Here is a 144,179-nt window from a genome sequence, read left to right on the forward strand (position 1 = left end):
CATCCATCTCTGTAGGATATTCCATAATTCTGCGCAAGCGTCTCAGAAATTAGCTGTCAAAATGGAAGACAGCTAGCGGGGTGAGTCTGCGTGCAAATGAAATGATATTTTCATATTTTGTCAGTTAAAATTTGGAAGCTAAATGATTCAGAAGTTGTTCTGAGCGAGTCTGACTTCAGTAGATTGGTCACAAATCTTCTCAACTTGATATTCATTGGACACCACCTCTTTCAACTGACTGAGTCTGTGCCATGCAAAATTAGCTCCAGGGCATACTGAACACCGAATCGTTCACTCACATTGACTTCCCTGATAGCGTGTGGATGATTTTGGAATGTACCCACACTGATGCAGAAGTATTTATCAATTTTTCTCCTCCCCCACTTTGTACTGCTGTGAAGGGCACAGTGCAGGAAAATAGAACATTCACGGAAAATATTGTTTCTCACACTACGGACAGTAAAAAGGCTGAGAACCACACTCTGTGACACGCAATACTATTTTGGCCCCCTCCGATTATATGAGATGTGTACAACATGGGAAAATAAAATGTTTTGGGATGATATTGCGCAGTCTCTCACACTATAGAGGGTAAAGGATGGCAGGCATGAAAAAGAAAGAAAGGTCAGGCAGGTTCTCAGAGTCAATTGCTTTGTAAAGGAACAGTATTTGTGAGTGTGTATGTGTGTGGATGTGTGCATGCACGGGCCTTTGAGATGCTGAGTCCTGACTCCATTCAGAAAATCATTCTTGAAATGATCAACCTTGAGTAGTGCTGTGCTTTGTGGAAGCAGCAGAAAGAGACACACAAAACTCCTTCACGTGCTGCATGCTTCACATGATGGCAGGTGCGAGTGCACGGGTGTGAGTGCAAATAAGAGATGGAGGTAATGTGACAGGGAGTACGATGACATTTTATTTCATATTTACAAAGATCAGTCAGTTTCAATTGATATTTCTGAGTTCAGTTTATACATCAGTAGAGTGATTCAATTATGTGATGCATCAGCTTGTCAGCTGGTCCCAGGGTCCATGGCAGGTGCGCAGAAACAGCTTCTTCCTTCTAGTGGGGGTCGCGATGGGTTCCAGTCTAGATGACTTGGGATGTGCACAAATTTTCCACTTGGGTCCAGCCACAAGGGAGATACTGGAGGAAAAATCTGTAGATACTTGCTCCTCAAAACAGCTGTCGATGGGAAATAAACCAGCTTGGTTTATTTTTTGTGGATGGTGACAACCCAGCCCAGGCAGGTTTTGAGCTTGGTGCGGGTCGAGAAGCACAATGTCCTTGAGGAAATGCATCTGGTCAGTTAGACAGTGTCTGACCTCATCCCACGTGTGATCACTGTGACGTGATTGGCGTATTATTTTTGGGCACACAAACCTTTGATTGGCTTGTGGTATTGGAGCAGTCAATAAAACAAGGATGGATAAACCATTGATTACTGCTTTAATGCTTAAGCAAGCATGTTAAATCAGGCTCCCCATTTCCTCCAAAAAGGGGTGTTCCTGCCCCAAGCTGGTGTTTTAATTGATCGAGCAGTGAGTTTGTTGCAGGGTCACAAGAGGAATAAACCAAGGCATAATTAAGTGCTTTGGTTTGCCAGAAAAAGTTAATGGAGAATGTGACTCAGCAGAGGGTCAGTCCTGTGGTCAGGGAACCAGAGGCCCCAAATGATCCTGTGAATAGTTACATTGTTACAAGGGCATTCTGCCCTGGTTCTTGGCCAATTTTCTTTTGTATTTATATTTTAAAGCATCTTTGCTGGAATAGAAAAGCATTAAACAAATACAATTTTATTGAATATATGTGTATGTATTTTTGTGAGAAGCATTAGTATCATTTAAAAATATATAGATATATATATATATTTCCAGTGAATGACAGTGGTGATTAAGAGAAAGAACTGTAGCCTATGACCAACCAGTTTTTAAACCTCTGGGATGTAACCAGAATAGTGTTCAGTACTGACAAAATTAAACACCCTTGTAGACTGGACCTTGGTCAGGCTAATTTATGACTGAGCCCATGTGCGCTCACAAATCTGGGAGTCTCAAAATACACAAGGTCAACCTTAAATAATGGCTCATTTTTATTCCAGCCCTCGTAATTTAACTGCCTGTTGTCACTGAGAGGAACATCCTTCGTACTGTTACCTGCCAATCATCAATTTTGAGATTGCTAAGGTCATTTCAACTCTCTGCAGAGCTGGAATATCAGGAGGCATACATCATTGAGAGGCCAAGTCTCTGTTCACTGCAGTAAATTGGTGACTTCTAGTGTGTAAGACAAGGTTCTTCAACTGCCAGATATATTTATTTATTTTTTCATTTTTTTAATGGAGCACACTAACCAACATTTTCCACATGAATGTAAATATTTTTAAACAGCACTGTAGATGCCTTCTTAATGAAGGGGCGGAACAATTCCACTTAAGCTAAATCAATTCAAGAAATGAACTGTCAATCATCAATTCATGAATTGAAACATACCTATACCGTAGATTTAAAAAAATGAATTTATTGAATTTCATGTTCTTGAAATAACTCAGTTGAAACAGAATTGGCCCCATAGTTCATAGCTATTATTTATTATCCTTTCACTAGTGGTGCTGACTCTATGCAGAAGCAAATCTGGACATAATTCATAATTCTTTGATGTACATGAATAATAATTTTATCATTATTTATAATAATCTTTTTCTTCTCGATTATCAAAGGGCCAAGAGTATTCTGCATTGGAACCTGGGCTATCAGTTGAATAGAGCAAGTGGAAGGCATATTAAAATTAAATAAATAAATCTTGTTTGCAGTGGCTGATGGTGGGGGACCATCAATAGAAAGTGCAAAGTGCAGAGTACAGCATGAGAAAGGCTTGAACTGGAAAAGCATCAGATAGAGAAGCAGAAGTGGGAGGTAATAATAAGAACATTTGACAGGACAGGATTTCAAGTGGAATTCATTTTGTGACCAGAATTGGATGGACTGCTCAAATGCACCTGCGCATTCACAGCACAGAGCTGCTCTGTCTGAGTGCGGCAAAGCAATTAACCTTTTGATTGAACTGATTTGAATGGCATTTAGCAATTGGCAAAATGTTCTTTTTTGATTAAATGTTCTCTTCTGTGAACAGTACTCGCCACATTAAGGTTACAGGGTAATGTAAGGTTATGTGTGCATGTGCATGTGCCGCTTATGTGTGGTAAATACTGTGCTTTGAGATGAGGATTTATGATACAGAATTGGTTAGAAAGTAAATACATGACTCCATGACATCAGATAAACCAAATGACTTATCTCCAATATGGTCAACAATCAAAATCATGGTTTGTAAAACCCTGTTGCCTTTAATTAGATTTCCTGGCTGTAAATTTCATTCTGCCTTCATCCACCATTCCTAATTTCATTCAACAGGCTTATTTGCACAGCTTTGAAAGTACAGAATCAATATTCTAAGCTTTAAATTATTGTATAATTTCCCTGTTGAAATTAATTTTCAACAGGCTTTTACTGTGCAGCATGATAATGGTTTCATTCTGAACAAAAATAAATAAATAAATATATAAATAAATAAATAAATAAATAAAAATTAATCCTTTAAATTCCCCATGGGTCACCAGCAGTTAAAAATAGCAATCAGTGACTTTTATTGGTCACTGATTCAAGGTGCACTGCTGTAAAACCTACATCACTGTCAAGCTTAGACTCTTCAGACTTTAATACAAAAACACTCGGTCTCAATCAGTAAAATCACTAGAGATAACAAAATAAATAAAAAGACTGTCCCCTTCCCCAAAGGAGGGTTGAAACTGACACACCATGTTAATGATTATGGCATTTCATAATACAATAACAAGTTAATCAGATGCTAATACTACAGTGATGGTATTGATATCGCCATAATCCCCCTCTGAACCCTAAGCAAACAAGCTGCTCTTTGTACACGTTAGAAAACATATTTTTTCATTATGCATTATTTCCATTGAGCTGAAAGCATTTTTAGGAGAATTTGAAAATAAACATTTCTATGTGCGTAAATACAATTTAAAATTCTAAAAAGCAACTTCTTATTAATTTTCTGAATTAGACATTCCAGTGGCAAGTAAATAACCTAAAAGCTAGCTGCCATCTGAATAAGCTTTTGTCCCTGCTTGGAAACCCAGTATATGTTACAATAATTCTGCAGTACATTATTGTGTTCTTCAAGCTCATTCACATAACTATGTGAATGTAACTTATGGCTTCCTTCTAGCTGAAATTACAGTTTAGCAATTCTGCTTCGTACTGACTTACTTTCACTTTGCATTTATGAAGCTTAGTGCATGCTTTATAAATTGTTTATCGGAGCTTTGTTTGTTTATTGGCAATTGCTTGCATACTGCAGTAGTGATAAAGGGAACAATATTATTGCAAATCGTTTATGATTTGAATTCAAAATTTTGTCCTTGTGAGCTTTCCCTCAGTTGCGATCAGGAGGTTTACTGTGTAAAAGTCTGGTTCCATCCATTATTAGAAATGCATACAATCAAAAAAATACAAAACATTCTTTATATTGCTGTTTTTCAGATGAAATATGCCCTGCATGTTTAAAGAATGATACTCCCATAGGATAATTGTCATTTTGGTACAAGTTTGCTCTTTATTTCAAGCTTTGAACCACACCTGTACTGTATATACCTGGAGATAATGGGGTTTATTTAATGCATGGGGGAATCTTACAAAAAGCCTTGGGTTTTAAGTTTGGTTACTGGGTTTTTATATCACACAATTGAAGATTAATGTGGTATCACCTTTTTAAATCATTAAGCAAGGGGTGTTTAATTCTGTTAGCAGAACAACATTTTGTACTTATAGGTGGTAGTGAAAGGATACAGCCAGCTTGCCTGAGTCACTTAGAAACAATCAAGTTCACAGGAAATGGCTACATGTCAGTCACTCGCCCATTACCCCTTAGGGAGCGCATTCACATTATATTAAAATTATATGAAACAAGGCGAATATAACGCAATACATTATTTAAATTAGTTCAAATCAATTAAATTTATTGAAGGCAGGGCCCTTTTGCAAGCCAGTCAAAACAGGAAATGGCCTTCCCCAAACTGTTGCCACAGTTTGAAGCACACAATTCTCTAGAATATTACTGTATGCTGTAGCATTAAGATTTCCCTTCAGTGGACCTAAGGGGCCTGGCCCATTATTCCTCCTCCACCACATTTTACAGTTGGCACTATACATTCGGGCAGGTAGCATTCTCCTGGCATTTGTCAAACCCAGATGCGTCTGTCATACTGCCCGATAGTGAAGCGTGATTCATCACCCCAGAGAACGTGTTTCCAATGCTCCAGAGTCCAATGGTAGTGTGATTTACACCACTCCAGCCGACGCTTGGCATTGCACACGGTGATCTTAGGCTTGTGTATGGCTGCTTGGCCATGTAAACCCATTTCATGAAGCTCCTGACTAACAGTTCCTGTGGCTTCCAGAGGCAGGTTGGAACCTGGTAGTTAGTGTTACAACCAAGAACATACTATTTTTACGCGCTATGCGCTTCAGCATTCGCCGGTCCCCTTCTGTGAGCTTATATGGCCTCCCGCTTTGCAACTGAGCTGTTGTTGTTCCTAGACAATACCAGCACTTACAGTTGACTGGGGCAGCTCTAGCCAGGCGGACATTTGATGAACTGACTAGTTGGAAAGGTGGCATCCTATGACAGTGCCACGTTGAAAGTCACTGAGCTCTTCAGTACGACCCATTGTACTGCCAATGTTTGTCTGTAGAGATTGCATGGCTGAATGCTTGATTGTATGCACTTGTTAGCAATGGGTGTGGCTAAATCCCAAATCCTCTGGGAAACACCGGGTTTTGTCTTCACATTTCTTACATGGCTATGATACTGCAAGCCTAGGTCTAATCAATTTGTTGGAAAAAAACACAAAAACTCAAAACAGACCATGAACTGTTTAGGGAGACAGCAGCAGTTATATGTTTATTTTTATTAATTTCTATTGTTTCATTACTGAACATGTCTATTGTTATATCATTGTAATTCTTTTTCAAGAAAAAAAAAATATCATTCCAGGTTTATCTTTGTTAATTTACTGTGATTAGTGTAAAGGTATTTAATGGCTTACACATTTTAATTTAAGGCTGGCAAAATGCATCTATACTTTTTCATTTTCTACTCTTAAAAGTCATCAGAATGAACCATTTCAGTCATTTTTGAAAATGAAAAAAAGTGTTGATATCACATTCAAAGTGAACATGCAACATGTCGAAGTGAACATGAGAAGTATGATATATTGTATTATTATTATTATTATTATTATCATTATTATTATATAGTGTGTGTGTGTGTGTGTGTGTTTGTGCGCATGTTATATTGAAATTAATTCAATAAATGCACTGCTGTTATTTGTGAATTTAAATGACTTTCGTAATTCTTTAACCTCCAACTCCCCCCACCCCCTACCCCAAATGTCATAGATGCCTGCAGTATGAAACTGTCATAATCCAAAAAGAAAAAAATAAATCTATTATCTACTAGGGAGGGGACATTGGATAAGACATAGTGTGCATGTATCTTGCTATCTATTGTGTGAGTAGACTGATAATGATGCAATTCATGTGCAAAGATAGGACTAATAGCGCTTAATTGTCGGAGGCACGTTCCTCGTTGTAAACAAAGTGGCAGACCCCGGGAGTGCACAGAGAAGAACAGCCCCATAGGCTGCTGTCACAGTTGCTTAGTTTATCCCTAAGCAGGAGTCTGGTAGGGGACATCTGTAGGGTGAGGTGACAGATGTGCCTGCTTGCCTCTTCGAGACAGCGTTTGCCACAGCGGTGAATGCTTATTAATAAGAACTGACATTTGAAAAATATACAAGTCAATAAATGAAAAATCTGAAATCGGCTTTTAGGGATTGCTAATGACAGACAACTGCCTGCTGCTCACTACAAGTCACAGTTGCTGGGATACCACTTATTTACTTGGGTTTAGAACACCCAATTATGAATCAATAACTAGGAAGCCATTCAAATGTGCTCTGCACTACGTTTAGATCCCAATAATTGCAGAATACAAAATATTAGCTGGAGTTTATCAGAGGCTACTTACCATATAATCTCATTTAAACATCCCTAGGTCCACCTCAGAAGATTCAGTTATGGTTTAAATGGTTGAACTGAACTTGGTAATGAAATATTCATATAAAACGAATAATGCTGGGACATAATTTTGGAGTCAGGATATTGATTTTCATCCTATCAGTGCTACTCTGTGTGCAGAATGTCTCAATATAATTAATGTTTTTTGTTCCCCTTCAGAAACGATGGCCTCCAAATGTATTATTAACCTTGTAACCTTGATCTGAAGTAAAAAATATTGTTACCCAGAAAACAATGCATTTCATGTTTTTGCAAGAGTGAATAAACACGTGTGACATTTTAAAATGAACAAAACGTCACAGAGATCCAAAAAGGTTGGATCTTGACATATGTTCAGTTGACTTACCATCACCAAAACAAGCTGTGGACAAGGATATTTAAATAATAGTTTATTGCCGTCTGACTGTACACAATAGAGTACAAGATTGTATGAAAAGACATGCAGGACTTTGTTGTGTAAATGACTGGGTTTCTGGGTGTGAAGGACTAATTCAGGAATTTGGGATCATTAATGCTAAATATTGTGCATGGTAAATGAGTGGTGTGTTTAGTGATGAAGAGATCCAATGTGTTCACCCATGGAACATTATTCCACCAGTCAGATACTGAGGTATGTCAAATTAGTTTTTTAAAATTATTTCCATTTTAAGTGCCCAGCACGCTTAAGAATCAAGGGGATTTCAGAATCTAACATACCAACACAGTACATTTTTGTTGAAACTATAGTGCCTCCCTCAAAGGCCAGTAAAAGTGCAGAAAAGTTGACTGAATCAATACTCCGGATTGGCTGCTGTTATTGACAGACATTACATTGGTTTGAGTGTTTCAAATTCAAGAGACATTCACATGTAAAACGAAATGAATCTGAAGAAGGTGGAGAAATAAAAACACGATGGATGGTCTAAAGTCCCCCCTGTGAAGACCCTGAAGTGTATGAAAGGCTACAGGAAGTCCGGGGTCATCTCAATCCCAACTAAATCAATGGAATGGGATCCAGGGGGAAAAAAACAGATTGCAGTGGTGTGAATAAATTTGATTCTGGTGTCTCTTCCCAGTTGCAGTCTGTTGTTCTGCTCAGTTTATTGCTCCCACCTGTTTTAGATTTGACTGCTTGTTAGAGCAGTGGTTTATCACCTGTGTTTGTGTGACAATTATCTTTGATGTTTATCTTGGGCCTCCAGACTAAAAGATGGCAGTCTATTTACAGGATCCAAGGAGATACCAAGCTGACAGAGATTTTATTAGTGATTTCTCACCGCATTGATAGCAAATGCTAAAGTGACACACTATTAGGAATTATAAACATATTAAATGTTGTTTCCTTAACTAGCAATTCAATCATTGGTCTTGTTTGTTCGCTTTTCGCAACTAACCAACCCCAAAATGGGCTTTATACTGCTGATTCTTAGATTTTGTTTATCATCAGTTTGTGCAAACAGTCATGAATTTGTCATAATGCTTCATAGCAAAGACATACTTTGTCACCGTGGACTATGGAAGTAGAATTTTTGAGTATCTTTTTGGCTATTAATGCATGGCATAACTTACTAGGATTAACAGAAGCAGAAATCTTTTGAGGCCTTGTAGGTAAGGTTTAACAGTGCAAGATGTACTCAACAACAGGCAAAAAATCCAGCTTAGTTCAGTCAGGCAACTCACAATTTGAATTACAATTTTTACTGAAAATTAATAAGAATGCAACTTTGGCGTCAAGGCTCTGCCTGTTGATAACAGGGAGTGACCACTGCAAACCAGAGCACACATGTGGATGCTGGAGGAGTGAATGACAAAAAACAAATACGTATTTGACCCCGGTCTGTGGAAATGCAATGACTATATATGTGAATTTTATTTGTTATATCATGTTCTTGTATTATTTTTTCGTCGATATATTTTTATAGAGACAATTCACAACTTAGCCAAAAGCTAATTGTCATCTGTTGTCTCTGGGCCAGCAACAATAATTTAGAAGACAATATAATTTGTGCTGCATAATCTAAATGCAAACTGGAAAAGCCATAGGAGTTCAAGTTGCACTTCAGAATGATGCATGTACACATTTCACAGATTGTGAAATGGAGGGTTTAAATATTACTCACTAGACAGCTTCCAGACAGAGTTTGATCTTGTTGTTTAACCCCTGGGAAATGTGACAATGATGTACAATTGTTGTATGGCAGTTATCATCCCAGCTGGTCTACAAAGCCATTATTGCCTCATTGTATCAAAATAGAATATGTTATAAATGTAGAATTAAATATTTAAATATTCATGTTAAGAATAAGATAAAGCAATGCCACCAAACATATTAACCATAATTAGATATAAGAATGCTTACGAAGAACATTTAATGTAATTAACCTTATCTGACCATTAGAGGCATGGGTCTCTAAGCCCGTTCTTAATAGTGTCCAACTTTGCCAGACGGCCAAACTATCATGCAGTGAGGCCACTGTGACCTAGATTTCAATACCCTGAAGAATTTGCTTACTTGCTTTAGAGGAAATATAGGTAAAGATGTTACTAAAGCAGACAGCAAACCTCAACTATCGTGATATTCTTAGGGGCAGAAGTCCTCATGGGGTAATTCAACTGTCACAATAATTTAATCGAACAAGATACTATACACAATGACAGTCTTTTTAGAATTATGAAAAATGATTATAAGACTGCTTGTTCTTATTCTAAGCTGACATGGTACATATTGTTAATCATATTTGTTAACTTGCCTCACTTGCAGATATAAATGCTGTATACAGGCACAAGGCTAGCGACTGTTTATTGCTAAGTAGAAGACAGAATATATATGTACATTTATATATATATATATATACACACACACACACACACACACACACACACAGATGGGTGACAAACCAAAATAAAGTGTCTTAGTAAGGTGTTGGGCCACCACAAGCCGTCAGAACAGCTTCAATGTGCCTTCGCATAGATTATGCAATCTCTGGAACTCTACCGGAGGGATGGATCACTATTCTTTCAAATGATATTTCCTCCTTCGTTGTTTTAATGATGGTGGTGGAGAGTGTTGTCTAACATTCCAAAATCTCCCATAGGTCTTCAACTGGGTTGAGATTTGGGGACTGTGAAGGCCATAGCATATGATTCACATCATTTTCCTACTCATCAAACCATTCAGTGACACCTCATTCCCTGTGGATGGGGGCATTGTCATCTTGGAAGATACCACTCCCATCAGGATAGTAATATTTCATCATAGGACAAAGGTGATCACTCAAAATAACTTTGTCTTGATTTGCAGTGACCCTTCCCTCTAAGAGACTCCAGTGGACCCAAACCATGCCAGAAAAATACCCCCTACAGCATAACACAGCCACCATAGGGGTCAAGCATACAGGTCGGTACCTTCCTCTTGGTGTTCGCCACACATGCACTCGCCCACTTGATGAGAATATGGTGAAGGATGACTCATCTGTCCATATCACCTTTTTCCACATCTCTGTAGACCAGTGCCTATGGTTTTTGTACCACTGAACTTTCAAATCTGCATTTGTCTTGGTAATGAAGGGTTTATACACTGCAACCCAACTATAATATTCCTCCCTATGTAGTTGTTGACAGACTCTTCTTTCTGACACAGTCTGATCAGGTACTGCATTGACTTTCTCAGTCATCTGAGCAAGAGTTGCTCTTCAGTTACTCTCCTGTTTTTCCTTAAATATTTCACTAATCCACGAGCATCACAATCATCGAATGTGCACTTTCGAACACAATTTATGACCACATTTACTGATGTCTTTCCCATAGATCTAAATGCAGATGTCACTTTAGTCACATATACAAAAAAAAAAAAGAATCTTGGGAAGACACAGTGATAATTTCCTGGATTTTAAACATGTTCTGTAATTTTATTCCTACCTCTCACACGATGCGTGCTGGGATAGGCTCCAGCAGCACCCGCGACCCTGACCAGGAATAAGTGGGTACAGATGGATAGAGCTGCCCCGGTCAACTGTAAGCAATAACAGCTCAGGCATGAAGTGGTAGGCTACACAAGCTCACAGAAAGGGACTGACCTCCTCAAGCACGTAGTGCATAAAAATTGTCTCAAAAAACACTCACTACAGAGTTCCAGACTCATTGCCTCTGAGAGCAATGTCAGCAAAAAAACAGTTCATCAGGAGCTTCATGAAATGGGTCCCATAGCCAAGCAGCCACACACAAGCCTAAGATCACCATACACAATGCCAAGCATCAGCTACAATGGTTTATAGCACACTGCCATTGGACTCTGGAGCAGTGGATGTTCTCTGGTGTGATGAATTATGCTTTGCTATCTGGCAGTCTGATGGACAAATCTGGGTTTGGCGAATGCCAGGAAAACGCTACCTGCCTTTGGTGGAGAGGGAATAATCGCCTGGAGCTGTTCTTCATGGTTTGGGTTAAACCTCTTAGTTCCAGTGAAGGGAAATTGTAATGCTACTGTATACAATGACATTCCAACTTTGTGGTAACAATTTGGGGAAGCCCTTTGCTGTTTCAGCATGACAGTGGCCCTGTGTACAAAGCGAGGTCCATAAATAAATTGTTTGCCAATTTTGGTGTGTAGGAACTTGACTGGGCTGCACAGAGCCCTGACCTCAACCCCATTGAAGACCTTTGGGATGAATTGGAACGATAACTGTGAGTCAGGCCTTATCGCCCAACATCAGTGCTTAACCTCACTAATGCCCTTGTTGCTGAATGGAAGCAGAAGTCTAGTGGAAAGCCTTCCCAGAAGAATGGAGGCTCTTTTGGCAGCAAAGGGGGGCCACACTCCATATTAATGCCCATGGTTTTAGAATGAGATATTCAACAAGTTCATATGGGTGTGATGTTCAGGTGTCCACATACTTTTGGCTATACAGTGAACATGGAAATGAAGAAGAAAAATAAAAACATTATCCTTATTCAGAATACACATTTAGTTTTTCTTATACAGAGCCATAACACCTTGACTGGACTGGACAACACTGGATTAACATGATACATAACAAAATATTTTGCATGCCTCCCTCTGTGTATCTATTGTGCTATGGCAACTCAAGAGTTACTGAGGACATATGTATTTCTTGCTTCTCATTTTTGGTGAGAAATTTAACAGCTATATAACAGCAGGGTGCCAAATATGTTTTTCTGTCTTCCCCTTGTTTTCCAATGTCTGATATTTTGTGCATAAATTCCAGGTATTTGCAATTCAGATTGGATCTATCACAGTGCAACTTGAAAAAACAGTAACTGTATCAATTATAAACAAATAAAAAGTTTAGCAGCATTAAATGAAAATGTTTATTAACATGATCCACTTATTTGATATTTAGCATGATCAGTCAATTTGAATAGTTATCACTCATAATTTTCTATGATATGGACTCATATCAACACCCTACTGCTATTGACTCATTGCTTTGTCTTCTTTAAGGAAGCTGTATTTGTTTCAGATGTGTCCCCATGTATTTAGACGAAGTGGCTTGTCCATGCTGAGATAAAGTCTTGTTTTCAGCCATGCAGGTGAAATGCATTTAGATGGCAATGAAATTGAATATATATTTTATAAATATACCCTATATTCTTATACATTTTCATTCAAAAAATGAAATTGGTGTCTGCAAATCATACCTCAGTACCAAGTGCTCATTACAACATCAGAGTAAATATTACACTCAACCTTTCAAGGTGACATATTTTCATTATTATTTGCCTTCTCCATCTTTGTCTTAATATCATTTTTTTCCACATTAATAAAAAAATTAAGATAGTGGTGATTTGAGACCCTGCAAATGCAAGTTTGGATGATGAAATGAAATGTGAACTATGAAACAGAGAGCGCAAGAACAGAAACTGTAATCCACAAACACATTTCTTAGATTATTGCATTTTTGTGGTGGAATTTGAATCTAAGAAGCATTTTATACGTGACCCCTTAACAGTACCGCCCACAGAATTTGGAGCAGAATTTTAGAACTCTTCGCAAAACTTATGTTTCATACTTTCTACAGTCATCTTGTTTTGTATATCTTTGCATGAAAACATTGTATATACCCTTTCAACTTTCAGAACAGCACTTCAGATCATCAAATAAATTATTCCGAAAAAAAGTTTTAAATGTCGTTATGTAATGCACTTGCATTGCATTCACTTCCGATAAATCCAATACTTGCATCTTGGTTCTGTTGTCCGTATAAACGTGATTGGAATGTAAAATCCATTCACATTGAAACTGCCGCTGTTTTCTTCCTCTGACAGAAAACTACTCAATCCAATACTACATCTTCATGTGAACATGCTCAATACATTAAATGACCAATTTGAGGTTTTGGGAAACATTAAAATCATTCAATGGATTGACTTGAATTTTGCTATCTGAGAAGTTATTGTTTTCCTTACAAGTCAATCAAGTAGGATGATTTAGGACTGTAAGCTTTCAAACAAGCCATATTTGGTGTTCATATGTTCAGTGGCTTGGCTCCTATCGGCCTGCACAGTTGGGGGTAGCTGGCCAGCAACACAGGTCATTTAAATTGCTGTATTTAAAGCTCCAGCAAATATTTTGAAAACAGCTTAGTGTTGTCTTCTAGCATTTTTATGGCAGATACTAAAAGAAAAAAAGTTTTTTACTGTGGCCAAATAATTGAAGCGCTTGAAAAAAAAGTGCATATTCAAGTTGAAAAGTAGTCCTTCCTTGGAAACTCTTGTATAATTTTATTATTATTTTGTTTTCACGAGGTGCCAAACATGTTGGAGATTAAAAGGAGCAATAATTTTGCCACTAGCTGATACAGACTTTTTAAAGTAAGCTGTGGAACAAGTAGATTATAAGGTTCTTGCTCTACTGTTATAATGTTTTTTATTTTTTATTTTATTTTTTTACATTCTGATGTAACTTATGTGTGCACCCACTCTTAAAACCACTGATGCATTATTTCACAAAACTGAAACCGTTCTGAAAGACAATGGAGGAGGTGAACTATAACGGAGATGTGTTGACCTAATTGTGATACTGCATTCTGGCTGCAGTGTGAATGCATATTGTTGTTTCAAATGCTTCCTATCCAATTTTCAAATTATGTTAGTGAGCACATTGTGGGATTAATTGGAAAATGCATAAATAGCCATTATTTTCTTAAGTGAATCATTACCTGCAATGATAACTTATTATCTTTGAAAGCATTATTTGATGCAACAACACTGACTGTAGAGATAGGACTGTGCAGTGTGTAAACTTAATACTACCAATTATCATAAAATGAAATAGTTACATGTTTTATCCCCCATTGCATTCACACTGTCAGTTGTGTGGAGGATTCTTGATCATTCTCCTTATTGTGTTTGGGCTCACCTGGACATTAGGGAACCAAACACTCAATGCAGAAGCAATCTAGCCGTCTTGATCCAATTAAGAGATGACTGGGTCAGACCTGGTGGTGAAACCAGATTATCTCAGATAGCTGCCCCAGTCATCATGCCGATATTTGGATTGCTACTTCTCCTGAAAGCTCGAGCCAGATCTCTGATACCAAGGCAAGCTGGATTGCTTATACCTGCACAGCAAGCATTGGGGCAGCAAGTGTGGGGCTAATGTTAATTATGTTAGTTTGCAACCAGACTGGTGCAAGTATGACTCTGGGGGCTTCTATAAGCTCAGGAAGGCTGTGACCTTGAGAATGCTGCATAGACTGATAGCAGCTAAATCTATAAATGGATACTGAGTGAAAAAGGTAGGAATGAAAGCTAGCGTGGAGACAGACATTGGCTAAGAAAATCAGTAATGCAATTTCAATACAAGATATAAGAAAGAAAATGGTTATGATAATGCAAAAAAAAGTCATAATTGAAGGTTGCTGAGTGAAAATTGCAAAAATATCCATGTGACTTGAATGAAGCTGTGCTGGAAAATCTGGTCTTATTTGTACTACAGATAATATTAATTTAAGAGCCATTTGGGTCTTTTTCAATTACTACACCACAGCAACCTCCTGAATACCTTATCAGGCTGCTTTTTCTCATAGGTCTGAGTGATAGACTCAGCATTCTGGGAGGAAATGAAAATGAGCTAATAAATCAGTATTTTATTTAGTAACCACCAGGTCCCTGAAATAATTTTGCAAGGCCACCAGCAATGGGGCGACCAGGGTACATTTAATGCAGAGCCATTCCACTTTCAAATACTTACTTTCACTTATGTTGACACCATAAAAAGATGTCAGTTACATTCGCTAGCAAACACTTTTTGGTTGCGTGTTGAAGATTTTGCATGTTGAAGTTTTTGCGAGGTCAGGTTTTTGCAAGTTGAAATTATGGTCGCAAGTCAAATACAATACGTGTATCCAAACTGTTCAAAAGTCCAAAGTAGACTGGCCAATAGAGATGCATCACTTATGACTCCTAGATCCCACCCACGGGAGTGTATTTGACTTGCGACCACTCGAAAAAACTTGACCTTACAAAAAATGAGCAAAAACTTGAACTTTCCAAAGCTTCAACATGCAAAACTATAAAATAAGAACAAAACTAATACGCAAAAACTTTCAACATGCGAAAGATTTTACAAAAGATTTTTGATTGCATTATAAAGACACAGATGTAATTGCATAGGCATCTATCATACAAATACAATTTGTATGGATCACTGTCCTACCCACAAATTCATTTGTTGATGTGGACTGAACACACAAAATTGACCCAGTGCGTTTGTAGGGCCTTTGCCAACAAAATGAGACGAGGCAGGATATGTTGTTTAATGTGCATCAGGTCCAGAATGTTGAAGGAAGTGTCGCAGCAGCAGAATAACATACAATACATGGCATACAGTACTTTTTTAGCTAGATAAATCAGCTTTCGTTGTCATTGCTTTTATTGTCTAGCATTGGTTTTTAGACCTTGAACATCAGTCAGATAGAAGGTTATAATTGGTCACTTTAATATCAATGGATATTACTGCCCAAAGTTCAGGTTCTAACAGCTGATGTTAGCAAATGAAAACAATGATAATGACATTTATCTACATGAGAAACTGTGAAAACGAGACATACACACATTTCTGGTACACATATGATATCAGAAGCCCCTGCACTGAGCACTTGAAACACATTCAATACAATATATGATGCACACAGTGTATATGTGGTGACTTTGAAAAGGTATTGCTGGCACCAAATATAGTATTAGATCCTCATCTCACATAATGTGGGTTGTGTGGATTTATTGATCCTTGAATTTAATATAGCCATTCCAGCTGCATTTCAATGATCAATCTCTTCTATAGCCACATCAAAAAAGCCTTTGAGAGATGAAGCTTTTCAGAGACGGCCTCTGGATGAATCATACTTCAAGCAGTCTGTGTTTGCATATTGGTGAGGGCTGCGTAAGTATGGTAGTTTGTGCGCCTGTATGCTTTTATGTGTGCATGTGTGTGCTATTTTACTTGCATGTGCTCATGCTTGAATGTGTGTTTATGTGTATGGATGTGTACGTGTATGCCTGTGCATGTGTGCCGCAGGAAACGAGAGAGGGGGGGGGGGGGGGGGGGCACCCAGGGGCCTCTCAGCCTTGTCCATTTAAGTGCCTCCAGGTATGTTTTTATTGAAGAGAGCAAAGGAAGACTCTTAGAGACTTCTCAGGAGATTGCTACTTTCAACTCCCTTCTATACGGATCAGTACGGATTCAAGAAGATTTGTATGATGGAAAGGAATGGAAGAAGTCTACAAACTTATGGGAGATTTATTCTGAAGTTGAAGGGGTGACTTCCGAAAATGTTTCAAACTCGATAGACATGGCATGTGGTGAATCAAAGTATACATTCCTGACATTAAAGAGTACCACCTTGCTCCAATATTGATGGATGACCTTCAGGAAACATTCCACAGGATGAAGCTGCAGGTTTTTCCATATATATTTTCAGAAAAAAATATCCCATGTATATCAAAAGCAAAAGATGCTTGTTCGTGCTCCTTTAAACACTGTTTTAAAGACAATATGAAATAATCATGGTATTGTTCATGCATCTTATCTCAATCATATACTTACTGTACTCTGTACTATATGAGAGGAAATACCATTATTGGCATCAGAGGTAGTGAAACTATATTGAATGCTTGTTTTGTAATGGTCATGATTGTAAATCTGTAGCAACATTTCCATTTAAATGTTGATGTCTAGAGGCTGCTGAGTGGCTCACCATGTTATGGCACTGTTATATTCCATTGATGGGCTCCACGGTCTGGAATCAACTCCATGAGATGACACACAATTGGCTCTAGCATTGGCCAGGGATGGGAGGAGCTTAGTCGACTGGGATGACAGCGTCTCATCTCGAAGTGTCGTCCTCTGACTAACTCTGTGAGCCCAACTTGCAAACTGCATTACGAATTGGTGACTTCAGAGGAGACCACACGCTTCAAAGGAGAGAACATTCTTGTCGGTGGCCTGCCAAACAACAGAGGTTGCGATTTTTCCTCCAGATCAGCCGGAATTCTTAGTAGTATGGATTCAACAAGGTGCTGGAAACATTTGTTAGGGATTTGGTCCATGCTGACTCGAAAACATCATGCAGTTACTGTAGAATTTCTAGCCACACATTCCTTCTGCAAACCTCCCATTTCACCTCATGCCAAAGGTATTATTTGGTATTGAGAATGGGGCTTGTTCATGGAACCAGCTTGAGATGGATGGGCGTGCTTTGTAACATGGCACATCATCCCACTGGAAACATCCATTTGGAAAAGGGTAGACTGTGGCTAAAAATGGATGCACAACAATGCTTTGGTGTGTTGTGGCATTGAAATGATGCTCAATTGATATTACAGGGCCTAATATTTCCAAGAAAACATTTTCCCATGGTTACACCACCATCAGCAGCCTGCACCGTTGATACAAGACAGGATGGATCCATGTATTCATACTGTTTTGACCCTACCATCTGCATGCCTCAGCAGAAATCAAAATTCATCAGACCAGGCAATGTTTTTCCAAACTTTAATCATCCAGTGGCCTTCTGCTGCTGTAGCCCATCTGCTTCAAGGTTTGATGCGTTGTGCATTCAGAAATGCCCTTTTGTATAGCACAATGCTGTTATTTGAGCATTTGTGGCATTTCTATTTGATTGAATGAGACTGCCCATTCTCCTCTCCTCTTTTTCTGCCCACAGAACTACCACTGACTGGATGTTTTTGTTTATTGAACTATTCTCTCTCAACTCTAGAGACTATAATGCATGATCCCAGGAGGGCAGTTCTTTCTGAGATGCTGGAACCACCACATCTTGCACCAACAACCATACTACAGTCAAAGGCACTTTGATCACACATCTTGCCAATTCTTAATGGTTGGTCAAACAACAGCAAAACCTCTTTACCATGTTTTATATATTGAGTAGTAGCAACATGATTTGCTGTTTGGAGGAGCAGGCTATAGGATTAATGAGTAGGTAAAGTGGCCACTCCATCACACACCATTCACTCACACGTCCCTACACCACAGACAATGCAGACTCACTAATTAACCCTTTTCTCAACTCCTGAACTACCTGGATAAACCAGTTTCATGCACACTAAGTGCCCCCCAACGTGACCTTATTAGGTGGCACTATCAGGCTTTGGTACAGGCTCTCTCAGAATTGGGGGGATCTATTTGATGTTTCCTGATCAACAATTTCAAACATAGTGATGCTAAGATGCATTACAAATATACCATAATGCCTTGCTTCTCCCAGAGATTTGAGGCCTAGGGATAGGGAAACTGTTCTTGCTCTCTTTCTCCATGATCCCAAAGCTATGAAAGCTTAAACAGAGCTCATTAGAGCAGTGTTATATCATAAGTGTGATGCTACATATTTAAACTTTTGCCTGTGGGGCTTTTTTGTTTGTGCCACTGATGCTAACAAAGACTGAAATGTCTGTTGTGCACTGCCTGTACTACATGAATGTCGACACTTTCAATTAATGGCCATTTTATTCAACCAGTATTCTACAACAAAGCAGAAATTTAAAAGGTAATGTAGGTATTGACAGTGTTTTGACAATTGTCTGTTAATTGTCTCCCTTGAGTCTTCCATCTCTTCTGGGCTGCCAGTGCCATGCATCTAAGTTGAGCCCCTGCTCAGAGCTCATTGTAATTTTCTAAGTAACCCATGTCCAAAGCATCTCATCTTGGCTTGATCCTGTCTCAGAAATGTAAACGTTGATTACTACCACCAAATTTTCTTGCATTTAGAATTACATAAGCATGCTGTCCTTTCTGGCATAGCATTGTTGAATATTGGAGTCAGATAGAGTCGGGCAGTGATGGGTTGATCTTGAAAAAAAGAAATAAATTAATTGTGTTTTTTTTTCAGAAAACATTAGGTAGAGAGGAATTCAGTTAATACATAACAAATGAATAACAAACCAACGTATAAGTTTTTTTTTTTCACTTTCTCCCTCCAATAACAGAAAAGATAATTGTAGACAGGAATTTCCTCAAAATAGCCTCATTTGTCTTTAATTACAATAAAACAAATACAAACAGCAAAAGTTGGACCAACTATATATCAATGCCCATAATATTGGATGGAGATGTTCAATGTAGACAGCGTTCATTAAGCTTCCAAAGATGCCTCATGAAGCTTAAAGAACAAGGAAGAAATGTGGCTTCCCTTATAATACTTCACACTCACATGAGGTTTCTGTAATTATGGCCGAGGCTTAATCCAGCTCAGACTAGAATGACATGGTCTGTTTTCATGCCTTTGCCTACAATGACACGTAAACAACGACAAAGGCTACTGTGAGACCACAGTTGTCTGTGTCTGTAAGGAAGTGGCACAAATTAGTTTAGGCCTCCATCCATTCAGATTTTGTATCTGAAACACCTTTAAAGACACCCGGTCGTGCTATGCTGTATCTTTGCAATGTAGTGTATTGCGTTTTTAAAAATAAATACATGGTAAGGGTGTACCTCTTTTTATTGAAAATAGAAATGACAGAGTACATGTGCTGACAAGCACACATACACACACATACACACACAAATTGGAGGTTTATCCAAACGTGAATACCCTATTTCAACAAGCATAAATAATGTATTTAATACATATATTTCTTCTTCCCAAGATTTTCTGATGATATCTGGAATATATTTAATAATTTCATTAGTTCATAAATTGTGGAAAATGTATGCTACTAGAGAAAATATATTTTGATTTGCATAAAAAGTAAACATTAAATTGAAATGAGTCACACTTTCCAATTGTGAAAAAATAATAAAACATCTCACTCTAAAACTGGGGGTTTGGTATATCTAAAATAAAGTACTTACAAAAGACTGGCACAATGAAACCAAAACAATGGACTGCTGCTCATCTTTCAATGTCCCCTCACTGACGTCAAGAACATTCACAAACCAGAATGCCTCTTACAATTATATCAGTAAGCGTTATGTAACAATGTAACTATACTCAGGTAATTTGTGGGCTGTGGCTTCCTGACCATAGGACTGACCCTCTGCTGAGTCATGTCCATCATTAACTTTTCTGGCCAACCAAGGCATAATGACCTGTGTAGTTCCTCTTGTGACTACAAAAAACTCACTGCTCGATCAATTGGCCACTAGCTTGGGGCAAGGAACACCCCCTTTTAGGAAGAATTAGGAGCCAAATTTTACATGCTTAAATCTTAAAGTAGTAATCAATTTATCTATACGTGTTTCATTGACCTCTTCAATACCACAAGCCAATCAAGTGTTTGTGTGCCCAAAATAACATACCAATCAAATTACAATGATCACATGTGGGATTCCATCACGTCAGTGACTTTGTGAGCATAAAAACTCACCAAAAACAACTGGTGTGCTCTGGGGGGCTCTGAGGGATGCTGAGGGTAAAATTTTTCTCCTGAAGATTAAATAGTTGAGGTTGGTGAACATTTGACAGATCCTATCTTTTCCCATGGCACCTGTAGTGTCTGGTGTTGTTTGATCTATAGACCTTGTGCTGCTGAAACAAGGCATTAAAATGTAGTTGCATATAATTTTCTAATCATTTAGAAAATCTAGGATAGTGTTTGTAAAATGCATCTTAAAAAGAAATGATCTGTTATTGTACTTCAAAATTAATGATTTTGTTAAAGCTTGGGTTTTGAAATTGAAATGCCATTGCACATCAGGAAATGAAACTGCAATTTTCTCTAATTTACACCACTTGGTTTTATGAATACACATGCAAATAATTTTGTTTGTAGGACAGATAGAAACAGATAAGGTGTCTCTGCATATTGCTAGTTCACATAAATTTCATTTTCTTACCGGCTCACATTATTGATTGAAAAAAATGATTGGAAGTGACTGATTTTAACTGAGACTGACCTGATAAAAGTTCAGTATCACATACAGTACTTGTAAAAGGCAATACATCAGGGAAGAAAATTCATTTTAACAATCAATGTCACGGTGCACTGATGAATTATTCTGTTCATTTTGCTGATGACCTCAAATGATGATAGGACATGTATGGTCAATAGAATTTGAACATATGCTTTCATATATGTTTTCTGATGCAGTACTACTTCAAGACATCAAGAACAAAGCACACACACAAAAATATTTCACAAATAATTCAGTCAAACATACTACTGGTAAATGTCATTTTATCATAAAACAAACAATATAAAAATCGCACAGAATGGCCATTTGAACATTGCCTCAGAGAATTATCTATCCACTTGGTGGTGCTAATGAGTGTTTTTATTTTATTTTATTCTGTATAACTCATATCTTAAAGACTGATTGAATTTGGTTCTTCTTAAAAGATAGCACATATGTATTTATGCTTAACAGCTATACGTAGTATGCTCTTTAGTATGTGAAATTACATGAGAAATGAGACGCTTTTGGCACTGTGCTCTGTGTTTATTAATGAGTATTTTAATACATTTTTGTTTCACCATGTAGAAATAACAGCACTTTCTATACATGGCTCCCCAGGGGGCTTAAAGGGGTGCTATGTACCAGTATTTTTGTGATTACCACCACTTTTTTTATTTCTCAGTCTTATAATGGCTTCCCTGGCACAACTCTGGCACTTTTGCTGACAAATGCTAATAACAAACTCCAAAGACAATTAAAAGCCTAGAATCAAGACTAGATACAAAAAGCTGTCTTATATAAAATAAATAAAAAATTGAACACACCTGACTAATCATAAACACCTGTGAAGCCATTTATACCGAACACTATGGTACCCTAAAATAAAACTGCTGTTTTCTACATGGTGAAACCAAAATGTATTAAAATACACTTTAATACAAGCTGAGAATCTGCACTTTAACCACATATGAACTATTTCATTACAAATCTAAATTTATGGAGTATTGCACTATATTTATGATTTTTAACAATTTATCTCCCTAGCTGACTATTCATACTATTTAATACATTCTTTTTGTCAGGTTTATGTCATCTAGTGAAATACACAATCTTGTAAACTGAGAGGGTCAATGAGATGGCAAATGAGTTTGGTTACCAGAAAGGAAAGTTTCTCTGACCCTGGTCATTCAATCATGACGCAACCAACCATGTGATATTTTGATGGACAAATTGCAGACAGAGGGAGGTCTGCAAACTGCTTGTGAACAGTTTGCACTGCGAGCATGCTCACACCATGTTGTTCAACCTCAAAACAACACCTCTTTTTGTTTGTCTCTCTTGTTCAAAAAAGGACGTCTCGAACAAAAAGTTCAATTTCGTTTTTGAGCATACTGGCACCGTAAGTCACCACAGGCAAGCTAGGTCGGCAGCACCTAGCTGCAGTGTAGAACGACTTTGTGTGTTTAGATACCTCTATGGGCTTCGCTGATTGCAGCAATCTTAGGAATCCTGTGAGGTTCAGATTCAGGCAGGCTCCACATAGTGTAGGAGCTCCAGGGACAATGTCCGAGTGCCTGGGGTGAGAGGCACAAACAACAAGACAAAAGACACAAAAGGGGAAAACAAGTGATTGTTGTTGCTTGCTTTTATTCACCTGGTGGGGGGAAAGGAACCTCCACACCTGTGCTGTGTGATGAAGGTTAAGAACACAGTGCACACAGATGATGTCATCAGATGTGCGTCATGTACAGAGAATGTCACTGATGTACTGTAAGGACTGTCAGCTGGCTGTTTTGTCCCAACATACCCCTGCAACACTTTTGACAAAAAGCAATGCTGGTGTTGTGCCGTTTCTCGACTCCTTCATGTGAATGCGCATATGAAGCTACACGCTATGCTATGAACAATGCCCGCTTTTCTTTAGCTTAACTTCTCCAATTAAAATTGAAACGATAATACTGTGAATGGCGGTCGAAGGGTGTACCATGAATTGTAGATTGGTCTATTGATTGTGGTGGGTCATCATAATGGCAAAATGTCATGGTGCACTGATGAATTTGTCTTTAGTGCAGTGGGTAGCACAGCCATGGAAGGTATTCATTCACACAATGACACAATTTCTTAAAATATAAATCATTAAATGGTATTTCAAGACTGTCTCTTAATCTAATTGTTTGGGTCACAAACGTAATTTAATTTGCTATTTTTTTCAGTGTGAGCAAAATGTTAAGAATCAGTGACCGACAAGATATTTTCTATATCACAATTCTCATAATTACCGTAGGCTACTAACCAATAGGGTCTACTGCAGCACCCTAAGCACGTCTACTTACTGTGCCTGTACTCAAAGGTCCACTTCATCCTTCACTAAAGATCATGTTGATTTAGACAGATCCTTGAAGTTCAATCAGTTCAATATTAGCACTCATCTCTCACGTAATTACAGGTACTTGACTTTTTCGGGGCCATGGGTAGAATGTAACAAATCACTTGGTTTACTTATAGCCTATTTCATGTCCACTGCTGTCGCAATATTCTGAAGTTCATTTTCTTTCTCTTTATATAAAGAGTATACTATACTACGGTACCTGAGGATAAAAGGCATACTTGAAATGTCTGTCTTTGATTCTCAGGTAAAGTAGTATAGTATAATGGCTAATAAATGGATTCATAGGGTTATGTATAAAATGCTGGGGAGGCCAGGTTACTTGTAATTATAGCTAGCGCGGCTGCAAGAAGAGACCTTGGTAACTTCTGATGAGGGAGGGTTGGGAGCTTCAGTGACCAATATAGCTCACAATGCTGATGTTTCATGAGCAATGCTGTTTAATGTAGGATGTATTAAATTGGATGTTCTAAGACAGCATTTACTGCTTCCATGAGTCCACTTTTGGACTCAAATGAGTCCACTTTTGGACTCAAATGAGTCCAAAAGTGCTGTTGCCAAGGGTGGTAGAATGCTTGAGCCCAGTAGATCAGCAAATACAGGACAGAACAGGGCTGTGCTACCCTGACCCTGAACAGCCACGTGGTCTGCTATTTTTTGTTTTCCTCGTAAAATCAGGAACTTGAATAAAATTTGATCATGTTATTGACTGTTTTTATTGATCAAATGAGTGCTGTGAAACAACAAACGCCAGCTGACCCTGTGACTCTCCAGAATCAAGGGTTGTAGACCCTTCTAAAGAATAGTGAGACATCATTGAAGGAAACTGTGCCATCTAAGGCCATCTTTCTCTGGGTGGGCCTATGGGCAATAATTCATCAGCCCCATGGGACTTCTGGCAAAGCGAAGGGTCACATCGCTGTACTGCATACGAGCGCTTAAAAATGGATTTGAATGACTGATAGATTAAGATTAAGGTGCTAAAGTAACACAATGTTTTGATTTCTTAACAAGTGGCTTCAGAAAGGCCTATATTGATTTCTTGAAGTTAAATTATTAACACTACGGGTTATAAAAGGATATGGTTGTGTACATGATGTATGATGTCATGGATAATGCTGAGAACAGTATTCTTTTATTAATAGCATGTGGGTGTTGTTTTGCACACACTTGTATGAGTGTCTCAGCTGCATCCCATGGGTCATGAAGACTAATTGTAAGTGAATGCAAAAACAGCACAGACAGAAACTCTGTAACTACAGTGAAGTTCCACATCATCCAACCCATTACATTTTTTTTTCATGGTTTTTAAAAGATAATATTAGTCTTATTGTTTATTCATTGCAGTGTAGAATCACAGCATCATCAGTCCTCTTTCAGGGGGTGTACTCAAGCTCCAAGTTATTCCTGGTAAATGTCAGTGACGCATGTTTCAGGAAACAGAACCAAAATAATTATCTCCTTAACTGTCGGGTTGTCTTTTTGCTTCAACGAATCTGGACTTCTTTGCTAGATAGCTCCGCAGCCACACCCATCCCTTCCCACACAGAAAACAGAGCCACACCCGGGAGTGTCTGGAACACATTTTAGAATGACAAATACATATAAAGGTGCATGAATTTGGCAAAAGTGCATAAAGAGACAGAGTTCCAGTGCATCGCAGATATGCTTTAGCTTGATTACTATATAATATTTTCAAGATAAAAATCCTGCATAGCATGCCTTTAAGGTAAAATATCAGGTTCTAAGGCAGAACATTACACAATATATTTTGTGTGTCTTAAAAACTATAATACACACTAGACAGAATAGGAAAACAACATAAGATGACTAACAGAGACAACAAGTTTATATTTATGTTATATTTATTCCTTATTTATGGAAGATAGCGGCATGCTGTATGTGTTGTAATTGTGTTGCATTATCCATACACTAGGACATTGCTGATTTATTTGTCCTCAGTTAACTTGTATTTAATACATGCATATACTGCTCTGATAGTAATAGACATTTGATACAATCCACCCATCCATTATCTATACCCACTTTTCCTGCTCAGGGTCATGGGGGGTGCTGGAGCCTATCCCAGTGTGCATTGGGCGAGAGGCAGTAATACACCCTAGACAGGTTTCCAATCTATTGCAGGGCACACACACCATTCACTCACACACTCATACCTATGGTATTTCAATTAACCTAGCTGCATGTCTTTGGACAGTGGGAGAAAACCAGAGTACCCAGAGAAAAGCCAGACAGATATGCAAACTCAAACTCAAACATGCAAACTCCACCCTGGTCAGGATTTAAACCCAGGACCTTCTTGCTGTAAGATGACAGTGCTACCTACTGTACCACCATGCTGCCACCTTGCTGTAATTGCTTAAATGCAATTACTAAACAAAAACTGAAAAAAATACCTATTATTTTGAAAACATTTATCCTTGTACTAGATTTTTAGGGTACTGTATCAGAGGAAGAGGTAATGTTCCCTTTCAAAGATATTATGTGTCTTTTGTTCAGCATTTAAATATTTCATTCTTATTTTACATGAGTGATACAAATTTAGAAACCGTATTAGGTCAGCTATTTAAAATCACTTGTAATTTTTAACAGTCTGACTGGTCTTACACTGCCAGGAATAATGTGGTGACCCAACTGTGATAGAATCTCTTCAGAAAGAAATCACTTTGACCCATTTTACAGGAAAAATAATGCATGTTCCTTTTCTATTTTTTCTTCAAAAATAAAAATAAAGTGATAATAGACAACTTTAACAGCCTTATCAGATATTATATCAATATACATCCTACATAATCATTGTAGGCCCAATCTATATAACAGTACAGGCACAATTGTCAAATGCTTGCGGCAACTCAAGGCACTGGTGAATTAAGGCATGTCCACCTCAGTTTCGGTAATTTTGTGACACCAGGCTTTAGCGCAACTACAGCACAGTTGAAAAAGAGGCTGGTTCATTAGGAATACATTGACTGTGTGTGTTATGGGGGTTTTGTTTCATTATTGCCAATCAGGTCACTCCATTTATTTCCCTTTAAAAACAGTGTGTTAGCACCACAGCCGAAGAGCAAGCGTGCCATGAACCTTCACTCATGATATCAAAACACGGGATTTTCTGATTTATTTCCCCCTCAAACTACACATTCTTTCCATTTATATGCCAGTGTTTGGTTCTTTGCTGTCAGTTTTTAGATGTGAAGCACCTCGTGGACCTGGCATGTAACTCATTCACTCTCTCACTCACACTGTAATATTTAGCAAGCTAAAGATTCTCCACAAGGGGAAGCTATTAGCACTCATGGTGGTTCGCATCAATGACACTGTGTGTCTTTGTTGTTTAATGCCACTATTTCATTTTTTTTTAAAATCACCACTAATTTTCATTCATTTCAGACATGCACTCGATAAGAAACAATTCTGCAGCCAATAGCCTCTTCTTGTGCATTATAAATTTATATGCAGCTTTTGCATTTTTTACTTCTGTTTGGATATATTCAATTCAGGTTAAATACCTTGCAGAAGGGTGCAACAGCATCATCCTAGTTGGGAACTGAACTTACAAGCTCAGTCCTTTAACCATCATATAACACTGCCGCCACTATGTTGTGTAGAATGCAGCTCGCCACAAAGTATACACTGACTTTTTGAGGGCTATATTGTACTGTATCACCCAATCTGAAAAGCCTTTTTAACATTACAAAGGTTTACTTAGTCAATGACCTACACTGCCAAATGCACAAGTAAAAGAAAGTTGTCAGTGTGTTCTGGGCTCAATATATGCTAGGATAGCATATACTGAGCAATAATAGCAATAATTTTAATGGAGAGCTACTGTCTCCTAAGAACAGCCATTATAAATCTGCTGCCTGTAAATACTCTGTAAATACCCTGTATTGTCACCCAAAGACTGTAGAAAGACATGGATACTGTGACGTCACCCATTGACCATCCATGGGCTTGGTAAAAAGCATTTTGAAGCCCGGTAATCGTTGTTTGTGAGCACCTGAAGCCTAGGAATCGTTGTTTGTGAGCACCGTTATGTTGTACAAATTGGAGGCAGAGACTGCACAGTAGGGACATGAAGTCTGTACAGTGACTCGGTAGTGATGCAAACTCTCCCTAATTCCTCCACAAAATATTACCGTCTTGTCCAAATAGCACAATAACTTAAATAAAATTGGCATATCGGGAGATATTACACAAAGAAAAAACACCTATTATGACTACTTTTTTTTTTTTTTTACCATATTATTACCATTGGCTTACATAAAAACAGGTCACTGAAACACCGGCACTGGCGCCAACTGCACTGGCACTAGTGAGCAACGTCTCCCAACAAAACAAGGAAGTTAGCTTCAAAAACGCAGCCCGGTGTTGGCTGCTTGGTGCCACATCATACTACTTCCCAATATGTACTCTAGTTTCCTGCAGTGACATTTAAGAAAATTAATGTAGCCTTCTTTTTACTTCAGTCCATGTTCCAAATTTGGAAGGGTTCCGGGTTTTACACAGCATTGTAATCCAGCTAGCTCAGTAGTCCTGCTTTGTGAAATGCCACCCTGCTCTGGGTTGGTTTAAAACGTGAAGAATTGACCACCAAACTTTCACAGCACTGAACATTTCTGTTGACATGTCCCCTACTGTGACACCCAACCCATGTTGACACAAACGGGTTTACTGCAGACCACAAAACTACCAACCTGGCACAGACAACAAAAAATCCATTGGTGGGAAACAAAACTAGCAATTCCACTTGCATCCAGGCACTTTTGTGCTTACATTGTCAAGAAAATAGGACCCTGTAATTCCAGCCTGTGCCTTTTCAAAATAAATTATACACTCTGGATCTTGGTGCAAAAATAGTGTATATAAGTTTAATACAGGCAATGGAAATCATTCTCAGTAAACATTATAGGGGTTGCTTATGTAAACTGTGGGTATTCTAAACCACTAGTTCTCAAAATCGTTCCTGGAGACACTGTATCCTGGTTTTTGTTGCAGACAATCTCTTGCTCAATTAAGGTTGTTCATATGCATTTAAGTTATTGAGTATTCGTTTCCTTAATCTTAACACAATGCAGGTTTTGATCCTTTTCATTTGATTTCTCATTGAATTCTTCATTATCTACTGTACCAAATGATTCGTTTTAGCAGTGAGTTGTCCACAATTGGTGTCACCAATAGTTTCAGCTCAATCTTTAATTTGATCATTTCAAATTTTGTAAACCTTTTTTAATGTTATCATTTGTAATATAGCACAATAAACATAATTTGAATATGAAATGTAATTATTTATGGCTTATGTATCACTATTTCGAACATAATGTGGCTTAGGGGGGAAAATAATCACTCATGAAAAGCTTCTAATTAAGAAAAATGAACAGCCTGTTAAAATACTGGGATTCCAATTGTGGTTGGAACGAAAGCCAGCATACACAGGGGTCCCCTGGACTGAGTCTGAGAACCGCTAAGCGAATGCGTATTGCATTCAACACACTTTCCACCTACTTGTATGAATAACTTTTGGCAGACTATACATCTAATTTACTGAATAGTTCATAGGGTTGTCAGACATTTGTAAAAATAAATAAATAAATAAATATATAAATAAATAAATAAATAAATAAACATTCAGTATTAAGGTACTTTTTCAATGTACAGTACCTAAAATGGCCTCACTATAGTACATTCTGTCTTGTTTCCCAGTAGTTTAATCTGTCAGCTTTCTTGCATTGTCTTGTTTTAGTGCATTTTTGAAACTTGAATGAGGCCATTAGTCAACAAGGCAAGTCTCTTACCTCCATTAGTATTATAATAAATGGCTTTTTTGTGATGTTTTGTTTTTGTTGCACATCATAGCTATCAACATAAAATAAACTGACAAAATTGTACTTTAATACAGTGATCCATGGCCAACTGCATTAAGATGTTTGTACATATCCAAAAGCGAAAGATAAGGTATAAATCCATCCATTCATTTATTCATTATCTTACCTGCTTATTTCAGGTCAGGATCACAGGGGGTGCTCGAGCCTATCCCAGCATGCATTGGGCGAAAGGCAGGAATACGCCCTAGACAGGTCACCAGTCCTTCACAAGGCACACACACCATTCACTCACACACATACCTAGGGGAAATTTAGACTCTCCTATTAACCGACCCTGCATGTCTTTGGACTGTGGGAGGAAAACAGAGTAGCTGGAATATCCACATGGCCATGAGAAGAACATGCAAACTCCGCACAGGTAGCATAAATATTGCAATGGAATAGATATGACTGACCAGAGACACATTTCTCTGTAAATAAAAGGCATTTTTTAGCAACACTGTCTAACAGTTAAAGTTATCAAGTAGTTATGAAATAATAAACATTGATTAAATAAACGTTTCAGGGCATTCACCTTGCATGGCATCACTGTAAGATTATTTAAAAAGCGTACCTCATAGGCACGAGACATCTTGTTTCTAAAGTAATCCTTCGGATTCATTAAAAGTTTAATGACAGTGTTGGAAAAGTTAAGCATCTGTGTAAATTCAAACTGCTGCCAGAGGCTGGTCGTCTGTTTTGCAGAGTTTTAATCAACACCAAAATAATTTAAATTCCTTGCTTTGTGTGCTTATTTTCTACTTGCACATACCTGATTTATGCGAGTTACATCCAAAGCATGTAGAAGCAACTTTCAACATACAGAGCCATGAAAAAGTATTTTCCCCCTCCCTGATTTCCTCTATTGTTGCATATTTGTCACACTGAATAGTTTTGGATCTGTAGTCAGAATGAAATATTAGACAAAGGGAACCTGAGTAAACACAAAACACTTTTTTTTAAATTAGAATTTCATTTATTTCATGAAAAACTTATTAAACACCCATATCTCCCATGGTGAAAAATGAATTGCCCTCTTAAACTTAATAACTGGTTGAACCACCTTTAGCAGAAATAACTGAAACCAAATGCCTCCTGTAATGTGATACATCATACACCACTGTGGAGGAATTTCAGCCCACTCTTCTTTGCAAAACTGCTTGAATTCAGACAAATTTGTATGTTTTTGGGAATTAACTTCTTGTTTCAGGTCCTACCACAGCATCTTTATGAGGTTCAAGCAATTTTGTTTCTTTTCAGCCATTCAGATGTGGATCCTTGCTTTTGTGTTTTAAATCATTGTCTTGCTGCATAACTCAATTACCCTTCACCTTCAGTTCATGGACAGATGACTGGACATTCTTCTTCAGAACTTTTTGGTACAGAGCAGAATTCATGGTTCCTTCAATAAGGGCAAGTCATCCAGGTCCCAAGGAAGCAAAGCATACCCACAACATCACACTACCACCACGTTTGATTTTGGTATTATGTTATTACTGTGAAATGCAGTATTTGCTTTTCGCTAGACATGATGGTACCCGTGTTATCCAAAAGTTCCCCTTTTCACTTTTCACCTTCTGTCCATAGAACAGTATCCACAAAGGGTTGGGGATCATCCAGTTGCTATTTCTGCAAATGACAAGCCTTGATCAAATGACAAGTCTTGTTCCTCTTAGTTTACACATGATTTTACACGGATGTGAAATCCTTTTGTAATTTTTAGAGGGAGCATGATGCATGTACACACACACACACACACACACACACGCACACACAAACACACACACACACACACACACACACACACACAAAGCAATTACCCTCTGTGTAGGTTGTCACAGGTGCCTGTCTAGAAGTATCACTTTAAATCCTAATGCTGTGGAAAATATAATTTTCCATATTAGGTGTCCAGTGAAAAGACAAATAAATGTAAATGTCTCAATTTGCATAACAGATCATTGTGTTTGCTTTCTATTGTTTGCAATGCAGCTGGTCCCATTTTGAGGTAGTTGCGATGACATGTCATTCACAGCCTCAACATATGATATTCTTTGGTCCTAAATAAATAAATAAATAAATAAATAAATAAATACTAGTTCCAAGGATTCAACCAAAAAATCTCTGTTTAAGTGATTTGAATAAACTTATTTCTTTCAGAAATAATCTAACTCAACAAAGCAAAGACAAAAAGCCCTGAACTCCCCCTGCAATGCAGGCCTCTCTATTTCATAGAGGCATCTCATGCAGCTGAAAGTTAAAATGAGCAAAAGAAAATGTTACTGGAAAGGGCACATAGATTGAAACCACATCCTTTGAGAATTTTCCCTTGCAGATAAAAAATGCACTTTGGGCTGCATAAAACCTTGCCTCCGTGGCAAGATAGGCTGTTTTAATGGGCTGCTTGAGCAACACATTTGCTCTCATTACCCGAAGAAAGACTGCTGTCATTAAATTTAAATCTAATTTCCTGATTGTGTTATAATGTAGCTATTTATGTCCATACTTCCAAATGTATTCCCAATGACAATGTTTCTTAAGGTAATTTCATTTGTTCTAATGTAGAAAACCATTCAAGGATAAGGTTATATTACATGATTTGTTTCTGCTTTATCTCTCACTCGCTGTATGTCCTAATACATGTGGAACTTCAGTTAGAATGTATGTTAATATTTCAAAAACAGGCAGATTAGGGAATGCAATAATGTTGTCACAGTTGTCATTAACATTATTACAGTCTGAAGTGTGAGGCATGTGTGGTCCATCTCCCTGAATGTGTCAAGAACAGGTGTAATCTTCTTTCCCTGTTTTCCTCACCGGAAGGACCGTTTGACTGTTGTAGCTCTGCTGGAAGCAATAATCAACAAACTACAGGATAACTAGTTAAATTCCTTCAGTATATACCAGTTTTTGTTGGACCATCCACTTGGGGGATGGGGGGTGGGGGTGGCTTAAGTTATTTGCTTTATTTATTGCACCAGTAACAAATAATCAATGATTTTCTCTAGTATAATCTTTCTCTTCAGCCAACCGATATCAATATTTTTTCTTCAGGGCCATATTTTAAGAACACAGCAACCCTCTCAGCTTCGTCGTTATATAACAATATAAGTTTAAGTAGTATGTGTATGCAATAAACAGCAAATGCACAATGCAATACATAGCAATTATTTATCATGCACATAATGAAAGGTCATCGTTACCTTTTTATCATGTATCGGGCCTAGAGTTAATCTCAAGCATGTGACTAACTGGTTTGTCAACCTGAATTTTAAAAATTATCCTCCAGGTGTCCTTGTAGACACTTTAAGTTCAGCAAATCTTTGGTAGTCAGCACAGACACATGACTAATTATATAATTAGGGACTCATTCTGAGGTGCTCAACAGTGCAAAACGACAATGACACTTAGTGGTAAGTGTGGAAGAAGTGAAACATTGAAGACAACATCAAGATGGATGAGTAAAACAGCATCTGACTGATACTGCATACAGATGGGATTAATTTATTTATCACAGATTGTGATTTATGTTTTGAACACACATCAAAGATTACAGTAAACTGGCACAAAAGGAATAGTTCACTTTCTGGAATTTGATATTATTTCAGTTATGGTATTAGAACAAACAGCTTTTATGTACAATGAGTGATATTTCAGACACAGAATCTTCTCGCAACTTTCTTAAAACTGGCTGGTGTAGGGACATTCCCAGGTTCATGGTCATATGCAACAGAATATATAAATACACTTTAAGTAATTCCAAAGCAGCTTGTACATACATGTTACGTCTTCAGAGTTTTTTTTTTCAAAGAAAAAAAGGTTTTGTAAATAAGTAAGTAAATAAATAAATAAATAAATCATGGATGATTTGAGCAGACAGACTGCATATACATACCCCAAAATGATCTGTTGTCTTGTACAGGTATAGTGCAATCTTCATGATCGGGGCTTCCATAAAAATAAAAAAAAATAAAAAATTGATCTCAAAGGCAGAAAGGCATAATTCAGGATATAATGAGCAGCTTGTTAATGCATACTGAACATTGGATAGGCAGTATAGGTAGAATACATCTGTGGCATGGTCTTTGTGTCAGAGGGTGAATGGGTAAGACACACAGAGGCTCACCACCACCTTTTATTTACTCACAGCGTTCACAAAACAAAACAAATCCACAAAATAACAATCATCTAATCAAAAAAAAAAAAAAAAAAAAAAGCCTGTTAGGATGCACAACAAAGAGCCCGGAGGCTGCCAATCCCACACATGCAATTATTGAGTTCCCACTGGGTCTCTCCCCTAGGCTTAAAAGCTAGGCCTTTATAGCCCAATAATTAGGCAATGGGTAGCAGCTGCCATGAGTAGCAATGACCCATAGCTGCTGCCCTACCTGTGAGTGGAGCCGGCACAGTCCCTGGTCCTGCAGCTTTCCCTGGTGGCCAAAACACCAGAATGGTACTGAATGGACAGCGTCTCAGAACACAGCAGCAGCCCCTCCTGCTCCCGCCCCTCCCTTTCTGAGGTAATATGAAAATATTAAACAAAATACCAGAAAGGCTCACAAGATTATGCATCCCAATCAATTGAAAAAAGAAAAAAAAAATCACAGTTCAGTCAACCAGCTCAGAAATGTCTGTAGGCTGTCAGGGTTTTTTGCAGCCTCAATGTAGTAAAATCTAATGCGAGCTTTGACAAGGGCTGTCACTCTGAACTTCTAAACTTAACAGTATTCTACGGAAAAATGTTTTTTGAATCTGGGGTACAGCTGAAAAAAAAAATTTTCTGTTTATTGAGGAATACCAAACAGTATGTCAGTTGTTACATATTCTGGAATTTGTGTGCATCTTCCTAGGTTTTCACACATAATTTCCTGAAAGAACAGCTAGTAAACAGAAAAAAAATGAAATATAAAATAAATAAATAAAATTAAAGCACTCCTTTATTTAAATGTGTGGCATTAATTTGCAGCGTACAGCATATTTTAGCACTCCAGAGCAGATTGCAGATAAAACTACATTTTCTACCTTCTCAATAAAAAAACTGTTTTATGTGTTCTTGGTTGACATTTTAATTTATTGCTGCCAATCTGTGATATGTCTGCATGGTGACTGAATTATTCTCTGAGATGATATCTGAAATTAAATGAATGACTGTTTGACACATGACTTGAAATAGAGACTCCATTGAATCTTTGATGGTCAAGGGCTGAAATACAAGCAAGATAACAACCCTGGGACATTTCTCTGGGCCCTAAGCATGTGTAGATGATTATCATTTTAGGACACTTAAGTCCGTATAGAACAAAACAAAAAAGAAATAAACAAATACAGAATATTAGAAAAATAAAATAAATAAGTAAATAAATAATGTGTGACAGGAATAATAGTCCATAAAGAGAAAATGGTCAATAACATTATTACATTTTTTTTTTTACATTTTTTTATTTGGCAGACGCTTTTATCCAAAGCGACGTACAAAAAGTGCATTTCATGGTCATAGACAACTACTAAACACAGGTTCAGTAAGATACAGTACTTATTTTGTACAGCTATTTCTAGCCAAGAACACAGTTTAGTTCACACAGTGAACACTATTCAGACCTAACCCTAACCCTAACCCTAACTAGGCAGAAGAATAAGCTACAGTATTAGGACAAATACAAATTACCAAAAAGTGCTGGGATGGGGCAACATGTAACAAGTGTCATGAAAAAGGGGGGGGGGGGGTTAGAGTGAAATATACAGTGTGGTGGTGGTTAGTCTAGGTATAGTCTGAAGATGAGTCTTCAGGCCACGGCGGAAGATGGGTAGTGAGGGGGAGGTTCGGAGAGGGACGGGGAGTTCGTTCCACCACTGGGGAGCTAGGGTGGAGAGGCTCTGTGATCCTTTTGGTCGGGTGGGAGGGGTTACAAGGCATCCTGCTGCCGCAGAGCGGAGTGGTCGAGCAGGGACATAGGATCGACATTATATATTTTAAATATATAATAATTAGATTTTTAAAAATATATATTTTTTTGATCAACTGAAATGTTTTGAATCTGTAATGACAAAGGCACAAAAATTAGGCTTTAGCAGTTCACATTTGGCCCCAAGGTTGCTCGTTGCATTCCATGACATGCAGACATACCTTTTTTATTAGTTTATATACTGTAAAATGGAGAAAATGGTCTGTTCTCTGTACGTTATAATATTGCCTTCCTGAAATTATGAATGACCATGATCAGGGCCAAATCTTAAATTGTGAAAAAAAAAAAAAAAACAGTAAAGCAGATTAAGAACACTCGCCAGGATGTAGTCATAGACACACCAAAAATTACCATAAAGACAAGACTACATCAGCTTAAACTCACCAAAAGATTCACCACAAGATGCAAACCACAGGTAATCCTCAAGAACAGAAAGGCCAGATTAAAATTAGCTAAAAAAGTACATTAAAACTGTAGAGTCCTGACACAATGTCTAATGGACAGATGAGATGAGCACCAAAGTGATGGGAAAAGGAAAGAGTGGTGAGAGAAAGGAACTGCTTATGATCCAAAGAAGGGCCCCCCCCCCCTACCCGAACCCCCCCCAACCCCCAACCCACCCCCACCCCCATCTGTGATTTGCGTAAGCAGCACAGCAGGGTGAATACTGAAGTGTACAAAAACATCTGCTCAGATCCAGCCAAATACCTCAAAACTCACTGAATGGCACTTCACCTTGCAGAAGGACAATGAGCCGAAACATACTGCTAAAGCAACCAAGTGGCTTTTCAGAGCCCAAAGGTGGAATGTTTTTTGTTGGCGAAATCAATCACCTGACCTAACTCCAACTGAACATGCGTTTCATGAGTTGAAAACAAGCCTGAAGGGAAAATGCGTAGATGCATTCTTAAATTAAATACATTATAAATATTATTTTATTATATATTACACATCACTTTTAGGAATCTAATTTAAGACTGTGGAGACAGTCCATTGATAAATCACTGTTAATTGGCTTTATTGACTCCACTGAGTGAAGGTTTTCTATTGTTTTGATTTTGCTGATGGTCTTGCTCTTAATTATGGTGGCTAGTGGTACAATTGTAATTGTTATTGAATCTGGAAATACACGTTCTCACTGATCATTTTTCTACTCTGGTTTTGCTTCTCAGTGTTAATTTTAATCACAGCACAAATTGATACATTGAAGCATTATAATATACATGTGTTGTATGTTGCATTCTAAAATTATTTATTATTATTATTATTTATTATTTTAATTCTAGTCTTGCTGGAGCCTTTCTGGTAGGATGGAAGCTTAAAACAGTGCACTGCATCTGGTGGTAAGGAAGAAAGTAAGTAAAGTAAGTAAAGTCCATTGGTTATACAAACTGCTCCGAAGATGACAAGCCCTATCATTGCTGCTAAAAGTATTTGTCAGGAAAAGGGGGTCATCCATAGGGTCAAGGAGGTACCATGCTGCTTCCTGACTACAGAAAACCATTACAGGGCCATACTATCAAATGCAGCAATCTCCTGGAATAATCAAAGGCCATTGCATATTGAAGCACTTCAAAGCAGTGATATTAAAGGGACCAGCATGTAATGATATGACAATGGCTCTGCAGAGGCACAACAGCTGATGAATACCAAATCTGCAGAAAGGAATATAGGATGAGACAGTACGGGGCTCAATTCCCATGTTGCATCTTGAGGAGGCACTTTCAGAGAGAGTGTTCAGAACAGACCTACACAGATTAAATAAAGGGGGTGTCATCAGTAATCCACTCCTCAACTGACAGCGCATTCAAGTAGATTAGGACCAAATCTTCCCTATTGTTATTCTCATTGTGGGGAATACCATAATATCATGCAAATAATATTTTCATTGTCAGAGAAGGAGTATATCATTACCAGTGATGCCGTACCACCCTGTGATTTTTTGCTACCTGAAGGCTCGAACTAAACAAGGTTGGGGTTAGTTAGCACTATACACAAAGGCTGGAAATACTAGCTTTCTGCTGGATGTCAAGTTAGTAGACCAGTAGGAGGATTTTCTCAAGACCAGTTATGTGCAATGCCCCAGTAATTGGGATACTGTGCTGTAGGACATGCTGTCTCAGCTCCTGAACCATGGAAATTGCTGCTGTTAATGAGTTGTCAAAAAAGTAATTAAATATACATACACAAATTATATATATGGACAGATAAGAACAAGATTCACTTTTATCAGAGTGATGGCAAGACTAAGGTGTAGAGGCCAAAAGGAACTGCCCAAGATCCCAAGCACCCCCTAATTTGTGAAACATGGTGGTGGGGGATGTTATGGTTCGGGCATGTATGGCTGCCAGATGTACTGGCTCACTTGTCTTCAGTTATGTTGTAACTGCTGACAGCAGCAGCAGAATGAATTCTGAAGGGTGCAGATGTATCTTATCCATTCAAGCTCAAGCAAATGCCTATAAACTCATTGGCCTTCATTGTGCAGCACTGTACAGCAAGCCAATAATACTGCAAAAAAAAAAAAAAAAAGAAAAAGCCAAAAACCTGAAAGATACTTGACTGGTCAAGTCATTCACCCAGTCTGAAGATAAAAAATGTTTTTCGTCCCCAAAACAAGCAGGATCTGAAGATGGCTGCAGTACAGGCCTGCCCTGTCTATCGGTCACAGACTTGATGAAGTCATTGTATCCAAAGAATATGCAATAAAGTACATGTATAAAATGTAGCACAAAACAAAACAAAAAGTAATGTCTACATGCGCAATCAAGTGTATTAAAACACCCTTAAATAAAAGCTGAGAACGTTCACTTTAACCACGTGAATTACATTAGATTTGATTAAACATCTAACATTGTTGAGTACAGAGCCACATCATGTATTTGTCCCAAACATAATGAGACTCTGAGACTCACCGAATATATATATATATATATATATATATATATATATATATATATATAACATTCGTAAATTCCATTTCGAATACACATTGTACGATGTGTTGTACAGAAACCGTTCAATATATTAATCGAGCTTTGATTTATTGCATTTAATCTCAAACTAAACAAACTAGCTGTTTTTTTTTTTTTGCAAAATGTTTTATCAACTATACTCATATCCCCGATCTCATACTTCAAAGAACGCCACATAAACGCGGATGATTGACTTAAATCTCACCCGATAACCTTCGTTGTAACAACGAATGAAAACGTTACCCTGGCATTCTTCTCAGTCCACAACACCACTACTAACTGGTCAAATCACGTACTCTCTGGACTGATTCTGAAATCCCGCCCTCACCGCTAAAGCTGCAAAAACTATTGGACGATTACCCGAAGGCAAATCGTGTTCCTATTTCATTCATTGGTTGGCAGCAGATCAGTAACCATTTTAATGCACTATGATGCGCTACGAGTTAGTCACTGAGAAGTGTCGAGAGGGGTTTGTGTGCTCGAGGTGAGCGCAATTATATTCCTGCAGTTTTCAACAGTTGACGCGTCAAGGAGGGTACGCATGATACAGGAAAACATTTTCTTTTGGGATTAATGTCGGCAAGCGGAACTCTTGACTGTCTGTAATAGTCATATAGCCTACATTGCGCATATTATGATGAAATATGTGTTATCTCAAAGTTCGGCGTAACCTGCATAAATGCAGCAAACAAGAGGGCTGATAATAATTTTATCGGCTCTGGATCAATATTCCATATTAGGATCTTCTTATTTCTCGCAAGCATTCATCTGAAGAATTTGGTGGGTCTCATAACGTAAAGTGACACAAATCGTTGCGTTATAATCAGGGATATATTGTGTAAATCAAGCTTATTGGTATTACAGACATACTTTCTGGAACACTAAAACTACTTCAGAGCTGCAGTGCTGTTTTGTGGAGCTCATGGGTTTTCCGTGGCCAAGAAGATACAATTTGTACCAACGGAATTAAGATTTAATTTCGGACCAAGTGTGACGGGTGAGTTGTATTTTTGACGTATCATTTTAAACATTCTCGTTTTTACATGTGTAGCATACCTAGCTACAACATGTTATCATTATCCATCTGAGAGAGAATGTGGACTGAGTGCATGCAACAGTTATTACAATCCCCGAGGTGATATAGAAATAAGGCTAACAAATCAGTTTTTGTTATGAAGTTTATAAAGGCAATTGTGTAGGGTTGCTTTAATTGGAGAAACGTTCGTATGAGATGCATTATTAAAATATTTATTCATCACACGCATTTAGGTTTGTGGATAGTAGCCTATGAATGATTGAGTAGACTAGCCTACATTTGAAATTAAGTAAAATGCACGCGTGTCGACTTAATAAAAGCATAAACCAGCATCGCCTTCAGTGATGTTTCGCAACGTGATTTAGTAAGCAACCCACTACTTTTATCTGTTGAGAAGGGAAAGTCCTTCCGTTGAAGCATGTAATGTTACGCAACGGTACGGTCTAGTTGAGAAATATTATTGAAGGTAATGCTTAGCCTACGTGGCAGTGAAAAACCGACACATTGCAACTGTGATTTAATTGCATATTGTTTTATTGATGTGAGCATATCTGATCTCCCCTTTTTCCTCCAGATGAGCACGCTCCCGAGTCTCGTTTCGTGGAACTGGATCGCAAATATTGCACAAATTACATCGTTCAGATGAATAAGAATTAGGTGTATAGCTTTGGCATTTGCAAACAGAGGGGAGGCCAATAAGGAAGAAGGTAGCGAAAACACGAAAATGTGGCGAAATGATTCGATTCCGTTTCTCTTATGAAAATAACTGTCTGCGATGACAATTAAAAGGTGGAAATTGTCAGTTTGCTGAACAAATCAACAGGTAGGCAACTAAACGTATCGGAATTAAAAGTCCGCACACCACAAGGGGATGTATCTTTCTGTTTTCTTTTTCCTCCTGTTGTGGGCACAAGCCCTGACGTTGAAAAACTTGAATTACTCTGTTCCGGAGGAGCAGGGACCAGGGACTGTGATTGGGAACATTGCCAAAGATGCCAGACTTGGACCAGGAGAGCGTGGCAAGAAATCCAACTTCAGGGTGTTGGAAAATTCAGCCCCGCATCTCATCGATGTGGATCCCGAAAGCGGACTGCTCTATACTAAACAGCGGATTGACAGGGAAACACTGTGTCGGCGGAACCCCAAGTGCCAGCTCTCAATGGAAGTGTTCGCCAACGATAAAGAGATCTGCATGATTAAGTTGGAAATACAGGACATAAATGACAATTCGCCCACTTTTCCTTCTGATCAAATCGATATTGACATTTCTGAGAATGCAGCTCCTGGTACTCGCTTCCCTCTGGCTAGCGCACACGACCCAGATGCAGGAGGAAATGGCTTGAAAACATATCAGATCACGCGAGATGATTACAATATATTTTCTTTAGATGTAAAATCCAGAGGAGATGGGACGAAGTTTCCCGAGTTAGTTGTTGAGAGACCCTTAGATAGAGAAGACCGAAGCCGGCATACGCTAATATTAACAGCAACAGATGGAGGGGAATATCCACGATCTGGTACGATGCAAATCAATGTGCGGGTTACTGATTCTAATGACAACAGTCCACTGTTTGAACAGTCTTCATATGTTGTAGAGATTCCTGAAAATGCCCCTATAGGAAAAGTACTGATAGATTTAAATGCAACAGACTTAGATGAAGGAAACAATGGACAGGTTGTTTATTCTTTTGGTGGTTATGCTCCAGACAGGGTCCGAGAGTTATTCTCTATTGACCCCAGGACAGGTGTCATAAAGATTCAGGGAGAAATTGACTATGAGGAAAGCTCTGTTATAGAGATTGACATACAGGCAAAAGATATGGGTCCTAACCCTATCCCAGGCCATTGCAAAGTCACTGTTAAAGTGGTGGACAGAAATGATAACTGGCCATCTATAGGTTTTGTTTCTGTTCGACAGGGGGCCATTAGTGAAGCTGCTCCCCCAGGGACGGTCATAGCACTGGTCAGAGTCACTGATAAAGATTCAGGGAGAAATGGCCAACTCCAGTGCAGAGTACTCGGCAACGTGCCTTTTAAACTGGAGGAAAACTATGACAATTTTTACACAGTAGTAACTGACAGACCATTAGATAGGGAGATGCAGGATGAATACAATGTGACAATAGTGGCCAAGGACAATGGAATTCCTCCTTTAAATTCTTCAAAATCTTTTACAGTGAAAATTTTAGACGAAAATGACAATGCGCCCCGGTTTCCGAAAGCGGTTTACCTCCTGCAGGTCCCTGAGAATAACATCCCAGGTGAATATCTTGGCTCAGTCCAAGCTCATGATCCAGATCTGGGCCAAAACGGAACAGTGTCTTATTCCATTTTGCCGTCAGATGTTGATGACGTGTCTATTTACACCTACGTGTCTGTCAACCCCACAAATGGTGCCATATATGCCCTGAGATCATTTAACTATGAGCAGACTAAATACTTTGAGTTTAAGGTTCTGGCGAAGGATTCAGGATCGCCGCATCTGGACAGCAATGCCACTATCAGGGTCAGTGTGCTAGACGTCAATGACAACACGCCGGTCATCGTGTTGCCCCTTTTGCAAAACGACACAGCTGAAATCCACGTGCCGAGGAACGTGGGCGTGGGGCACATCGTCACCACGGTCAGAGCCGTGGACAATGACTATGGAGAGAGCGGCCGTCTCACCTACGAGATCTCGGACGGGAACGACGAGCACCTGTTCGAGATGGACTCGGTCACTGGGGAGATTAGGACTGCTCACCCCTCCTGGGAGGAGGTGGCCCCGGTCGTGGAGCTTATCATTAAGGTGACCGATCACGGGAAGCCCACGCTCTCAGCCGCGGCTAAGCTGATCGTCAAAGCTTACTCGGGACCCCTGCCGGAAGGGGAACCCAGAGTCACCGAGGAGCAGCGGCGCTGGGATGTGTCCCTTCCCCTGATTGTCACCCTCAGTGTTATCTCCATCATGCTCCTCGCCGCCATGGTTACCATCGCCGTCAAATGCAAGCGGGAGAACGAGATCCGGACTTACAACTGCCGGATCGCTGAGTACTCGCACCCGCAGATAGGAAAGGGCAAAAAGAAGAAGATCAACAAGAATGACATCATGCTGGTGCAGAGCGAGGTGGAGGAGAGGGACGCCATGAACGTCATGAACGTGGTGAGCAGCCCCTCGCTTGCCACCTCCCCCATGTATTTCCAGTACCAGACACGCCTGCCACTCAGCTCCCCCAGGTCAGAGGTCATGTACCTCAAACCCGCCTCCAACACCCTGACTGTTCCTCAAGGACATGTCGGCTGTCACACCAGCTTCACGGGCCCTGTGACTAATACCACCGAGACTCCGGTTAATAGGATGTCAATAATCCAGGTAGGAAATCCAATTTATGTCTACCTTGTGACCCCCATCTTTCAGCACCTGTCCATGGGGTAAGGGGAGGGGATTAAACGTGTTCAGGAAACACAGTCAGATCAATTTTGATTCTATGAACTGTATGATAAGTGTTTTTTCTTTTATTTTGTGAAGTTCCTGCATGGAATCCAAAACCATTTTCTCATCCAGAATTCCCCCACCCAGAATCATATTTTTCTCAGATGGTTTCACAATTTAATGTTGATATATGAAGATATTTTTGTTGATCTACAGGAATCTTTTTTATTTTGATGGGTATTGATATGTTGTTGCTGTAATAAATGCAGGTTGTTTTAGCTATGCTATTCGTTCAGTGTTCTCCACAGTGTTTGTGTTCATCAATTATCTTGTTAAACATTATTCACATCTGCTGGGGGATACAATGTTTAAAAAAAACATGGTCATGTTGGATGACCATTCATTGTCTTAATTTAAAATTTCCTTTTCACTTAGTCATTTAACAAAATGTATGTGGTTTTTTCAATGTGTTTCAGAATCATAAGCTAGTACATTGACAAATAGGAATCTGGGGATATGCAATTTCTTGCATCTTTATAGATATGAGCTTCTATTCAAAAGGCTAGACAGCTCATCCATGACAATTCTTGCCATTTTGGGGTATTTAAAGGATGCAAACTATTTAATTGACTTTTCGTATTAACTCAATTGTAATTATATACTGGATGCCCTAAAAAGCACAACAATCCATGGGTCACCAAATTCATCCCACATGAATAAGGAGGGAATTATCCAAACAAAATGGGTGCTCAGACTCTTCTCAGAAAACAAATAGGTTTGATCTTCACATTCCTGGTTAAGTCCTCTTTGTGGAGGCTTCTCTAAGCCTCTGACAACTACTGCATATCTTTTGTGCTAAGCCTCTTAAGTCATGTTAAATCTGTTCTGTCAGATATGTTAAAAAGCTGTTTTCTGCCTATACACCTACAACCCCTCTAGACTACTGTTTGCGAAAACAAACTTTTCTGTTTTAACTTGGTTATGCATGTATTATCTGTTCTGAAGCCTGGTGTGCTTTGATTGGCTGTATTTTATATTTGAAAACATGTCCAAAGGATTTGACTGAGGTATACATGGAAATGGATACAGTACATTTATCTCAAGGGATGGTATGGTGGTGCTGTGGGTAGTGGTAGGGCTGTTGCCTCACAGCCAGAAGGTTCTGGGTTTGAATCCCTTTCTGTGTGGAGTTTGCATGTTCTCCCTGTGTCCACGTGGGTTTCCTCCACGTACTCCAGTTCCCTCCCACTGTCCAAAGACATGCTGGTTGGCAAATTGGAGACTATAAATTGCCCATAGGTCTGAGTGTGTGAGTAAATGGTGTGTGTGTGTCCTGTGTAGATTTATAGATACAACCTGTCCAGGGTGTAGTGCAGCCTATCGCCCAGTGCATGCTGGGATTGGCTCCAGCACCCCCTGCGACCCTGACCAGGAATAAGTGGGTATAGATAATGGATGGATGGACATTTCTCTCAACACAGCTCATTCACAAGCCTTCTGATGCTTTGATGTGATTAATAAAATATACAATTAAAATAAAACACCTATGTCTATAACTACTAAAGAGTGTAACCAGATATGGCCAAACTGGATCTGGAAGCATGGCAGGACAAAGATTGTAAAGGAAACACAGTCTATTACAGAAAAGGCTTTATTGTTTCACCATGTGTATATGTTGTGCATCTATCATCATCTTCAGAAGTGAGACTTAAATTAATAGAATTAGCTTTATAGGGGCACATGAAAACTTTTTATAAGCTCAACACAGTACACAATATTACTTGGACAGTAATGTCATTTTATAGCAGGGCAGAAGCTTGTGTCTGCTTGTTCGGAATATGTTGTCGTGAGTGAAGTAATAGAGTGCATTTGCTCCAGCAGGCCTTTCAGAGTGTAGCAGGCAGCATGATTTGATTTGTAAAGAACTATTCAGTAAGAAACTGACAGGTAATGATGCTTAATTCAGCTTAAGGTGTTAAAGCATTATTACTTACAGTGAAATCGAAGTAAAATGGAATTATATGTTGTATTCCTCAAAGTAGTGTGACGTATTTATAAAAAGCGATGGAAAATACTGTCTGACAAGCTTTAGGCTTAATGGAAGTACTATGCCAGCATTGTAATAACGACTAGATTTGAAAATGAGATTTCTTTTGCATTCTAGGTGGACCATTTATCCAAAAAACATAAAATAAATAAAAAGGCATGTACATGACTTTGTTCACCACATAATAATTTTCCCTTTCCTGATTTGATATTTGCATCAAATCCTAGATGTAAAATACAAGTAATGAAGGTCACATCTCTGGAATAAACCTTCAATCACATCTTTCATCGTTAGAAAACAGCAAGGGTGTGTACTTGCTTTTGTGTTCATTGAGTTTAGTTTTAGTGAGTCCTTGGACTCCCAACAATGCTCCCACAGCTGCTCCTCCGTTCGTGTTCAATCAAATAGCCACTGTAAGGTCACTCAAAGAACAGAGAATATGGCACAAAAAATGCTGTACAATTGTCCTCTGAGGGCATATGTGCTCCTTATGGCTAGTATAATGTTTGCTTAACAGAAACCGTGCTGTTGAGTAGGTTTCTTGCAGCTGTCTATCTCACATGTTTTTACTCTGCACTCATGAATATAAGTGCTTACTGTATTTTAGGTCCACTTCATCACCTTATTGCAAATCAAATATGCACAAAACAGGTTTTCTTTGTTGGAACTGCTTGAATTGCTTGAAATGGGGGCTGCTGAAATGAAATTTGAAATGCAGTTGGGAAAGTCGCAAAACCAGACTGATCAAATGCAAATGCTGATTTGGCAAGAGAACATAATCAAGCACAGATTGCAGACAGTGGAAGCAACATGACTTTAAATGGGACTGTAAGATGAAGTTCTGCAGGCTACACAAGGGGGCAGTAGGGGACCATATGGCCAGTTTACAGAATTATACATGCAGTTTCAGGCCAACACGTTTCAATCTGGGGAAGTTCTGCAGATGTATGCAGCTGTTAGCCAGCGAGGTAGTGAGACTTGGCTATTTCACATTCTTGACCAACTCATAGGAACTATACTTTAGTTTTTATTTTTGGATAAGAGTTATACTATACTTAATATCAGACTGGGATGTTCTGATTTGGGCACCCTGACATCTGTCTAGCTAGCTAGCCAATTTGAGCTATAGCATGAGTGAATCAAAACTCATATTTTACAAAAAATTATCTTACAACTTGATAGTTACCTCATAAAGCATATTTCAGTGGAAAAATAAATCTTCCCATGGATTCACTGGCAAGGTGTATGTCACCATCTACAGCATGTGGGTGAATGAGCATGATTTTCCGCTTATGTTGTCATTCAATATCCATGTACATTGTGTTTCTGAGAGATTTGTCTGTGACATGAGGTACTTTCAGACACATAACAATAACAATTTATCCTTGGTAAATATTAATACCCCTTTCACATGAAAGGGTTAAAAATTACTGCGTTGACAAGCAGATACAAAACGTAGTGTTTGGTCTAAAGAGGACGTTTCATTAGTCATTGTAGATGCCCTTGCATATGTAGCCTCAGAACTGTCAATGGAAAAGGTGTTGGTCAAAATGATGCATTATCAAATTGTACAGACTCCAATTAATTTACAAGTGCAATCAAGTTGCACCCAGCTACCTAATTCTGTGTTGTATTCACCATTGGCAGTGTAAACATGAAAGCTGTTTTTGTATCACTTGATTGATAATTATAATTTTTCAGTAGATTCCTTTTAGAATAGCTGTAATGGTATGGTGTTTAGCACAACATGTCCACTGTGATTAACTGTTTAAATAATTATGCATATGTCAAGTATCACGTCAACATTTATTTAGAGATCAAACCTGTGATGCTTTTAATTTAATTCAAATTATTGTAAACCTTGAAAACCTTTTTTTTTCCGGAAGACAAGCCTTGCCTGCTTTACAGCAGCTGCAGACTTGCGTTAAATGAGTTGTGGTTTCCTGCTGAGCCTGTAATCTGGGGATTGTGTGGTTCAAACTGATCCCGACCCCAAATTCCCTGCAGTGCGAACGGTGTATTAATTAGCCTTAAAGGTCTGTGTGCACAAAGGGTGAGCAAGCTTCTCCTCTGAAAGCATTTTTGCATGCGTTTCTCAGATCTGTGGGGGTGCCTAATTTCCGTATAGTCATGAGTGGAACATGGACGAGAAGTGTGATGTAGTGGTTAAAAATCTGGACGTGTAATAACGAAGTTGCGGGTTCCAAACCATCGCTGCTTTGCTCTTGTGTAAAGATACTTGCTTTCAGCTGCGCCAGCTGCATAAATGAGTCAGAGGTATAAGATTGGGACACCTACTAAGGCGATAAATAAAATTAGTCATGCCAATTTGGAAGAATGTCAAGTGTTCGACACTGCTACTGCACTTTGCACAGTGAAAGAGCGCTCTGGAATTGTATTCACACCATCTCTGGCCCATTTCCAAGTGTTCTTCAGAGAAAATGAAGCAGTGCTTTTGATTTAGCTTGTTATTTAAAAGAGCAGTTTTTCTGTGTGTCTGTGGGGACTTAAAATATATTTTTTTTATTTCTAAATTAAATTAAACTAAAAAAGAAGGCTTGGTAAGACTTTTTTTTTAAACTCCCGTGACAATATTTGCAGTTGAGAGAATAATCGTGAGAGCAGTCGTGTATGTTAATCAAGATGACCTTGTGTTACCAATGGGGCAGAAGATGGATGGTTTGGGAGTATTTGCATTTTCTGCTTCTCGCGATCCAAGTAAACCACATATCCAGCTTCAGTGATGCTGAGGTGTGGACTCTGGGGTGGCCAGTCCATTGTTTTGAGAACACCAGCAGCCTGATCATTATCTTGCTGTAGAATTATAATCAAATGTTGCCCAGAGGGTATTGCCTGATATGTTAAGAGTTGTTTGTATTTTTCAGCATGAGGCCTTCAAAACCAAATCACCAACTCCAGATGTTGTTATACAGCCCCACACTTGCACTGATCCTCCACCATGCTTGACTGATAATCGCAGACACAGTTCTGAGACTTTTTCATTGCTTCGGCGGTATACGTACTGCCTTCTCTTAGTTCCGAAAATCTCAAATTTAGACTCATCGTTTCATATAACCTTACTCCACATCTCAGGCGTCCAGTTTTGGTGTACTACTGCCAATTTTCTTCTTTTTTGTTTATTTCCTGTTCTCATTATTGGATTTTTGACAGCTACACATCCTTCCAGACCCATAGCATTGAACTGTGTTCTCACAGTGGAAGGATTGACAGAAACACCTGTGGATTTCTTCAGAGCTAAAGCAAGAGTAAAGCTTGATTTTTTTTCCTCTCTTAAATGTAAAATCTACAGTAAATACTGTCTTTGGGATTGTAATTGTTTTGGTGGTCTCCCAGTACTTGCATGGTTGTTAGGTGTCCAATTTTCTCAGTATCTTGCAATAATCTTTATATCTCCAGCTAATCTCACCAGAAGTGTCATCCTCAGCCATTTTAGATGCACATGCAAAGAGAGTCACTTTTGAAGATAAAGGGTTCAAAAAAGAAAGGCATCATTGACACGTTTGGTTACAACTTTTTTTGGGAGGACATAGGGTGGTCTCCGTTTTTTGCACAGTACTGTATATATATATATATATATATATATATAGTTGTGTTTTAGAAGTTTATGGTGTTTAATGTGTTAATAATCATACATTTATTTATTTATTTACTTACATATATATTTTATATTTTTACCCCAGAAGGGACACAGTGTTTGAGAACTATCCTAAAAACGTGAGTTGTGACCGTTCATACTTAATTGCTCAGAAATCGTGGCCAAAAGAACAAAAAGTCCATTTATTCTCGCCATTCGGGAGGACTGTTTTACAATGCTGTGTCCTGTGTTTTGGTTCAGTCTTCCTTGAAGAAAGTGCATTATATAGCACAGAAACCGTTTGTGGGTCAGAAGGTTACAGAATGTGTAAAGTGTACCATTAAGCTCTGCATTTCCATATGCTCTTATATGACCGTTTACTTACTGTTATAAGAGGGGGGCAAAGCACTGAAAATAGTGGTAAATGAAACCAGACCTATTTAACCTTTTCATGCATGAATTATTACAAAACAGAGCAATTATTTTTTTCACATACATTTTTTTTTACTTCTAAGGACATGTGAAAGGATGAAGAAAAAATCTGGCTCTATGAAAACATAAGCCACACGTGCAGATTACAACTCTTAATTCATGATGTCTACTAGAGTGGACAGAATGTTTTTTCATACACAGTATAATAACTAGAGTAATTTTTTGTTTAAAACATAACTTGGTGCTCCTTGCATCTAAGGATATAACCTGCTCCGTTCTCTTGGAATAGAAGGTTTTCAGTTATACCCAAGGTACTTTGAACGTTTCCACCTCCACCCACCATTTTGACCTTCAATACATCAAAAGTAGAAAAGCCAATTGAGTATTACAATATGGAGCATATAAAAACTTAGGCAAAGGCTTAAGGAATCTGCCATCTAGCAGTTTGAAGATAAGAAATGTTTTTGCATGAAACACCATGCACGAAAGGGTTAAGGCCATTTTCACTAAATAAAATATTTGCACCTACTTTACTGAAAAAAGTAGCTGTAAAATTCAGATAGGAGATATTTTAAAATATATCAGTCAACATTTTTGCTTAATATTGACTTAAAACAACAGTACATGTTTTTTTCCCCGCTAAATTTGTCTTGAAGAGCAACATATTTTTAACTTGGTCAGAGGTTTTCATTTTGTTATAACTAGCTGGCATTGTGAACTGATTATGTAGTAGTGTGAGACTGTGAGGATACCATACTGTTACATATATAACTTGACCACATGTACTCATTTTATTCTAGCTAGCTGGAATCCTTGCAGATCATTCAGTATGGTGAGATATGTATACACTGACTATTAGTGACAAGAAGGCCAGTAGAGGAGCTATTCACTATTCTCTAAATTAGCGTTGTTGAGTTAAGCTGCTCTCTGACTTGCAGGTGCCAGTGATTCAGTACTTCAGCCAAATGTTTATAATCTGGGTGGTCAGACGCTGCTTTGAGGTCTCCGCTAGATCTCAAATAATTGAGTGAAAAAGGCCGTTGTGAAACCTGGCTACTGTAATTGTATTCCTCTTACTGCACAAGCAATACAAATATGACTCCATGAGGACTTATTCTACTGCTGTTATGAAATAAAATACCATTAAAACTATAAGTAAACACTATCTTTTCTGCTGAATTCTTTTGAAGAAGGGGCTGATAACTTGGGAATACTGTGGAGAGGTTTAGAAAATGGTGCCCTCCTTCAGTGGTTTATTGTGTCCCCCAGCGTAACTGTAGCGCACGGTGGATTTACAGCAGTGTTGTTCAGTCTTATACAAAAAGGACCGGTGTGGCTGCAGGTTTTTGTTTTAGTCCAGTATTAAGAGGCCCAATTGTACTTATTAAGGTCTTGATTGAAGACCATGATTAGTTAATTAGTTGAATCACAGTGCTGGGCTAAAACAGAAACCTGCACGCACACCGGTCCTTTACAGATAAGATTGCACACCCCTGCTTTACACTTTGTGCTTTGAAGATTGTGTGGCTTGGCAAAGGCAACCCAGTTATGTTTTGGCTCTGTTCTGGAAGCCCTCCTAGCCATTCACACAAGCATGCATGGATAAGGCAGGGAGGGCAGCAGCAGGGAGCTACACACAGAACAGATCCAGCAGCAGAAAGGCTCCAGTTGGATTCAAACCCAGGACCTTCCAGCCATGAGACAACTGTGCCATCCACTGCACCACTGTGCCACCCATAAAGGCTAGTCTGGTAAACACGTGGGAGGAGCTGGGGTGATGGCAGGTTTTAGACTAGCAGTCTGCAGCAGGCATGCATGCAAGAGGAAAAAAACACTTGCACAGGGGGGACGGGGCCTTTTAAATAGAGGGACTGTTATGTGAATGGACTGCGATAGGCAAACATCACTAATCAGCCGAGCCATCAGCTGATTCAGCTGAGCCGGGCTTGACTTCCGTGGCCTGCCTGAAGTAACGCGTTTCTCGATTTTCCCATTCACCGCTCCAGTGCCAAATACACTGTAATATTTTTCTTCCCCTTAGCTTGCCATTTAAAATGGAGTCCATTTAATGAGAACTCGAGGAAGATTTGTGAAAATATTTTAGTCTGCATGTGCCTTACGCTGATAAATCAGAGCCAAAATAAATTAATTTAATCAAATGAAGTCCTTGGGCAAAGAAAATGCTGAACAAATATTACGTTGAACATATGGTCCTTGAACCTTTTCATAACCCCATTCCTATTTTCTCTCCTAAGCAGTATTTTCATATAAATGGGCTGGCTCTCTATCATTAATGTCAGAGTGAAGCTGTGTGGTTTTTATGTGGCCTACTGAAGAAGTATGGGCTCTGTAGGATGAGTCAATCATTGTGCCACTGGAAAATTCACGCCAGAGTAAAATCTCATAGAATACTGTGAAATGCCATTTCAATTTAACAGTAGAGTTGAAGGCAAAGGCAATGTGGTTTATAGCAGTTGATTATGTGGAATTGTCTCTTTTGGGTTTTGGAGTTATGTGATTTATTCTAAACCCCAGCAGACTGTTTTTTTTGCACACTGGACATATGCAGAGGAATTGAGGGTGTTATGACCCTGAATTTGACAGCCAAGCTTTTTTTCTTGGCGGTCACTTCACTGATATAAGGCTAGCTGACCTAAGCAGGAATGGGGTTAGCCTTTATCACTGCCATTACTGCACTGTCTGTAACTGTGTTTTGAGCTGAAGCTTTTTGAATTAATGAGCATTCAAGTGGATGTGTTTAGTACAGCAGGGTCTTTTCAGTGTAAGAACATGGTGTGTTTCCTGTATGCAAATTTGTGTGGCAAGCTTTGTTTTCATTGTGTAAATCACAGTAATTGCTCTGTGCAGTCCCATGCTTGATTTGAGCTTCCTATGATCCATTTAAAATTTTGTATCAAACAAGTTACTGGCTAACAAAACCACATGCTTTAAGCAGGGTACTTGGGATATCCAATGTTTGTGTATTGCAAGTTGTGAAGTAGCAGATCTTAAATAAGCCAGTATTTCCACAGACAACTTGTGTTTGTTTACATGTTTGTATTTTCACCTTGTAATGCTTTATGTTCCCGTCTGTGCAAATTAAGCCTTCTGACTGCTTTAAACATTTTGGTCTTGAACTTTGAAAGGAGAGGGTTGGTAAATGTGGCTACTCTGTGAGGTTTTTTTTTTTTTTTTAACTTGTTTAAGTCCCTTAATCTGTTTTTACCTCCCTCAGGCAAAATAATCTTGGGAATCCACAGATATTCAGAGCACCAGTTCCTCAATGTTGGGGTACAAAGCTTGCTGAATTGGAACTAAATTGCCTTTATTGCCCTCTTTGTTGAAATCAAAGTCCCAGAAACCCCTTCATACAAAAGGAATTACCAGAGTTGATAATCTGTTCCCGCATTAAGATGCTTGCATTCATTTGTTCCCTAAACAAAGCAAAGGCACACACTTGTAATTCTGTCTCTGCTCAGCATGGATTGGATCTGTGCAGTTATTGAGGATGGAATTTTCTCGGGAGGCAGATTTGGCTGCAAGATCCAGAAATAGATTTATAGAACAGCCATGAGTAGGGAGCATCTTAAATTCAAACAGCCCAGACAATTGTTGTGGTGCCAGTCATAATAATTTGTCAAGTGTGCTGCCAAAGCAAAACTTTTCTCTTTTTGGCAGTGACCCATGGATACCCAAAGTTAACTTTCATGTCTGTATGTAGGACAACAACTAAAACAACAGCCATAATAACAATAATATGTTTAACCTGCATGACATTAAGTTAAAAGATAAAAACTTTTTAGGATGCACTTGATATAATACTACACTAATTACAAGGCGATTACAGTGTATGTACCAAATAATTACTAAGTAACTCTTAATAATTCCTGGTAATTATTTGTGATACTATGTAATACCAGTGGTTAAAGTCATAAGTAAAAACATGGGACATACAGGGTGACTATGGTGTACCTGCCGAATAATTATCAAATAACGCTTAATAATTTCTGATAATAATTTCTAATAATTTGTAATACAAATGGTTGAGGATAACCATGGTAAGTGTTAGTTCTCTGTATTCTTACTGACATTACTTAGTATTACTAGAACGAGTAATATCATTCCTGGAGACCTCATAATATGGTGGCTGTTCTAGAAATCCTGATTACACCTGGACTTAGCGAACATTTGACAAATAAACGTGAACTCAATAGTTAGCTAACTTATTTTCATGTCGTTTAAAGTACATACACACGGCAGTAGCTGTCATATCCTATTTATTTATATAGCGAGTTAGTTGGTTTAAATTGGTTAACTGGATACTTTAAAACATTTAATGAAGTAATTTCAGTAATGAATTGAGTGCTACAGACCCTGAAATCCACCATTGGTTATTCAACTGTCAGCTGCCATTCACTGCAGCAATCCGTGCAGCCCTCTCCAGTGCTCGGCTTTTTGGCTCGGCTTGTCATGGTGTTAGGTTTAACTGGTGGCATAACTTGCAGTGTACTAGCCTACACCAGTGTAGTTGTCTCCATGCTGTCAATTCCCACATTTTGCAATACTTACTCCGACGAGTAATACAAAGTAATTATACTGAGTGCTTATTCTTATGGTTTCATTTGATAAATTACCCATTGGTATTACAAATTATTACAAAAAAATGAACAGATTAGTTGTTGACAAATAATTAGGTGTTACTAGCAGTTCCTAGGTAATGTAATTACCCTGTAATTTGTGTACCTAAGTATAAAGTGCTACCGATAAATTAATGGCAAATTTTAAGTTGGTCCATTTTCCCATTAGCCAAGCCATGCAAAGTTGTGAAAAGTTAAAATGTATTTTTATGGATTTTTCATTGAAAGCAGGTGTAGTCTCACTGCAGGTTGTTTGCAAAGCATGTACTTTGAAGTTGATTTTTGAAACTTTGTACCTTTACTATGAAGTTAATAGGAGTGTAGGAGTTAATCTATATTATATGCTTCAGTGCAGTCAGACCTACATACCATTTCCAGGACTCCAGCAACAGTTTGTAAATTGGCACTGCAGTAGTCCTCAAGTAGCAGACTTTCACCAGCTCCTAACAACTGATCCTTATCTCGACTGCCTTGCTTCAACTGTCCACGCCAGTGGACCACTGTGGTGCCAATTTGCAAAATGCTGGTGTGCTGAGAGCTGTGCCAACAGCGGACTGTTAGTAGGCAGTTAGTGGGCAATCTATGTTTGCTGGCTGGGTTAGATCATTGCTGATTGTAATTGGCTGCATACAAGTAAGCTCCCCCCACATAATATTTACTGTGTTTCTAATACCTGATAATTCCTGATCCGCACTAATCTAGTTAAGCAGTTCGGAATCAGCAGGAATCAAGGGAGTTGAGCTGGGGGGGGCGGGCTGTGAGGATCAACCAAAATCTGTAACAGGTGGCATTGGAAGAGGTCTCCATGCTGGTCAGGATTCATGTTTTCAGGTTTATCTTCTGTTTACTGTCCTGAGTTCAGTTTAGTCTGGCTCTAATGTGGAATATCCGCACTTCTGAAGAAATCACATATTGATGTTTCTCAATTCCTTGTTGAGATATAGTTTTGCTGTTCTGAGTAAGTAGCATAGTCTGCATAGCTGAAGATTATATTTATCTGAACATCCATCACATTGGGATATCCACTGAAAATCCAACCGTACAGTATGGGGAGTACCAATAAAGCTGAAGAATTTATTATTATTTTTTTTTAATTAAGTAAGCAAAAACAAACAAAACAAAAGGGCAAAGGAGGTAACAAAGTCATACAATAAAATGACCTAATCAAACCAGAACAAAACAGTAGGGAGAGTGCATGAGGACAACACAATAAAAAAGCTGAAGAATTTGAACAGTGGGCAATCAACCACATTGTTGTAGTCAAGTGAGGCGCTCCGTTCATGTTCTTTTCCTTTTTTATCACATTATTTTGAAGGAAAAAAAACCAGATGCACTTTGGTGGTGACCTTTTGTCATGGTGCCTCACTTTCTCAACTGCCACTCCAGTCCCTGTAGACCCCTCATCTTCCTGCTGGTAAATGTTACGTGCAGGTCCATTTTGTGCTCCATGAGACATAATGAAAAGGTATAAAAGCTATGAGTCATGCTCTGTGCCATCAGCTCTTAAAGAAAAATCATTAGAGTGATGTCCATTGATTTAAAAAAATAAAGAAATATTTCGGGTATATCTCAGGTGTATTAGTGATGATGAAACCTGTGAAAATGGCATTATACTCCTCAGTTTCCCTGGAGGGTAAACTGCCTCGGGTGCATATAATTACTGGGCAATCGATCCTGCTTCAATTATTATTATTATTATTATTATTATTATTATTATTATTATTATTATTTGTTTGTTTTTTTATTGTTTGCTTTAAGGCAGCTTGTTTAAGTACAGCCCAGTTTTGTTATTTAAATTATGCTCTTTAGTCTTTAATGAATACAGAGATTTGAATATTGTCAATATTTTCATTGGTCAACCATCCCCCTTGGTTTTACTTTTCAATTTACGGAACTCAGTTACATGCATAATTCCAGTGTTACTGTCTCGGGACCCTGCCCTCCCATACCCATTTTTACCGCCTGCCACCCTCACCCAACCACAGGGCGCTGCAGATGCTTGTAGCAGATAACACATAAGGATGGCCATTAAAATAACCAACAGACAGTTAGCTAGACCGAAACACACAGTTGGAAAGGTGATCTGCCACTTAGTCGCACATTGGTACAAAGGCCTCGATATTCTGTTACGCCTGGATTTAGGACAACCCTATGGGCACTGATTGTGAAGAATTCATTGAAATGTGAATACAGTATATGGATATGTCAATGGCAAAGACTGGGTATCGCTGCAGCAGTTATGTATGCATGGATACACAGAAGCAATTTCAAATATATATATTACATATATATATATATATATATATATTATGTTGAGGAAATTGCAATACATTTGTTATAGTGTATGTTTAACATGTTTACTATTGGCTATACTGCACAATAATTGTTTATACACAGAAGGCTGTGGATGTTTGGAAGAGTTTAAAAATATGTATACCCTGCCTGCATTTCCCTAAGGGGGAGGTGGATCATCAGCTAAAAGAATGCTTGGGAAATATAGTGCATTTAGCATGATTTAAAAGTTAAGCCTATACCATTAACGGGCTGAAATCAGTTATATGCCTATTAAGGGGGAAAAAAAAACAGATGTGCATTATGCTCATACAAGCCAATAATTTGTCACCAGAATTGCTGTCTTATTTATGCAGAATTTGCATAATTGAGGAAACTGCAGTTTGTACCTTGTGCCTCAAAGGCATTTTAGAGAAGGCATAACCAATGCGGTTGTCTACTTATCTCAGCAAGTGTTGAGTCATATGAACTTATTCAAAAAGGGATATTCAGAATTATGCTAAAAAATGGCACTCAGGGATTTATGAAGGAAATATAGGTAAATGTTTCTACTGTCATTATTCATGAACAAAATGCATACTTTGGATACATGTTTCAAAAATGTACTTTTTCATCATTTCATCTCCTGTTATAGTACCGCTACAAAATCATCTTTTAATGTGACTGAGTAAATATTTCTGGAGACAAGACTGTTTGAATATTGTGTTCTAAGAAAACTGGCTTTAAAAATTTTGTTGGGAATGTTTCCCTTTCTCTTCATAAAATATACCTTCAAAAAATGAAATTCAGCATCAGAGTTACCAACTGTAAGATACCAGAACGTGTCACATCGAGGTCACCAGCGGTAAGAAACCCCTCTGACACACCGAAAAGTGGAAGCATATGAGTGGAATAGAATGGATTTAATGATGTCTTAATTATCTGACTCAAAAATGTGAAGAGTAAAGTGACAGCAAGCCAGAAATACAGAGGTCAAGCAAAAAAGTATGTTGGCTGGCGACTCAGTGGTTCTGTGTACAGTAATTCCAGATAATAGCGTGGCATTGACATCAAGAGAGGTAACCATAAAAGAAACGTTTTGCCCTTTTTCAAATTCTATTTTACATTTTTTACTCAGGAAAATTGTTTAAGTTTGCTGCTAAATTTGCCAACTTTAGTCATCAAACCATCTATGAATTTATTGAAAGAAATGGGGCACATCAGTCTTGATGAATTATTGATGTACAAAGACTGCGCACATTTAAGCAAGTAAGCTTTCAAGCGGTGTTTTGTCTACTTTCCATAATGTAGTGGGAGTTCCTCACTCCTCCCTCTATCCTTCTCAATGCTTGTGTCTTTTCTCCATCAACAATTAAGATAATTGCCTGTGCATCTGTAATCTGTATAAACACAGACCAGAATGTACTGGTGTTGGCCTTGTCATCAGAGTAATGTGCCTAGCTTTGATACCCTTCTTTAAGTCTTTTCTGCATTGCGATTGGTTCTGTACCAAATAAGTAATTCCTTAGATTTGAGAACATTTTTTGGAGGATTTCAGATGGTTTAGATGGAAAAAACACCATGTGGGTGCAAGTTGTGTTAGGCTGCCACAGTTTTATTTTCTTTGCTGCTATTTTAATTTTATTTCTTCTCTTGGGCTTTATAATTAGCATTTCTGCATATTTTGTTACAATGTGGAATCCTAGGGAATTCCAGCATAATCCCACCCACATATATTAAGTGTAGTAAGTGTTGTTGCATCTTTCAAGTATACTTTTTATAAATCCGTTCCGTTGTGTTCGATACAGTCTCCATTGCATTGCCCAGTATTATTGGAGTATTATTTTATGTTGGAACTAATTGAAATGATTAAACAGTTTTAAAGACATCATTACGTATGTACTGTTGTACAGTTTCTAACACATGCATATTATAACATCTGGGAGCCTTTGTTTTACTTATATAATCACAGAAATTAATCTTAAAACAAAGTGCAGCCTGCATCTGCCATACATACATGATGGTATTAATTAAGAAGGCTTGAATTAAACATGGGTCCTTACAGTATTTCTTTCAATTGGGGCATTATATAAGAAATGAGTGGCAGTGACTTTTACCTCGCTGACTTTTTCCCATTATAAGCCTTAATGTTATGGTTTCTTTCAGTCATAGATCATTAATTACATTGTTATGGTAATGACTCTGGTCAAGGTGAGTTGAAAAAAAATGTAGGATTAAGTACAGCAGGGAAATCTCTTTACTCCCACTACCATGATCACTTACGACCCTAATATTTGACAAGTACCAGCAGTGGTCATGTTGTAGCATACCTGCTGTGCAGATCCTGGAGACATTCTAAGATTATTGGATTTGTACTGTATCTGCACAGCTTGGCTTTCCAAAAGGTCACCAAGTATTGCAGTAACTTCAATGCAGAAGGCATTATAGTTAATGCTCAACAGTTGGAAACTACATCAGACAAAGAGTACACTGTACACAAAATGAATTAGGGGTCCAAGCAGCAAAGCTAATGGAACCCAAATGTTTTTGTTTGGGATTCTTTTTTTATTAGGGTAGGACAGTGTTGAGTTAATGCATATGTATTTTTGGGCTTTCTGGTGGTAGACTGCAAAAATATGGGTAAGGAGAATGGAAATTTATGCATATGACCTGCTACTGCTGATTCATCATGGGTGGTGGCCGCTGCTGCAAAGGTAACTGCGTCTGTTATTTAAGGTCTGGGGAAAGCAGGTGTTAACTTCTTGCCAGCATGAGATCAGTGGCCATTCTTAAGAGGAGACATCAGCAGTAGCCTATATATTGTCTATTATTGAGAAGTTGTATGTAGACTAATGCTGATTGTTTTCCTTTATGATGTAGGCTACATTAGTGTTTTGTTTTATATGTTTATAAACCTAGATAAATTGACTCCTGACTTGTCATGTCTTCAAGTTAAATGTTTTGGTGTGTTCAAGAACCAGTTTTCAGGGTGCATACATTTTGTTACAAATAATATGTTTTATGATTTCCCAGGATCAGTGTCATGTGGTATAGTTAATTTATAGTTAATATTATTAATTGTTAATACTGACACAGCATTTGTGTAGCCAAGAGAAAATTTCCCAAAACAACTGAAGCACTCAATAAAATAGTGCTCAGATTTAATACATTTTAACTGTAAAAATCATCACTAACTGGCTGCCTGTCCAGGGTGTATTCCTGCCTCTCGCCCAATGCATGCTGGGATAGGCTCCAGCACCCCCCGCAACCCTGACCAGGATAAGCGGGTATAGATAATGGATGGATGGATGGAAATCATCACTAAAATAGAAAATGGTAAGTCTTGCATTCCTGTCTATAAAAATAATCTATACCTACGGTGCTAGAGAATTGCAATCAATGAACTCAGCACAGTTTTTTTTCACAACTGCTGAGCCATTTCCTGAGCCAGGATAGTTAAAATTTTTGGATATGCTGCTGTCATTTTCTGTATAATAATATTAAGGAATGAGTAAGGCTGTTTTAAAGACTCAGTTGGCCTCTACAAATCTTTTGCATGTAAAGTTCTGTGGATCATTGCTAGTACAGCAGCCATCTGGTTTGTGATGGTTATCGCTTGAGTTGTTGTATGAGGGCACTGTACTCAGTTTTTGTAGGCTGAGATGAAAAAATTAATATCTTCTTTGATCTGTTGCATTCATTAACACATCTACTACCAGCAACTTTGTTAATGAGGCTACATCTACCAAACAAGCTTGCTAAATCTACATAAATATATCATGCACAATAATTAACCAAATGTTTGAACACAAAACAATTGATACGAGCATACGTCCACCATTTTGTATTAGTAAACTAGGTACTTCCGCAGAATAATTTATGTAGTCTTCCAGATTTACTCTGATCCAAAACTGGACCAAAGTTGACATTGCAGTTGAGTTTTTCACTCTCTAAAACTGAAAGCAATAAGCATGTCAATAAAGAACTTCACCAATGGTGAGTGTGCTGTGGCTAATCTCCTGGCTAGTTGCCAGACCACTATATCTACCTACATCAGTTAAGCTCTGAAATGCTAATAAACAGTACAATTAAGCCGCGTTTCCACCAAAATTACCCGGAACTTTCAGTCCCAGGAACTACTTTACCAGGAACTAAAAGGTTCCTGCAGCCAATGGTTGTCTGCGTTTCCACCGGGGTCTAAAGTACCGCGAAGATTAGGCAAATTAGCCCACTGACGTTGTCGTCGGTCCATCTGTCATATAACCGGGACAGCCCGGAGGGGTTTATTTCACTTATATACAACGGGTTACCAACAATGACTATATATGGTTACTTTTGTATTTATTGATTTTCATATATCCTCTCAAACACATTCATTATGTTTTTATGCGAACATTCGCTTTCATGTCTTGACATCCGAAGCGACAGAATGCATTCACATTTATATGTATAACCGGCAACAACAGCAGAAAACATGCACACGTTGTAAACAATTTGCTGTTTGATTACTTTCTCGTCGTCAATTCCATATAGGCTAATGGCAAAATGACAAGAATAGAACGAAAACTCGGACTTGCGTGAAAATGTAAATTAGTAGTGGTACAGCCACCGTTTGCTTTCCTTCGAAGTTACTGCTAGCCGAGCAGCGAAGTGTGCCCTCCAGATGCGAACTATGCACCATAAATTAGTCCATAGTCTTCCTGGTCTTTTCGTGGAATTGAAAAATGGCAGTAAAATTGAGTAAAATTACGGCAGTCTGAAAAAGCTAAAGGGAAGATTACTAGAATTAACCTGTTATTTTACCCGGACAAAAAGTGCGGAAGGCGATTTCCAGTTTGCTTGTACTGTATCACCAATGTTAATTACGCGGAACTACCGCATACCTCACATAACTGTATCAAACGTTTTGAGTCAATTACAACGGGCTAACAAAGAAAATCCGGAAGAAAATATTCAGCAACCGAATTAATCCGTTTGAATGTTTTGGTAGCCTACGTAATATGCTGTCCCAGCACGAATGCTTAGCATTTTATAAAACGAATACTAAAGCAAGAAAAGAACAGAAGAGCACACGTTATAATTCCAAGACGTTGACAGGCTATAACCAAAAGTAGGCTACTGCGCCGCATAACATACAAGTTTGATTTGAAGTTATTATGAAAATAAATTGGTTTGCCGCTGCATATTTTCAAACATGGCGGGTAATGGCGGAAAATAAATACAACACAAATGTTGCGAGTACTCGACCAATCAGAAATGTTCAGCGCTGCAAGCTCCACCCAAAAGGTTCCTGTACTTTCGGAAAGTACTACCCCTCGAGCAGGAACGTTTTGGGGGGTAAAACAAAGCCCCCAGAACTAAATTTAGACCCTAGTTCCTGCGGTGGAAACGCACTGAGTTCCTCAAAAGGTTCCTAGTTCCGGGGTATAGTTCCTGCGGTGGAAACGCGGCTTTACTTAGTGGATGGTGCCATAATGAGAAGAGACTCCAGGCAACAATGTCAGTTGATACTGTGCTACTCTGTTTTATCTCATGTTGCTGGTGTTTTACTGAGCCTTTAATGCATCTCAGCACCACTGAATAAAATAATCTCTGAAGATAAATGTGTTCTGTTCTCTTGTCAGTGTCCTCTTGCATGAATGGAAATGATCTCTTTCTGAAGTCCTCTCTTTGTCTCATTGTGTGGAGTGTACTGATTTTGCAGCTCGAATTGAGGCCACATACAGTATGTTGTCTGTATATTAGGTCAAATTCTGTTCTGTAACACTCATGATGAATCACGCTGAGATTAATTCTGCTGAGTAATTTGCTGTTATAATCTCCAAAAGGGAGGGACTTTAAATAAACCTCTCCAGGCTCAAGTGTTCGATTTATTTATTTATTTATTTATTCATTCAGTTTTTATGCAAATCTGGAGAAAGCTGGTTGAAAGAGGCAGCTGCAGGTAGCAAAAACCTGAACTTTAATGCAGTGGTTCTCAAACGGGGGCATGGATGTCCACAGGAGGCTGGGGTGTGTGACCTGAGGCATGTCTAAATTGATTAGTGTCAACCAAGCTTTGTAAACAAATTGCAACTGCTGAAATGTTCAAGAAAAACATTCAAACTTTGCCATTAAAATGGTGATGACAACCTTTTTTTTGGATCACTGCTGTTCATGCAGGAACATTTATCACATATCTCCCTGGATTTTATTCCTTATGAATTGTGACTCACTTCTCCCATGGACCATAGAAAAAAAATGACAACCTTTTGGGAGCAAACATTAGTGAGAAGGGATCCAGGAAACTTAGCTAGACCACAGCTAACAGGTGGGCAATTGGCTCACCTGCATATTTTACATTACATTACAGCCTTTTAGCAGATGCTCTTATCCAGAGCAACTTACACAACTTTTACATAGCATTTACATGGCATCCATGTATACAGCTGGATATACAGTATACTGAAGCAATGCAGGTTAAGTACCTTGCCCAAGGGTACAATGGCAATGTCCTCCCCAATAATCAAACCTGTGCCCAACAGAGTGCTTTATAACAGGGTTCCCAAATGTTGGTCTAAAACTTCCTTGAATGTGCATAGGGTTGAGATATTATTTTGTGATAAACATGAGAAATGTTGTACTCCTGGAATTATAAGTATGCCCTACTGACTATTATCTACTGATAACATGCACAAAATACTTTAGATTAGATTAGATTAGTTACTAGTTAATAGTTACTGCTGCCATATATTGAGTTATGCTGGCCTTAAATCTATAAACCTTAGTTTAAATTCAGAAATAATAAAACCGGCTGTAAACAGGAAACTTTTTGTATGTTGTCTTTGTGAAAGATAATCCACCTCCTTTTCAACATCCCACTATCTTTGATTTAATTTGCAAACTGTTTTGTTGTTATGTTTTTGTCAGAAAACAGTTCACATATGGCCTTTTGAGCACTTATTTCACTATTAACCCATTGAATAATTTTTATATAAAAAGACATGGTTTTGTGTCATTTTGAATGGATATATACTGTATATATCATATCACTTTAGGTTGTTAGTCATTAACTTGTATCTAAAGTGGCTTTACTGTATGTACAGTGCTTTCCAGAAGTATTCAGTCTCCTTAGTGAAGTTAGTGAAAGTTTATTATTTTTGAGCTCACCAGTGCTCTCTTTCTTCTTAATGATGTTCCAAACAATTGATTTTGGTTAGCCTAATGTTTGGCTGATGTCTCGGACTGTTTTTTTTCTTTTGTTTTTTTTTCTTATTTCTCTACCTCATAATGGCTTCCTTAACTTTCATTGGCACAATTCTGGTCCTCATATTGACAAACATCAATTACATACCCCAAGGGCAATCAAAAGTTTAAAATCATTAAACCATAAATCATAAATCATAAATCAAATTTTTCCTCTCTTATACCTGCATTAAGGGCACAGGTAATGACGCTTTGAAATGGGGGGACTATGTATAAAAAATGTCTGTAATTTCTACATGGTGATTCCAAAATGCATACAAAAAATACCCTATAATTAAAGCTGAGAATCTGCACTTTGACCATGTGAATTTTAAATTGTGGAGTACAGAGCCAGATCAATAAACAATATGTCTTTGTCTCAAACATCATGGTGCTGACTGCATTAACAGTTCTAAATCTTTTGGGGTAAGTATCTGCCAGCTTTGCACATTGTTTGGGATTTATTTTCTTTGCATTCCCCTCGGCAGATTTGCCACAGGTTGTTCTGGTTGGTTCGATCAGGATTGTGGACCAACATTTTCAAATGGTGCTACAGATTATCGATGGGATTGTGATCAGAACTTTGATTGGGCCGCTACAGAACCATCAACTTTGGTTCTTTAGCCACTCGACTGTTGCTTTGACTTTGTGCTAGGGATTATTGTCCTGCTGATAGGTGCACTTTCTTCCATACTTCAGTTTTTTAGCAGACTGAAGTATTTCTCTGTATTTTGCTCAATTTTAGTTTTAAGATGCACAGTTTGCGCTGATGAAACAGATCCTTACAGCATGTTGCTGCCACCAATATACTTCACTGCGGAGACTGTTTCTTAAGGCATGGGTAGTCTTAGGTTTGTGCCACCGAGAGTGCTTCAAATTATTGCCAAAAAACTATCTTGGACTCATGTGGCCACAAAACCTTTTCCCCACATCTTAGCTTGGTCGCTAAGGTTTTCTGGGAAACTTCAGATGTGCTTTGAGATGGTTCTTTTTGAGTAATGGCTTCTTTCTCACCACCTTCCCATACAACCAGATTTATGCAGAGCTCTTCAAATTCTTGACTAGGGCACCTTTTCTCCACTTTCAGCCACTGAACTAAGTGAATGTTGGCCTCTCTGTGGCCTCCGTCTCAAGTCTCCTTCTTGCGTGGTTTCTAAGAATTTTAAAGGACAGCCTCTTCTACACAGTGACTGGGTAGTTTGATGCAGTGCCCACTTCCTCACTATTGATCCAACAGTGCTCACTGGGACATTGAAACTATATTATTTCATTATTTTGTATTTTTGTACTCTTCCTAATGCATGGATTTGTAATACTTTATCTCTAACTTCCACAGAATGCTCTTTAGTATTCATTTCCACACCTTTCCTTTAGATTCACAGCCTGACCAATGATCCTTAAACAGAGTGGGATTTTTTTTTTCCAGAAAATCTGACAGTTACCTTAATGGTTCACAGGTAGGGTCTAGTGATGTGAACAATTTCAGTTGCGAGCACACATCAAATGTTAAATGAAATAACTGAAAATAGTTTTTATTTTTTTGTCAAACCATTCAAAAGGAAGGATCACCAAATGTTAGCTAGGTTGCTGCTCTAAAAGGGTAATAAGGAGGCGGGTGAGGCTTGTTGTCATTCACTTCACTGTCAGTTGAAAATATGGCTTGCTAAAGAGTTTCTTGTGGAATGATTTTGAAAAGCTCAATGAAAGCACTGTTCGATACAAAATATGTGTTGCCAAATTTGCATACTACTCGTCAACATCTATGATGTTAACCCACCTAAGAACCAAACATCTGAGCCAAGGGATTACAGCAAACAAGCATCCAACTTCGTATTGAGACCTCGGTGCACGGGCGTAAGTTTAGTTTGAATACTGGGGGATGAAATGCATAGACCCCGAGAACTGCAACCCTCCAGTGGCGTCTGGGGGCTGCCCTACTGAAATAAAAATAAATAAATAAATAAATAAATAAAAACAACATATGTTGCACATTGTGAGGTTTGAGTCTTTGATATGCACCTGCTGTCACTGATGTTACAATAAAGGGGGAAGGAACGCTGGGCATCAACAGTGTTGACAGGGGCCATCACACATCTAATTGCAACAACTGACAAGGACCAGAATATTGATCCCAGCACATTCCAGAATCTGTATACTTGTCACACGTTGTTTCTCCCAGTATTTGGCAATAGGCTATTGTTAAAATGCGTAGGCCTATACAAATAACACTGTGGGCTATGTTAAGGTCGACAGTCATCATCCAAACCTGCTGAAAAATCACGGAAAGCACTAAAAACAGATGAAATTGCCGAAATGGCAAAAACCGGGGAAAGTCACAGACTCAATGGCATCTGTGACTTCTGTGACAAACACCGAGCATTACTGATCAGTATATCCCAGTCATAATTTCCCCATCTTTATTATATGAAGTTATTTTTCTCATTGTCATGCTATGTCATCGGAGGGGTATTTGGCTTGGTTTGTAACTTCTGGGGGGGGGGGGGGGGTGTATCCCCCAACCTCCCGTAAATTATGCCTTTGCCTCAGTGTGTCAGCTGTCCAGCTGAAACCACAACAGACTTCATTGCTAAAATTGTAACGAAAGATATTTTTCCTGGAAGCACGGTAGAGTGCGAAGGGTTTCAGGACCTACTGGAATTTGAGATTGAATATACTCCTGTGTGATGTACTGCTGCGTGTAAAACCATCACAGCTCGACTTGAATGTAGTGAAACAGCTGCCTCTTTCCATACCATTATATCCACATGCCACAATGTTGTGATAACCATCTATGTGTGGACAGCACTAACTACTTAGTCTTACGTGACTATAAATAAATAAATAAAAATTTGGCAATGCCCCAATTATTTTCATCTGTGTAAGCATGGAGTTTTTTCCTCCATAAAAAAAGCATAAAACCTATTACACCTTTTAACAATTAATTTAGTTTCATGTTTTTGAAGGAATTAAGTTTAACATTTGTGGTATTGATTACAGTGGAATGGAGTAAATGTTGGATGCCATAATGCCATATCACGCAATTATATACCACCATGTACTGATAACAGAACTGCATGCACTGATTACAGAGGATAGAGAGGGACCCCCCCACTTCTGTCTTAAATATCAAACTCAAGCAATGTGCTCTCAGAACAAATTCATTCAATATACTGATGAATGTAACAGTACAATGTTTGTAACAGAGATAGCCCACTAAGAGTAATATCATTTAGTAGTACAGATTAGTTTAATTTGACAATTTTTTGTTTTTTATTTGTTTACTGTTATTGTTCATGCCAGATAAGCAAAGTATTAACAATGTCTCTAGTTGTCAATGCATTTCTGTTGTTGTGTTGCCTACTTTCATTAACAGGCATTTTGGCTGATATTACAATGCAATTTGTCCACGATGCAATCAATCATATGCATCAGGGGAAGTCCAATTGTCCCAGTCTGCACAAAGAGCAGAAGTATGGATGTGCCCTTAGTGTACTGCACTCATGTAATAGCTAGGGCTACATCATTATATATATATATATATATATATATATATATATATATATATATATATATATATATATGACTGTCATTAGTAGGTCTCTTAAACAATTATCAGCACTGTATTGCTTGGAAAATGCAATAGAGCAATATATTGTCTTATGACTAATAAATATGTTTCTGTTGCTAATTTAAATGCATCCGCAAAGCATAGTGTTACATCAGTTATTAGATTATTTGTTATTTATGGGGGGTATTAATGTGGTTGGGGGTCTGAGAAGATTGAGAACCACTTCTCTAAGCCATGTGAACTCATGTGAACTACCGTGCCATTCCTCCCTGGCTATGCATCTCCTTGTCTGAGACACCAAAAGATAGCTCTCTTCAGAGCCATGAAAGAGCAGATGTGCATTCCATTGAAGCAAGCCAATGATGGGAGAAGGCAGTTTGCAGAACAGTAAATGTGCTCACGTTTTGTGCCACATTCACAAAGCAAGCTTCCCCTTGGCATTTGTCTCAACTGAGGTGAGCATCTTCATAAGACTCCCATAAAAGTAAAGGCTAATCCTTTAAGGCCACAAAGGAAATATGGGACAAGCCCAAACTTCAAATACAAGGCCTTTGAACCATCCTCAAGGGCCACGTCCCTCTTCTAGATGTCATCGATCTTGCCTTGCCTCGTTTTCTCCAGACAATAAGTGCTGCACCTGTGGTTTACGTTGCACCATGGCAACTGTGCTACCTCCTTCCCTGTCTACATGTACAGCAAGCAAACGAGACACCCGGCACTTGCAGGTGCTCAAAGTAAACAGAAAATCTGTTTTGACAGACATTAATTTCTTGTGAGTCTTGGACCAATGTGCCAAGCCCCCATCCAGGTTGCCACAGCAGAACAAAACAACCCCCCCTTTTTCCCTGCACCAAAAAAAAAAAAGATTGGAGGGTACACAGGTGTTTCTTCCGCTTCTGTGATCAAATCACCAAGATATTTATATTCCACTCGGCTAGAGATACACAGAGTAACTCTGAAATTCCATTTCATGGCTCCCTTGAATACGGTGTAGCTGTATTAATATAAATCTGATTATGCTGGCTGAATAGCTCGGTCATTAGGCTCCAGCCGTCTTTCTTCAGCAAGACTGTTCTTTTAATATGACCCAGTGTATTAGACTACAGACTTTTCTTATCTTCAGTTTAATTGGCAGGGAAATCTGTGCAGCAAAGGTGTTTTTTAACGCTCTTTTCCTGCCAGTAGAGCTCATGCTTGCGTCTGTAGTGATACTGTGCCTCAGTATTTCTGCGATGTGACTCATTGGCTGTGTTTACATGTACACTAATATTCCAGTGTTAACCCAAATATTCCAATATCCCACATATATCCCTATTTGGATTTCCATCTTTTGAGTGACCAGAAAATGCATTTCTGTCTCTCAGCAATGAAAGAGATACTGTACGTATTGGTAATTAGGAATGTAACGATACATCGGTCCAGATTTATGTACCTGTTCAAAGGGCAGCAAACCAATCAAATCAATGCAACGTGGAAAAACCGATCCATATCATTACGGATTATAGCACAATACTCCTTTAAAAGTTAAATGTGACAAAGGTTTTGCACTCTCAACCATGTTTTGAATGTATGTGTACTTGTATGTTGCAACAGGATTGTGTTAGCTGGGTTATATATATATATATATATATATATATATATATGTATCTAACCTTTGCCTCCAGAATCAAATTGTCCTCCTATGATGGTGAAGCCTGAGGTTTATGCTTCTACTGGCAATACTGTGTGATATTTGGGTGCAGGAAAGCTCTGTGACAGTCTTTATAAAAGTATCTGAGAAAACCTGTAGATGTTGGATTATCATCAGATCGATTGTTCAGAGCAAGGTATTTTTCAGAATTGCAAAAAAAAATCACAAGGTCTTTCAAAATCCCATGACCTACATGGCTTATTTGTGATATTTTGATTAGCATGTATCGTGCTGCCAAAGTGATTCATGGGGCATTGATCATCTTATTCAGAATATGATAGCGACTAGGATGCATGCCATCATCCAGAATATATATATATATATATATATATATATATATATATATATTATTTCTTTTTGTTTTTTTGTTTTTTTTGTTTTTTTCAAATTTCAAATTTTCAAAATCATCACAGAGTTCTTCAAAGACCACATTGCAGAAGAGAAATGAGAAGCTAAGCCAAGACAAAGCATGAAATGAACAATGATGCCAGGCTGGTTCCCCTGACAATTAACTGACATTTATCAGTAACCAATTCTCTACAATATATGCCTGGATGGTTTTAAAGCCTATATTCCAGGGGTTTGGTCAGTGGATCATATGGCAATATTTTATTAATTATGTACCTGAACTGTCTCTAATGTACTGTTTCAGTAAGTCTTAATGTGGTATTGCAGTTCCATTAGACATGTAAATGTTTAATGGAAAAACCATGAAAGCAATAGTTTGTAGTTTGGAGGATGAGATTACACAGATGGAACTGTTCAATCCCATCCTCCAAACTGTTGTTTTCATATGTTTTAGAAGCAAAGGGATGGTTCTCCAGGTTTAATTATGAGTTGTTTTTATTCAGTCATCTTGGCATTGTTTCCTAAAAAAATAAAAAAAGATAGGGAAAATTATTTAAATGGTAATCTTTTTCAGCATTATGATTACTCTGCTTTGAATAAGTTTGGGGTAAGGTATGTTTCATGGAGAATGTTTTTTATTTAACTTTTTTTGCGCATTTGAGAAAATGTCAAATACTATATTGGATTACCATGCATAACAGTATATAATGCATCCTGTTAAAGGTTCATGTAATTCCATGAGATACATTTAAAAACAAGGATATTATTATTATATTATATTATTATATATTAACTGCTAATCTCTTGCTGTAATTATTTTTAATGTCAGAATAGTTTGTTGACCTAGTAAGTTCACCATACCATAATTAAAGATGCCAGAAGACGTGTTAATTGCCATTTATGCAATTGTTTTCTGTTTCTCTATGTATGTCAAGGCTGTCAAAACTGGGGCATGATTCTGCATCATGGATGAAACAGAGTAATTATGACAGGCAACAAATAATCTGTAGATTCTATGACAGATGTTTAATGACTCTACTTAGTTTTGATTATAAAATTTTCATTGGAAACTGAGTTTTACCACTCATATTTTTAAACATTTTTTATGGGACAGAGGGGTTTGCTTTTATAGTTTCTGAATATACCAAGCTGTGAGTTTGTATCCTTCAAAGAAATGCTATTTGTAAGGCCATTTGTAACTAAAATGAACATAATGGCACAAGAATTGCAGTTCCGATCACTATCATTAATGCACAAACCAAGCAAAGAGTATGCTTTTTCTTTGTATCCCTTGATATATACAGCAGCATGTGCCAATTATCTAGCAAGGCCTCGTATTTCCAGTAGCAGTTCATTTAGGTGAATAAATAACATTTATGTGCGGTCTCATAGAAAGGTTAATATGTCATTTTTCAACATCTCCGTGTTCATGTTCATTTGAAAAATTGGAAATCATGGAATTGTTTATGGTACGGGTTTTATGACCTCCAACCCCCCATGCAATTTTAAAATAATTAAAATGTACAATTCTGATGATTGAATGGAACCACTGTGTGTTATTAATCATGTTGATTTCACCAGGAAATCTTGTTGCACAGCAGGAGAAATCTCTGTGTAGCACAACATGTAAATTCTCTCTCCTTTCTCCTTCACAGACAGACAATTTCCCTGCAGAGTCCAATTACATGGGCAACAGGCAGCAGTTTGTTCAAAGGTAAGGGCGTTTAAATAAGTTGTCCGACAATTCATTTGCATTCCTCCTAGCGTCTTTCCGTCAGACCATATTACTCACTTTAGTCTGTTAAAGGAGCCATAGGTTCCTCATTAAAAAAAAAAAAAAAAAAAACATTTTTCCATCCTTTTAGCAACTCTACTTTCAAGGACCCTGAGCGAGCGAGTCTTAGAGACAGTGGCCACGGTGACAGCGACCAGGCCGACAGTGACCAGGACACTAATAAAGGTTCCTGTTGTGATATGTCAGCCAAGGAGGCCCTTAAGTTGAAAGCGACTTCAGCTAAACCGCAGCCTCTTGAACAAGGTGAGTTGTATTTCCAAAGACATTCTTTATCTTCTCTCTCTCTCTCTCTCTCTCCCTATCCCTCTCTCTCATCCTCCATCCCTCCTTCTCCAACTTTTTTCTAAATTATATTCCACTCCTCCACTTGCCTTTTTGCCAAATTCTTTTGGACAACCTTTCTTTGCTTGACTGATCTCCAGAGTCCTGTCTCTGTGTGGCCTCTCCTGACACTGCCCTCGCTGGTTAACTCTTTTCTGTAGTGCTAGCTTATGAAATCATTATAGCCTTGCCAGTTTTATCACTCTAGACAATCCATTATTATTTTATAAGCTAAACCACTTATGGTCTGCCATTTAGTCCAAGCCGGGGACCAGCACTGGGCATTATTCCTTGAAACTTTAATCCTCAAACATGAAAAATGACTTACAATACACTAGGAGACTTACGATGGAGATCTCAGGACTGATTAAATATGAATAATTATACTAACTGCTATCATTAGAGGAAACTACCTGCAACACGTGTAGAACAAAGACTTTCCTGGTTGCGTCCCTCCCAGAGCTCTGCTGTTGAATGGGGTACCATATATGTCAGACACTTCAGAATCAACAAACTGAACATTGGTACCTTAATTCTCAGAAACATGATTTGCAGAAATTTCCACTGGGAATATTAATATTCATTAAATATCCTCAAATAACACCTTTTTAACTAGCATACAATTTTTGAAGTTTTGGTAAACAGTAACTAGAATGTGTGCTGGCCACATGTATCATGATATGAAAGGTTTTTTTTTAATCGACAAAATGCTCCTATTTAATTCTACTGCTACAGAAAACAGCAGATTCTTACAAAAGCTACAGATGTCTATGACTGCCCATAATATCTGGATCGAAATGTAAAAAAAAGGCCGTGCAGCCAACGAGATATGTCAAATGTTTTTTTCCGGAGTGTCTATGCATGTGATACAGCTTTTGAAAATAAAAGCAAAGACCATGCTTGTTTATCCACCTTGAAGTCAAAATTCATGGAAGGTCGTAACTATTTCTTCTGCCCCCACTGAAATCAATACCCTTACAATGAGACAGTCAACAGGCTGCAGCTGCCTCTCTCCTCCCAATAAAATTCGGTTTCTGGGTCCCGTCTCTCTGGCACACTTCCAAGGACACTTTATTGAATCGAAAAGATAGAGGGAACTGAAGCCATATTTTAAAAGTGCAGACGTGCTTTTCATTGTTTGTTAATATATCCTGACATGGTAGGGCAGTGAAGGTATATTTTGGGTCTCTTTGATTTATTTTTTATTTCTTGCTTGGTTTTCACTACATGGTATTTTTTATTTTTATTATTATTTTACATATTTTTTATTTATTATTTATGAACCTTTTCGCAGCTGCTAACTACAGCTGACGGCATAGAAAAAGACTGCAATGTAACTCAGTGCAGTGTCTGTCTTGTAATTGGTTGACTTGTTATACTGGATTCATATATTATTTAGATTAAGCAGAAGATGAATGCTGTTCATTGTAGTGCAGCGACAAGATGAGGACAATATTTCAGCTCATCAACCTGTCAAATCTTTCCATTTCAATACATCTGCTGTCTTCACTCGTGTGGAATCATTGCCCTTTTTTCTTCCCTGGAAACAAGTCGCAGTAAAAACAAATAAAATCCTTGTTAATGTTGCTGTTCTGATTTGTGATGGTGCATTTGCATTGATTGCCTAATTTTCAAAAAGGTTATACAAATGAATTTGTGCTTAGGGTGCTGTGACACATACTTCTGCAAAAATAATGAAAACAGCAGGTGATACATACACAAATTAATTAAATGATTAGCAAAATGGCAGTCTTTGTTTTAAAGAACGTTTTTAACCAATTATTTCCTTTAGTGTTCCAGCGGGTTCCATAAAACATGTAGGCATAAATGCACAAAACTGTAAACCTTTTTTAAAAAAGAAAAATCAGGGAAATGCCCAGCAAAAAATTGTGAGCTCTGCTAAACTTTCTTAATAGCATCATTGACATTAGCTTGGTGTCAGAAAAGCAAAATATGTTTTCTCCATGATTCATACAGGTATGTTTTATTTCACTTTGAGAATTTGCACAGTATGATGATGGCACTAGAGCCATGCGTTTGCATGATGTTCAGCAGGGATCTGAACTTAACCTGGATAATTGGTAGTTTTTCATTTTGTTTTTATCCTTTTTGCATTCATTTTCTCCCTTTCTTTTGATACCAGTGCGAAAGGACGCATTGCTGACACTAAAAGCCATTGTTTTCCCTCTCTGCTCACCAGGAGTAAAACATACTATTGAAAATGGTTAAGTTAATTTCCAGAATTGACTGAATTGAAATGGAATGGACACCAAGGGCTCCATTTTCCAGCCAGCGCATGGTGTGCTGTGAGCCGGCGCACTGGCAAAATGGTATTTTTCGCCATATATTTTGACGAGCCCGAGTGATTTGGTAATTTTGTGACTCAGTTTGTCAAAGTGGGAGGGGAGCCGCTGCTCGGGGTGTGTCAGTCAATAACACATGGTGCAGTGCGATTTTGGCAGCTCATCAGAATATTCGGGACCTGATTTGGAACGAGGAGATAAATAATCAAAATAAGCGTATTTGAGACAAAACCACCACTCATCAAATCCCACTACACTCATTTAAGCCATGCCATTGTTGTGAATTAATGATGGACTTATGATATAATTATATGATATAATTATTCTTTCTTTCATTTGACTGAGCCATTTTCCTTTTCTGAAGGTCATCACTGGCATTGTATGATCTTCCCTGGTTTTATTTTGTTTAATAAACCTTCAAGATACTGTTGTCATTAATTTTCTTAGGTATAGCATAGAGCATTTAAGCTACAGGTTAAATGGGAAATTAAACAGACCTATAATATATGTTTAGGCAATTGTCTAATTCTTATGGAAGAAAATTTGAACAAATTCAAACAAATTTATCTTATTTATGAGATAAGTTTTTTGAAAGAATAATAACGTTTTTTAAAAAACGACAGCCCAACTCTGCACCTCCCACAAAAGAATGTCTAGTGAAAAACATCTGATTAGTAACTCACTATCCTCATCTTCCATTGCCATGGTAGACTACGAAAATTGGTAGCACGCCCTGGGCAACGCACATGGCTCTTCAAAGGGATTAAAAGAGGCCATTTGATTGGCAGCTGCACTACACCCACTGATAATACAGTATATTCAGTATAACCCTGCCCTGTTTCCTGGTGCGGCATATCTTGTGTAGTGTGCTCCTCACCTCTGCTCCCGAAAATACTAACAATCACAAGCCACGCCCAGTGCACCCACGCACCGAGTCGTTGACGGTGGCCATGCGCTGTGTGGCATTGATTCCGCAAAACAGAACCCTGAGCCTGCTTCTCACCCAGTCATCATTCATAATAAAAGGAAAGGTTAAAATAATGACTTAAGTACAAAAGCTCTCACTATATACCATGACCCACCATGTCATTGAGTAGTTCTTTGAAATGTCCTGAACTGTCCTTGAATTTCCCAGCTGCAGTTCAGCTTCCACACCGGCTTAAATAGTATGTGCTTGAGCAAATTGAGATTGTAATTTAGCCCTAGTATAGAGCCACGCTCAAGGCACCAAGAATATAAATATTGGAGTGTAGCAGAGGTGAAAACACCCCTGGGCCCAACTTCAGTAATTTCAGTTAAACTCAGAAACAAACTTATGTTGTCCACCCTCTATATTTGTTTTTCTTTGTTGTACTGGTTTGCTTGAACCTGACCTGCAACAGAACTGCAGCACTCCCTCATATAGTAACATATGAACAATTCTAAATGTGTAGATCACAACTAATTAAGATATGTGCTCCAGTTGACTATGTATGCTTTAAGAAAATGGCCAGTGTTGGTGCAGGTTTTTCTTTCTTTTATTATTATAATTTTTTTTTGGATAAGACTGGACACCCCTGCAGTAGGATCACGGTAGTTCAAAATGTTTATTTTTTAAGCTTTACACTGTATTTGAAACGGATGCCGTTCAGAATCTCTTTCATCTTGTTGTGTATTTAAAGTGTATTTATTTATTTATTTATTTGTTCATTGATTTAATTTTTGTTGCTTGATTTTCACTGCATTACGTGCCATTTTAAAGTTGATTAATTATGCTTTCCAAATTAGGAACAGTGCATTAATTAAGGGGAGATATATTAGAAGCTTTATATTAATTGGTGATTAATTGATGTACAGATTTGCCTGCAGCCTCGACTAATCCTGGAAGGCATTAATCAGCAGCTGCAAGCTGGAAGTGTGTTTATCTCGTTATATGATGCCTTTGAGAATGCAAGAAAAAAAGAGAGGAAGACCGTTGGAATGCTGTGAATGCTTCGGCTGACCCCATGCAATAGACCTACATTTGTGCGTTGTACACACTGCAGTCTGCAATTGGACAGTGACACAATTTTTGTTGTTCTGGCTCTGTACTCCAACACATGGAATTTGAAATGAAACAATGAATATGTTTAATGTGCATACTGTCAGCTTTAATTTGAGGGCACATGCATCCATACCGGGTGATCCGCTTAGGCATTACAGCCTTTTTATTCACACCCCCCCTCGATTTTACTGTAGTGTACTCTGGAGTCAAAACAGTAACAATGTCCTAATACTTACGGACTTGACTTTAGTTGTAAGCCTAAGCCAACATAGAGGTGTAGGATATTAACTAGTGAGAATGAATAATATGTATTATACATAAATATTATCATGCATTCTATCTAATGTGAGTTTGTGATCATCTTCCTCATTACAGGACAGTGTTGGATTAGTATTAGTTGATCTAACTCGCCAGTTTTAGATGTACTTTTCCACTTGGCTCATCAAACAAACATCATTTATCAGTCTGACTACACAATGAATGTCCTTTGAGTATAAGCAAAAATATTGAGTTTACATGACAACAAGTATGCATCAATAAAATACATTTTTTTGAAAGATGTTTTTTTTTTAGCAGTTAGTAACTTGGTAATATTTATTTTTTTCTAAATGTACATTGTTATGTGGTGTGATGTGACTACCTCAGGGGCAGGTCACAATGCTAACATAATGGCCAACAGCTTCGCTGACAAATGCACCCGCTGTACAGCAGAAAAACAAAATCAATATTCTAAGACTGTGCGAATCAATGAAATCCCTTCTTGTAGTCACCCTTATCTTAGTGTAACTTATTTGATAGTTTTTTGTGTGTGTGTGTGTGTGTGTGTGGGTGGGCCTTTTTTAGACATACTGTATGCGAACTAGGTGGTCCAGACCATAACCAACTGGGAGCAGCACCAAAGCAGGAGGGAGGAACATTTTTTTCGATTAATTTATCTGATGCCCCTATTCAAAGTGCTTCTGATGCTCCCATTTCATCTATAAACAAACTTATGCTCAAACTACACTACACACATCACAAAGTTTTGCTCATATTGAGTGCATCACGTCGTGTTCAATATACTGTACTTTATATGTTGAGTTAATTATTCATTTCAATATTTATTCATTTTCTACTTTTATTGATCCATTTGGCTGTCTTTTCTATTTTAATTGGACAGTTTATTTATTTTATTTTGATTGTTATTATTATTATTATTATCAATAATAATAATAATAATAATAATAATAATAGATTGTACTTTCAACTGAACCAACTGTATAGTCAACTGAGGCAGTATAGATAGCAGAAGAAACATGAGTTGATGTGCCCATATATGGATATTATATGGAGTTTTAAAATTCCACCCATACCCCTGAGATTCCAGTGGTTTGGTGGAAAAGACTAATCAAGCCATTAAAGGAATATTTCACTTTCTGGGTTTAAAACAAACACAAAAAAAAAAAAAAACTATTTCAGTTAGTGTAGTTTTTAGTTTAGTGTATTTTAGTGTAGGCCATTTACAAATACCTAGTGTGTGGCATATTTGGCAGCCAAAGCACAATGTTGAATTGACTTTCAAGGAACATTTTGATGTCCTTTTCATTTCCCAGAAAAGTACTAATTATCCATTCAGGCATGGCAAAGCAGTGCCCTTGAAATTAGTTTTGTTAAGAGAGTCACAAGAACAAATTTAAGTATTTTAAAAGGATGAACGCTCTGGATGGAATTCAAGTTTGGTGCCCTTTTTTTTTTTTACAAACATTGCCGTTTTGTCATTTTAAGATTTTTTAAATTCATCTGTTGGCTGTTGTGCCACCCTGCAATTGTAATGTGGCTGACATTATATGTACATTTATGTTAACTTTTGTGAAGTGTACTTACTGTAACTTAGAAAATATTTAGCATTGTTAGCATATTTTAAGTAATTATATGATACATTTATGATACATAATTCTATTTTAATTAATGATTTGACATGGAGTATTCTCTTACAGAACACAGACAGGCAGAATGATCTCACACAGTAAGACTTGCAGTAAATCAAAAAAACAACAGACTAATGTTAAGCTGTGCTTCAGTATATTTTTAATGATTTCAGTGGCTGTTACATTAATTTTGTGATGTACCTAAATGCTACGTAAAATAATGTTTCAAGTGATGGATAAAAAGAACTGAATAAGTTAAAAAAAATGGATAAGTAATTGAAACTGCGATGAAAAAGCCTTTTGAAGTTACTAAATGCACTGTCTGTAAGCACCCATTTTGAAATGGCCCTCAAAGACTGTGGTTGGACCTTGATGATCAACAAACCGTACTGCTCTTGGTCATCTTGCGTCAATGCAGATTTTGAGTGGGTACTATTTGCAACTTATAAATGCTGCCATTTCCTACTTTGACAGCAAGGTTGGGAAACAGGTGTGTAACTGATGGACTATCAGTGTCAACATTAGTAATGGCCCCATTCGAATGAAAACGATGCCAGGTAATTGTTGGAAAAATGCCAGAATTTACCATGAGGGTTGTTTGAATTTCAATGAGCATTTGTCACAGTTATATTTCTACATATTCACTTGCCATAAATGGCATTCATTACAGTCCATTAATGCATCTCCAGAAAATTACAGAATCGTGCGCTGCCATGATGGACAGTGGGGAACAATGCATTATGCTTGTAGTTCCTGCTATTTTGTTAGAGTTACATATTATTTGATGGATGGAGATGCACTAGTCACAAAAATATGTTAATGCCACCAAATATTTTTATGCTCTTAGAAATGGATATTTCAAAATGAAGCAAGATGATAATAAGAGAGTCATCAAACAAATATGTGATTTAGCTGACATACTGTGAGTGCTTTAATGGAATAATCAAGGCTCATCAGCCTGTTCGGTACAGGGTGCCATGATACGAGATACAAAGAGAAATTCAACCTACTTGCAAAAAACATCACAATGTACCATGTTGGAAAAGTCTTTCCTGAATTAAAAATATTGGCGTCATTCCTACATCTGAAACCAGATGCTTAAAATCGGCAAGGTCTTTGCCACAGATTGCCATCTGAAACAGGGTTGTTTGCCTTTCATGTTTTTGCTTCAAATGCCTGGTTTTCCCTCATTTTAGTGATAAAGTTTTATTGCTACAGCTTTTTTGTCATTCTGGAATCAACATTTCTATTTATTTTTAGGTGATAACATCTGTTGCAAGCCGTTTTTGTGACCATAGACCGAAACAGGTACCATATGTGCAGTTGACGCGATCATAGTACGACATCTGCCCATTCTCTTATAATATAATCCTATAAACTGAATCTGCTATTTATCCAACAGACCTCTTTATTGTGACAACTGCTTTTCTCAAGCAGTTTAACCTTGTGATAGTCGTATACACATATTTAAATATATGGGGGGAAAATAAGGTAGTTTTAACTTTGTACACTTGAATGCTAGTACAGCAGATTCCTTTCAGAAACAGTATTTCATAGTTATGTAATTTGTATTACAGAGGTAAACAAATATTAATAATTAAGATGTCTGGTAGTTGAAGTATATTTTCTGATGTAATAAAACTGATACAAAGGCAGCTGAATTGTTTCCTAACAAATAGAGACCTGAATAAAAATACTGGAATTCACATGCGTGCAGTGAGAACATGATGTACTCTGGATCTTCCTAATGTTACAAATTGATGCATGTCATGAATAAATCTGAGGGGGTCGTGGAGGGGGGTGCATTTCCATTCCTTAAGAGCTGGTGTACATATTTATTTTTGTTTTCACCGATTACCATAGCTCAATTAGGTAATTAGCTGTGCACACCAATGCCGGTTCACACAGTAGCTCACTGCAATATGCATATTGAATTTATGGACAGAACAACAACGCTCATATTGTATGTCCATTAATATACAGATGGGTGAGAAATTAAAGGAAAAACCTGAATAGATGAGTGGAGAAACATAACAAAATCAGACACCTCTATACAGGTGTACTGCATGATACAATTAAGCAATTGACATCCTATCGTGCTCTGTGGCATATATAAAAATGCTGAGCAAGTTGACCTTGATTTTGAATCAAGATGGCAAGAGGAAGATATCAAAGTGACTTTAAAAGAGAGTTCATTATTGGGGCAAGGATGGCAGGAGCTTCTGTCACAAAGACTGACCAACTGGCTAGTGTTTCAATAGGAATGGTGACTAAAATGACAACTGCATTTAGATCTACGGGAAAGACGATAGTAAATAGGGTCAGAAATTGTGGTTGTGCGATATGCAAGAATGTATATGTACACACATGCACTTACATGCACGCGCACACACACACAGACACAAACGTATATATGTAAATGTGTGTTCAAATGATTGAAAGAAAAAAATGTAAAAGCAACTAATGTTCAGCTTTACATCAGTGCAGCAGGAGGTTTCATGTAGACATGTATTCAATAGTATCCAAGTATATTTGGGTCTGGGTTTGGACTGGTCTCTACTATGTCTGTCACGTTATATTTGAACATCGAGTTTAATTTTGAACTTTCATACCAATACCGGTTTCAAAGATGAATAGGGAACTTTGATATTTAAAAAGGCGTGATTTGTGCATAAGCTAACGATTCCCACCTCCCCAAGCTGGCAAGAAAGTACCTCAGTGTTCCTGAAACATCAGCGCCGTCAGAACGCGTCTTCTCGATAGCCAGGAATATTGTCAACAGTAAGTGCTGAGCTCTTGACACTGTACATGTTGATTGGCTTAAATTCCTGGCAAACATTATAATCACAGCCTCTTCCACTCCCTGGAAAAAATTAAATTCTTGTGTTTGAGCAGGTTTTAATTTCAAAATCATACTTAAACAGGCTTCTCGGGTACGAGAGTAAACTCTCGTACTGTATGCTTCAGCAAAGCAGGTAGATCTAATTACAAGTGCAGTTGTGACTTCCATTAGACAGCTTTAAGCCCAACAGTATTTCCTGTCGGACTGTCTTAGAAATGCTTTGTGGCCCTGTTCGCAAATAGGATTTGTTGACTCAGTGGAAGGTTTCTTCAGTCCATCAGTAGAACACTCCAGTTCATTGGATGACAAAAGGAGTGAATTAATCAAGACACACCGGACAATTTGCACTTGTGTATGTGGCACTGTCTTGGAAATGAAACCAAGTGTGAGAGCAAATGAGCTTAACCACCATAGGCCCTTTGTAAATTGAACCTGTGACCATTGTAGCCAGAAAACACAATTAGCTCAAAGCGCACCCAAACCCATGCTTGCCGATGATTGTTTGTAATAGGAATGAGCAGCTGCATCTAATTGGAAGTAAATGGGCTCATGTTCACTGAAATCGTTTATTTTACGCAATTAAACTATAGCTGGTATCTATTGTGGACTAAAATAATGCATTGTTGACCATTTTGTTCTAGTTTGCTTAAATTTGCATATGTATTATAAGGAAAAATGCAATTGTGTTACCATCAGCAGAGGATGTTGTTTGTGAGTGCTTTGTGAATTTCATACAATGTTCTGGTTTAATTTGATCTGAATTTCACAGTGAACAGTTATGCACAACTGATGGATGCAAGGCAGTATCTTGGAGGTTTTGCATCCTGTGAAATAGGGAAAAAAGTGATCAGTTGGTATTGCATGAGAACATGAAAAATTTGAAATGGTTGGTGAATTTCTTTAATTCTGCCATTTGACTGTGCTTAATAGCTTAGTTTTAAGTGTGTTTCATTTGAAATCTTTTCAGTTGTGGGTTAGGATACTGAACACATATCTTTGGAAAGTCACAAACGGAATCTCAGAACCCAGTCATTTAAATTTGCAAAGTGTATGTCATCAAAAGATGCAGCCTCTTCTAGCATCAATTAGAGTGCGAGCAGGTGAATCTATAAACTGTAATTGGCTGTTTACTTAACATTCCTTGATCCTAAATCAATTGTTTGGACTAATTAAAGCAGTGAAAAAAAAAAAAAAAAAATGAGCAAGTTCAGTTGTATAATTCACAACTACACAAATGTTTTAGGAAACATGGTTTGCAGTGTAATTCCAAATACTGTTGCAGGCATAGCAGTTACTGTGAGTAACAATTCTATAAATATGTTTAATTCCATTATCATAGAATCAAAGGCGTGTGTGTGTTTGCCAGTACTTAAACTGATTAATGAACTTCTCGGCAGTTATAAGAATGTATGGCTGTGATTAATTAATATAGCATATAAATCCCTAAGGCAATAAATTAGACATTTTGGTTTAGCCTTTTATAGTTTATGATATTGCAGAGTGAATAACTATGCTGTGCTTCATTAGTAAGCTATTAAAAGTACTGATTAGATAATATATGCCATTTGCAAGTTTTTTTTAATAGATTGTGGAATATAAATCATATAGAGGAGCATATGTTGGATTGTAATGAGATGGAGGCCAAAACTTATTTTCAACTCAAATATTGTCCTCAAAATCAATGTTATAAAAATACTCATTTTTGATGTAGGAATTCCTCGGATTACCAGGATTTTTAGGATTGCTGAGCACACCAGGGCTCTCTTTCTTCTTAATGATGTTCCAAACAGTTGGTTTTGGTTTAGACTAAGGTTTGGCCTATGTCTCTGACTGTTGTTTTTTTTTTTTTCTTATTTTCTTTTTTTTTTTTTTCTTCACTGGCACAACTCATGGCCCTCATGATGACAAATGCCAATAGAAGACTCCAAAGGCAATCAAAAGGCTAGAATGGAAACTAGATACTGAAATGTTATTATGAAGGCTGGTGATCAGTCAGAAATTGTCACAGATATTTTCAAGTTCCTGCAGCAAATATTGTAGTTATTTGCTTCCCAAATGACGTATCCCAACAAATTAGGTATTAAAGATCTTATGCAGTTGGTCTAATTCTATTTCTTATCTACTAAACACTTTAATGTGTAAAATCTCAAATACGTGTTTTGAATACTTTTAGCTGAACATTCTAACGCTGATGTAGCAGTCATTACTGATAATTTGAAGTAGTGGAGTTGAAGAACACTGGCTTAGAATATTGAAAAAAAAAAAACATTCAAAAATCATACTGTTAAAAGAGATAAATGACAATTCACATGAACTGCTGTTGTATCCTTTGAGATCAGTGCCTGATCCAAAGATTTGAACCTGCAGCCCTCTGATATGGTAAATGGTAAATGGACTGCATTTATATAGCGCTTTTATCCAAAGCGCTTTACAATTGATGCCTCGCATTCACCAGAGCAATTAGGGGTTAGGTGTCTTGCTCAGGGACACTTTGACATGCCCAGGGCAGGGGATCGAACGAGCAACCCTCCGACTGCTAAACAACCGCTCTTACCTCCTATAGCTATGTCGCTATATCAAGCCCTGTAGCTTGCCTGCGCTGTTGCCTACAGTTCTTTAGGAAAGAGGTACCATTGATACTTTTCTGTCATAATGTTTGAATCACAGAACCATGAAAATGGCAGTTTGGTGTGGTTAGAAGATAGAGACAAGAAGACAGACAGATGGAAAATAACTGCATTATTATATTATATAGTAATATAAATCTGTAGCAATTTTGTGCCATGCTCCATTTTAATAATGAGGAAAGTCTCTCTTACGTTGCCTGCAAGAGAACCATATTATGTTATCCGCTGTGATGACATTTCTCAAAAGCAGACTAATGGCCTCAGAAGTCTGATGTAACACAGAGCAAAAACCTTTGCCCAAATATGGATTACAGGATCAAGAGAAAATTGCTCTATGGAGAAAATGAATGGAGTTTCACGTAACCATCCCTGTTACAGTCTGTGATTTAAGCTGGTGTTTAAAACTTGGAGGTTTTTTATCCACACACATCTCTCTTAAATTACACTGGATCCATAAGCCATCTATTTTTTATTTATTTATTTATTTTTGATCCAGAACTCTGGAAAATGCTAATGAGCCTGAAGGGAATGACAACTTCTGAGGTGATATTGTAACTTACTGAGTGTGTGCCATTCTTCCCTTCTGTCTTATAACAGGGAGATTCATGTGTTCATGTTCACAGGTGCACATTAATTTTATACACAACTAGCTCACCAGTGGCATTAACTATAGTTTTAAAAGTTCACTACAGTTAACCATTGAGCTGTGGCAGTTTCCACCCATCACTCGTAATGTTGAGGTTAATCTGTCGCCGGAAGGAAGTGTTCTGTCTGGATAAGCAGTGGGAGTAGGTTTTCTCTGTAGGAGGAAACCATAGGTAAAGTCCCAGGGTGATCCCTTGTGGGCTGGCTGTGATCCACCACCTAACTATTCAAATAACAATCAGAGAGAGAATGAGTTGGTGGGAAAGTATATATAGAGAAGTGTCTGTGTTGATCACATGCCTGAAATTTCAATTCAGTCATGGAGGTTTTTTGGTAACAAATAAACGTAGCACTGAGATCACATCGTGCATTTACAACTTCTGCTTAAACGTGCAGTATGTAAGTTTTCTGTACAACAACTTTTCATATTTGCTTAAATTTGCTCCACATGCCGACAGATATCAATAAATTAAAAGGTCTGAAAAAAAAAAACATTCTAGTCCTTCTGACTGCCCAGACTCTGAAGTCAGTCACTAAATTGTACTACACCTGAATCTCAACCAATCAGGAAAACTCTCTGCTATGCCTGCCTGTTAATCCTGTTGCGTGTTCACACTGAGAGCAGGCAGGGCAGGTGAGGCCACACAGATAAGAGCAGAGCAGAGGTAACGTTACAACAGAAATAGTGCTAAAGCTAGACCTCCAAACTATTCAAAACACAGGTACTGCATTGTCATCTTGCGTTTAAAACTATATTTTTACTCTGAATTTGAAATGAAGACAGAAATTATGAAAGCCAAGATATGGTTCTGCTACCGTGAAACATTTATGACATCAACATTTATGTATATGAAATTGGCCATACGGACTTCTAACTGATTATGATAGAACGGGTCACATGTCTTCTCCAGTACTCAGATGTCAGGCAGCATGTCAGGCAAATGTCAAGAGAGGCTTTGGAGGGAGAGCTGGGGGGAGGGGGTAGAACGTCTGTTTTCTAAATCTAGTTCTCTCTTGCTTGTTTCCCCAAACTTACAAACTGCACCTTTAACATCATAGAAATGATATAGCCTCTTGTAGAATATACTGCGTAGCAATGCATTATATTTTATCATACTGTTTATCTACATAATACACAGCCTTATTTTGTTTTATAAAATTAAATATTGAAGGTTTTCCCTTTTCTCCTCCATTTTGGGATGTGTCCATATTGAATTACCGGTTATGGCGTTCCTTAACATATTTCAGTGTTGAAAGTAGAATTGTATAGTGCTGAGCATTAAAATAATGAATAATATTGACTTAATTTGAATATGATTCATGTACACCTTGAGGAATTCAGTACTAATTACTCTACTGTACATTCTGTATCTGAAAATGAACCCACTCCTGCAAGTGTTTGAAATTGCCTGTTAGTCATACTTAAAAAATATCAATTTAACAATTTGAGTCTGGGAGCATTTTACAATGAAAGACCAATATACAACACGTTACTTAGACTAGGAAATTATATATATATATATATATATATATACACATATATATGTATATATATGCATATGCGTCTATATATATGTGTGTGTGTGTGTGTGTGTGTGTGGTGTGTGTGTGTTTTTAGAGGGCATTATTACATTGTTGTTTTTAAAAAAAAATGTATTATTGGGATTGTGCATTGTTTTCCAGAGTTTTATTGCTGTGAAAAAAAACAAGTATACAGTGCAGTGGATTTTGGAGTTTGTGCATGAATTAATTAGCATCTGCAAATATTGATGGGATCCTATCTTGGTTTAAACACTGGATTCTTCCATAAACTGCTCTCACTCCTCTGAGATGTTTACACTTCATTAAAAAAAAATGCTGAATCACTGCTGCCTTTGCCCAAAGGGTTTTATTGGCATTTACACCCTGGCAAACGTATCTGTTATGATGTTTTCCTTTCCTCCACAAACTCAGCTGCAGGCAACTGCTCTTTCTGATTTTGTAGCATTGGTGTACAGGATGGTAATAGCTGTTAACTGATGAATCATGTTATGTTTATATTTGATTTTTCACACAAGCCATTAAAATCTCTTGACTCGCCATATTCAATTTCAAACAGAGCTGCAGTTGCAGCTGTTTAGACTTAGTTACGGAATGAAAAACTGAAAAGTGCATTGGTAGAGGATATATTAAAAAAATAAACACAAACACACACACACACACACGCACACAACAGTGGCGGAAGCTAGTTATGACAGGCCTCTGTGCAAGATTTATTTTTTTATTTTTTTGTGATAGATACTGTTTTGGGTTATGAGTTATTGGGAAAGTTGATCAAGGTAGACATCAGAACCATGAACAGTGTACAGTCTGTACAGACAATGTAGTTAGCTAGGCCTGGAAGTACTCAGCTCATCCAGAGATATGCAGTAAAAAAAAAAAATGTAATTCCATGGTCAATCTTTTAAAAAACAAATTAAATAAATTATTTAAGTGGCCTTAAATCACTTCAGTCAGCATGGCACAACTTTAGCTAGTTTTTCGAGACTTATCTTGGCTACTTACAAACATAACTATCTAACTGGTAGGATATGTGTCTATTTTTTTAAGTCATGGTTACTTCACTCACCACATGCTCTTTTTCCTTTTTGCAATGTCTTTCGGCTGTGGCTATGTCAGTCAGTCAATCGTATTGCCAGGTTCTGCAATCTCACGTGCCATTTATCAACAGCAAATGCCACTGTTCCACATCTTTGATAACAATGTTGTGCCGTTTTAGCTAGTCTCCTCTTTCTTCTTTAAAAGCTTAGCTTAATAGTTAGGGAAACTGAATTCAAATTGTGGTTATATTCCCCAGAAGAGACAAAATCATCAGCAGTCTCAAATTAAGTTCCCGAGCTCTGGCGCTCATGACTGAACGGAGCCTCTAGCCAATCAATTCAGTCTGTCCTGCCTGGTGCTGCAGTTCAGGTAGTTCTTGAGGCATTTTTATTAAAAAAAAAGAAAAATGATTTCATTTAAACAGTGCAGTGAAGTGCAGTAGCCGATGCACCTAATTGAAGGTTATCGGATTGTGTCACGCAAAAAGCGTTTTCTCAAGTTAGCTCAACACACATCTCAGTCTCCTATCTCATTTTTAAAACATGAATGACAACAGTTGAGCACAAAAGGTTGTGGATATATCCCTACTGTTGTGGTCAGACAGATGTTTTGACACGGTTAAGTTGCAGGAGTGGTGATTGCTTTTTTAAAAAGCCATCCAACTTTGGCAACATGGCTACCATTCTCTCCTGGTTCATTTTCTCTTTTGTCTTCTGATATCCACCTTTTCTGTTTATAAGGCATTTTGATAAGCTTACTTGTAGCTGGGACTGCTCTCGTCTCAGCTAGCTAGCTTAAAATGTCACTGCCAAAACTAGCTGACAGTTAAGTCATTATGTATTATCATATGATGAAAAATAGCCACTTGACACTAGACACAGACATATTTCCCATCTTTGCATATCAAAAAATAACATAAGTAACAAAGAAATGGCCACAAATTATTCAACTCAATAGTTCAAACAATACATTTTTGTAGAGGTATAATGACCAAGTTTGACATTATCACAGGCTATTTTTGACTACAAAGAAAGCCTAATAACCATGAATGAAATGCATTTGCTTATTGAATGGTATATAAAACAGATGGCACTGCATAAATCAGCATATTTTGTTTACTTAGTGTCTCATACAAGAACCGCTATATATACACACAGTGAGCTACTCTATTGCAAGTTCATTTGGGGTGAATGCAGTAATATAGAAAATAATGAAGGGGGCCAATAATACTTTTTCCTCAGCACTATATGTATATATGTATATATATATATATATATACTTGTGTGTGTGCCTGTGTGTGCATGTGTGTGGTATGACATAGCTATTCTGGCAACTCTCAAATTGTGTGGATCAAACTGTATTCCATTCCTAACAATACCTTTGTAATCTTCATGAATGCAAAGCCTGTTGTCTTTCATTTTTGAAACTGCTTCTTTATCCTGGTAAATTAAGATAAGGAGTATGTTTAATTAAACTGTCATGTCAATACCTTGAGGTATTGCAGGTCTCCAGTAATGTGGGTTTAATTGGAAAACAATCACCCTGCAACTAGCTTGGTCTCCTCCATCTGTTATAATAGGGATCCTGGTGAGACCAAGATGTAATTGAACCTCAAAAGATAGACGAGGAGACATTAGACAAATTCAAAAGCATTTCTGATGGCTGGATCATCAGAAGGGCAGTCTATTCCACCCTTCATTGCATTAAAATATTGTTAATTTGTGCATTGGAATCACTTGGCTGTAAAGAAATAAAAGGAGATATGCTCTGAAGTATTTTCGGAATGTTTCTTTTATTCCGCAGCTCTGTTCTGTTCATCAGAGGTTAATTATTATGGAATCAGAGCAGGCAGTGAATATTTTGGAGTGTTCAGAGAGTACATCTGTAAATCACCGATAAGCAAGATAAGTCTTTTTTTTTTAAATTATTGTTCAATAATTGATTTTATTTTATGTTATGTTTTTACATTTACACAGCATCTGCACAATGGATCAGTCCGGCAAGCTTCTAGGTCACCTTTGATATTCCATACAGAACAAATGCACATTTACCCATCACTGTGTATCATATCAAATTAATATGAAGAGCTGCCAGAACGGCCTATAAAAGAGTCTGTGTTTATAAATGGATTAGTAGAGCATGTATTGCATTCTATAAGCAGGCCAGCACACATAATGTACATTTCCATGGAATCCTGAAGGCTGCCTGTCCATCTGTCTCAAACTTGTCTTTGAAATCCTTTTAGTTAGAAAAGTGCAAATCAACATCAGTATACCACTTACCTATCTAGATTTCAAAAGTGAGCATTTATACCGTGAGAGGAATCCAGAGAATAAAGTGGTGGAGACATAGTAATAATGCCTCTTCAGACCAGCGTGATGATGTTGTGAAGATTCAAGTCAGTATTTTGATGCAACAAGGACAGTATAATACAGTTACATATACATTTCTTAAATAGCCAGGCACCCATCTTTCTCATCTATATTACTTTCACAAGAGGTCATGTTTATGCAGATCAGAGGAGAGTCCAGAGGATGATTAATTATCAGTATTGTGACACCTCTTTAGAAAGTGGGGGACAGGGGATGACTAGCAATAATCCTTTACTGTTTCAAAAAATGAGAACCTATTGTTTTAATCATTCATTTGACATATTGCTTTTTCTTTCTTCTGTGGGATTTCAAGGTGGTTGTAAACCCTCACGCTGTGTATTCTTTCATTTCCTCCCACGTTAAAGAGCCGATTCAGTCTATGGCTGCAGTTGATGTGTATTGCTTGGACTGCTGAAGGCATTGTACAAAGGTAACACAGATCAATTAACGAATGGTGAACATCTTTAAGTAGCCAATATATCAGTTTGATCAGTGACTGTGGCATTCAATTTGATTTCGTTTGGGTAGATTTCAGGTGCTACATATGAGACAAACAGCAGCGTGGTAGAAGATAGTTATTATTTGTGTTTTAAATAAATCTAATTTTTGAAGATTGAGTACTTGTGTTTGTGTGGAGAATGGTGATGAGTTCACCTACATTATTTATTTCACTCATCATGTGAAACAGCAGGAATTAGTTACAGATAAAGCATTTTACATGGAATGTGCATGTAGAAAAACCCATCTGTTTGAACATTCATGCTGAATTTTTAATACCCCTGACTGAGTCATGTTGAAATGTGACAATGACCATAATGAAGAAATAATCAGGTATCAGCAATGACTTATTCTCCTGCTTATTATTTCTAAAGAAGAAAATCATTTTTATTTCCTTAAAAGAAGAGAAGAAAAAATAAAACCTGTTCTGCCAGGCATGCACTGCAGCCGTCTTCAGTTCCCGCTTGTCTCGAGGACCAGTTACCTTAAGTTTTCTCTTCAGCATTGAAATGCATGTTCTTGGGCCGTTCCTTTTGGCCTCCACACTTTGCTCTTGCCATCACTTGGATGCAAGTGAATTTTGTCTTATCTGTTCACAATACCTTTTTTCCAGAATTCTGCAGGGTCTTTTAGGTACTTCTTAGTAAATTGAAACCAGGCCATTCTGTTTTTGCAGCTATTGGTTTGAATCTTGCATTGTGGCCTCTGTGGTTCTGTTCATGAAGTCTTCTGCCTCCTGAAGAGTGTTTCTGATCTGTCTGAGGGGTGTTTGGGGGTTTTCCTGGGCCTTCCAGGCCCTTTGCGATTATTGAACTCACTAGTGCTCTCTTTCTTCTTAATGATGCTCCAAACAGTTGATTTTGGTAAGCCGAAGGCTGGGCCAATGTCTCTGTTTTTTTCTTATTTCTCAGTGTCAGCTTTCATGACATTGCTTGTGTGCAGTAGGTTGTTTTGCTCACAAATGTATAACAATGTTTTCTTTCTTTTTAAAGTTTTGCTCTGCTGGAAACCTCACAATGGTAGCTGTCAGAGAGCATTCAGACCTCCGGAGCTTGATTGTACAAGGTTCATATAATTACTCAATTCCTTTCCTTATTATACTGCGTGGCAAATTACAAGAGTGCATATCATAGTTCATTGACCAGTCAAGTCGAATTGTGTACAGTTTTGGTTTCATTCAAGCAAATATTACAGTGTGGCACCTGGGCCATTGCATGTGTGACCATGTGCATAAAAAAGTTAATTGCTTTATAAATGACATTAAAATTCAACATCGTATTGGGAACTGAGTAGCGTAAAATAACTTGTGTGTTTGCCAGATTAGTTCAATATGCGACAATGCAATGTCCGCCTCCATCATTTTGATTCTGTTATAACCCAGAATGTAAACCTTGGGCCGTTTACCGCATTTGTATTTAACAGTGCCTTAAGATTGCGCATAGAATGGCAAAAATGGGTTGTAATATTCTCCCAAGCCTCGGGAGCAGTATGTCATTAATCCAATGTAATAGATTTAGGGGAGGGCAGCCGGGGTTATTCCCCCGCTGCGTTGATGCCTCATCCTCCTCGTTTCCCGCCTTCTGTGGGCGGACAGGTTTTCCCCGCTGCGTGGTTCGGAAGGAGGTCACATGTAATCTGAGGTTGTTTACAGCACAGGTGTTCCGATGCTCTGCAGATCTGTAATTTACCATGATTGGGCTTACATCAGCCTATACTTAACCAACCCAAGTTTACTCACCTTCCACCCTATTTTCCAGCCAAAACATAGTTGTCATTAGAAATGTTTTTTTCTCAGTATATGAATATACATGCCCCTCCACTGTGTTTTAATCCATAAAGTGCTTTGGACCATGTTATTTTTGTTTTCTTTTTGATTACTGCTGCTTTAGGCATCTAAACCAAGGTCAGCAGAATCTTATTAAATCCAACAAACCCTGCTAGGAGAGAAAATGGCTAATTTAATAGGTTTGAAATGTGATATGTGGATTTGTAACAATTATCCCCCTGTAGAGTCTTAAGCTCATATTACTTTCCTGTCAAGAGCTTGTTTTAATTTGATCATATTTATGAGCAATACATAAACAGCCCTGGTCTGTACGCTAACCTGCAATATGCTTGGACAGAGATGAAATAGCAATATAATGAATTTGTGAAAAATGAGCCTGTGTTATGAAGTGGGCTGCATTAACAGGATTTGAAAGTGTTTTCTTCTCTTCATGATTATTCATTTTCAAACAAATGCATAGAACGGGTCCATTTACTGCAATGGTACACTTTAGTGAAATAAAACTATCATCGCTTTGGGGAATCTGACTCTGTGTTCCTCACATTTTGCCCAAAGTTATACCATTTATTTTTTTTATCATTCCTAATCATACATTAAATATTATAATTCTGCATTAACTTGTGAATTACATTTCATACATTGATGCATAGAGTCAATATTATTTGTAAAAAGAGTGATTCCCTCAATAAATATACTTTATAAAATGTTTTGTTTTTCTATCCTGGATGCTGATTGGCTGAGACAGTGTTCTACAGTGACTGTAAATCCAAAACAGCAATAGTTAATCAAACAGCCTGTTTGTAAACAGTATCCCTCTTCACACAAACTGTTACTTACAAATAATATTGCTGAGTAAATACAACAGTGTCTTCAGTTGATTGTTTCTATATGCTGTATCTGTTTTATAAAAGCAATATAGCACTCAAGGCCCTGGAGCCATGACTGCATCGTGAATGCAGTCATGGCTCCAGGGGTTTCTGGCACTCCACTTTGCGTCGTGCCTTACAACAGCCCTGTAGCTGTGACTGTATTCACGATACAGCATGGCCTCCTGTGTCATAGTGCTTAAGTAGAAGTAATATGATGCCTAAAGATAGAAAATGTGGATCACTGAATGAAAAGGGGAAACGTGCTGGTATGCTTACAAAGAGGAACATGAAAGGTAGATACCGTTTGTGTCACACCATACAGGAGTCTTGCGCATTGTGTTTCAGTGCCTCTCTTATTCTTGACATTTTGGTCATAACTGAATGTCTCTTTCTGGATCCAGGTTTCTGAGCCATCATCAGATGTGCTATTATGACATAACATAAGAAGCCTGGATGATTGAAGGGGCTCAGTTTGTATTTGTTGAAGTATGGTGATGCTGTTGCCGGGCAATGGTTTTAGCAGAATTACCTCCTGTGGCCATATTTAGAGTTATATCAGAAAGAAGCAAATAATTATGCCGCATGGGAAAGGCTCTACCTGTTGGCCCAGGAATGGTATCTTTCAGTTGTGTGTGTGTGAAAAGAGAAAATTAAAATTAAAATATCATTGTATTAACATGCAAAGCCAAATGATTATAGTGTTAAATAAACAGTGTGATCTCAAAATACTTGTTCATTTCTTATTTTCCCTTGTTAAGATAATGTACCATGAGCCACAAAGTGCCTTCTAGCTGTTGATACCTGTTGTTGGCCTGTATTAGATGGTGATATCAGTAGAACACTCTTCCTCTGCATCATGCTAATTGTTGCTCACTGTTCAGCAATATACATTTCAGCTTCATTGCCTTGTGCACACAAAATGCCCATAGAAATACTGAGAATGTACATGTTTAACTGAAGTTGGCCTGGATCTCATATCAGCTGCCCGATGTCTAGCAAAATATGGACACTGCCAAATGGCCCATCCTGTCAAAGCACTTTCTTTCAGGAGTAGATCCACTATGAAAAAAATACAGAGCGTAGCTCATGCTGCTTATTGTATAACAGCTGAAAACACTGACTGTATCGAATTAACAACTGATTCACAGTATTGATGTGAATCAGTTGATGCAAATCAAGGAGCCATGTACAGCCATGGCCAAATAGTGAGCATGGTTCACAAGTACGATAATACATCATGATTTTAGCTGTGAATCATGTTATAGCCAATCAGATAAGCCTGCATAAAGTATTTTTTATGTGAGGGTTGTTTACTAGGTTTCATCTTATCTGCTACTAATGCACCTTTGATGATGTTCCTCATCTCAGCTATCTGAGTGATTTTTCCCCGCTCATATACAGGTATTGGTGTCCAATTATCTCCAAATGTATGAAGGAAAAGGCTGCTTTTTATACACTGATTTTAAGTTGAGCATGTGCTGATTTAATATAATTAATTGCAAACTGCCTGGCATTTTACAAGGGATTCATTTTAATATGGCTCACACATATTGGTACACAAAATAGCAAAAAGACCTATTGACCTAAAGATGAATGATCAACAAATGGACCTTTTCAGTATTTCTTGGAAAAACCCAATTCATAGACTTGGTGAATTTCAAATTAAGGTTTTTTTATTAAATTAACATAGCTCTTGGAGTTGCATAAATATTTATTTCTGTACTATTAAATAGTTTTTCAGAGGGGTGGTTCAGTCTCATCTTAGTCATCAAGCATTACTAGTATTACATTAATAATTTCTCTTTGTTCCTCTTTCTTGCACACTTAACATGCTAGTGGTGTCTTCCACTTGCAACTATTGCAGCTGCCATGGTTACTGGCAACTTAACACATTGCATGGCTTTTAAATAGACTGTGCCAGTTGACTGCCAGGTTTCTGGTCATTTTAGAAACCCATGCTTATTGCAAATGATCATTTGTGATCATGGTCACATCCTATATTGCGCTTCATTTGCATAAGAATGAGTCATTCTGTCAGTGACATTTATGTACATTGCACAAGTTAAATATGTCTGACCCAGACAGCGCACAGTTGCCGTTTCCCTAACAGTGCAGGTGTGTGTGCTTTTCACCCATTGTATTATTTTGTGGTATCTGCGACTGTTTAACGAACACAGCAGCATTACGTTCATTTCTTGATTCCCCCCCCCCCTCCGTGCTGTAACATGGCCGGTGGTTCTGTATCAAATTCTGACCGTGCCATTCCAGATTGGCCTGCAGCTTTGTGTAGTGCAGCACTTCATTAGCAGCTAACCCCATCAAAGGAGTATGCAATCCCAGTTTGTTGGTTTGTACTTTTTTTCCGAATAGGACTTTATGTACAATACATACTCAGAGACACAACATGAACCATTTGGAAGGTAATTCAGCTTTCTGTTGAATACATCAAAAATATAAAATTTTCTAACTCTTCAATAGAGGTGCTATTTGTAAATTAAAATGGTTGAGTGTACCCAATCTTGAAATCCCCATTCTCGGGAAAAGAATATTGCTACCGTGTGAAAAGGCCAGTCGCACAAGATAGTACACCATTAACTACATGGAAATTAAGACTTTCAATTGATTTCAATTGAATGTCATATATTGTTCATTTTATTACAACCAAAAGGCATTCAAATTTTAAATCCAAAAGGTGACAATAACCCAGTGGTGTGGACCTATCACTCCAAATAGCCTTGTGCTGTGGTGTTTCTTCAGAGGTAATAAAACCTTCCAGGATATGAGACACCATAACACCCTAGATTTGTGTGCCTAGATAAGGGCTTCAGCCTGTATTTTAATTGCCTAATGAATTCCCTTGGATGTTTGTGGAGGGGGAGAGAGGGGAAAGAGGCATAAGTTGATGATTTTATCAAACACAGCCTTCCCAGTATAAGAGGAAATAAAGGCAGTCTACCTGCTGGCTAACACAATTCTGTGGCAGAATCACAGATCGCTACAGATACTTTTATTTGGTGCCAACATTAATGGCTGTGGCAACATATTTTAACTTTGGTCGCAGACGGTCAGTGTGAATTGCTGTCAACGCACCATCAATCACAAGGCTGACTTAAAGGAGCAATTTATCACCCTATAGCTAATTAAAAATATGGGAACATTAAATTTGTTTGCTAGCCAGTTAACATTAGTATCAGCCAACATGCCTAATGTTTGATGTCTTCTCATAGTGGATTAACCAGTAGCCAGCCAGTTAACTTGGCAACGAGGCTTGTCTCATGTAGCTAAAATTATTATAACCTAGGCTAATTAACATTAGGTGTTGAAGTTAGCTTGCTAAAGTTGAAGTGTTGTAGTTTTGTGTTGACTGAGATGGCTCTGGGAATTTTTTGAAGATGTCTATTTCTGTTGATCGAGGAGAGAGCCTTCCTGTCATAGTGATTTGAGGTATGTGGTGAAAATCACCATATAACTGTTCATTCATTCAGTTATTAGGGGTGAAAACAGCGAAGCTGCTGGAATCCTATTGCTTTTGTGTTGTTTTTTATTTTTTTTGTTTGTTTGTTTTTTTTATATCCAGATAATACATGTATATCTCCCAGACAGATTGGTGAAAACTCTTGAAACTTTGTGGGCATAATGGGGATATGAACTTCTTTGTAGGCATGTGAAATTGCAATCTATTAGAATACGGTAGCTATTGACCCAGTGGTGGTGCACGTTCAAATATTTCCAACTTTGAAAAGTCATAATTTTTGAACCATTTGACTTAGACTGTTATGAGTGTTATGATTCTCTCCCTCCCCTGCTGTCTTTTCCATTTATTTCTGTGTTGAAGGTGATTTGGGGGATGGTGGCTAGTGGAGAGGAATGTAATTACCCTAATTTGAGCACCTGGTGGCTCGGGTTTATAAGCCCTTCCCCTGTGTTCCTTTTTTCTTTATCATTTCCTTTCCCATCACCATAGCAGGACAAACATGTTTTTGGTATTCTGTTTCATTTGTTTGCACGTATACAATCTACAGAAGCACCTTACACACCTCGTTCCTACGCACCGTACACATAGCCCTCTAAACATGTGCCTTCTTTTACTGTCATTTTTTGTTTACCTGCTTATTTAATAAATACTAGCTTCTTTGCTACAACCTTGCATTTCCCATGTCTCCCTACTTATGTTGAGAATTGAACGAGCATTCTTAACATGAGGGAGTCTATACAATCTGGAGATAATAACATTCCTATGTATACAATGCCTTTAGCATGCATGTACTCTAACTGTGAAACAGACAACAGTGATAATTCCACTGGAGAACTGCTAATTGAACAATAGACATTATATCGTTTTCGATTTCATGTTTTTTGGACTGAAAATGACTGTGGAATTTGTTCGTTGGATCCTTGCCGTGGAAAAAAGATACCAGATTTACTGTGATTCATATCATCTGTGGATTTACAAAATGCATAGAAGGTGAGGACCCCCCAAGCTTGTTTTGCCACCCCTCATGTTACAACATAAGAAACCATTGTCAAGAAGATAAAACATTGGCCTCATAAAATAGTTTAGAGAGAGAACCTTGAGTTTCAACACTTTCAAATGGTATATCGTGTGACCAGATTTATAGAAGATTTCCCCGTTTAAAAAAAAAAAAAAACGGAATTAATGCAAATGAATCCACTCCGTGCAACTTAAGGGGTCAATGGTATGATCCAGTGGTGTAACCTTGTTTAGCTATCATTAACAACTTGTGTAGGCGCAGGCTTTGTTCCCCACCTCTCTTAAAGGGCTGATTCTGACACTATGGAGATGCCTTGTTTGAAGAACACCTTTTTAGCCATAATTAGTACGGTCATTAGTTTTCCAAAGTCGTTTTCTCACCTGCATTTCAGTCACCTATTAGCATGAGGTTAGTGGAGCCTTCTTGCCCATTCGACCATAATGCCATTACACCTCTCCGGTCATTGATGTTGAGAAGTCAAGTGGCACTTAACAGTGATCGACGGCAATGCTCTCATACTGTAAAATGTTGCATTACAAGTGGTTTTTAGAACCACAAACATGCAGTAGCACATTCGAGCAGAAAACATTGTCATTTTCACTGCACATCAGCTACATGGGTGTGGAGCCTTCTCATGGGGATAAGCCATTATCTGGTCATGAGTTGCAGGTTTAAGCTGCATTAAGTGTCGATGAGCAAGACCTCTACGTAAATGTTGCATAAGAGTGGAATTTGTAGAACCGGACAAAGCGATAGTATGCAAGTCCAGACATTTCTATACTTGCACAAAAAATTATGAATAAAAGTCTATTCATACTAATTAAATGGTTTGCAGTAGGGGTAATGTTAATAATGAAAATGTAATTTTTATACCTTGTGACTGAATTTAATGATCTTGTTTTAAAAAGTGTCCTCGGTCATTACTTGAAAATGCTTTAAAGTTGTAAAGTTGTCCGTACAAAGAGCCACATCTTTACGCATCAACAGAGTTGGTTGAAATGAATATATATAGCCAAATGCCATCCTTGGAGGATTTCCCCACAATTGAGAAATGCATGTTTAGAGAGAAATGCATATCATTTTGGGTTGTCTAGTTTTGCATTGGTCAAATCTTGGATGACATCTGTCCGCCACACAAAGGTTTCTTGCGCCCTTCTAACCAATGATTTCTCTTTGTCGTTGGTCGCCAATAGTATGATTAGTGCTAATTGTGTGAATGTTTGTAATGCACATGTAAATACTACCTGTGGGTCGTGTGACTTAGAAAAAAAAGTGACCCTCCACAGCTGCATGGCCATTCATTTGCAAACAGTGTTGAATATACTTTGGTGTCAGTTCTCCATTCATACACATGCAGAGCACATTCCTCTTTTTAATCTACCAGAAATGTGCTCTGCCACTTTGAGACATTTAAGTGAGTTTTCTTAAATTAATTCTAATGCAGGATTAAGTGCTTTTTAAATTAATTCTAATGCAGAATTCTCGTTTGCTCCACATTAATTTAGTAAGCGTAGTTTTGTTCAGCAGATGCGTTCCGTGGTGAAAGATTTTTCTCAGTATTACAGTATTATTGGTGAACTTGGTCAAATAGATATGCCTGGAGCCTAGAATAGCAACAGAAGACAATAGTCATGTCCGTATACCACAGCTTAATGGAAGCATATTTTGTTTCAGACGCATATCAACCTGTGAAATCTCTGTCATCTTTATGTCCTTGTGTAACATGATCTGCTGGAACTAGAGAGGGTCTATGGTGCAACCAGATCAAAGAGCAAATCTGATCTCCACTTGTTTATTGACCACTCGATACAGCAATCTAGAATTCCATTAAACGTTTCCCATGCAGTTTAGTGTGTGTGGTTATTTTTATCAAGGTGAAAGTGTACTTAAAAAAAAAAACAAATTTAAATTGTAAAGCCACAAAATATCACTGGCTCTCCTTTGTCAGTACAAGAAGAAAACACATTTGATTTAGTTGAAAGTTGTTTCAGCCCCTAGTCATGACTTGTATGAATCACCCATATTGTCCATCAGGTCTGGATAGGTTGAAATTTTCCTGAGAGCTAGGAAATGTTTTGGTTTGTTTTTTGAAGTTTTTGAATGCGTTGTGTGGAACATTGCAAGTTACAACATGTCTGATGTTGTGTGATTAAGAAGCATTGCGAATGACAATAAAACACAGCACACAAAAGTATGAAATCAGTAAAAGAAAATCTGAGATGTTACAGTTTGAATGTCTTGGAAAGATGTCTATAGAGACCAGTGAAATGGAAGAGGTGGAGGGAGGCTGACCGAGAGGTATTACAGCCAAAGCCTATTGAGTCAACCTTATATCTTTTGGTTTTTTTTTTCTTTTTCTTTTTTTGGAGTCAGAAGAGAAGGTCTAGCGGAGATACATACAAACAAGTAAATATTACTGCTAATAGTGCTCAGCATATTTGTACTGGGGGTAAACGGCTGTTAGTATAGGGGCATTATTTTCATACACTGGGCTCTGCTTTGTTAGAATTCATAATATTTACAATGAAATTGACTTTCTTTCAAGAGGTTTGCAGCACTCTCTAATGTGGGCATTTCACACACTGTAGTGTAAACCTTTGTTGGTGGTTCAGTCAGGTGTTATGTTTGTTGTTTGGTTTACCATAAAAACTATTAATTCAAATTAACTGTGTTGATATGTGCTAGATTAATGTAAAATTTCCCTTGGAATGATCAATGATAGTAACATTTGTTAATAGATTACATACTGTTCAGTTTTTTTTTATCTTAAACTGTCATAAGGGGCAAATGTATATGCTTTATAATGAACAAAAATAATTTAATTCATTTTTGGAGAGGTTTTGGGGCCCCTTACTCCCATTTGAAAATGATGCAAAAGTGAGTTTCATAAGTAAAAACTATTGATTTATAGTTAAATATATGATTGTCATGATTTACAACAATGCACAGTTGCCTCATAATGTTTTGATTCATATATATTTAGTAGTTCTGCAAATCAGCCTCAGATATTTTCACACTTGTGGTCACGTATAGTTTTTTTTTTTTTTTTTTTTTTGCATTTTCGACAAGATAACTGCACTTGTGTCTCTATGAATATAAAGTAATAGTATTGTAAACGATAGAAGTGTCTTGCTTCATATAAGGCATTTTCTAAGTCTCTGTGACGCTCGGAACTGGGGTTATAACACCCCCTAAATGAGAAAAGATTGGCCAGATTTGGCGTCTGCATGAAGGGGTTGATTAAGTAGGGATGGTTTTTGTGTAGAATTAACCAGAGTAGTTGGCACACTGTTGTGGACATGCCCAAAGATGAGCAAACATTCAGATTCTTTCAATTCCCCTGTAGGTAGTCTAAATGTAGCCCAAACATTTAGCATTTCCTTACATCGATATGTCTGCTGCGCTTCAGGGAGAGTTTATTTAGATTATGGTCCATGGCCCCCCACCCAGGTGAGCAGGTGCAGTGTCAGACTGTCACAGATGCTCGGGTCCCTATCCAGCTGCCACCGTATCGACAGAGAGGAGAAATCCCTGCACCCTCTGCTCCTCTCTACTTAGCCCAGCTGCAAGGACGCAGGTGCAAGCTGTTTGTGGACTGGGGCGCACAGCTCCTATTTTGACTTTGTGTTTTTTTTTTTTCCTTGTTGATGTTGATATTTCTTCTTCTGTTTAAGGTGTGGTGCAGGGTGAGTGGTCAGCAAACCAATATCGTGACTGCTTGGTGTAAAATGCACTACTTTCAGAGAAAAGTGTGGGTGTTGAGGCGGCAACCCTCCTGAGTTTGTGTTTTCCGTCGATCCGAGGACATCCATCTATCTGAGAACATTAATCATAGCGCCAAGCAGCAGAGTGAAACTCGACAGCAGCACAGGAAGGGAAATGGGCCCGGCTCCTGGGTGACATTTAGAGAAACTGGCCTGTCCGTCATCCTGCCTCCTATTTCTTGGAGAAAGGACGTACCAACGTTAGTGCACTGGCTCGTGGAATGGAATACCACAACAATGTTTGGGGTGGGGAGAAAGAATCTCTTTCAAAGTTACAGAAGTTCAAAATGCATACAGCTTTCCACCACTTGTACAGCATTTCCAAATAAAAACTTCTAGTGTTCATTTAAGAAATAGTGTGGTGAATCCTTTGGCTAGAAACCTACCAAACCAAAACGTGTAACCCATGAACCATTGTCCTATAGGATCAGACTCATCTCCAAACACACACACACACACATATATATATATATATATATATACGTGTGTGTGTGTCTGTGTAAAGCAAAACAAAAAAGGGGGAAACAGTTTTTTGCAGCAAACTGTTTTTGTTTTTTGGCAAGTACTTCATTTCAAATTACTGATGGTAACATGAACTCATTACCAATTGTGGTCAAGAAACTAACTGTTTGGGATACATTCTTACCTACAAAAATGGCTCTGAGAAACAGTAACAGAAGAAAGGGCACTGATAAAAGTTTTAAGAGTACTAAACTTCTTAAATCACAGTGTCTCCATAATTGGTGCCAGTACTGTAGCTAATTGATTACATGTAATATGCTTGTCTTCGACAACTGTTCATTTTGTCAAGTCATCAAACTAGCCAAAAATATTTCCCAGAGCATTGCATTATTGCAAAGCCCCTTGTGATTTTTTTTTTAAATGTACTGAATGCACACTAAAATTCAATTGGTTCCTCCAGTTTTTCCAAGTACTGATATTATTTTCGAATCATTGTGAGATGTCCTCATCCCTATTTTGCTGTACGCTAGGCTTAGGCAGATACGAGAGTGCAATCAAAATCAAAGCTGAAATGCTTGTTATGCTGTAAGGGTAGCGGATAATCAAAGCAACGGGAAAGCTAATGCTGCTCTTTTACAGTTTTTTTTTCTTCTCCTTTTCCACTGTGCACTGGCGATGTTTGTAATCTGGGCATCATAATTCCATTTCTCCTGACATTTCATAAATGGGCCTCTCGGAGAGAATTCGCTCTCTGTGTCCTCTTGACAGAGGAAGAGGGGGGGGTGAAGGGAATGATGCTGTGGACCAGACTACTCAGGAACCTGGGTATCGCCCGCAGCACGTATATTCCGCAGAGGAGTCGCGGAGTGAAAAATGAGATGCTAATAAAAGATCTGGCAGGAGCCCTTAATGCACCCGTCTGTGCATTAGGTGTACACAAGGGCTTTGGGTTCTCTGCATTATCTTCCGGATGGCAGCAAAGTATGAAGAATAACAAACCACAGGCAGCCCACGTGTCTCTCAGTTTCCCCTGAAAGCCTTGTTGCATACAGCCTGTTGGTGCTTGTTTACCTTCTAAAGCAATGAGTGTGAACTGTGTGTTTTCAGTGTATAAAGTGTCTTGAATTAGTGAGATAAAATCATTCTGCTTTTTCTCAAATGTTCACAAATTAAAGCAATTTAATAGGTCATAATTGGGGATGTTAAAAATGTGCAAAAGTATTCAACAGATTAACTTTATTTACAACTGTGCTATGTACAATTCAATATTAACTAGCAACACTTTTGAGATGTGTGCAATAAGAATTCTAGTACCTGAAGCTTTGTGGCACATTCGCACTGCAAGGAATGATGTTATAAGTAGTCAAATTCCCCCACAAACACCAAAACAACCAGACGGGGCAATGATAACATGGTGACATTCAGGCGCAGGTTTTAACCCTGGCCTGGATTCAGTGAACATTTGCCCTGGACTTGCTAACAATTAAAAGCAGGAATAATTATATATTTTTATTTATTGCCAAGTAAATCAACTTTCACTACACACTTGGTGACAGCCCTGTGACATTATGCGATTCTCTCCTGTGTCTTTTGTGTCATTCCTCATCTAGCCATGGTGAATGGGTTGGACTTGGGTGTTCGTCTTGAACTGCTATTAACTTATTAACTTAGAATAGTGCTTCTTGACTGATGTTATCTATAGGATTAGGAATATAATCAAAAGTGTTTAAAACTAATTCTGACCATGTTTGTTTCTTAAGTTAATAACAATGGACTTATCCGATAAGGAGTACCTTGACTTGACAAGGTTGAGAGTTATTTCGGGGAATGGAGGTTTGGATTAAGCAGTTAATGTTACCAACAACATGCACATATCCACACAAAAACAATCCAGAGAAACAAGCCCCTACTGTCCAAAACGGCTAATATACCAGGTTTGTTCACCTTGAGAATCTGCTGTTCTGATAATATATAAAAATTATCCCAGACAGAAGCTACAGCATGACCCTATGCATGCATGCTTGTATCTGATTTATCACAATCTAGACTGAACAGACCTTTTTTTCTAAAAAAGCATGCAGTTACATCTTATTTACAGTAAGTGTTTCAAATTTATTTAGTCGTTGATGTTGCTGAAAAAAAATATATCATGTGGAAGTAGGCCAATGTAAATCACTGCAATATAGACATGCAGCCTTTTACCATTAACCTCTCCACTTACCTCTACAAGATATGAAATATGATAAATATTCAATTTCATAGGGTCAAAAATATAAAGACAGGCTCCAGAGAGTTGATCATTTCTGTGTTGCATGTGTATGTCAGCAACAAGAATGACATAGCAAGCACCATTAAAGACAGGTGCTGAATTCCACAGCTACCAGTAAAGTTTCTGAATCATCTGAGCTGTAATCTGACCACAGTCAGTCAGGATCAATCAGGCTATATTCTGTGGCCACTAAAAAAAGTGGGCTTCCAAGCAGACCCATTTGTTGTAGCTGAGGGGTTACTTATTGTGTTTATGCTTCTTGTCCCTTGTCTCTTGCAAGAGTGAATGATGTGACAGCCCCCACTCAGGCACATACACAGCCACAAAGTACTTTCAAAGCACACATAATGTTTTGTTTGCCCCCGCCATCATTTATAAATACATCCATTGATAGTTCAGTTTGAGATATTAGAGTGATTTTCCATTTACTACCATCTGTGAGGCTTAAATAAAAGGACAGACAGCACACTGTTGCATGGAAGTGACAAACAGCTCAAGGTCGTGATTAGTACTGTCAACTCTGATATTCTTCTTATTCATAACCAGAATAAATAGTGTTCAGATTTTTTTTTCTTTTTTCCTTTTTTTCCCCTAATGATTTCTTTCACCTTCACAGTATAAATGATCTAATCAGCGCACTCATTCAGGAATTTACCCAGTGAGACTGGCTGTGGATATAGCATCTACCATTGTCCTTCTCTCCTTGCTTTGTGGCATAACTGGCTAAGTCAAAAGATTGCTGATATAGTTACTGAGGATTAAGGATGTTTTGTACCATAAGAACAAGTTCTATTGAGCTGAGACTCAGGGATTGATAGTCATTCAGTGAACATGTTCTTGTGTTGGCACATATACCTCTCGGGTCCTTCATAGCTCATTGTAATTGCGGATCGGAATTGAGAATTTATGATTTGGTGAAAAATTGCTTGAAAGCTCATACTCTGGTGTGAATTCAAATTGCAAGTATGTGCTTTTTGTATGTGAATGTCTTATTATGCAATAGACCGCCTTTTAACAGTTTTGTTTCTAATTTCCAGCTGAGCATGTTAATGGTTTACTGTTTATTTATTTATGTATTTATTCATTTACTTATGTATTAATACAGGGTCCCAATCTCTGAAACCCAGAAAGCTCAGAGTAACCATATTTGGCAGGTGGGCTGCTATGACCCCTCACTGCTCAGCGAAGATATCACACATGCATTGACCAAATGGTGACGGTGTAACAGATTTATTTACTGTACATTTTGGCCCATAACTTATAACTTATCATACCTAGTCCAGTTTGTGGCAAACGTCATCTGAGAAGTTCAGATCTACAGCTTTGCCATTGGGACTTCATTTTCCGCCATTTTATTTTATATGCAGAACCATTTTTTTCCTGAATGGCATTTATCGAACACACTTATCCAGAGTGACTTACATTATATATAGAATTTACACCCATTTGTACAGCTGGATGTGTACTGAAGAAATGCAGGTGAAGGACCTTGCTCAAGGGTACCACAGCAGTGTCCTACCTGGGAATCAAACTTGTGACATTCAGGTTACAAGACCAGTTCCTTACCCATTATCCTACACTGCCACCCAGTTATTGGTCCTGTTTGTGTCAAAGTTGTTGCACATGAATCATTAGAAAACTATTAGCAAATGAATTAAAAAAAAAAAAATTGTGGAAAACTACATAATTGGCCAGAATTCTATGGGAGTTAGTTCGGTCATCGTGATGCATGGTACATACACTACATTGCCTAATATTTGTGGACACCTGACATCCAAGATCTCATCCAAAATGTATGTGCATTAATATGGAGTTGGTCCACCCTTTGCTGCTGTAACAACCTCCACTCTTCCAAGATGGCTTTATACTAGATGTTGGAGCATTGCTGCAGGGATTTGCTTCCATTCAGCCAGAAGAACATTAGTGAAGCTGGGCACTGATTGGGCAATTGGCTTTCCAATTGATCCCAAAGGTGTTGGGTGGGGTTGAGGTCAGGGCTCTGTGCAGGCCAGCCAAGTTCTTCTACACCATTCTCGACAAAACTATTTCAGTATAGACCTTGCTGTGTGCCCAGATAACTTGTCGTGCTGAGAAAAGGGTCATCATCTAGATTTTTTTTTTTAATTCCCATTTGCTTGTTAAAGCTACAGTACTGAAATTCCCAACAGGCATGACTCAACACTGAATAATTTCATCATACCATGACAGGTCAGAAAGGGTAAAAAATGGGTATAAAATCTTAACACTTTTACCTAGAGAGCTGCAATTTCCAGGGAATGTCAGCTAAAATGACACTAGTATCTACCACGGATTCTGAAGTCGACCCACTCTGTTTATAGCAATATTTGACTGTGATCACACAGTGTTGTCTCAAAGATTTATGATGTTTGGACTCTCAAGATGATATCTTGAAAGCCATTTTTAAATTGACTGATGGAAGGCCCTAATAAAGATATAATATTTTTCTGAGGCTGTCGGTATACTGTAGCTTGGACTGTCGTGACACTCCACCCCATACGACCCCCTCCACCTTCCAACCCACTAAACTAGGTGGTGGCCTAGTCAGGATCAGGATCAGGTCTTCTAAACATTATTATTATTATTATTATTATTATTATTATTATTATCATCATCATTATTATTTTTATTATTATGTGTCTGTATGCAATTACAAGATGCAGTGGTGCAGTGGCATACTGTAACACAATATGGAAGCCTAGCTGTCTGATATACATACAATTTATTCTCTCTCTGTCTCTTTCTCTCTCAGAACAAGAAGAGTGTGTTAATTGCACAGATGAGTGTCGAGTGCTAGGGCACTCTGACAGGTGCTGGATGCCACAGTTTGCAGCGGGAAATCAGGCAGAAGGCACAGACTATCGCACCAACGTGTTTGTGCCGGCAGGAATGGAGGCGGTGATGGAGACCGAGGCTTATGAGGCGGTAAGCTCCAACGGCAAAAAGACATTCTGCACCTTCGGGAAGGACAGACGGGACCACACCATCCTGGTGGCCAATGTCAAACCTTACCTGAAAGCCAAGCGTGCCCTGAGCCCCTTGCTGCAGGAGGTCCCCTCGCCATCTTGCAGCCCCGCCAAAACGTGCATGGCCTCGTGCACCCCCGGGAACGGGCCGACAGAGTGCTGCGAGGTCGACCCAGGAAGTAGCCATTACGGGCAACCCGATGGACAGTATCTATCGCCTAGTAAACAGCTGAGGGAGCCCCCCTACCTGAGCCCCGACCATGAGCACTCCGGTGAGGTGGGCCCCGGCATGCTGGAGCCATTAGAGCACGGTGGCCGCCATTTCCGCCCGGAGGGTGCAGATGCTGATCGCGTGGTCAGAGATATCGACAAGCTTTTACAGGACTGCAGAGGAAGTGAAGCCACACCTGTCAGGAAGTAAATATAGATATATACATACACACACACACACGCACACACACACACACCTGTGCCAGGTATCAAAAACCTAACAAAAAAGGACAAAGCTTTGTTTTGGACTTGGGGGGCGTTATCAAAAATGTCAAAGCCTGCCTTCTGATGTTGGTATCCTTGACAGGACTGTAAAAAAAAAAAAAATTAAAAAAATGCTGCCTCTGGCTTCTTGTAAGCATCAAGTGCCCACCAGCTCAACTGTCTCACTACGCTCTGTTCTTCACCTAGGCCCCCCATTAATGTGGAGGGTGTGGGAACAGCAATGAATATGAAAGGAACGGTGATTCATTATGACAATCGGAGTACTAATGCAAGCGGTGGCATTCCCGGCCTATTATGTCTGACTGAAAGAAGATAGACATATACCTTCTTTTTTTTTCTTTCTAATTTTGCGATATAGATGTTTGAAGTGCAACAAAAAAAAAAAGAGTTAACTAAAAAAGATGTTTTCTTAGTTAATCTGGGGGAGAAGGAGGAGGAAGAGGACAAGGTAAAGATGTGAAATGTGAAACGTAATTGTTCTTCACCTGCCATTCATAGTTATGTGTGAAAACTGTTGTTCCCTTCTATTTATCTAATGCATAAAACATTCCAGTTGGGTGAAGCAGTCAAACACAGCTTTTTCATTGTGTAAGTCTCATTCTTCATCTTCTCCCCATCTCGTAGTGATATCCACTTGTTCAACCATATCCAATGGCAATCACAATCCTGTATGTTAGGGACATTTCTCAACTACTATGAACATATATATGTAAATATAAAATGTTCAGGTATGAACAAAATTATTTATACATTTTGTAAAAAAAAACTTATATATATAAACTGAAAACGGTATTCAAATGCTGAAGTGCAGTTAGTAGTGAAATAGTTAATTTATAAACTGCTCCAAAATTAAATGAAAAAAGAAATGTCCCTTTGCATTATCACTAAACACTCCATTCAATGTGCAAGTGTATTGACTTTAATGTGTTTACATCAAATTACATATTTGTATTGACTTACTGCAATTTCTGTGCATATGAGCCAAATTGTTAAGTGTACAAAAGCTATATTGTGTATTTTATCAAATTACTATATAGTTGTGTTGCAATATACATGGGCATATATTGTATTTGGCAACTGTTGCCTTAGTCGCTGTCAAACTCTATGAGTTTATTTTTTTTTTCCCTTCTGCCCCTCATCCTGCGGGATTGGGTAGCAATGCTTCAGAGCAGAGTCTCGCTTAATGTTTGGTCAAAACAACTTCAGGCCTCTATTCAGTTTGACCACAATTCACAATTGTCCTTTATTCTTGGGGTCACAAATTTAAGCAAGTGTAACATTTTTGTTGTTGTTGTTTGTTGTATTTTTTATTTATTTTTTGTACACTACCTTTTTGATTTCAGCCACTTGCGATGTGTGTACTATATATCAAGAAAAGTAATGTTAGAACTTCCTTGAATGTGTTGCTCATACTTTAAGGACAATGTGCGTTGCCTTAGATTGAATAGTAGCCTTTTGATATATAAACTGTTCAAAGCTTAATGAGCCAGTTAATGAAAAAGCAACAACCATGTGTGATCATAGGAGTACATTTACAAAGCTGATGTATTGTTCCAAGGCAGCTAAATTTGTAATCAATTTATTTTTAAAGAAAAAAAAAGGACCTGGCATTTATACAACACAGCTGTTTCCCTGTTAAACATGCAACTGCCTTACTTGCGCTGAAGTAAAATATTATTGTGATGTAGTGCTCTTGACAAATGTGAAGCAATGAGAGGCTAACAGGGGAATGTGTTTATTGTAAATAAGGACCAAAAAGGTTCTTTTGAGCAGTTTATGTATTTTCTGTATGTACTGCATTGTTGTGTTCATCAGAATAGCCCTTCACTTAAAGATGTATCTTAAATTAAAATTCCATTTTTTTGTATATTTTCTGTCAGGCACAGATGTAGCAGAAGAATCAGAATTTCAGCTGTATTCCGTTTACATACTTTGATAACCCGGTGAGCTCAAGTTAGCCTTCTCTAAGTGTGATATTAATTATGTTTTGTGTTGTTTTTGTTTCCTTTGCATCAGGAAAAACAGTGACACAACAGCCACATGTGTGGAGATCCGTGTAAGGGAACATGATTTTATATTGGTTAGCATCCATTAATTAAATTTGAACAAGATGATGCCGCGCCATCCTGCATCATTTGAGATCTGGCTTCATCTTGTCCATCTCATACAGTAAGGGAACATGACAAGGCTGGGAGATCTAAAATAAATGACACCTCTATTCCGTGCTTATTTGGCTTGAAGTAGAGGAGTCAAAGATAGATCTTAAACAATGGAGATAAGGATACTGAGAGCATGAAGATGTGCCACATTTTATCTCCATTTTGCTAACCTTTTCCCCTTTTCCTGAATTTTTTGGTGCAACAGATTTATCAGTACACTGCCAGAGATAGGCTTTGGTAAAATCCTGCTTTTGTGTATATTTCTAATTGAGATTTACATAAATCTATGGCTGACATATCTGACATGCTTGACATGTTCCTAAGAATGGTGCAACAACAACAACAACAAATCAAGAAACTGAATACAGTGCTTTTTTAAAAATCTCCAGCTACTCAAAGGCCACCTGAATCCAACAATTACTTATTTTCCCATCGTTGGCCAACCATTACACAGCAAGAACACTATTTAAAAAACACACTGTCTCAAAACACAAATAGTATGATAGCACCATAGTGGCAACCAATCTCAGAGATGAATTATTTTCTGTAGCTTTCGACTTGTTTGTGTGCATTTGTGTGCATTTGTGTGTGTATTATGTATGTGTGTGAGTGTATGTATGTATGTGTGTGTGTGTGTGTGTGTGTGTGTGTGTGTTTGTGAATTCTAAAAACATGCTAAATTGACTTCCCTGAAACTTTGAGCTTTTTTCTTTACTTTTTTTTTGGTACAATTCATTGTTGGCTATGGTCCTGTATTAAAATGTCTTTCCTTGAATTACTTTACAACATAAAAGTACAAGTTTAAATTTATTTTCTGAGACTGCATTCATTATCTTTGAATTGCATTACCTTAATATTAGGAAGACTTAACTGGGGAGACTTCATTTAACTAATAGGTTAAAATGGGAGTTTGGAGTGTGCTGATTTGAAATTAAGTTTTATTTGAGGTCCTGAGTCTGTCAGCCCCCAATGGTTAATAGGACTGCTACCAGGGATTCTGCCCCCATCACCCCATTAAACATCCATGCTAAGCTGGGCAAGTGCTAAAAAGAAAAGACATTGTATGGATTATCTCAATTGCTAATGTCTAATGGCTGTGTTCAATGTGATCTATCTGGAAAAAAAATGAAGACTATGAATTAAAAAAAATGACCAGTATTTTTTGTCTGTTCTATTTTTTTTTTTTTTTTTGTTTTTTTTTCAGTTAGTATGACTTTTTATTAATGACCAATGAAATTACACACAGTGCTCTTATGTATGCAGCTCATGGACCAGGGAAAAAATTATCTTATGTGGCCCATATTTTCTGATTCTCTTATTGCCAATACTTTCACCTCATACAAAAAAAACCTTTACACTTTTCCCCAGTTTTTAAATTAATTCATTTGAATGAACAAAACAAGAGTGCTTGACATTACAGAGATGTATCCTATAATTAGTATTGTGGCACTGCATATGCATATTTCAGCTGAAATGTGTACATTTCTAGCCAGGCTCAAATAGGATTTAATTTCTGCAGTGCACTTGTTTTTTTGTTGTTGTTTTTTTTTCTCTCTCTCTCTTACATATTGTATATTTAAAGGTTGGCTTCAGGCATATAATTCTTAATTCATCCCATTAGTTCAGATTCCCACGACAGAAAAGATAAAAGGTGTTGCTCAGAGGCAAACAAATTCTTGTGCAACAGAAAGGAAAGCAATCTGCCACAATCCTATTCATCGAAACTCAACCAAGATTTCCATGTGAGGGCGATTGCAGCTTTGTTTATCAAAATGGGTGACATTTGAATTTCAGTTCCATTATGATTCAGAGAAATATTCCATTTATTTTTAACAACGGTAGCTGAATATCTAGATCCCTGTTACTCAATTTGCGGCCCTTTAGGTCCAAGAACTGCTGGTTTTCCACCCTCCCTTTACCTGAGAGGCATGTGAATATAGTCTGGCCAATTAGTAGAAGTAATTCAAGAAGTAAAGTTCAGTTAATTACCTGGTGGAAAGAAGACCAGGGCCATATTTGGATTTGAGGTCCAGATTTGAGTATCTATGATCTAGTTTGCTGAGTCAACACTGTCTGTGTATATATATATATATATATATATATACACTCACCGGCCTCTTCATTAGGTGACAGGAGTGGCACCCAATGTGGTCTTCTGCTGCTGTAGCCCATCTCCTTCAAGGTTTGACATGGTGTGCATTCAGAGATGCTCTTCTGCATACCTTGGTTGTAACGAGTGGTTATTTGAGTTACTCTTGCCTTTCTATCAGCTCGAACCAGTCTGACCATTCTCCTCTGACCTCTGCCATCAACAAGGCATTTTTGCCCAGAGAACTGCCGCTCACGGGATATTTTCTCTTTTTCTGACCATTTTCTGTAAACTCTAGAGATGGTTGTGCATGAAAATCCCAGTAGATCAGCAGTTACTGAAATACTCAAACCAGCCCGTCTGGCACCAACAACCATGCCATGTTCAAAGTCATTTAAATCACCTTTCTTCCCCATTCTGATGCTTGGTTTGAACTTCAGCAGATCATCTTGACCATGTCTACATGCCTAAATGTATTGAGTTGCTGCCACGTGATTGGCTGATTAGATATTTGCGTTAATGGGTGCAGTTTACAGTTGAACAGGTGTACCTAATGAAGTGGCCGGTGAGTGTGTATATTGCTGATTACAAGCTGTATTTGCTCCAACAATTAAGGAAGAACTCAAAAGTATTAAAAGAGCTGAAAAATCCATTCTTGCAAAGCAAGTAGCCACAAGTAATGTCAATGATAAATATATATATATATATATATATTTTAGTGAACTGATGCAATGTCTAGTTATTTAGAGGTAACAACAAAAAGGCATACCCTATTAAATATTAAATGCTATAAGAAATTAATATTTATTTCCCTGAATCTATTTACTTGGCACTCCAAGAGTGCACATTCACATTTTCGCAATATTCAACATAGAAAAATTATCCATTTAGGTCCATTCGTGCACACGACTCACATTTAGTCTATAATGAATTTATTTGTATACATGTTTTTTATCATTTTATTATTATTCACAAACTTATTTTCCAAGTTAATTTGAGAGATTGCACTCAGAAAACAATATTAAATAAATAAATAAATAGACTAAAGCTTGTATTTGTGAGTTAAGGCAATTATTTGGGGATCAACTCTCAATTCTGCTCAACTCATTTTTGAATTGTTTCAATAGCTCCCGAGCAGTTATTGAACTGTTTTATGTGACCAAATTATAGAAAAATGTACACATTGGTCAAATTGTGCCAGAAAGTTGTCAGAACTGTGAGGAAAATCAAAGACAAAAGGAAGCAGGGGAATGTTCTGGGAAAAAAAGGCTTTTGTGTTTTCCGCTATTTTATTTCAAGAGATGCTTAAATTAGCTGGAAAGCAGACAGCATGGGGCATGATATGATGAAAATGTAATCAAATTAATTTAACACCAAATAGGCAGTTGGGGTAATTTAATGTGAATGAACAATGATTTAAAGTGAGTAGGCTAATGCTAATTTCCATGGTGTTATTTAATTTTCACAATATTGATCCATTTCAGTATACCAGAGAGACACTTACTATAAAATCTACTGAGAATAGTTTACATTTCCATAACAATACATTACTATTAGAGGATTGTATAAAACGGCCATTATTTATTTATTTGTTAGGTATTTAATTGGCTTTATTATTGCTTTATGTATATAACAGAAGTAGTATTTGCACTTGGAAAACACAGTTACATTTTCATCGCAAGTGTATAATTAGCCTCACATGCCGGGATAAAGTTATACCATGGTGAGAAAAACAGATGTGTTCCATAAAAATATCATGTGTTTCGGGAAATGATCAGAACAAAGTTAGTTTCCCGAAACTCATGATATTTTTATGGACCACATCTGTTTTTCTCACCATGATATAACTTTATCCCGGAAAGCTTCCTTATCAATGCCTATTCTTCCACATGGCGGAGGTGCTTAATGATGTTTCTTGAAGCATCAAGATTTACTGGCATGACCTAAAAAAGATCAGATTGAACATATTGGATCACATCGTGCATGCCTGATTTACTGGATCAAATTATATGGCTTGCAAGCGATTTATATGTGGAATAATTGAATGATCAGTGAGATATATCCACATTCTATGGCTGCCTTCACTTCTCTCCCTTGTTATTCCACAGTCATTAATAAAATATTACTCCAAACGTGTGACATACCATTGGAGAGCTAGGAAAATAGCAAGATACACATGCACACACACACACACACACACACAGACACATAGGTAATGAGCTATATTTTATGCTGAGAAAATTTGTGGAAAAATAATATTATTTTGTACAAATAACTCAGAGAAAATAGTTTAACAAGCACTATTTATTTTCCAAAAAGAGGTGTCACAATTATATACACCCCTGTTTACTTGCAGCCTTTGCAAGAACAACAGTATGGAGTCATCATCTATGGTTTTTGGGATATGTGGCCATATTGAGGATATTGTGTTGACAATTCCTCTATACATAGCCTTCATTTATTTTGATCTATGCTTATGGACTGTGCTATTCAGTGGCACATGTTTTATCTGATTTAAGGGTGAGGATGGAGTTGGCCATTTTAAGACAGTAATTTAGTGTTCAGTTAAGCATTTTTTTGTTGATGTTGAGGTATACCTTCTTGAGGTATGAAATCTTTTCTGTTAATTTGTGAGGGAATTCATCCACACTAGTGTCATTGTGACTTCTTTATGTATATGACAATACAGTGTTTTTGAAAATCTATGTAATATTGTGAAAGACATTATTGCGATACTGAACTTTATCGATATATTTCTTGCACCCCTACTGCTCTAGAAAGTACAAGGAATCCAAAATCACAAAGTGTGATATTATAGGCTTTTACTTCTTATAAAAAGCTATCAATTCAAATAGATATTTAGAAGGACTATATTTTATCAACCCCCCACCATGAAATAACGCTAGTGGTTTGGACCACTGTCTTGCTGAAAGATCAATTTGAATTCTCAAGCAAGTTCTAGCTTCCAGAAGATTCTCAGGTGGCGTACTGCAGTTGTACCCTTGAGCAAGGCACTTAATTAGATTTTCTTTAATAAATATCCTGCTGTATAGAAGAAAGGCCAAAGATCCCCTCAATAGATACAAATTAAACAGGCTGTAAGTAAAGAATATAAGCTTTGTTGCTCTGGATAAGGGCATTTACTAAATGTGTAGTTTGTATGTGTGTGTATACATGTGTGTTCAAGGAATCGGCAACTGCAAAACAGCAAGCCCGGGGGGTTGGGGGATGGGATTGCGGTCTGAGGGAGTGATGTGGGATTGTGGTGTGTGTGTGTGTGTGTGTGTGGGTGCATAAAAACATGTGCGCGGTGCGCCTCTTTTAAGTAAGGCATGAGCGCATCTTTCAGAAATAAATCCTGTTATTGACTAGCCTATTTGTTGGCATCCGTGCTGATATTGTGGCAGTGTGTCACAGATCAGTCTATGTAGGGGAAACATTGGTACTTGGAGTTAATGATAGAAGAACAGTCATCATCATTTGGATTAATGTACTTTTGAGTTAAAAAATTCCACTATAAAAAAAATTAAAAAAAACTTTATTACCCGAAATTGCATCCATTTCTCCATACGCATATATCAATGATGGGTAAACTCCTCTGACAAACAGTTAAAATGCTGCTGATGCTCAGCTCCATAATGTTTTGGATAAACATTTTTTTTCTTGATTTGGCTCAATACTCCACAAATTTTGATTTGTAATCAATACAGTTAAATTCAGATTCTCAGATGTCTGATTTAGAGCAAATCAGTGATTGTACTATGCCTTTAAGGTTTACAGCATGTTTTATGTTTTGTAAGCATGGAAATGGATGCCACGGTAAAGTGTAATAACTTTATCCCCGGTCCAGTCCTGAACATAATATTTAGGGAACGGCAGAATGGCAGATTTCAGTTTATCCCCACCTATGCCATTTCTCCCTGTTCCTGGTGAGCCTGCCAGGAACTCTTTTACTCCTACTCTTTTAATCTCTATCTTTGCCATCGGGTAAAGAGAATTTGCCGGATGTTAGGAAGAGTGCCCTTTTGCAACATAAGGGACAGTGTATCTTTGCAGCTCTGACACCAACAACAAACTTGTTCACAGCAGCTGCTGAAGTCCTCTGAAGCTAGCTCTGGTCGAAGGTCCGATGAGTCCGTTGCACAATTTCTCTCTGAATTATGGGAGCTGGTTCAGCACTGCAACTTTGGGAATTTACAAGACAAACTTATTCTTTATCAACTTGTTGAGAAAACAGCTGTGCACAGCTGAGAGAGAGGCTATTGTTGGAACGGATATTTTGAATTTGGATTGCGCGTTAGTTATCGGCAAGCAGATGGAATGTGCATTGGCAAAGTCATAAAAGTTTGTGTGCACATCCATGGCTCAGCAGAGCATGATGTCATCAGCAGCTGTTCAAAAAGTCACTGAGGGAGAGGATGCATATGTAACAATGAGAGCTAACCTGTGCAAAGAGTGACTGGAAAGGTGCTGTGCAAACTGTGGTTCCATCAAAAATGAAACCAAAGTCCTATCATGCCCAGCACTGCGTAAGCACTGCAAAAACTGTGACAAAATTAATCCTTTTTCTCTCTGGTGCCACTCCCCTCCAATACAACCACCGAGTGCCAGGAGCTCATCTGCCATGCATATAAACTCTGTAAGCACCAATGTAACATGGATTTGGATGGCACACCCATTTACTTAATAGTACATACAGGGGCGAAAGATTCACTCCTGAATAAGGTCACATATTTTATGGCTGTGCCCCTATCTGCATCTTGGGAAGGGTGTGCCCCCGTGCATGATTTTTCACTGCCATGAAAGGGGCCAGCTTAATGGAACAGGACGTGTTCCATGCACTAGGATTTACACTGACTGATGCCGCTGGCTTGCATGCCCTATAGGTCTCTGCCGTGCCGCAGCACTACTCTGAACTGTTTGAAGGATTGGGCTGAATCTCTGGCTTTGTGCACCAGCCCACAGCTGGCCCAACAGTTGGACCAGTTATCCAGGCTCTACGTTGACTCCCACAGACCCTTCGTGATGAAGTAGAAGAGGAGTTACGCTGCTTAGTGAAACAATGCTTCATGTTGGTTGTCCAATTTGGTGGTAGCCCGCAGGAGGACAGGACTTTGCCTGAAGCTCAACAACGTCAACAAAGCCATCATCCCCGATAAGTATCCCCTCCCCACTGTGGAAGAGCTGAGTACTCACTTCCATGGGTCCAAATTCTTAAGAAAGATAGATCTGCGCTAAGGATACTTACAGGTTCCCCTCACTCCTGAGAGTAGAGGACTTGCAACCTTTATCTCTCATGTGGGGGTCTGCAAGTGCAAGCACTTTATTTTCAGGATATCATCTGTCCCAAGCTGTTTTCACAAAATAATGTCCCTCATCTTAACAGGCATCCTTTTGGTCACCATTTATCTTGATGATGTGGTTGTCCATGGTGCCATGACAGCCCAGCACATCAGATGCCTGGACTAAGGGCTTCATGCAGCACAATGTCACCCTGAACAGGGAAATGTGTGGGGTTGAAGACATGGGGTTATTAGGCTTTAGATTGTCCGGTAACAGCATTACCCCCATTCTGTCTCATGTAGAGATTCTTCTCTCCCTGCCAGAACCTCAGTCCCAAGGCCCAGCTGTCCTCTTTCCTGGGAATACTCACCTATTACCTCTGATTTATTTCATTATGGAGCTCATTATTTAAAGAAGCTGGTCAAATCAACTAATTGTTGTCTAGCCACAGACTAGCAAACAACTGGTTATGTTTTGCATGTGTCTTTTTAATTATTTTTTTGTTAACAAACTAGTCGGAGCTGTTAAAAAAGCTTTAAGTAGTGTCAAAGCAGAACATTACACTAAATAGCACGTCTAAGGAATGCAGTAGCAAAGCAAGGTTCAGACCAACCAAAGAAACCTCCTCGCAAGGGGAGATGGGGCAATTCACATTCTGCTGTATTGTACAATACCCAGTGCCTTTAATCCCTGTTCCAGATTTCATGACCTGGAGATGGACATTAACCAAATATTTCTGTGCTGGCACAGCTCATGGGGTTATTCTACTATAAGTCTTTATCTCATCCCACTTTAATCACAGAACATAGCAAAAGCATTTGTTGGATTGCGAGTAGAGAACTGAAAATACAGGAAGCATACTGTAAGATTGAACACATAAGAGATGAACACCAAACAGTGGTTCTGCAAACACACAGCACAGCCGGAACAATAAACAGCCAACATGCCAAAACATTCTGAGAAACTGAAGTGAAATTGACAGCACATTACAACCCCAATGCACTCCAAAAGAAAGTGTTTCTTTCCTCAAGCAAACAAATTTCTTGAGGCTGTTAGGGTTTTTCACCTCAAGCATGTCTACACACTTGACTTGGCAAAGCTCCCTGTGGACTCAGTGGCACTGTGGGAGTTCTGGGACAGAAGCAAGAAAATCTTTCCAAATACTGTGCAGAAAGCAAAATGATACTTCTCCATTCGAACCGACTCTGTGATGTGTAAAGATGCATTTAGACTAGGCATGATCAAGCAAGCACAGAGGATTCTGTTCAAAAACTGACCATGATTCAATTCAGTCACAAAGTTGAAACCTTACATATCCATTTAATTTAAGTTCATCTGCATTATATTACTCTGACAAAAAAGTATACATTTCAGTAAACATTGTCCTGAATCATGTATGTGGCATGGTAAGCGCTGTTCACTTTTAAACCAAGTTCTATCCAGACATATGGTGTATATATATAAATAAGGATCAGCATTACTTCTCAACTTAAGAATTTAGACATGTAACCAGTGAGTCAAATGTGGCGATCTATCAGATTTTAGTACAGGCGTATATGGAAATAAAGGGATGAGCAAACATGGCTAAATGAGTCATTTAAATGAATTTCTTGCACTTACTTCACCACATGTTCAGTATCCTGGTTTGCTTCATCATTGTTTCTCTGAGGTTCAGATCATTGCCACTGGATCCCTTTGAAAATACTGCCAGGTTCGAGATTTTCTATGGCTATCAGATGGTCAGCTCCTGTTTATATCCCATGCACTCTGTTTCATTACTTTTGGTGGTTATGTTTAATAACAGTTTCCAGGGCTACAAAACAGATTATGATTACTAATATTCAAAAGGCACAAGTACTAAACATCCATTGCCATCGGCATTGTGAAGCCATGACTGGTAAGCTGAAAACAGACAGGGTGAAAAACTTCATTCTGAACTGATCATTGGTCTCAACCTGTTTTCATTCATTTTTGAATTATAAACAAGTGTGCCAATGATCTGAATAATGTTCGGGGGATGAAATGACAGATTCAATTAGCAAAAGCTGTTTTAATCACTAAGTAAGAATACTGCATTAAAAAAAAATACTGCTAGCCTATTGCATTCGATTTCAGCACAATCACAGTCACAATGAAGGCTAATAAAACCAGTTTTTTCAAGAATTCAAAAGCTGCGCATTGCAGATTCTCTGAGTGTGAGTGAGGAGAACAAATAGTCCAACTATCCACTACTTTAAATAATGTTAATAAATGTGCACACTTTTGTGATGCAAATAAAAAGAAATGCATTACTTGTCTAATAGCCTAATTGACTACAACTGGCTATATTTGATAGTATTAAATATTTTGTGAATTAATCTTTAGCCGGACACCCACCACATGTGTAGCGGTTGCGAGTGCACAACGCACATACTACACGCATAAGTGAAGCGTAGTTGAAGTACTGTTATTACAACGGCAGCGGGCAATGTCCTCGACACCAGCCGCGAACAGGGCACAAACCGTGTGCGACACAAGCGAACTGAAGCATAGTTTTTCGCTTCTGTTCTATTTTTCGGCTTGCCGCGCGTCATGATGACCTGTTTATACACAGAAATATGCACTAAAATGCTAGGTATACATGCTCTGATTTATATTTCATCCTTATATTACTGGGGGTGTGTCCCTAGTTCCCTCTTGCAGTAGTGGAGAACAAGATAAAACCAGATAAACACCAGACATTTTATAAGCAGCTAAAAAATACAAGCCGTTTCGTTTTTGTATTGTCCTTGCAGAAAAATAAATTAAAACTGGAACCTGGGAAAAAGGCAAACTTAGTTTCTTATCTTATTTTGCGGAGGCGGTGGGGTAAATTCGAAAATACACCACAGAAAGACGCAGCCTATTGAATGATGTAGGAGTGAATGCACTGAGCAGTGGTTTGTTAGCTCAAAGTGTTGGAAGGTAGTTTTTAACCAACCATTGCTCAGCCTATTTGACTTCTCTGATGTCTTCATTCGCCGTGCTTTCAAAAGGGGTTTGTTAATAAAAATAAGATTATCCACAGAGCTTTAAATAATCAGATTATTTAGTGGTCTTGCCGATGTTTCAAGTTTAAACTGTTACGCTATCTTTTTAATGATTAGCTGATTTTAGTAAATCTGATTATTTAAATGTATTGATGTTAATAACAAGACGACACGGGAATTCCCAATGGTTGATTACGATTATTCTTTATTATTATGATCATTACATATTCTTCATAAAGTTGGCACGCTTGTTAACCAAGCAAATAAATTAATACAGTTTGAGATTGATTATTATGTAGGCTACGTTGCGATTTAAGCTCATGGTAATTATTTAAAGTGTTTACTTCCTCACGTATTTACATGAGTTAACAAAATATTACCAAATTAACAAACCGAAAAAGGTCTCTCATCAAGTATTCACTTACCCATAATCAACAGTCATGAACAAAAGTGAGATACACGATGCAATCCCACTTCAGACTGCGAGAGCTACTAGGAATATAGAGCTTTAACCAAGCCTTTGTGCGACACAAACGGAACCCGTGTAGACACACGACGCCTCGCGCTGCTTCGCCTTGCTGCTTATGCGCTGCTTACGCTACGCGTGCGGTGGGTGCCCGGCTTTTGTATTGATAATTAAGGGAAATCATTAAAAACACGCAGAGATAAATAATCAGTTGAAGGGGAAACATTTTGCCTGTCAATTTTCTTCTCGACAGCTATCACTGGTATTGTCTGTTGTTTCAACCAGACATTCATAATAGACATTTAATACATTTGGAATGTGTCCACGTCAATGAGAGTACAGAACGAAAGAGACAAGACTTTTAACATTAGAGACATAGTGCTGACAATCAGGCAAGTCTATAAAGTCTGTGCTGGTATTTCAGATACAAACAGACAGTGGCCAACTCCAGAATTATATTACTATTAGAGCCTGTGTTGACTATGCTATGACTCAGTTATACCAGACATATGTGGGGTTGTTATGTTTTTGGAGATATTAAAGGTTGTTTAATCAGTGTGTTGAAGTGTTCTTTATTCAGAAATATGTGGATTACAGAGAATGAGGATCTTGGAGACAGACTGCTCTGATTCAGCTCAGCAGCTGTTGCATGAAAAGTTCAATAAGGACTATAGCTTTCTATTGAGTAAACATATGGAATTCATCACATGAATCACAGGCAATTGCCATTGGCAATGCTGAATGACATTTCCTGATCAATTCATAAATATCAGATTTCTACACTCTGTAGTCCATATCCATACTCAGTAAGAGGTCTTTGATGAACTGGCCTTATTGACTTATCTATATTCCTCTTTTCCCCTTTGATATATTTTGATATTTTTCACTAATGGTGAAATCTAGCCTGCTTACTACTTACTAAAGTTAACACGTTTCAGTGAGAGAAAAAAAAGATCCTGGCTGGAAGAATAAAGAAATATGAGGAAGGAATGAGAAAGACCTTTTATGATGTTTGTGTAAGTATTTTATTCAAAAGGACAACATGCATCTGAGTCCCCAAAGTAAAATGTTAAATCAAATCCAACACAGGGTTATATCAGAACAATCAAAACAAATGTTATTTTATTCTATTTTCAGAAACGTCATTTTGGTTTATTCTCTACTTGGGCCTCGTGTGAATCTCAGCACTTGGTTCTATAACAAGCTAGCCCGGGTCAGAAAAGCAAAGTCACAAAATCATAGAAAGTTGCACACATCCAAAAAGTTGCTTTGCAGGTGCTGAATCAAGGACATCACATGCCTCGTTTTTCTTCTTAGGAGCATTTGCCAATCAAGGAACAAACTTTGATTCGCATAAACAACTAGTTCAGATCATGTCAGGGAGCCTGTGGAATCTCACTCCTTCCGCCCAGCATTTTGCAGCACTTGAAAGTAGCTCCCCAGCAACCAATGCCTCCAGGTCTTCACCAGCCAGCAGAGAAAATTGTCTTTCTCTTTGGGAGCCCCATCTGCCTCCACCTGATAGTTTTGATAGCCGAACCAGCCAATGTCAAGGTTTTTTTTAACCCAGTGCTCTTGAACTTTTGAACTCCAGCCTTCTAGTTTTCTAATGTACCACTCCGAAATACCTTTTATCATCTCAATACTCTTGATGAAAGCCCTTGCCTGGTCGACTGCTGTTTGGTAACAATGCTGGCAGTGGAGTGTGGAGGGAACACATTTTTTTATCAGCCATAAAATATTAACTAGTTACGCATGACCTACCTACAGATTTGAATCAGCTGATCACTTTGGCTATCTGAGTTGAAGGTAATCTTAGAAAGCTTAAGCTGCAGCACCGGTCCATCATGGGGTTCCATCGCACAGCACATGTGGATCATTCACCAGTGGCTAGGAGCTCCAAGGCTTCTGATCCTACTGCTCTAGCCCCTTTCCCCTTCTCCTCCTAGTCCAGAGGTCTGCAACCCTGGTCTCGGAGAGCCACAAGCTCTGCTGCCTTTTGTTTTGACCTCAAAATCAGCACCCAATTCAGACCAAAGTAACCAGGTGAAATGAGTTAATTAAAGCAGTTGATCACATTATTGACTCAATAGGTGCAGAGTAACAACCAGCAGAGATAATAAAGACCAGAGGAACCAATGTAGCTAGGGACTACCAGAATTTCCCGAGCTGAGTGAGAGCGCCATTTAAAGGAGCGTTGTTGCATTTATTGTGGAATCCCTGGTTACTTTTGTAACACCTGACCTGAATTGTTGGGAAAACATGTTCGTCAGTGAGTGGGAGATTCCTGATAAGCCAGATCACTTCTTCCACCACCTCTGTTTCCTAAACTCAACTTCTGGCTATTATTTGTAGGTACTCACTTATTGTTACCATGGATCCATTCATTGAATTTGAGGCAATGGGGAACTTTCTAGATCGGGGGTAAGCGCTCTACCAGGGCTTTCCTCTTATCACCCTATCTGAACCTTTATAGGTGACAACCCTTGATGGCAACCACATCGGTTCCGAAAAGTATTACGCGGCTCATCTCTCCCATTCATTTGCAGATCGGTGACTCCGGTACATCTGGTAGGCACTCTGATCTCCCATTGGTGCTGGGCCATGCCTGGCTCAGATAATTATCCCCACATTAATTGAGCTACTGGCAATGTTGTATGAGTAAGGGAATGAGTGGGGAATTGACTGCTTTAAAAACGGTCTATCTTGACTCTTTCCTGTCTTCTAGTTCCTCTGTGCCTGATCCTGTATCTCATGTCAGAGGGTGAGGGGGGTGTGGACCTGCCACTACTGCCTTCTGGAAATTGGGACCTCTGCCAGGTTTTCAGCAAACAGTGTCACCATGGGTTTACTCTCCATTTGACTATGGTATTGACTTATTGGCAGGCATTACGCCTCCTAGAGGGCTTATCTTCTCCCTTTATGCCCGAGACAAAAGCAATGAATGAGTACATCAGAGACTCTCTGGTGGCTGGGGGGGGGGGGGACTCTAAGCCCATGTATTGATTATAGGGGCTTAAATAAAATCATAGTGAAAGACTCATGAACTTAGCTTTTGAGGCACTCCAAGGGACGACTGTTTTTACCAAGTTGAATCCCGTACAGCACTCATCACTGTGTACACATCCACGGAGGTAATGAGTGGAAAGGCGCGTTTAATTAACCAACCCCACACTATGGATGCCTGGTCATACACTACAATGTTTCTCTCTCTAATAAATAATCTAAACACTAGAAATCTGACAATTGTACTCAATATGACTAAATGTATCTAGACACCCCTGGTTCGGGGACTGTTTTTCATGGTTTGGGCTAGGTCCCCTAGTTCCAGTGAAGGCAAATATTAATGCTACAGCATACAATCACATTATAGACAATTCCGTAGTTCCCCAACTGGGGAAGGCCCAGGCACACAGCAAGGTCCATATAAAATGGTTTTGCCAAGAAAGGTGTGGAAGAACTTGACTGGCCTGCACAGAGCCCTGGCCTCAACCCCATCCAACACCTTTGGAATCAATTGCAAAGCCAACTGTGAGCTAGGCCTTGTCACCCAATCAGTGCCCATCTTTACTAATGCTCTTCTGGCCGAATGGAAGCAAATCCCTGCCACAATGCTTCAACATCTAGTATAAAGCCTTCCATGAAGAGTGGTTATTATGGCAGCAAAGGGAGGACCAACTCCATATTAATGCCCATGATTTTTGGATGAGATGTTGAATGTCAGGTGTCCACATACTTTTGGCCATGTAGTGCATTTATGTGTGGATATGTTTAACAATTTTGTAGAAACAGCTGTTTTGTGTTGAGTCCGCCACGTGTGTGTGTGTGCACTTTAAGCTCTTTTAGTTTCAACTTCCTTTCATTTGTACACGTTTCTTTGATTTATAGCCATTTAAGTATTTATAGGTCCTGCACAATGAGACATATTAGAAAAATCCACATAGAATGGCCTTATTTCTTTTAATTATCTATGGTTATTGCTTTACTAGTATAGTCCACATTTAGTCCACATTTTCAGGCTGAGCTGTCATGTTGCTCTTCTGGACAAAAGGAGCCTATCCTCACATGTGATTAAGTGTTTTGAAATCAATAGTTTGACTCTCATACAGTCTTTTACAAATATATTTAACTCTATTATCAAGATAGTACTACACTTAAAAATGTATTGACATAGGCTAGACAAATAATTTACAGTGAGGCAATGCTAAATATTTTTAAACACATGGCTATGAAATATTCGCTTCATTGTGTACCATCAGATACTTATCAAACCTTTTAGTTAGGGATACATTTACTGTATTAAATGATACTTCTTACAGTAAAAAAAAAATAATAATAATGCTGTATTTTCAGTCCTAGATGGTAATCATTTTGCCTTTGAACCATCACTTTCTCTGGGCAATAGCTGAGACATAAGTGGCAAATATAAATCTGTTATCAGGAAGCAGTCCTACAGTATGCCCCTAGACAACATAATAGACTAAAGCTGAAAAAATAGAAGAGTAGAACATGATCCCATATGTTAATAAGCATGATGGCCATGTCAGCAGCTTGGTATAAAACCAAACTCATTCACTGCATTTGTTTATTTTTTTATTTAATCATTTATCGAGATGTATTTTAAAGGTCACAGTTGAATTTAAGCCATTGCATTGCATCTTTGAATTTCATAATATACATTAAACAATGGTTACATCTGTTAATAGGAACGCAATCTCAATAAACATCACAATTTATTATTATGAAATACACCATATGTTAGCAAAGAATGTCTCCCAAATGATGAGGAAAGGATTACAAAACAAGGGTAACCACCCTGTAAGTACCAAACAAAAAATTGCATAAGTACACATATATTCTAATATGATATATTCTTAAATATCCAAGTAACCTTTCATTTTTCCTTATACAGTACCAGAATATTTGTATCAGTCTGTCACAGTTGGAGCCAAGATTCAAAAGGAGATTCTGAACTCAACATCTGTTGTAATGGCCAAACCATCTGTTCTGAAAAACCACTGAATTGTATACAAGTTTCAAAGATTCACCAGATGTTTTTTGTTGCCGGTCACAGGAAGCATGCTTCTTAAAATCCTTGGGGATTGTAGATGTGTCTTACTCAGTTAGTGCATTGTCCTTCCTTCCATTTCAGTAAAAGCAAGAAATAACTCAAGATAAACAACAGATAACTTTGCCATGTGGACTCCCCTAGAAGTAAGAGATGTTCTTTTACTCATCACTTGCTTAAAGCTATTGCTATAGCTAAAACTATAACATTTGTCTATTCTCCCAGTGATTACCAAAGGCCTGTAGCAGACAAAAAAGCAGGCATTGTGGTGTTTTTTGTGGTTGAAGGGTAAAACTTTGTGGTTCTGGTTGAAATTTTTGTTTCACATTTCTGTCTTGTGTGATGCAATGAAAATGAAGCAAGCATGGTAGAGGTAAATTTCAGAATTGTATAATTTGTTAAAGAAATTGTGTAAACATAGGCATTGCACCTGAAACACAAATGTCTTATTGTGATAATGGTTGGTTACTAGTTCTTAAATTCATTGTAGTCATGTTTTACTAAGAAGAACTGAGTTTGTTCTGCCTCACATAGCAATATTTGAATTAAAGTTTGAAGTGACAATTGGGATGCAGTAGGACCTATCTGGTTTCTCTGGGGTAACAGAGCTGCATATTAAATTTAACTGTAAACCCAGCTGTACATGTTTTGACTGTGAATTAATGTAAACTAAAATTGTATCATTTTGAATGCGGAGTTTTTCCCTTTGGATTTAGTCACTTTTCTTCATCATCCTCCAGCCATCCATTATCTATCCCAGCGTGCATTGGGCAAAAGGCAAGAATACATCCAGTAGAGGCCGCCAATCTATCGCTGGGCACACAAACCCATACCTAAGGGCAATTTAGAGATTCCAATTAGCTTACCTGCATGTCTTTGGACTTTGGGAGGAAACCGGAGTACCCGGAGGAAACCCACGCAGACATGAGGAGAACATGCAAACACAAAAATGCCCCAAGCCAAGATTCGAACCCTTTACCTTCTTGCTGTGAAGCAACAGTGCTACCCACTGCACCACCATGCCACCCCTTTCCTTCATCATAATACATGCAAATGTTACATCTTGAAGTCACCCACAATCCAAACCTTCTGATTATTTCATATCTTGGATGAAAGACATATTCACCGTCTATTCATCAAAGTGACACGAGAGCGGCACGCTTTCCTTCATTCTCACTCAATCATCCTGACAGAGCTGCATTAATGACCATCACCATGAATTTCAAATACAAACGTCTTTTCAGTGCCTTCGTATCACACATCAGTGGTCTTTAGAATGAACTTTTCAGTGTTTATTTAAAATTCTTTATTAACAGTGACCTGGATGTGGTCTAAATCTTTTTCAATTTACAATTTTGTATTAACCTAATTATAAAGATAAAGCCCATTTATACTTGTTTCTCAAAGTAAATTTTTTTGGCATTATAAAATCTAAGATAATTCTGCTAATTCTGCTCTGAAAAGGTACTAGATCATAAAAACATAGTTGTGCATTGTCTATTATAATCATGGTGTTGTCATATTCATTGACTGTCGGTTAGATGAAAAAAAAACCCTTCTTATTTTCCACATTCTATTTAAATGAAATGAATTTATATTACCTGCCTGGTAAGATAAATCATTTTAGTTCAATGACACTGTCAGCTTCTTCATGTTCAAACAGAAAACATTGTGAGGACTATATAGTTAAATATAAATGCTATTATGCATACTCTCCAATAAGATAAAGTACACATCGGTATATAAACAAATTATGAAGATATGACAGACATCTAGTTATGCAGCATAATAACTGAGATATGTATTCTTTACAGTTTTTTAATCTTCAGTTCTGGGTGTGTCACATAGCAGCATGCACATGCATGAGAAGATTCTCTTTCTATTTTATGGTGCCAGCGTTCTACTGACAATGGTTCCTTATTTTGTAATGTGGGGTTGCAGCTTGGGGGTCCTCAACTTCTATGAATTTTGTAAATCCACAGACAACATGAATTACCGTAAAGTTGTTGTTTTTATCACAGCAAAGATCCAGAAAACAACATCCACAGTAATTTTTATTACATGCTCGGAGAAGCATCAATAGAATGTCCATTGTTTTCTTAGCAATTCTCCTGAGGAATTATCATTGTCAACATTACATACACACCAAAAGTATTGTGCACAAATGCATGTTATTTTTTCCAGTTTAGACAGACTCTCATGAACAAGAGGAGTCTACCTACAAGGTTCTTTGACGAGGGACCATATAGCCAATGGGACCCACTGTGCACCAGCAGTGACCCAAGCTGGGCAGTATAAGTTCTGCCCAGTACACAGTAAGCGAGTGGTGAGATATTATAATGAAAAGCATTTTTTTTTGATGAAAATACATTTCTAATGGTGTAGTTTGTTAGGCTTGCATGAAAGGACACATGTTGTTTCTCCTGTGTAAACAAACCATATGTTTTTAAGTACACACACTACAAATGTTACGTAGTGACAAGTTCTTAATTATTTATGCCTAAACAGATTGTTGTTTTACAACAAATTTCATTTTGCAATGGTTAAGGCTAAACAGAAGACTTGAAATGTGGTGGCCCTTGAATAAATCACTTGTCTGAGTGAATAGTTCTGAGGAGGACAGTAAAATCAGCATTGACTCCATCATTGGGGATGTGCAATGAAGGACTTGAACTCATATTTATAGGTCAGTGTTTAAATGTTCAGTACACTTGCGGGCAGCATGGTGGTGCATTGGGTAGCACAGTCGCCTCACAGCAAGAAGGTCCTGGGTTTGAATCATGTGTCTTTCTGTGTGGAGCTTGCATGTGAAGTTTGCATGCAGGTACTCCCGTTTCCTCCTACAGGCATGTAGGTTAATTGGAGAATCTAAATTGCCCATAGGTATGAGTGCGTGTATGTGCCCTGCAACCTGTCAAGGGTGTATTCCTGCTTATTGTCCAATGCATGCTGGGATAGGCTCCAGCACCATACATCGAACCTGACCAGAGGTGGGTAGTAACGCGCTATATTTACTCCGTTACATTTACTTAAGTAACTTTTTGAATAAATTGTACTTGTAAGATTAGTTTTAATGCAACATACTTTTCACTTTTACTCGAGTATATTGCGGCTGCCCCGATCACTGATCGGTGCTCCCCACGAGACCACCAGGACGGCCGAGCCCATTGACACCGGCGGCCGCTGGGAAAAGTCGTGAGTGGGCGTTACGTACCAAACCACAGTCTGGAGACGTTCAGGACCCGGGACAGCACCAGACAGAACAACTGAGGTGACACCAAGCAGCACCATGGACAGGGCTGCAGCAGAGGGAAGGTAGGGGGAATTTTCCACTCTGCAGCACACCTGACGCTGCTTAATAGATTGGCTGCCGGCGCCCACCTGAAGCTGCTTGCGCTGACAAGCATGCAGGCTTTTGTAGACCAGCACAACCACAGGAAAGGCAGAGCTTCTGGGGCTTTCATCAGAGCTACACCAGACGACACTCTGCACCTAGACCAGAGACCGTAAGCGGCCGTGGGCCACTCTCTCTCCGCACAGAGGAATAGTTGTGACAAACTGCGAATTGTATTGTGTCAAGAGCAACAGTGAGTCCAGGGGACAGTGTGACCGGGGGCGACGACAGGGACCGCTCAGGACTGGAGCTGGGGGAAGGTGGGAGCGCTACTGCACTGAGGAGGGAGACCGTCTCCCCTACACCCTCTCTCAGACGGGAGGACCACCAGTCGGCACCTGGAGGAAGGAGCCGGACCCGGACCGGACTGACCAAGCTCCGTTCCCCCCCAACCTATGTGCTCTTGTTTCTCTCCAGAAGGGCGTGTGAATACCTGGAGTGGAGCACCGATACCCCGACCGGGAAGACTCTTTAGTTGTTTTTGGCTCCCCCTACCCCTACTCCCACTCGTTACCACGATTAAAGAACTTTTTTGTTAACCACTACCTCAGTCTCCCTGCTCTGGTTCTTCTGGACTTCCGTCACTCAACCCCCCCGTTGGCTGAGAGAGGTCACAATATTTGTGAAGAAAAAATGTTACTTTTACTCCATTATATTCGGCTACATTCCGCTCATTACTTTTATTTTTTACCCATTTTTTATTCAATGCACGTTCTGTTCATTTCATTCTCTCAGAGAGACTTCAGCCAAAGAGACTGACTGGTCTTTGCTTTGGCTCTGTCATAGCCCCACATGACTCTGTTTCACCAATCAAACGTAGCCAGTCACAGCACACAGAAGGATGAGTGGGCGACAACAATGGCTGAAACAACGGCAGGTGATTTGTAGGAGGCAGAACACCCCTGGCCTCACGTTCAAATTACGTTTTACTTACAGACTACCAAAAACAGTAGTTACATTATGCGCTTCCATTCTTTGTCTGCCTAGAAATGTGGACATTTCAGCCTACAAGAACTCAACTTCGAACTTGAGAAAATATATGGCGGTAGGTTGTAGGTTAGTTTTGGCTGTGGATAGCTAACTATTTGACTGAGTGGTCATTTATTGTCTTGGACAATCCGTTTGTGAAATATACGGGCATTTGTGATGCCTCGGTATCTTCCAAAATAGTTTTGCGTAATACCACATGCGTTGTTTACGGCGTTGTCGCCCTTTTTAGTACAGTCTGGCTTGATTGACAATTCATTTATTCAGTAGGTGAGAGTATAAGCTTTCTAACGATATATAGCATGTCTAATTTTGCCTTTGGAATAGCTTTTTTTAGGTCAGCGTAACCGAATTTTTTCTTATCATCGCATTCACTTATGCATTTACTCTGTGGTAGAGTAAAAGATGCAGCACGGAACGTGGTCAAGGATTATTCGTAATTTCTTGGGAAATACTATTATTATTGAGCACTTCTGGGCATAGCTAAGCCGTATGTTTGCTGATAGACCTAGATGACATCGTTTTCTGGAGCAAAACAGAAGCGGATTGAACTGTACTGTTGATTTACGGTCTCTGTCTCCATCTACTGAACACAGATACGATTTCATCATTGCTATGTAAGTAGGCTATTATTGCTCAAAATACTTTGGTTATATACGTTATTTTTGAAATTGAGTGTGTTTAAATAGGTTACTGGTATTAATGTGGATATTTCACACTGTAATGTAAGCATTAGTTAGTAGTGTAATAGTTTTTGTGAAGCATGCAACAGTCATGACGTGAGCTCTGGAACATTGCATAGCATACATAACGTTTGTTTACGCTAAACCGGAAGTTCTGCACATATTCCGCGCAAGGCATCACGGGACTTTGGAATATCGTGGAGAAGTGCATCATAAGGTACAATAATGGTGCTACAAAGCATTATGTTTCCCACATATAAAGTTTCTGTTTGAATTTGAGTAGGCTCCTCTTTGTTGTGATGATGAGTCTATTTTAATGGATAAATCCCTGTAGCCTCATTGATATTTTTCCTGTCAACGGAGGGTTCACCCCAACAAACTGACAGGGTATACAGACTTAATAGAGTCCAACAGAAAGCGAAAATCCTCCTCTTCTGACGAACCTCCTGTGTATTGTTTTATGTGGCCATATTTGAATTTGCACATGGCTATTTTATATTTTGTTTATTTCTATTGGACAAGCATTTACAATTTTATATTTTGGACATTTAGATTTTTACGTTCATCTTGCTCTTCTTATTTCAACATTAAATCAGATTATATGAAGTAACTCAGTACTTGAGTAGTCTTTTCACGAGATACTTTCTTACTCTTACTCAAGTAATTATTTGGATGACTACTTTTACTTCTACTTGAGTCATTATTATTTTAAAGTAACAATACTTTTACTTGAGTACAGGTTTTAGCTACTCTACCCACCTCTGACCCTGACCAGGATAAGCCGTTATAGATCATGGATGGATGGAATCAGTACTGTTATATATAAGCAGAAGGCCTGATTTTGAATAATTTATTCAATTAGCATGTAGTATACAACATATATTATTTTACACCTCTAAATGTCCATCATATCATTTACCAAGTATCCTTTTGAAGTCTGCAATTGGCAACCTGCCTAGACATAGCGTAGAAAAAAATAATGCAGAATGCTCTATTTTGGTGCTATTCTCATCAAATGTGAACCAGCATTTGTCCAGTGTTATGGCTGTGGCATTGTGTTTTTGAACCCACTGGGCACACCCAAAAGCATCTATGTCCACTCAAACAAAAAAGTTGTTTGAGTTTCTGTTACTTTGTTTCAGTAATATTTAGAGTAATTCTGACCTCAAAAATGATTGGAAAACAAACTCCCAAAGGTTACCCTTCAGAGGAGACCAGGATTGAGGAAAGGCTGAAGGTTAATGTCATCCTCTGAGCCAAGAGTAGCTGAGATTATTTAAAGACTATTATCATCATTAAGTGCTGTTAACAATCGTGGAACAGCTGCGTGGCACACTTGTAGTTCAAGAGATATTTACTACCATTGTAAGAGGAGTCAAAGGGACAAATGTTCTTACGGTTGATTTGGATTGTTTCATGACATCAAGACAGTTATTTATGCCAACAGGAGACATTGTTAGCTATGACACATCTGGCATGATATGCTGTGTAAGAAGGTGTTATGTCACCCTATATGAATCTTGACATTTGCTGTGTGATTTCTGAAACCATTATGTCATGTTTATGAAGGCACTATATATGTTGTATAAAGCCTTTATAACAAACACTTTGTTGAAAGTGTGACAAATTTGCTCTGCAAGGAAAACATTGAATCTTTGAGGCTGTTCATGTGATGTTAATGTGCAATGCGATATTGATAAATACATTTAAATTTTGGTGTAAATTAATCATAAGCTGTATGTGTACTATATACATTCCACCAAAACTACGCAGATTAGTTTGTCAGTCTGTGGACTTCATGATGTGTGCTTCTGACTCAAAATACACTGATGAAAACATAGGGTAAAACCATGACTATAAACTTACGGCCCTTTAATGTGTGAAAAATTCCAGCAAAAGTAACACCTGAGCGACAGTTTACACCTGTCAGTCATCCGTTAAAATATGTGCATGTATAAGTAAAATATACACATAATGAAACAAATTTCACTGACTTTGTTATACTTTTGGACAGTACAATGTATGGATATTTGTTTTTAAATTATGTCTGTGTGAATATATTTTCATATTTTTGAATGAAAGGCACAGTCACAATTTTGATAAACTAATAAAATAAACGTAGTCTATAACTTAAAAATGTTAAAATGTATCACAGCTTTGCGCATTTTGTATTTGCTAATCTCAACGCAATATGGACCTTCTCTGTTAACTAGACTGACTATATGAATTTAATTGATTAAGCTCAAAGTTGCGTCATGTTTTTCTCAGCTTCATATTCAGACACATTTTCAATTAGATGGCAATTGTGCTTTCACTTGCAGTGGCAAAAGAACCATGTGGTTAGTGATATGGTACCAGTTTTGTATGACATCTGTTTTATTACACACTGGCTGAACAAAAGATTGCATGGCATTTGTGGTACTTAAATCACATTTTTGAGTTCTAAAGTCTAAAGTCTCCTGTTTCCATGTGATAAATCAATTAAGGCCTACAGTTTAAAAAAACAAATAAAAATATTTTAGGGGCTCAAATTTGCATGGCCCAGGACCTCCTCTCTCCCTTGACACATTGCTGGACAGAGAGGAAACAGGAGGTGAAAAATCCTCTAGCAAACCCTCTGCAGCAAAAGTGGCAATCAACACATTTATATCCATTGTTTATTCACAGATAAGCTGAGAGGCCACCATGGAATGTCACTGTTAGTAGGAATATGTGCATATAACAGGATTCACCCAGACTTGGCTGAGACACACATCTCCCCTCCCCCCAACTCTATCTCCTCCCTCCTCCCCCCTCCCTTGTGTTTTCTCACTCTCATCTCCAATTTGCATCTTTAAAAATTGTGAAGTGGGTGGAGACAGGCCAAAGCTGGGGTTGCTGCACACTTTAATTGAGCTACTGACAGGTCATTTGGGCGGGCTGCTGAGGGTTCAAACATACAGTTAAACGGCCTACAGTATTATGTCAGGACACCGGCATTAGCTGCTTCTTATAGTAAAGATCATAAATATCAAAAGCCACAATAATTTTCCAAAGATAACCAACCAACAAATATTAAACATTATTAATCAACAGAAAACAGAAAAGCCGAAATGACTGCCAGCTAGTGTCAACAGTATAGCTAGGTGCATAGTTTAGATGTTCTCAGATGATGATGGCCTTTTCCCTCATGCAGTAGTGAAGGTGCCATCCTCATTGGCTGAAGAATATACAGTGCAACAATGTCTGTGGCTTGATCAAAAGAGAACCCATTTTAGATGGTGACCTCATAGAAATTACAGTGCTCTTACTGTTTGAACCCAGTACTATGTACCTGTGCAATGCTGAAACATTTTTTCTTCAATGCACAAAGTGTAATCATGTAGATACACCTGTAAATATAGTAAATACACAATTATATTTGTACAGTTTGCAAATATAAAGGGTTGCTTTTCTGAACCGATCTGACACCACCATGTTTCTCTTATTAGTGTCTGTACCAAATCTGTGGGCACTTGCATTATCACTGTGGTTTGTTACCGACAGATTCTGAATAGCAACCTTTCCTTTCATTTATGATTAGCCAATTCAAGCATTTTTACCATGCTGTAAATGTCACTGACTTTACTGTTCAGTATTTTGTTGTATTGCATCCCATTAATTTATACCTGAGAGCTGAAGGTTTACAGTGTGTGATTTAATAAGTCAACTCGCATCACTGTGTAAGATTGGCAGCACGTACGTTCTCCCTTTCAGCCTTTGTGTGATGGCAAGCAGTCACTGAACGCTGCTCCCCGAGGGCCACCATGACACGTACGCGCTGTTACAAAGTGCTCCGTCTCTCGAAAAGGTGCAGAATAATTTATTGATCGCGCTGCAAGTAATGAGGCTCAGTGTTAAAACATAAAATCCCGCTGACTTCTGTGCACCCTCTCATAAAACATTCTTACTGTACTTCTTACTCCTTCCTTTGTTTTTCTTTTCTTTAAACTTTGCACACTGCCTTCTCAGCAAGTTTCGTTCTATCAGCATACTTTTATAAAGGCACCTTGGAGCGCACAATCCCTTTTCAACATGCAAGAATGTACTGTACCTAATACACTTACCAATAATAAAACAATGAATTAGCTCTGCATGGTTTACACTTGATTTGGAAAATTGGTAGCTTGCAGTGGAAGCCAAAATGGTAACATTGCTGCTGCCTCCATGGTCCTAAAGTCTGTTGCATGCATGCCTGCATATGGAATCTCTCCATGTGAATATAAATGCTAGGACTCAAAAGCAAGCCAGTCTGTTAAATATCGTGACAGTAGGCAGTTTAGTATAGATGTGTATTGTTGTTCTTTTAGTGCATTGAGTATGATTTGGAAATATGATTATGTAACACATTATTTGAACACCTGTTGAGACAGTGTACATAAAAACCATACTGTATTTTCCTTCAAGGTTATATATATATATATATATATATATATATATATATATATAATATATAATTTCATTACGTGACATTTATTTTTTGACATTTTTATCCAAAGTGACATGCAACCTCATAAGTGTGTACCAAATGTCATTTGAAATATACAGATAGGTTACAAATTTAAGAAAAAACCTGAAAAAGATTAGTGCAGAAACATAATGAATGCAGATGCTTCCATACAGGTGTACTGCATGATTTAATTAACCCTCTGGGGTCGAGAGCTCCGCCGGCGGAGCTCGACAAGATGAAATTAACTTTCGTTTATATTTGGATGATTAACTTCACGTGCTGTTATCATACAGACGCAACAAAAACATTGACAGAAACCTTAGAATCGCGACTTTCCAATGCGCCCATTGGCAAATAATATGAATTGTTTTAAATGTTCTAAATTTGATTAATTAGATCATGTATGCTTCGTTACTCATTACTATGTGAATTTCGCTCAGCAGGAAGTCCGCCCAAATCGCATTCACATGTTAACAACATTATAATTACCCTCCATAGAAGGAGACTAAAGGAGGGGCGATGCGAGATCCATGTGAGAAATGCCAAGTCTGCGAAAGTGGGATAGAATGTCAAAGTGTCGCCTAATTCACTTCTTTTGAGGTGAACATTTTGTTTAATTTTGGAAAATGGTCCGTCCAGAAGCCGACACTGATGAAGAGCGGTGTCATTTCGAACAGCGAACTGATCCAGCTGAGGATCAACTTCATGCGTAAGTATATTTCTTATGATCATATTGGTAAATATGTGTACTGTATTGCAACGTATCTGTGTGTTTGTAGGAATATCCAGCAATATGCGCGTTTGTAAATTCCCACACTACGAACGATTCGAACTATTGCATCTCAAAATTATAGGCTAGGCTCTCTGCACCTGGTTGTGTTGTAAGTATCAGGTAGACTGTTTGTTTTTCGATCATATTGGTAATAAATAGCCCGTGGCGTGGCTAAGATTCTAATACTGATGTCCTCGCACAATCGATATTAGCATACTGTAAGTAAATTTGGGAAATAGCAATATAATAACCACTTAGCTAAACAGACCTAGCCTACTTCAGATTGAAGCATTGTTATTGATGAGTTGCGTGTAGTTGAGCTGGAATAGCAATGTTTATTTAGTTTAGCTAATGTTGTTTCGTTGATAGCTTGCATTATTTGTAAATGTGTGCTGTATTGCATTCTCTGTGTGTTTGTAGGAATATTCACTAATATGCGCGCTTGTAAATTCCCACACTACGAACGATTCTAACCATTGCTTCTCAAAATTATAGGCTACCTCTCTGCGTCTGGTTGTGTTTGTTTGGTTCTTTGTTTGTATATGATGTAACCATGTCACATTTCACAAGTTTTGTTTTCATTAGTTAGTGGTTTGCCCCTTTTTTGTAAAGCACATTTAATTTTCACCTGTTGAAGGAAATGTGCTATATAAATAAAGTTTGATTTGATGTCACATTTCCTAACAATTTTGTTTTTATCATATTTACAGAGATGCTGATCAGGAAACACGGCCTAGTTCACCACTAGCTAAGAGGCCACGCAAGCGTTGCAAGAGTACACCAGTCTCATCTCATCTTCCATGCGTATAGTTTGCTTCAATAAATGTTCTGAAAATCAAAAGATGTCTTTGTTTCTGTCTTCTAAATGGCTCACTGAGTCTTTGTCTTAGTGGTGGGGAGGCATGCGGCCAGGTGTGAATAGCCTACTTAGCTGGCAGGTCGTCCTACCCAATGCATATTCATTACAGAAAGGCTATTTCCCCTCCCATTCTCACCTGGTGTTGAAAAATAGTAGTCACAACACTAACTTTTAGCAATGTATTTTATATTTCTCATTGGATTTGCTAAAATATTTTGTCATCTTTTGATACCCAAGACCTTGATGAACACATTTCAGTGACCAAAAGTCACAATTGTTCAGTGTGCTTTATTACAACATCCCTGTGCATGTTCAAAACTACTGTTTACAGTTTGTGTGTTTTTAGAGCAGTTTACAATTCACACATGATTATGACCTACTTACTGCTGCCATATTATTGTAGCTGAGTCTGTGCTGAAAACAAAGATATGAAACACTTTGGAATCACTGTATATAAAGTTGATGAAATTTACACAAATGTCAGAGCATCGCACAATCACCAGTGTGCCTCATTTTACCCTTAGACCCCAGAGGGTTAAGGAAATAACATCCTATCATGCTTTGTGGTACGTAAACAAAAAATTACAGCAGGCCCAGTTGATCTCAATTTTAGAGAAAGATGGAAAGAGGAAAAGTGACTTTGAAAGAGGGTTCATTATTGGGGCTCAGATGGCTGGAGCTTCACTCACAAAGGCTGCTGAACTGGCTAGTGTTTCAATAGGAACAGTGACTAAAGTGGCATCTGCATTTAGATCTATGGGAAAGGCATCAGGAAATTCTCGGAAATTGTACTCGAAAACGTACATTGGATGACAATGATGCTCGGGCATTAGTGCGATATGTAAGGAAAAACAGAAAAGCACCTATTCCTCAGGTGACTAATAATATCAATAAAGGACATCTCTGTAGTATCAAAACTACAGAGATGTGGGAAAAAGTGATATGGTCAGATGAGTCGTCCTTCTCCATATTCTCCACAAGTGGGTGAGTACATCTGTGGCTTGCAGGAGAATAGTACAGGCCGGAATGTGTGACCCCTACAGTGAGCGAGTCCGGTGGCTCTGTTATGCTGTGGGGGGAAATTTACAGGCATGGTTTGGGTCCATTTGTTCACTTAGAGGGAACGGTCACTGTAAATCAATACAAAGTTATTCTGAGTGATCACCTTTATCCTATGATGAAACAATTGTATTGTGATGGGACTGGTCTCTTCCAGGATGACAATGCCCCCATTCACAGGGCATGATGGGGTCACTGAATGGTTTGATGAGTATGAAAATGATATGAATCATATGCTATGGCCTTCGCAATCACCAGCTCTCAACCCAGTTGAACACCTATGGGAGATTTTGGACCGACGTGTTAGACAACACTCTCCATCACCACCATCAAAACACCAAATGAGGGAATATCTTTTGGAAGAATGATGTTCCATCTCTCCAGTAGAGTTCCAGAGACTTGTAGAATCTATGCCCAGGGGCATCGAAGCTGTTCTGGTGGCTTGTGGTGGCCCAACACCTTACTAAGACACAATATGTTGGTTTTTCCTTTAATTTTTCACCCTTCTGTGTACATAACATCCTCCAACATATGGGAACAATAGAGTGAATATTTGTAATTTTTCGATATGCTGAAGTAATTTGTATTTGAGGTGACAATATTAATAGACAAACGGGGAGAGAATCAGCTTTTATTTTGTAGTATATGCATTTGTAAATATTTTACTATTTTACAAAAAATATCTGAAGTGGTGTCATTGTGTGTGGTGGATTTATATACATTGTGAAGTCCTCTACTATTTGTAATTGAAGCTTTGATTCAATAGAATTTCAATTGGAAAATTACAGTATTTTTATTTTCCTCCCTCTCTCCCAATGCATGCTGGGATAGGCTCCAGCACTCCCCACAACCCTGCCCAGGATAAGTGGGTATAGATAATGGATGGATGGATCGATGGATGTATTTTTACTGTGTATTATATTGAATGCAGATGCACCTGATAATATCCAAGGGATAATATTCTGGCTGTTCTCATACATCAAAGGCTGGCTTTTTAATTTAAAACAAACTATTTATTGAAGCACTGAATCTATTATTCAAAAACCAACGGGGGAAGAAATTGCATTATAAACCTGTGTGGCTACTATTAAGCAAATATAGCTTTTTAAATGAGACACCATCTGTATAATGCAGTGGCCATGCAGTGTGTGAGTCCAGATGTGACATTGAGCTGAATTCTGCCATATGGGGTGGAGGACAGCAGCAAACGACCAGTCATTACAGTTAGGCTTTTAAGAGCTAATCCACGTTTGAATAAGCAAATTATGCATTTTGTGAGGGGAACCAGCCCATGCAGCAAGGCCAAATACAAAACCAGCTGATGTGTAAGACATTTCCATGACCAGTCACCCTTATGGAGAATTAGACACACTTGGGTTTGAGGGCACCTTGCAGAGTTACCAAGGACAAAAGCACTGTCAAATAAGACATTCAGGGAACCGTGCATGTATATTTCTTTCTCTTGTCAGCAGCTGTTAGACAAGAAACATCCATACATGAAAAGCAAAGGATCTTTTGTGTTGAGCCCACAAAGGGAATCCCCAGCTGTCCAGCTCAACTATTATGCAGTGAGCTAAAAGTGTCGGCTGTTTATCATCCCGAGGGCATGGTGTACATTGTGGGAGTGCCACTTCTTACCGTGTTCATTTGAGAATGGACACATTCCCAAACGTTTATTTTCTGTGGTGTGCTGATGTATGTGATTCCATGTGATTCCTTCTGAATGTGGTTAAATCTCTCATTGACTGGTGATCCTGCATTGTAAAACTATAAATACTGAAAGTGTGGACACCTTGTCTTTGAAAATACATTTGCACAAAATGAAGCGGTGAAAGCCTGCAAACCTGCATTGTGTTAAAATCTGTTTAAGGAGATCACCTTAACTGAAAAAGATAAATAGCAGCAAGTCAGCATAGAGGATATTGGTATCTGGGCCGTGAATATCTAATCTACAGGTATGGTTTGCTAAAATCGGATACTACTAATGCAAGCGGGCATTCGAAAATAAGACAGGTCACGCTGTTTACTGGAAGTGTCAATTGAAGACACAGCTGGACATAATGGGTCATAACAAGACATACGTTTCTGTGCTTGATTATAAATGAATAGAACAGTGTTGTTGCACATTTCTGCACAGACATATAGCAATGATAATACAGTAATAACTGCCTTGGAATATGTTTTTCTTTCTCATCATGTGACATGTTTATGAATCACTTATGATTAATGGTTAAATAATGTGAATCATAAAGAGCCACAACATAATTTAAACATTATCTATAATAAAAATCCCATAAATTAAAAGATTGATTGAATAGACATTACAGCTGTCAGTTTAACACATGAATTATAGTAGCCATAAATACAGAAGGTAATGGTGGCAACATAGATTTTCCATATCTGGAACAGTAGTGTCCTACATTACATGCATTATAGTTGAACTCATTATTTTTATGGTAAGGGGTACAGATCCTTAGGGATCCCAAGTCTGCACTGTAGAGACAAAATATGTGAAAATGACTGGATGCATATCAAACCATATATGCTCCAAATAAACTCATTATATGCAGGGGAAATAACAATCTCACTTTGATCCCATCTACTTTATGGTTGTGTGGGTATGTGTGTGTGTGTGTGTTTGTTTTGCTTTATTCTATTGTGGGGGGGGGGGGGGGTGTTGGGGGACAAATGATATTTGGTCTCCAAAAAAAGCCTTGAAATTATAGACATCAGAAAAAAAGCAAAAAAAAACTGACACACTGATTGTTAGCCAAGATGATCTGTTTTCCTCCAGGATTATCCTTTAATCAATCATGTCAATGATATCATCCAAAACATTGTATTAGTAATCAGCCTGCTTGTTCGTAACGGTTCCAGAATTTTCTGATTTAAAGCTTGGAGATGCTTGTTTCTTAACTTGATTGTCAGACAAAGTGAGTACTTAAGGAGCAAATTGTTTCAATGGTGAAAGCAATTTCTGTAGAAGAATGCTGGACTATGTGTGTGTGTGTGTGTGTGTAACTGATTGATTAACACTTAAAAGTCTGATAAGTCTGTGACAGAAAATGCTTACTGTACAATATAACGAATCTTGCAGTTCAGAAATAAATACCTTTTTATACCCGTAGGCTAATTTAGAGACACATTCTGGATTTTTTGAAGGGTGTGCGTTTCTGCATATTCATGAAGCATACATCACACTGCCATACCCTCATACGTTGTGATTAAAAAGGTTGTGACATATGGATGAAGTCACTATCATGCTCCTCAAACCACTGAATAAGCACTCTTGGCCTGTGGACGGGATCATTATTCTCTTGAAAGACACCTGTCACTGCAGGAAATAAATGGTTTCACACAGGCTAAGGATGGTCACACAGTGAAATTATCAATGTCTTATTCAGCAATGACTAAAGGGCAAGAGTGTAACCAAAACTCGGCAAGCAGAAACACCCCGTACCATTAAGGAACCATCAAAAGATTCACTGTGGGAATACTTATGTTTCCTTGTTTTTGTTCACTCCCTGTATGTCCAATAATTATGGTTGGCAGCCTAAAGCAACAGGACTGATTGGCATATCCCACCTAGCTAGGGTGTGCTCAATGAGCCAAAGCTTCTCAGTTTACCGCTACGAATGCGCTAAATGCCTGAAGGTTACTTGTTCTGTAATCTATTTGAAATGTTGGAAAAAAGTTCACTGTAACCCACATATTTTAACTGTTCATTCTTATTGAAGTAGCAGAGGCAAAACTTTCTAATTACCTTATGAACACCTTCATATGACTTTTTTATATTTCAAGCTGGGTATATCCGTACACTTTCAGCTCACTTTGCAGAAATGTAGGGCAGTTGAGAGACATTTAAATTCAGCAGCTCAACCCAGGCAAACCTCAATTAACACACACACGCACACAAACTCACACACACCTTTCTCTGTCAGGCATTTAGTATAATATTAATACTGATTTTTTTTTTTTTCTAAATCTCAACAGATTTTTAAAATTTCTTTATCAAAGTCAGTCTGCTTTAAGTAGTGCTGTTTTGACCAAGTACAATATTTGGTTGGTGTTAACATCATAAGGTATTTTAGTTGCAATTGTCCCCGAATGCTTTACATCTGGAGATTGTTTCAGGAAAGCAATTTGCAAGGATTTTCACTCGCAGATCGCAAAGTGTTGCTAAAACGTGTTCCACAAAAATGCATCACTTGTGAATGGCAAATAAAACTGTGATGAAAACAGACCTCACATCCATATGACATTTCTCCTCATGTGCAGTGACTGCAGAAATAATCTTCCGTGATCGCGGCCACCCTTTAGATAATTATAGAGATAATGAGTTGATCAAACGATATAGATTTCAATGGCATTAAATATTATGTTTATGCAACCTTCTCAACAGAAATCTTAGGTTAATCACTAACAGGAGCATAGCCTTACCATGGCCTCACCATCTCGCTTCAAGTGTTCCCTTAAAAAACATAGCACTAAGGATATTAACTTTGTTTTTAAAGTGTGTATTTAAAGTAAAGTTAATTTTAAGTGCACGTAAGTATTTTAAATGATCTATGTTTACTTCTGTAAGGTGAAAGTATACTTTAAGTAGAAGAGTCACCATAAAGGTTTTTGGACTTTGCTAATTTACTCAAATCTTTAGCTTAGCACTATGAAATTGAACTTCTAAGAGCTTTGATATGTCTGTTGTCATTAGCCATTTCAATGACATTCATAACGTAATTGAATCAGATACAAATTAAAACCAAAGTACACACAGCTCAATGTTACATTCTTACCACCTAATCGGTATGATTGTAATTGAGGTGCGTAATAATTGCAGCAGTACATGAAAGCGCAAACGCAAATTTTTTTAAATTTTTTATTTTTTTTCCACACATGCTAATGTTAATCAAGGAAACACATTTGCAATAGTAACATGACCAGCCACATCCTCAGATTAAGAAGCATGGGGCTTTATTCATGAAAAAAATATGCACAAGTAACTTTGTGACTTACTATGAATTGATAATGACTGTTTCTTTTTCATGAATCACTTTGGAGCATCCAGAAAATGAGACTCAACGCTGCAAGTAAATTAGTTGAACACATTAATATTAAACACTGAAACGACTTGTCTAACAGGTTGATGAGCAAAATTAATTTCTTCACGAAATATTAACTATCTAAAATGCCTAAGGCCTCCCAAAAGGACACTACATGTTTTAAGGTTTGTCTCATTAATGTGAATAATTTAGAAACCAACAGAAGCACAAATTAGGCTTTCAGAAGCCATGATGAGGAGCTTTCACAAATAAAATGTTTAGTTTTCACTGATATCAAATTACAATCAAATTTCAACTTGTTTGAGCAACTACCATAAAGAAGAAGAAAAAAAAGACGCTCAACTCATATAGAATATGCTCATAATTTTTCTACATTCAAGACTTGAGGAACATTTCTTTGTACACTTAGCAGTGTCCCTGATCTTGTATAGCTATCACCTTGTGTGGTCCATGTATTTTGCAGAGACAGTTGGAGAAGTGCCAGGGGAATCGTATTCTCCCATCAGAAGATTGGCCGTTCTTACCCCAACCGGGTGACTGAACAGGCCCAACACACCAGAGCTTTGTCTCCCATGACATGACATCTACGATTCACTGTGATGTAAACTACTGAATATTTTATACCATATGTATCACTTATTTAGCTTGTTTTGAGGGCAAATGAATGGCATAGTCCACAACTCTCAGGCAGCCATGAAATTTGAATTGGAAATATACCGTATGTAGCGAGCTCACTGTTACAATATAAGACATTTTTGCAGTGCTGTGTTGGGTAAAGATCTCAAACATGCCTAATTTTCTCTGTTCAGTAGATGCCCACAGAAAGATGAGGAATCATCTAGAGTAGATCCCTATAGGCATTAAAGAGATCTTGACAGAAAATCTGTTTTTGACGCTTCAGTAGATTTCCATTAATTGCACTTCTTGTAAACGTTTTTCAGTTGTACATTTGACATGTAGTTGATGTCTGCCTGCTGTATACGTTACACTTAATACCTTGGATTGACAGCCTCAGAAAAAATTTAAATCAGCATTGAATCTTAATGGCTGCCATCAAAGCAAGATGTGTGTGGTTGGTTGGTGGTTTGAGCAATTTTTTTTTTTTTTTTAAATTGTTTTATGCATTTTGCCCTGGAATTGAACTGTTCACCCTTTAAAACCTAAATCACTCAGTTAAAACTGTCATTAACCATTTCCTCTTAGTTTTCTTAGTTTACTAAAAAAAAAAAATCATAAACGTCTTTCTTGTTGCTATTGATACACAGGCCAGTTCAGTGAAATGAGGATATGGTTAGCTCATGGGCATTTTTCCCCATCTCAGCAATTGAACTCAAAGTAGATCAAAGTCATACTTAATTTAGTAGTGAGTCAGACTTATAAGGACAAATATTGATTGAGTGCAGGTGGAGGTTTTTTGGTGTGTGTTTGTAGATCCAAAAATGGTACTTCTAGTACTTCAAATGTTGAAAATACGGAAATATCAAAAAAATCAAAACAACATGAACTCTAGGATAGATTCAATTAAAACTATTTTACAGTAGGATGTTCGCAACAAACAATTTTATTTTTGGAGATGTTTGGTGTCATAAGATAATGCTGTCTCATGAAACAACATTTTCCTCTAAATCAAAACCAGTACTTCAGTCCACTTTTGTGAAATAACCCAGGATATTGTGGAATCACAGATATCCTCAGCCATATCTGTGATTCCAGTTTTTAGGGACCTGTTATGCGCATTTTTGAAGTGATATGCTATACATACAGTACCCAATCCTTAATTTAGTGATATTATTTAGTGATTTTTTAATTTATGTATGTATATGCTTATCCTGATATGTGCCTTTCTCCTACTTCATCCTGTAGCCATTTTTAAAAGACTTTGGTCTTCATTGTTGAATATTTTATTGAAATGTAATAAATGACCATACAGAGACTGATCAATTTTGTTAACTTATTTTTTATGAAATAAATATGAACTACTATAATTGTATGCGGAGGCTATTTGGTTGTATGTTTGTTGTTACATTTCCAGCTCTGAGGATACAAATTGTGAAAATGAGTCAAGGGGGTTAATATTTCCTATAGCACTGTATGTTTGTGTATACATACACTGCGTGTGTTTATTTCATCATTCCTATGCCGACGATACGCAACTCTTTCTCTCCTTCTCCCCATCGGACACACAGGTCCCTGCCCGCATCTCCGCTTGCCTGAGGGACATACAGAGCTGGATGGACAATCACCACCTGAAGCTCAACCCGGGAAAGACGGAGCTAATCTTTATTCCTGCTCTAACCTCTCCCCTCCTCGACTTTTCCATTTCCTTAGGGGACACCGTAGTAACATCATCACTCTGTGCCAAGAATCTCGGAGTGATGATGGACAACAGGCTGTCCCTCTCCAACAACATTGCAGCAGTAACCCGGGCATGCAGATTTTTCCTATACAACATCCACAGAATCCGCCCCTTTCTCACCACCTACTCAACCCAGCTCCTGGTCCAAGCAATGGTTCTATCCCGCCTGGACTACTGCAACTCTCTTCTGGCTGGACTACCGGCATCTGCCACCAGACCCCTGCAGCTCATTCAGAATGCTGCGGCTCGTCTGGTCTTCAACCTCCCCAGACACTCCCACGTAACTCCCCTGCTCACTACCCTCCACTGGCTGCCTGTTATAGCTCGCATCAAATTCAAAACATTGGTCCTAGCATACCAGGCAGTCAAGGGATCAGCCCCAGCATACCTTCACAAGATATTCAAACCCTACATGCCAGCCAGATCCCTCCGTTCTGCTACCTCAGG

The 144,179-nt window shown here is 38.2% G+C and overlaps 1 protein-coding gene across 2 annotated transcripts; it reads left to right on the plus strand.

The window, feature by feature from the left end:
* The first annotated feature begins 39,191 nt into the window (after positions 1-39,191).
* Positions 39,192-108,832, plus strand: LOC135250997 (protocadherin-17-like). Of its 2 annotated transcripts, none has more exons than XM_064327912.1 (5): positions 39,192-39,723; positions 40,337-43,114; positions 70,642-70,700; positions 70,852-71,024; positions 105,313-108,832. In XM_064327912.1, the coding sequence occupies exons 2-5, from the start codon at positions 40,634-40,636 to the stop codon at positions 105,945-105,947; spliced, it is 3,348 nt and encodes a 1,115-aa protein (XP_064183982.1). In that variant the 5' UTR covers positions 39,192-39,723; positions 40,337-40,633; the 3' UTR covers positions 105,948-108,832. The 2 variants fall into 2 exon arrangements, with proteins under 2 accessions (XP_064183982.1, XP_064183983.1); XM_064327913.1 differs by having other exon boundaries at positions 40,337-42,904.
* Positions 108,833-144,179: the final 35,347 nt, after the last annotated feature.

This window comes from Anguilla rostrata, chromosome 3, assembly GCF_018555375.3.
Source record: "Anguilla rostrata isolate EN2019 chromosome 3, ASM1855537v3, whole genome shotgun sequence".
Lineage (NCBI taxonomy): Eukaryota > Metazoa > Chordata > Actinopteri > Anguilliformes > Anguillidae > Anguilla > Anguilla rostrata.

Excerpts from the sequence above, each read along its gene's own strand:
- LOC135250997 (XM_064327912.1), top strand. The coding sequence starts at position 40,634 with ATGTATCTTTCTGTTTTCTTTTTCCTCCTGTTGTGGGCACAAGCCCTG. Across the intron at positions 43,115-70,641 it reads ATAGGATGTCAATAATCCAG|ACAGACAATTTCCCTGCAGA; the intron begins GTAGGAAATCCA and ends TCTCCTTCACAG. Across the intron at positions 70,701-70,851 it reads AGGCAGCAGTTTGTTCAAAG|CAACTCTACTTTCAAGGACC; the intron begins GTAAGGGCGTTT and ends CCATCCTTTTAG.